The sequence below is a fragment of the Enhydra lutris genome, unplaced genomic scaffold (genome assembly GCF_002288905.1).
Source record: "Enhydra lutris kenyoni isolate GAN:26980312 unplaced genomic scaffold, ASM228890v2 scaffoldscaffold43, whole genome shotgun sequence".
NCBI lineage: Eukaryota > Metazoa > Chordata > Mammalia > Carnivora > Mustelidae > Enhydra > Enhydra lutris.
Window position 1 is genome coordinate 12,071,683 of NW_019154127.1, and position 121,896 is coordinate 12,193,578.

A 121,896-nucleotide genomic window follows, 5' to 3' on the forward strand; every position below is an offset into this window, starting at 1 on the left:
GATAAAATGTGGGACTCCTCTTAAACGACCAGCTAAAGTAAAGGGGTGAAACCTCCAGTGGCCAAAAGAGACGAGAGACATAAAGGCCAGTGCCGTCTCTGCACTCGGAAGCTTGTGTGATACCCTTGAAGGGGTCCCAAGGGACCATGCCCACCTACCAGCAAAGGGAAAACACCCAAAAGCATGGGGATCTCGGCCTGTGCTGCGGGTGGGAAAAAACATGGCCCTTGGGAAGTGGTAGTGCTGGCCCTTTCTTGGCCCTGGAATCCACATGGGGTGATCACAGGCTGGCAGGGCAACCCCAAGTCTGAGCACCACGAATCCTCAGCCCGAGCACAGCAAACTCCCACGGGCACGGCCCCACTGAACATGAGCTCGCAATCCAAAATTATGACGTGCAAGGAAGACAATTCGGCGGCAGACCCAACAAAGACAGAAATGAGACGCCGGAGAATCTCAGGTAGTAAGATGCTCGGGTAACGGCTTCAAGCAAACACACTGACAGTTACTACAGATGCAAAACACGGAACTGAACACAAGACCCTGCTGAGGACAGCAAGGCATTTTGGAAGGAATGAAGTAGAACTTTTGGAAATGAAACGCACAGCGACTGAGGGAAACACGCCCATGGACGGGCTAACTTCAGACGGGACGCAGGCTCCTCACGGCCGAGTCAGCTCCACTCAGCAGCAGCGAGATGCTCTGGCTCCCGCGTGGCAGCCGGTGGTGCAGAGAGTAGCACAGGGAGATGGGAGCGTGGGCAGGACACGGACACCGAAGGAGAACATCAGAGCACTTTCCTCAGCATGTCCATGGCGCTATTGTCTGTCCTCCAGCTTCTCCTTTGCTGTCTCAAAGTCTGAGACTGTGGATGACTCCCCCCAGCCCTGGGAGCTCTCAGGGCAGCCTCTAAGCCCCGTCCTGCTGTTCCAGGGCACTGCGTCTGTGCACACGCTGCCGCCTCCACCACAGGGCCCTGTTCTTTGGCTCGGGGATGCCTCTTTCTCCCTCCGTTGCCAGGACCCCTGCCATGGGGTGGCTGCACCACCTGGAATGTTCTTACCGTTCTTCTTTTAAGAGTTTTATTTCTCAGGATGCCTGGGTGGCCCAGTCAGTGAGGCATCTGCCTTCTGCTCAGATCATGATCTCAGGGTCCCAGGCTCAAGCCCCACATCGGGCTCCCTGCTCAGCGGGGAGCCTGCTTCTCCCTCTCCCTCCGCCTGCTGCTCTGCCTACTTATGCCTCTCTCTCTCTGTCTTTCATGTAAATAAATAAATAATCTTTTTTTAAAAAGAGGTTTATTTCATTACACTTACAAATTTTTCCATTTCTATTCTCTAAATGTTCACACACACACGTGCACACATACGCACTCCTGTTCTGCTTGTCATCTATTTAAAATGTCCTGTTTCTCTCTGAGAGAGTTGTAGATTATAAAAACTTTTCTCGGGACCCTTTGTCCCCACTCTCTCTTTGTTCCCTGCTTGCTGGTGGGTTGGGGTGCTGTCTCTGCCCTCTCACAGGGAGTCTAGTGGGCTCCTTGATCACCTTCCAGACACGAGTTAGTAACTGATGTTTGCAGACCCCGTGTGCCCAGGGTGCTGATTGGCAGGGGAGGGTCTCCCCAGGATGATGGGGGTGGGTGGGGCTCTGCCTGTTAGGGCAGTAGATCTCCTGCCCCAAGAGGAGCTGGGTGCTGAGACAGGGGTGAGGGCTGGAGAGGGGGGCTGGCCCGGTCCTCACCCTCAAAGATGTGGACTCTACTGGATCTCCTCCACGGAGCCCCTTCCCCAGCCCCACTCCCCCTGTGCCAGAGTCACGGGGCCCAGGGACACCCAAGTCAAGCTGGTCCTGTCTTTGGAGCAGGGTAGGGAGAGAGCCTGCAGCGGTGCAGAGTAGGGTGGGGAGAGTCGTGGGCTAAGTGCTCCGGGAAACCCCGTCAGCGGTCCCCACCTCCACCCCATGCTTCTCCTCGCCCTCTGGAGACTGCGGCCTTCACCCCGGACGGCTGACAGGGTTCTCGCCAGATTCAGCGGTCATGACATGACTCTATCAGAGGGCGCTACGTTTTCTAAATGCTCGTTCTCAGGCTCTGGGTTTCTCTCTCCGTGGAGCGGGAAGGAGGAGTTCACAGACCACGCAACCGGCAGGCAGCCTGATTCATGCCATCTCCGGTGTCCCCCAGCCCGTGGCAGCCCAGACAAGGCTGGGACTCGCTTCCCCGGGTGGACCAGGCGGGCTCCTCGAGACACACAGGTGTCTGTTTGGTCTTGAAAACACATCCAGTGTTTGCATGCTCCTCTCTGGAGATGCGTCTATCGATGCCTTCCAGATCCTTCCCTCAGAAGGAAGGGCTCTGCTCCTCTGTCCGCCCCTTCCCTCCACCCTGGAAAGACCAGCTCAGCCAGCTCCTGTCTCCCCGCTCTGAGCTCACAGAGCCAGAGTCTGGGGGCCACACTGCCCTCCACGACTCTGCATCAGCCCCCCCTCCCTCACCTCTCCTTCCCCCACTGCCACTACCCTGAGGGCAGGGAGGGGGAGGGGGTCTCCTGCCGCTCTGAGCCCTCCCAAGGACAGAGCCTGGCAGCCCTCACAAAGCAAGAGCCTTCTCCTCGCCTGGCTTTGTTCCTGGGAGGCAGTGGGGAGATGGAGGCAGGGGAATTCTCTCCTGGGGACCTGCCTGGGCTTTTACCGTTCACCAGCCTCTTCCCCCAGCCACCCAGGAAAGATAGAAAATCGAGGTCCCATGGCCACAGCCACCCCTGTGATCCACTCTCTGCCCAAGGGCCACCCCCACCCCCCACCGACCCCACTCAGTCTCCTCCACCTGCCACCTCTCCTGGTCTCGTTTTTCCAGCAGCACAGCTGGTCCAGGAGGAAGAAAGTCACCTGCGGGGAGACCTCATTCTTGTTAGTTGCCAGAGGGACAGGCTTGCTGCAACCTCTGGGCTCCCTTCCAAGTGGCAGGGTCTGACCCAGATGCCGTCATATAAAAGGGGGGGTGCACCCTGGGTCCCCAGTCTCTGGGGCTGCACCACTCACACTTGGGGAAGGACGACACAAACTGCATGTGTTTTTTTAACTGCGCCTTGCCCCGCGTGGGGAGCGGTGAGCGGAGAGCAGCCCCGTCCGCAGCCTGTTTGCCCCCGTCCCCAGGGCATTCTCTCTTCCCCGCCAGCATCGAAACACACTCCTCAAATCTGAGCGCCCTTCTTTTAGTGCAAACATTTTTCATCTCGGTCTTGGCACTTTGGTTCGGCCAGAAACACAACTTCCTCTATGTTAGGCTCTTCATCATCATGGCCCACAGCTGCTACCCACCTGGGAGGCTCCAGAACATTCTTTCCCTCCTGCACGCAACAGAGTGGCTACCCCGAGCAAGGGGGCTGTTCCTACAGCCTCTCCCCCTTAGTCCATACCTTTGTCCCCTCACTTAGGTGGGTGGTCTCTCAGGTGCCGCTGGGGTTAGGAACATGGCCCCCGACCCGTCCCCTGAGCAGAGATGCCCACCCTGTACCTTCCCATCCAGGCAGAGCTCTGTGGCTGAGGATAACTCTCCTCCTTATTCTAGACGTTGTTTGGGGGCTCCACTGAGCACTGGTACCTGGGTCTCCTCCCTGCCTCTGATGCTTCCAGGAGGTGGTCCCCAGATTGTCTCTCTGCCTTACCTGCTTCATTTTCAAAGCCACTGGGCAGTGTCTCTGCTGTTGGGCTTCTAGCAACAGCTTTCCAGAACATGCGTGATGCCCTTCTCCCAGGGTCCCGAGAGGGGGCCCTCTGGATCGAGGAGCCTATTGTCTGTTTTCCTGAGAAAATGCAGACACACCATCTGTCACTCACAGGGGGCTCCGAGTGCTCTGTGGGCTCTCCACAGAGAGTCCCCCGTGTGAGGACACCTGTGGCCATCACCACGCAGCCCCTGGTCCACCTTTTCCAGGAAGAACATTCAGATTTTCCTTTAGGAAACTACCAGCCCCACATTCAGAGGTGAGATCAATCAGCCTGACCCAGCCTGGTTGACCAGAACATCCTCTTCCCCTGGCTGCCATGATGGGTTTCAGGAATGAGCACAGCCAGGCAGAGGGGCCACCATATTGCAAAACTCCTGAGATACCATGAACTATAAAATGTACCATTATCTTAAGCACCACCAAAGGAGAAACTATGCTGGGAATTTCACTTGTAAGATGCCATAAACTCTCTCACAGTGGTTGAAACATGAGGGTGGCAGGGGAAGGGGGTCTAAGAATCTATGAATTATGTTTAACTTGGGGTTTGGGAAAGGGCTGGATCCAGCCATTCCTGACACTGGCCTTCTTCATGAGGTAGTACACCGTCTTTGTCAATGCGCCTAAATCAGTGACTAGCACTATTTCATGGAAGAGACTGCCCATCCGGTGCCTCTCCCCGTGTAATAATTGCTGTGGATGCCTGTGCCGCCTGATCTCAGATGTTAGGGCACGGGCATGGCAGGAGGCCTAGAGCTCTCCCCCCAGGAGTGTCTAGCACAGGGCCCATGCGTCCAGCAGAGGGCCATTTCACAGGATAATCAATAATATAGGGAGGTAGGGAGGTCGGGAGGGAAGGAAGGAAGGAAGGAGGGGGAGGGTAGGAAAACTCATCCAGGGTTAAGAGTCTGTTTCCAAGATACAACCACCGAAGTGTGACCTTAGGGGCAGGTATTCTCTCTCTGAATGTCAATTTCTACAAATGCCTGCTCCCTTTCGGCTGCAGGGTCAACAGGAGGCCTTAAATTCATGGCCCACCACACCCACACTTTTGAAATAAGCAGCTAGAGGACTCAGCACCGTGAACTGCCTCCAGCAGAGTCCCAAAGAACTGGATTGAGGTTCAATGACTTGGATAAAGATGGTGACTCTTGGCTCATCAGAGCTCGGAGTGGGGGAGTCAGGTGGTGAACCAGTTGTCTGCTAAGGAAGACAGGTAGCCAGGCTCTCTCTGGCTTCAGGTGTACATCTAGGAAGGAGACATACTGCCTGTAGAGCCACGACGCACCTGAGCCCGGGGCCCGCATCTCTCACTGCAATGGAGGTGAGCGGGGATGGACATCGGAAGAAAGCAGTGCTCAGACTTGGGTCCTCCATGCCCGGCACTGTGGAGTGTAAACCGTGGCCGATCTGAACCAGAGGCTGGGGTTGAGACCTTGGCCACTGGCCAGGTGGTCCCCAAACTGGACTTCATGGTCATTAACAAGAAAATGTTTGGTGCCTTGTCCCCTCCTGGTTCTGACGTCATCCTGGGCCGCTGTGGGCGGCAGTCCGTGACCCTAAATTCCAGAGCAGGAGGGCGTTGCTCTTAACCTGCTCCGGCCAGGGATGAACCACTTCTTTTCTAGAACCTACCATCTCCACATCCCAGAGCTGCTGAAGAAGGGCTGGTATGCCTCTCTGCTGCTGCTCAGGGGTAGGGCCCAGGAGGGACGAGCTAGGGGTGTCCTAAGGGACCCTCAGCCCTAGAACAACAGCACAATACATGAAATATAAGACTCGCTTTTGTTTCCTCCCAGGAACAAAGGATCAAAGAGCAGAGGGTCTAAGAGAAAAGCTCATGAAGTCCTCAAATCAAAAGATGCTTCTAAAACACAAAAGCATGGAATGGGGATCAGAGCAAAAAGAGGGGGAAACGCCCAAGTTTTCTGAGAAGTGAAGGAGAAATGTAAACTATCGCTACCTCAAGACAGGAAGTGAAATGAGGTGGGTACCTAGTGCAAAAAAAAAAAAGAAAGTTAAGCCAAGCAGCAGAGTCTTAGTAAGAAAAGGTTCACACGTCTTTATCCTGGTGTCAAATGCTTTTAAAAAGAATCCTCATTCCGCAGGGCTGGGGGACTTGGCTGGTGCAGAAAGGAGTACAAGGCTAAGCAAACCCTGGCTGGCTCAGCCCCTGTGAAGGGACACAGGTTGAGGCAGCAGCCAGCATGGCAGGGAGGTCTGTCACACACGCAGGGGCTGAGCAAATGGGGATGATAGGGACTAACCTCACCGCCAGAGAAAGTAGACACAAATATGGACACGCCAGATGAAGCCCCAGGGTGTTGGACTGAAATGGAGAGCACTGGTGTGAAACTATGCTTCCTGATAAGATACAGAGATCTGCATGTGTATTACATGTCAACTACATGGATCTCTTGCAGGTCTGTCAGCTGAAGCCTGGAGGAAATGACTCCCCGGGACAGCAAGCACATCTAAGCCACAGATCTTGGTGTCTAAATACCATTCCTCACAAAAAGAAACCGCTTTCCTTAGAGAACTCGGGGTATCTGAGGCTGGGTGAAGGAAGGACAAGACGAGTCTGAACTCCCCTTGTGTCAGGAAGTGAGAAGTGCTTGAAGAATGACAGGGACGCATCAAAGGGGCGTGAATGCTGGCATGAAGACACTAGAATTGGCCAAATTGGGGATAACTTGAACATGAAAATCAAAGACAATAATGGAGTAGAGCCCACTGACTAAACGGGAATCCACAACTGCAGACCAATATAAATAAAGTATTGAAAAGGGAGAAGGGAAAGCTATGCTTTATGACCATATCACATCAGTGGTGTTTGTGCCAAAAATACTTAAGGAAAGCAAATGGTGAAAATTAAGACAAACCTATATTGAGGACAGTCTACAAAATAGCTAACTAATCCCCAAAAGAGGAAAAGTTGTAAAAGTTAAGGGAAGACTGGGGAGCAGAGGACTGAATACTCGGTTGAGGGGGGTGGTCAGGACAACAAAGTACGGTGGGGTCCCGAGCCAGAAAGGGGGAAGGAAGATTTGCTGGTCGTTCCCATTGTTTGTTTTTCCTACAGAAAACATTTTGAGACTGTCAACAAAATCTGAAAGGGATTTATGGATGAGATGGTATCGTATCAATGTTGGTTTCCTGCTTTTGATGGGTACACTGTGGCTATGTAGTAGAAAGTCCTTATTTTTGGAAAATACATATTAAAGTATTTAGGGGTGATGGGACACACTCTTTGCAACCTTAGATGGATAGATGGATGGTTGGGCGGACGGACGGATGGTTGGTTGGATGGGCAGGTGGATGGATGGATGGACGCATGTATGCATGGACGGGCAAGTCAACGGGTGGATGTATGGGTAAATGGGCAGGTGAACGGATGGGTGGATGGGTAGGCGGGAGGATGGACGGATGGATGGAGAAACAGGTGCACGGGTGGGTGAGCAGGAGATGAGAAAGCAAAGAGAATGATGGGGCTAATGAGGGAAACGTAAATGGCCGGGGACTCCAGGTGTCAGGTACCACCAGAGCTCTATGTATCTAACTTTCCTGTAACTTGAAACTATTTCAAAATATAAGTTTGACAAAAATAAGAATTGTAAACACTTATAAAGACATCAAAACACTGGTGTGAGGAGCTTCCTCTGCTAAGGTCAGAGCATCTCTTTGCTGGGTCACCCAAGAGGATGGGCCTAGCTAAGGAGGCAGGAAGCCTGGGGCCACCCTCCCCCTCCCATTACAGCTTGATTCAGTGGACCCAGACTACCCTTCTAGAAGGTCATCTCCAACCACAGGACTGCCTGAAATCTCTGGTTTTCAGAGATCAGATGATTCGTGCTCTTTTATAAGCGGAAGAAGTCTCACGGACGCCAGAACAATTAGAAGATTGTTTCGTTTTATTGCCAAACGGTGTGTCGTCTGCACTTCCTACATCCCACCGCAGCGCACCGTCGTGAAAGTGTGAGGCGTACTAAAACACAGCCCGCTCTAGGCAGAGCGGATGTTTCCTGTCACGGAAAAGTATCCCGCGCACAGGTTCACATTAACACACACGGTACGTTAACATCATCCGTACTGCATCCCAGGCCACGGGGCGCATCTGCGCACAGGGCCACATCCGCAGCCAACCTCTGGGCTTCCGACCAGAAAGCCAAGGCTCCGGCACGGCGTAGGCGTTCGTCCGGCGGCTCCCACGCCCCACGAGGCCCCAAGACGGTAGCAGTCCACACAAACCACCACCGCACCAGACATCAGCAAGCTGGTGGCCCATCTAGCTGGTCATCCCGACAGTGGTCCCAAGCCAAAATGGTGGCACTCTAGGCGACCCACAACGAGCAAGGGCAAATCGCACCATCAGGGCACGTGTGCGGCCACCCACGAGGACCGACCCATTTGGATAGAAAAGAGCAGGTCACGTGACTGTTGGCTCGCATTTAAAAAACCAACCTTACTACTTCACATCCTTCACGGACCAGACAGCTCAAGGACACGAGCATTTTTAACAAGTTTAAGGTGACAGTTATACCATGTCCGTTTCCTGAACACAGTCTGTAAGAAAGGATTCCACTAAAACTCCCCGAAACAGGCTTTTTTGCCTGCTGCGGGGTCTGCGGATCCAAGACACAGCTCCTCTCGCACCCACTCCGGGCCACGGCTCGGCCCCCCCAGGGTGCCCGCGGGGAGCGAGGAGCACAGAGAAATGATTCCGACCCATCGTCCGTCTGACGGCATGCGTGTGATCGGGGGAGGGGTCGACAGCCCTCAGAGGGGGACACGCCGAGCGGATGTCCCTCGCGAACCCGGAGTCAGCAGCCGCCTGCCTCTCGCTGGCCCTCCCGGTCAGGGTTCTGCCGGGCCGCAGACGTGGCGGGTGGCGCCGACCGGCACAGCGTCCTCCCGTCCCCACAGTGAACACGGCAATGGGACAGGAAGCCCACGGGGGCCCCGGCGTCCAGGGCGGCAGGCTAGGTCTTGCTCCGCCGGAGGAGCGTGGCAGCGGGGCCGCGGCCACCCTGGAACTTGAGGCTCTGCAGGTTGACCAGCGCGCCGTGCTTCAGCAGCGTCTCCACCGTCTTGGCGTGTCTGCCCTGGGCGGCCAGGTGCAGCGCGCTCAGCCCCTGCGCGTCAGCCAGGTTGAGCACGTCGGCGCTGACCAGCTCCTCCACCACCTCCGTGTGCCCCGCGGCGGCAGCCAGGTGCAGCGCCGTCTGGTGACGGGGCCCCCGGGCCAGCACGTCCGCCTTCTCCTCCACCAGCAGCTTGACGGTGGCCAGGTGCCCGTGCCGGGAGGCCAGGTGCAGGGCGGTGCAGCCCTCTGCCGTGGCCGCCTCCTTGTCGGCCCCCCGGTGCAGGAGCAGCCGGGCGGTGCTGGTGTGGCCCGTCTCCGCGGCGACGTGCAGGGGCGTCTGCGACAGCACGCTGCAGACGTTGACGTCGGAGTGCAGGTCGATGAGGACGCGGGCCACGCGGTAGTGGCCTCGCTGGGCGGCCAGGTGCAGCGGCGTCCTCCCGTCCAGCGTCTGTGCGTTCACGCTCGCGCCCGGCTGCCTGGCCAGCAGCTTGACGATGGGCAGGTGGCCCTGCCAGGCGGCGCAGTGCAGCGGCGCCCACGCGTCCTTCCCCGGCAGACTCACGTCGACGCCTCGGCGCAGCAGGATGCGCACGATGCTCTCCTGGCCGTGCTGGCAGGCCACGTGCATGGGCGTCCGGCCCTCGCAGTCCACCGCGTGGACGGACGCGTTCTTCTCCAGCAGCAGACGAGTGCTGCTCTCGTCCCCGTTCTGCGCCGCGAAGTGCAGCGCCGTCCACTGGTCCTCGTCCGCGGCATTGACGCTGATCTTACGCGCCAGCAGGAGCTCCACGACCCCGCGCACCCTCTTCTCCACGGCCACGTGCAGCGGGGTGGAGCCCTTCCTGTTGGTCAGGTTGGGGTTGGCGTTACTGAGCAGAAGCCACTTGACGCACTCCTCCTGCCCGGCCTCCACAGCCACGTGTAGCAGGCTGGCGCCGCCGTCCAGCACCAGGTCCACGTCCTGGGGCTGCAGGATCTTCATCAGCCTGCTGGTGTCCCCGCTCACGACGGCATCCACCAGCTTCCTCTTCTGGACATCGGTGGTGCCGAGATCTGCGGGGAGAGAGAGGCGAGGCTCAGGCCACCAGCCACTCCCGGGGCCTGGCTGGTGCCCGGACGTGGCCCCCGGATCGCCGAGCGGCTGGACTCACTCAAGAGCCCGCGGGGCCGTGTTACTAGGTTTCAGATGCAGCGGGGAGACACATTTGCAAAAGTCACGCTACAGACCTATAGGGTTGTCGTCTGATAAGGATGCAAGCCTCGGCCTCTATGTGCTCGGAAGCGGCCGTGATCGCTACGCTTACTTCATTGGGAAGAGAAAAGGGAAAGAAAGGATGTGTGCCCCGAGTCTACTGGAGAGCTGACAGTTCCGAGGCCGGGGGCACCCTTCCCAGGCCGCCCGCGGCTCCCCGACCCGGCCTCCAAATGCAGCGTCTCACCCAGGAGACGTAGGAAGGTTTCCTGGAAGAATCCTTCAAGGACCGAGCCCTCCCATTCCGGAAGAGCCGTTATTCATAATGAAAAGGTTAGTCCTACTAGTGTCTGCGTTCTCATTAGTGCAGAGCAAGATCCCCTCCCCGCCTCTCTCCAGGGGACCTGCAGGGGGCGGGGGCGGGGCGTCCGACCTACAGGCTGGAATTCAAGAAAATACAGCCCGCGCAGTCCGCCAAGTCTGGACTAGCATCTCTGTACCAGCTTCCGAGTCCAGCCAGGAACGGATCCTCCAAGGGCATCAGACCCAGAGAGAGCTCTAGGACGTGTTTCTCCCCCTGAGATGGGGGGTCTCCTGCCTGTTCCGTCTCTTATCACCCAGTCAAGCTGTCTGGCTGGGCCTCGCCCACACACGTGTCTCTGTAAGGCTTTTCCTCAACCCAAAATGCCCTCTTTTGCCCCAGAGTCCACTCTAAAAATCACAGAAGACTCCCGGCATGTGGGAAAAGCCCTTCCTTCCAGGAAGGCCCTGATCCACCAGGAGAAACAGACTTCCCCTCCTGCCGGGCTCTGCACCCTCCCCACGGCCCCCAGGCACTTGGCCGTCCCCACACCACTGTCCCCTGACCACGACCGTCCATATTTGCCTGGTGGGGCCGCAGCACACTGAGGGCAGGACAGGGCTGCGTCTTGCCCTCCCCATGGCAGGGGGGCGGTCAGCCCCTGTGCCCAGGGACCAGCATTTGGGCCAGAGGCAGGGAAAAACCCCCTTCTGAAGGAAAAACCCATCAGAATTAACATAAAAATACATGATGATGTAACCGGGAAGGACCCTATCCCAACAGGTAGTATGGGACGGGATTGACACGTTAACACCTCCAGGAGTGACTCACCCGTTATAACACGTGGTTAAAATGAACGGGGGACTCACAAATAAGAAAGCAAAGGGGTTTCAGGAAGACTGGGGACAGGGCTGCCCTCTTCAAGAGAGACTCCAGTTGCGGGGTTTCATTTCTCCACTGGCCTCACTTGACAGGACTCAGGGTTCTGCAAAGCCGAGGTCAGACCCTACACCTGGAGTCGGCACCGGTAAGACCGCCTGCACAGCCCAGAGGACAGCCCGCTCCCTCTGCTCCGAAGTGACAGCCCGCAGAGCCGCTCGGCCCGCCGCTCACCAGCACGCCTCTCTGCATTTGCGCTTGGCGAGCTAGCTACGCGCAATGCCCCCGACAGTCGGTCACGGATACAGACATGGGCAGCGGCTCCAGAAGCTGCTGCCCGGGCTTTCAGCGGCACACGGGCTCCTACACACACTGCCTGCCCGCGGCCCCGTCATTGTGTGCGTTACTTCCCGGGAAACGGGGTCCTCGCTTACCGCCCGCTGAAGGCTCCCGCTCAAACGACAAGGACAGGGACCCTCTGGAGGAGAAGGCGGAGTCGACGGAAGACACCCCCGAGAGCCTCTTGCCGCTGCTGGCCGACGGCAGCCGGGACTCGGAGCAGCTGCGGCTGAGCTCCTCTGGGCCGTCGAGGGTCTGAGAGGTGCCCGAGTCCAGCTGGGACAGGAGCTCAGACAGGCTGTAGTCGCTGTCGAAGGTCGGCGCGGACGCTCGCTTGAGAGGCGTGCACACGGGCTTCTGCGAACCAGGCAGAGGGGGGTGGATGAGAGCCACCCAGGACACCGGCAGTGCCATGGAGAGGGAAGGGGCACTGGGTCCCCGGGCAGCCACACAGGGCACTCTGCCCGTGGCCACGTGCACAGCCGCGGGGAAGCCTGAGGACCATGCGCGGGGCCCGCCAGGCGCAGACACACTGCGAGCCCAGACAGACTGGACGGACGCGGGAAGCCCCTCAAACTGGGCAGGGCAAGATGCGCAGGGAGCATGGGAAGCCCAAGTGCTGGGCCGTGCCCAACTGGTCGGCCAGCGTGGGTAAGAAAGGAAGGACTCGGGACAGGGGCTGGGAGCCCCTCACTGACAACCACCCGTGCCCCCTCCTCTGAGCCCCATGAGCAGGGTGGGGGACGGCGTGGGGGCAAGTGCGCGGGGCAGGCCCAGCCCCAGCAATAGCAGGGCCAATCTAGTCCACACGCACCAATGGGGCCTTATCGAGGGTGTCCCTACCGGGCCTCCAGAAAGGCAGATTTCTGGGGAGGGATTAAGCCCAAGGGTGGCTTCCGACCCCTCCTGGTTCAAGCCCACCGGTCCCCAGTCCTCCCTCTCCTTGGGACCAGCAGGTCCACTCTGACCCACTGGCTCAGTGCGTGGTCGCGCCTTCGAGCTGGGGGCCTCATTCTTCCTTATCAGTGGCGAGGTCGCCGCCCCCAGGCACCTTTGCTCCCCAACCTCACACACATGCCCCTTTACGCTGAGACAACAGGCACGCCTTGAATGCTCACTTATCTCCCGGCCTCACACGGACAGCCTGGCCTGCACCGCCCAACAGCAGGTAACGCATCCGGCTTCCCCTGACACGTCTCCCACCGCCTGGCCACCCCCCGGGCCCAGCGAGCCCTAGCCTTTACAGTCGTCGTCGCACCTCGCTCAACCCACGTGGCTCTCTGGGAACAAGCCAGTTCTGAGCAGCAGACACAACGGGCCCAGAGCTCCAAGCCAGGGGGCAGAGACAGCAGAGCCCAAACCCCCTACCCCAGTGGGGCCTACACGAGTCTTCTGTTCCCCAGCTCAAAGAGCATCCGGCCAGTAGCCCTCCGGTGTCAAGAGCGGGCCCACACTGTCCACTCTGAACCACAGACAGGAGGAGGGGACGGGACGCAGCTTGGCAGGAATGGCACCCGGGGCTGCCAGGCTGGCCATGAGACCGCCGTCCTGTTCCCGAATGTGGGACCCCAGGTGCCGGGTGAGCTAGGGGACCAGTCCAGGCCAGCAGGGAAGCCTGCAGAAAGGAGGGGGGGTGGGCCTGAGAAATGATGTCCAGGAAGGGGACCATTACCGGGCTCTCGGGCTCCAGTGGCTGCTTCGTGTCCAGAACCTGGGCCGGCTCCTTCACGGCCCCGTCCGGCTTCTCACACAGCTCCTCGGTTTCACAAGTGATTTCTATTGGGGAGAAAAGAAAACCGGGCATGTCACTCGGACAATGGCTTCTACATTCACTACAGAAACGTGTGACCTTGGGCGGGGACAGAAGAGGCGACAGCTGGGGCATGGTACCCCAGGGGGCTGGCCGGCACCCCAGCTTCCCGGGCCATTGGCCCAGCGGACTTCCCAAGCTGGCCCCGCAGCCTCTGCATGGGCCCCTTTGAGGCCTCCCATTAGCCATTACTAGCGGGGTCTGCCAGACTCTAAGTAGGACCCACGGTGTTCCAGGTTCCCAAAAAGGCTTGCCCCGGGGGACCCCATCTACCAGAGCCAGCAGCCCGCACGCCCACAAAGGCCAGGGCAGCCAACACCTGGCAGGTGAGGCCCCTATCATCCCCACCCTCCGTGTGTTCCCAACGTAACGACCAACCCAAATTACGTAAGAATCACTTTCTTACCGCAAAAAATACACCCATTCCAGGGGAACAAGACCCCAAAGAAAGCCCCAGGTGAGTGGTCTCGCCAGTCCCCTAAGACGCACCGCCAAACCTGAACGCACAGCACAGAGCGTGGGCCCCTTCGGGCAGCAAACCAGCCAGGGGCTGGAGCAGGGGTGGACTGCCACGACCGTCCCCAGTGCCAGATGCCCTGACCCAGCCCCAGGTGCTGCAGGAACCTAGGCCAGTGGCCAGCCTGTCCGAGTACCTGCGTCTGCTCCCCTCCCCCTCCTGCCCATCTCCTCCCTCCCAGGACCCCAGCACAGCCGTCAAGGGCAGGTCCCAGGGAGCCCCGGGGCACTCACCCTGGAAGGTGGGCCGCTCGCGGGGGTCCCCGTGCCAGCACCTCTCCATGAGGCGCAGGAGGGCCCTGCAGGCCCGCGGCCGGGCTCTGCACACGGGCGGCAGCTCCGGGCGGTGGCCCTTCACCACTTTCACCATAATGTGCAGAATGTTCTTCTCGTCTGCAAAGGAGAAGCAGGCAAGTCAGGGCAGCTCTGGGGCCGGGGGCCGTGGGCTTCCCCTTCAGGAGGAGGGGTGTGCATCACCCACGCCATCCACCGTCCCCATGATGGCACCTGGAGGCCACTTCATTTCCTTTGCAAAGCACAGAGAGCTTGCTACTCCTCGCATCCCAGCGCATGTCTGAGCTCCCCCTTCCAGGTTTTAGAAACTCCCTACGATGTTCCAGATGGAACCGAGGCCTGTATCACAGGGAACATCTTCCTGGGCAAACAACTCAAAGGAAAACGGGGTTCAAAGAAGAAAACTATCTGATGAGACATGTTCCAAAGTGGCCCGTGCATGCCAAAGGGAGGCAACGCTCACAAGTCACGAAGTCACGTGGTCCAGCCTCCACGTGAACCCGGATCTCCCTGTGATGATGCGACACCCTTCCTAAACTCTGATTTCTATCCCAAAGCGCAGGCCCGGGGGTCTCGTGCAGGGAGCCGGCCACAGCGACACTGGCCAGGACGCCTGCCCTCCTCCAAGCACGCTCGGGTCTGGGGAGTGTGAACAGGGGCCTTTCCCCACAGTACGTCATGTGGGGCCCACCTGTCCTCCTCTGCTACCTTCCTGAGCACAGCGGACTCGTCACTATCACCATCCCCTTGGTCACAGACCAGGGAGCCCTAGGGGACCCTCAGTGAGCCAGACTTTTTTCTCTGCTCAGCCTAAAATCACAACACCCATCAGACGGGACCCCAAGCTCCCTGTTCCCAGCGTCCCCCTTTCCCCCCACAGTTCCCAGCACACCTGCAGCGGGGAGCTCTGCCCAGACAGCAGACATGTGTCTGCAGGTGTGGAAAACTGGCCCCAAGTCCCGGCCACCGGCCGGGGTCCCAATCTGACCCTCGGGGCTACCTTCCCGTTGAATCTCGTACAACAGCTCTCTCCAGCAGCTGCGCGTTATTTCCACGACGCACCCACCAAACCCCAGCAGGGCCTCCAGACAAAACCGAAGCGAACACCTGGAAGACTTTCTGCCAGACGGACGGAAAGTTCCAGAAACGCCTTTCGCTCCCGGGCCGTGAACTCCCCTATGTCCCAAGCAATAAAGCACACAGGCCTTGGCTCCTGACCTTCGTGTCATGCACCTGGCCTTGGATGGCGTGTGTGACAGTCACAGGCCAGAGTGGCGCCACCAGACCACACGGACTCACACCACGGCCGCCACGGAGGAGGGGCAGGGAGGCAGACAACAAGGACACAAACCCACACTGGACGGGACTCCCGGACCTGGGGGCCCCACACTGATGCTGCTCTGAATTTCCAGATCTTTTTCGTCCAAGTGCAAAGTAGCACGAATGACCCACGTACACCCGTAGAGGAAAACGATGAGGGTAAAAAGTCCTCTATTTTTCTAACGCAACAAGGCACGAGCACCCGGAGGACAGACGGCGGAGTGGCTGCCTGAAGGGGGATGAGATGTCGCAGCCCTCAAGGGGGACGTCAGGGACCTGGGTGTGTTCATGGGTGCCAAATCCACCCAGCTGCCCTGGAGACTGGTCGCCCCACAGGGGCCGCGCCTCACACGATAACACACTTACAGGTGGCCAAGGTGGCAGAGTTTACATGTATTTTGCCGTGTTTAAATTAAAGAAAAGAACCGGCTGGAAATAGCCACAGCTGGCAAATCCAGAGACAGAAGGCCGCTGGGCAGTTGTCAGGGGCTGGGGGGGTGGTGTGTGGCCTGTGGCCTGGACTGGGGGTGGGGGAGGGTCCCTTCAGGGGGTGAGAATGTTCTGGTTCTAGGCTGTGGGGGCGTCTATGCAGTGGCAAATGCACTTGATGTCCCCGATTCAGACACTTTAAAGGGATAAAAGGCTGTTTGTGTCACGTGTATCACATCACGCGCACACGTACGAGCACAAGCATGCGTACACACACGCACACACACAGAGGAACGAGCTGGTACAAACAGAAACCCGCCCAACAGAGCCCTTCGGGTGGCCGCCTTCCCCGGCCCTCGAACCGCGCTGTGACTGTGCTAGTCTCCACACAGAGACCTGCAGCGTGGGCTGTGGGGCTCTGCAGGACATGCTGGGTGGGATGGACCAGTGCCTCCATGGTGCCCCCAGGACAGTCCCGCCGGCCTCGTGGCCCAGAGCCACCCCCCATCCCCTGGGAGCGCGGGTCGCAGGCACAGCTTCAATGGAGACAGGACCACACACGGCGTGCCCTCCGCTGTCCCGGGACACACAGAGGCACGGCCCCCAGAGCCAAGCCCACTCACCTGCGAAGGGCTTCTTCTGCGTCAGCACACCCCACACCACGATGGCGAAGCTGGAAGGAAAATCGGCCAGGTCAGTCTCTGCGGGCCAGAGGCTCACGCACACGGCAACGGGCCAGAAGGAAAGTGCTCCAGCGCCTTCAAGAGCGAGGCAGCGGGAGAGGCGAGGGGGAGAAAGGACACCAAGACGTTTTCCACGGGCTCGTGAAACAGGAGCTCGCTTGGAGCGCGTCGGGGTGGTGGCTCCGATGTCAGGTGCTGCCTGACGGACACACGTGACCTCTTGCTGCCCCAACAGCGTGCCTGGGGTGGGGGTGGGGGGCCCAAGGAAAGGAACGCGGCTCCGCGGCTGGACAGTTGGCTCCGGGGGAGAAGGGCCTGTGTCTGCTTAGTCGCCCTCCATCTTCTGGCGGGCACTGGGCACGAGGCGCTGACGCCAGCTCCGGACAGGGCGAGGAGCCTGCTCACTGAGATGTCACACGGGGCTGGGCAGAGAACGGGGAACACGAGACCCGGGCCAGCTGACCTTGCTGGGGCCCTTTCCTGGTTGGTGGAAATCATATCCACACTCACTCACTCTCTGGATACATACAGTGTACAAAATTACTCTGACTTGGGGCACCTGGGTGGCTCAGTGGGTTGAGCCTCTGCCTTTGGCTCAGGCCATGATCCCAGGGTCCTGGGATCGAGTCCCGCATCGGGCTCTCTGCTCAGCGGGGAGCCTGCTTCCCCGCCCCCCACCCCGCCTGTCTCTCTGCCTGCTTGTGATCTCTGTCAAAAAAATAAATAAAATCTTTAAAAAAAAAATTATTCTGACTATACCCCCCAAAAAGCACAGTCTAATACATTAAAAATTAAGTAAATAAATAAAACAAGGAGCCCAGACACCGAGCTAACACCCTACCCTGAGCGGAGAGCGGCTACCAACAGGGAAGCCCAGAATTCTCCACTGAGAAGTAACCGAAGTCTCCAAGTTCAAAAGTTGAAACGCTCACCTCCGAAACAAACACAGAACCTTATCGTCCCCAAACTCTACAAGCTGGGACAGGCCCCCACCATGCCACCGACAACAGGCGGACAGCTCAGAGCCCGGCAGAGCACGCACACAAGGGCCATGGTCAAACCAGTCTGCCAGGACCCAAGGCGCAGGCCACGTCACGAAAGCAAAGCTTCGTGCTTGAGGGCTCAGGGTCATAGTCACCGCGGAGGACCCATGCTGAGGGGCTTGGGCGCGCCCTCCCACCCTCCCTCTTCTCTCCTCCAACAGGCCTGGGTGAGTAAGACCTTTGCAATGTGGAAAAGGCAGGCACCGACGGCGTGGGGATTATGCTCGAGGACCTCCATCCCACGGACGTTGGTTTGTGGACAACCCCAGCAAGCCTGCGTTCCTCCGTCAAAGCTAAGTGACATCAGAAGTGTGAGCTGCTGGACCGGAGGGAGGAGCCCGGGCAGGAGCCCACGTCCTCACACGTAGAGACACACGGAGCACGGAGGGCAGCCCGGCGAGAGGAACCCACACTTCATGAGAACACCAGCGCTCTCCCAGTGCGGGAGCCTGTCTGGTTGCTCGCGGTCTCCAACTGGCACCAAGTGCGAGCACGCCCCACCCCCGCTGGCGGCACTTGCCGGGAACAGAGGTGTTGCACATCTGGGGTAGCCTGGACCCCCAGCTAAAAACCCCGAACCTGTGACAGGGACTGAACCTCGGAGCTGACCGCAGCTCCCAGGAAAGCCAGCACTTGGTGCCCGAGGAATCGAGGTGCGGAGCCCCAGCTGGGGCCACTCGCACGTCTGTCACGCACCTGTACACGTCGTGCTTGGTGTCGAAGAGCCGGCTCTTCTCCCGGATGCGCTCCGGAGGGAGGTAGGCGATGGTGCCGAACAGGCCATCCATGCTGAGGTCGTGGGAGTGGGACAGCCCGTTGCACTTGGCCAGCCCAAAATCTGAAATCTGCAACACAGCGAGGAGACAGCGCTCAGCGACCTTCGTGGGGCCCCCCGGGGAGGCGCTGGGGTTTTCCCATCCCCTCTCCTCTGCAGGGCCACACGGCTCCGTCCCCACGCTGCGGAGCGCCGGCCTCCGGCTCCTCCAGGGAAGGCACGGCCGGTTTTGGAGGAGCCGCGTCCCGGCTATTGGGAGCTCGACGCGCAGGGAAGAGATTACGCTTTAAGGAAAGAATTCACTGAGAGACAGAACTTTGGAGATTACAATCTTACACCTGCCACCGGGCACGGCCCGAGTCGGCCTAAAGGAGAAGAGCGACCCTCTGGGTTGTCGGGGTTTCAGATGACACGTGAGAGCAAGGCCAGGTGCTGAGGCTGCGAGTCATGCCGCAGCCGCCGGTCACACCGCAGCCCGGCCGGGGGGCGGGCAGGCCGCAGCATGATCTGTAGAGGGAACTGGGCCTTCAGACGCCCTTTAAAGCAAACAAGACACACACCACGCAGCCTGGAGGAGGCATTCTGCCCTCCATCCGGAATGGCGTGCGGTCCACAGACACTCGCTGTCTCCTTCCCCAAACGCAGGCATCCACATAAAAGGCGTGACGCACCTCTCCTCCCCGTGCACGGCCCACCCACCTAAGGGAGCGCCTGGACCCCAGCTACGCAGGCCCCACACCTCCGCCTCTCCTCTCCTTTGGGACAAGGTGTCCAGAGAGCTCAGGAAGCTCGGGGGACCCCATGGTGAGAAGGAAGGTGTCACCGGCTCCCCGCAGCTCAGCCCCCGTTGCGTACGTCGGGACCCTTGGACGCCGGCTGAAGCTCTGTGCGTGGGCTCAGGTCACACTCCCTGACACAAAGGGACTGGGGATCCACATGGAAAACTGCCCCTTCTTGGTCTCTTCCAAGGCTTACGAATTGTTGTGATGCCTTCCAGTGAACTCCAGGGCCCCTCCTCAAACACGCAGAGGGAGGGAGAGGGAATGGGGCTGAGCTGGGCCTGACTTCTGGGCTCGCGTGCCCTGGAGGGGAGCCCACAGCCTGGCGTCAGCACCACTGAACACAGGGAGAATGTACCCCCGGTCACCCGGTCCTGCAAGGGCGCTGGGAACACACCGCAGGGAGTGGCTGGACAGAATGGGAGCACGACGGGGCCCAGCCGGGGCTGCACGGGGCCATGCCAGGAGGGTCAGCCTGGCTGTTGCTGGGCCCCCCGCTGCTTGCTGCCCATGTCAGCCTTCCAGAAACTCCCGCCCACCGCCCTGCCCTGCACGTCCACAGAGCTGCTCAGGGCCGAGACAGAGCCAGCCCGGGACCTCTCCAAGTCCACAGTGCGGACGTCCCAGTTCGAACTCTCAGCCGCTTCGACCTTTCAAGTTCGGAAGCGGAGACCCACTGGGGTCTGGGGTCCGACCCCGTAACTCCCGCCCCGCTCAAGCCCTTATTACCCTTCGTTTCTGCATTTCCGCTGTCCACCTCAGAATGTCCTCGGTGTGAGAAAATAAGCATAAATTTCACGTAAAAGCCACAGCAACAAAATGCAGACCAGAAATCCCAATTCTCTCCCCTGACCCTCCACGCCACCTTCCCCCACCCTCCACCGGGAATCTCCTCGCCCTCTTCCTGCCCTGTCCTGCCCGGGGCCTGTCTGTCCTAATCCCGGACACTGGGGCCCAGGCCATCCCAGTGTCTATCGTGTATACAGCAGGTGCCCTATAATTTGCAAACACACTTTCTCATGTAGCACCCGCCTCGGTACTGCTCGGTGCTCAGAGATGCCACCAGGACGTAGGCCCTGCTCCCTCTGGGCCCAGCTGGACGAGACCAAGGAAGGGCCTGGTCAGGGCTATGCTGGCTTACGCCATGAGTTCAAGCCCCACACTGGGTGTGGAGCCTGTTTTAAAAAGAGAAAATACAGTAACAATAAACGAAGCTTTTTCTTTTCAGCTTGAGGTGGGCTTGCTCCCCTGGTATTTCACGAAGTTCTCACTAACGTACATGTTAAATTAACATTAAGTCTCTGTACCACACTCTGCAAAGTACAGAAAGGCAGTCTTAAGGGGCCCAAGGGGAGGAGGGAGGCTGAAGACTTGATCTCATTTCAGGATTCCAGATTCAAGTCTTATCATCCAGATCATCCCAGACCACAGGCCGCCCCGAAATCTGGGGGCCCGTCCCTCGATACAGAAGTTCAGACACTTCCCTCCACGCCGCACCTCGGGGACTCGGGAAACATGTGAGACACAAACACGTCATCTGTCTGTTGGGCTGAGCAGTGGTCCCAGAAGAGCAGCCTCCAGCCCCGGGGCCTTCAGGGCTGATGGGAGAGGGGCCCGGCCTCAGTCACCCCCAGCTCCTTGGGACCCACTGGGCTTTTCGAGGAGCTTCACCCGTTTCCTGAAACGGCCACCAGCGCCAGGCTGCCCAGCCGGCATGCGCGTGAGCGGGAGAAAATCGTGTTCAAACAGAGGAAGCTGGCGGCTGATGCAGGACGACCTACCAGGAACGCGAGCCCCAGCACCCGGCGTGGAGGACGGCGCTCGTTTCCCTACTAAGCAAGCATTACGTGCGCCCCGTGCACCCAGCACTGGAGACACGCCCTGGACGGAGGTCAGCATCCCCGGGGGCAAACAGGACTGTCCGGCCACCCATGCCCATGGCACCAACAGCAGCACCTTCAGGAGCTGAGTCAGCCCATCCTCACCTCTGACCCTCACTACAACAGAGGGGGACCCCCACCCCCAGGTAACGGCTTGGGGTGGGGACTGCACCCCTAGGATCTGCTTACCCGGTGAGCACCCAGCAGCCCCTCCCCTAATCTAACTTAGCCTCCCCCTAAGAAACCTAGAATTTTCCATGACCTTTCTGTCCATGCCCCCGCCTCCTGCAGCAGGAAGTCTGATCCTCTCTGCAGACCCCGTACCCCACCCCAGTAGAACCCCCATCTCCAGCTGGAGTCCCCTGAATAACTCCTCCCCGACCCGGTGGGCGACCTGTGGGGCACCTGCCACCTGGGACCTGTCCGGCCCTCGTGTGACATCGCTGTGCCCCACGCTCAGTTTGTGTGAACCTCGTACAGGCACAGACCCCGCGGCTACTACCACTATGATCGACAGAAGCCGAACCCCTGAGCCACAGCTTAGCACGACCTGGGCCCCCGCCCAGGGCACCTGGCCAGCGGGAGGGACCTCTGGCTCACCCCACGGTCTGCCACTGCCTCCTTGGGCTCGCGTGTACGCAAGCTCGAGGTCGAAAGCGGTGCTCCTCCCTGGGTGCCCAGAGGACCGCACGCTCCCTTACACAGCCCTGAGATGTGAGTGGGGGCAGAAGGTCCCGCGGGAAGCCAGCACGCCGGCCGGAAGGAAACAGGGCTCCAGCAAAGCCCGGGAACCGCCGTGGCACCCATTCACGCCCGACCGCTTGTTAGCAGGAGGGCACCTCCACCTGCTGGCTACGGTCTGATTTCCAGGTGACACCCATTCAAGGGACAGCTCGCAATGGACGGCGGTCTCCCCGTTGGCCTCGGTGCACAGAGTTGGGGCCTGGGGAGCCGCAGGAGCAGGCCACCCAGTCCCGCCCCTCCTTCCAACAGAGCCCAGGGGCAGGGCCAGACTGCACCCGGGTCTCTCCGAGCCCTCGGGCCAGCACGGGAGTGGGTCCGGCGAGTGCGGGGCGACCGGGCAGGGAGAGCAAGTGTCCGCAGGTGAATGTCTTCCAGGAACGGTTCCCACAGGGAACAGAAAGGGGCTCAGGCCTCGGCTCCCTCTCACACGCTCTCAGGCCCATAGAGGGCAAGTGCGGCGGCGAGCGCATCCTGCAGGCAGGCAGCCCCGGGCCTCCCAAGCGAGCCAGCGTCACCCCGTGGAGAAGACGCATGACGCGTGTCCACCCTGGTGTCCACAACAGGACCCCGGACACCAAGGCCCTGCAGAGGAGAGCCTGAGTCAAAGAGCACAAACCCGACGACGTTATGAACTGCAATTCCAGATGACCAGTGCCTGGTTTTAGCTCTGTGATCACTCACGCTTTTCTGTTTCATAAACTTACCCCAAAAAAACAAAAACCAGGAGCAGACCTCAGGAGCCTGGTGTCATGAGGACAGAATGAGCCCCCTTCGGAGCTCTTTCTATGGAGCCTCCGTTTAAGAACACCCCCATATCCCACCACCACCATCCCGGAGACCACGGAAGGGGGTGCAGCCATCACCATGGAGCCCACGGGCCCACGGAGACAGCCCACCCGCTGCGCACCCAGGAGCGGACTCCTAGCCGGATTTCAGTAAGTCCTAAGTAAGACCCGTGTCAGCAACCCCGGAAGCCTTTTTTTCCAGGGTGCCCAGAATTCAGGCTCCTGCTCCAGGATCTAGGGGAGCGACCTGGGTGCAGAAGGGGCCATGCCCCTGCTACGTGTTCTGAGGGGCTTACACTGCCCATGACGAGATGGGGGTCGCTGGAGTCCTTCTGCTGACGTAGGCCTTTGCTTCAAGTGCCCCCCGAGCACTGTGCTCTCTCCGCCCTTACCGCCCCAGCCGCCGGGGCCCCATGGTGCCGGGCGCGTCCTACCTTGACATGGTAGTGGGCGTCCAGCAAGATGTTGGCGGGCTTGAGGTCCAGGTGCAGGAGGGGCGGCGCCATGCAGTGCAGGAAGTTCATGCCCACGGCCGTCTCGTGGATGATGCGGAAGCGCAGATCCCACGGCAGCGGCTCGGACGCCAGCAGCTTCTCCAGAGAGCCCATCTCCATGTACTCCATGACCAGGCCCACGGGCTCCTGGCATATGCCGTACACGGGCAGGATGTAGCGGAACTTGGCCATCTCCATCTTCCTGGCTTCTTCCAGAAGCTCCCCACGCTCCCTGGAAAAGTCGAAGACGTGAGACGTGCATGGGGCTCCCCCAGCCACTGACACAAAGCACCACGGGCCGGAGGCCACCAGCTCCGCAGGCGGAGAAAATGACCCACACGCACGTCACGTGATCCCATTCCGGGCCTCCCAAGGTCACACGTCTTATAGCTATTCAGGCACTTCTGTGCACTGGAGGGACAGTAACACTAATTATTATCTGAAAACCCAGGGGTCACAGAGCGAGGTGGCTGATGCCGCCGATCCCGTCTCCTGGGACGACAGAAGAAAAGTTTCCTTGAGACAATGCATCCGTCCCAAGACCCCCAGTCACTTGTGAAGCCCAACGCTCCATCTGGCCCACGGGCCCCTGAATCCAACCCCACACTCACGTCAGTGGCACGTCAGCCGGCGAAGCCACCTTCTTCTAAAACTGTCATTTTAGTTGTAGTAAAATATATGTAATGGAGTTTTTACCTTAACCACGCTAAGTGTACAGTTCGAAGGCATCACGTACACTAACGGGCTGTGCAACCGTCACCACGCTCCACACCCAAACCTCGTTCATCGGCCCAACAAGAACTCCGTGTCCATTCAACAGGAGCCCCATCCTGCGGGCCCCAGTCACCCTGGGCTACCTCCTGCCTGGACAGACTCATCTATGCATCTCACAGAAGTGCCGTCCCACAGTGTCTGTCTTCCTGTCACTCGGCATCTCAGCATAACATGCTCGTGTGTCAGCTGTGCCGCAGTGTGCGTCCAAGCCCCATTCCTTTTCAGGGCTGAATAATGTTCCACTGTAGGAACATGTCACCCTCACGTACCCACTCATCTGACGGTGGACATGTAGGTGGTTTCCCGCATCAGGTTACTGTGACTAAAGCTGTATGTTGCACACGCTGGTGCGCAAGTATCTGTTTGCGTCCCTGTTTCCAAGCCTTTGGGCTCCACACCGAGGAGCAGAACGGCTGGGCCATCTATGCCAAACCTTTTCAGGAACCCCCAAGCACTGCACACAGCCTGCCCTCGGTTCTGACGGGAAGACAGTCTCCCCTGTTCAAGCCACACGGCCATGACTGCTTTCCCACCCACGGTGCAGACTGGCGGCCGTGGGTGCAGAGCTCCGGACATCTGCTCCCAGGCCCCCCACAGTGTGTCGGCCCCGGGTCCAGGGTCACACATGGTGCAACCATGAACTCACAGCCTAGAGTCCCCCGTATCCTGGTCTGTGTCAGCAAAATGGGGCAAAAGTCCCAGGGTGCACACAGGAGAAAGGGCTGAATCACAGGAGGCGGCTTGGTCACGTGCCATTGAGGTCAGCGGTTGTCAAAACGCGGCACTGTCAAACACATCCAGAAAGCTGGCTGAGCCGAGGCCTCCAGCCCGCGGGTGCTGGGGCGGGATCTCAGCCCCTTGGCCCACCCACCCCACCGCTGCGGCGGGGGTCTCATGAGCATCCGCCAAGAAGCTGTACAGCGGGCGTTGCGGGGAGAGGATCCCTGAGTGTCAGTGGGGGTGCTCGCGTACCGGCGGCTCTGCCCTCACCCAGGGACATGGAACAAAGTCTGGGACATTTTGGGTGTCACGGCTCAGGGCTGCCACTGGCATCCAGTAGGCGGGAGCCAGAGACACGGCAGAGTTGCCCAAGAACCAGACACCCAACGCAGAGTTACCCAAGAACCGCGCCAAGCCTGAGAGCCCTCGGTACAGACCCGGCTTCAGTGCGCCTCGGCCAACTTTAAAATAAACCACCCCAGACTGGAACTGCCCATGTAAGCACCCCCAGCGTTCATGCTAACGTCACTCTGTTTCCACGGGCAGCTCATACTCAACGACGGAGCCACAAACACTCAGCAGGGACGGGGTATCTCCTTGACACGCGGCGCTCGGGAAGCCGAGGAACACGTGCAGAACAGTGACGCGGTACCCCGGTGTCACCGCTCTCTGAGATTAACTCAACGCGGGTCAAAAGCCTAAAAGCAAAGGCTGGCCACAGTGAAACTAGCAGAAAACATTAAGAAGCTCATTAACATCCATCCTGACAATGAGCTTTTTGGACATGATACCCAAAGCAAAGCACAAAAGCAAAAATCAGCAAATGGGACTGCATCCAACTCAGAAGCTTCTGCGCAGCCAAAGAAACAAGGAACAAAATGAAGGCCTCCAGGATGGGAGAAAAATCCTGCAAACCACCTAATGGATAGAAAGTTAATATCCACAATAGATAACAAATAAACACAACTTAAAGAAAAAATGTGATTTAAAAACGGGAAGAAGAACTAAACAGACATTTCTCCAAAGAGGACATCACAATGTCCAACAGGCCCATGGGAAGATGCTGGGTATCGCTAACCATCAGCAAAGTGTGACTCAAACCCTCAGTGAGCGCCTCACACCTGTCAGGAGGGCTCGCATCACGGACGTGGAGGAACAAGTGCTGCAGAGGACGTGGAGGAAAGGGGAGTCCTTACACACTCCTTACACACTCCTGGTGGGAATGCACATTGACTCGACCGCTGTGGACGACAAGATGAAGGTTCCTCCAAAGAGTTAGAACAGAACTGTCAATGTAGTGAAAAGAAGGGCCATCTGCACCCCAGTGTTCATAGCAGCAATGGCCACGGTCGCCAAACTGTGGAAAGAGCCAAGATGCCCTTCAACGGACGAATGGATAAGGAAGATGTGGTCCATATACACTATGGAGTATGATGCCTCCATCAGAAAGGATGAATACCCAGCTTTTGTAGCAACATGGATGGGACTGGAAGAGATTATGCTGAGTGAAATAAGTCAAGCAGAGAGAGTCAAGTATCATATGGTTTCACTTACTTGTGGAGCATAAGGAATAACACGGAGGACATGGGGAGATGGAGAGGAGAAGGGAGTTGGGGGAAATTGGAAGGGGAGGTGAACCATGAGAGACTGCGGACTCTGAAAAATAACCTGAGGGTTTTGAAGGGGCGGGGGTGGGAGGTTGGGGGAACCAGGTGGTGGGTATTATGGAGGGCACGTACTGCATGGAGCACTGGGTGTGGTGCAAAAACAATGAATACTGTTACACTGAAAAGAAATTAAAAAAAAAAAAAAAACAAACAAAAAAACAAAACTGTCACACAAGGCTTCTGGGAGGGGACCCAAAGGCAATGAAAACAAATTTGCACAAGAGATCTGCACACCCACGTTCATCCCAGCATTGTTTACAAAAGCCACGATACGGAAACAACCCAAATGCCCATCAGTGGACGAAGGGGTGAAAGGCAAGCTGTGGTGCACACACAGTGGGCAGTTACTCAGCCACGAGGAATCAGGCTCTCCCCGCATCTGCATGAGACGGACCTTGAGCACATTACCTGCGGCAAGGTGAGTCCGATGGAGAAAGCTCTGCGTGATGTCACTTACATGTGGAATCTAAGAAAGAATAAAGTGGCGGTGACCAGGGGCAAAAGGGTGGGGGGACAACACTGACGGTGTTTAAGGGTACAGACTTGTCACGAGTGTGAAAACAGCCATGTACAGGTGAACAAACAGTCTATCGCACACAGACAGTAAGTTCGTAATATGGTAAATATCTCTCCACTCTGAGCTATGCGAATGTATCAATGTATCAATGTTACACGGTCTTCACCTTAAATTTACACAATGTCAAATGCACCTGATTAAAAGAAGCGAATCTGTTTGTCCTGGACAATGGGTTGCAGGTATGTGCTGGGGAACGTGCTTTCTAATCAGCTCCTAAAGGAATGGTCCAGAACCACGTGCCAGACGCGCCCTCTTGCATCTTGGGAACTGAGCAGGTCCAGCACTGGCACACAGCCACGCATGCAGCAGGCCAGGGTGGCCTCAGGGACGCCCCCAAAGTGCAGGTTCTGGCACAAGCAGCCCAGAACCCGCCACAAGGGCTCTTCCAGGGCCCGGACGCACCTGGTCCTGCCACCCTCCCCACCTGCCCTCGTGTGCCGGCCCGACGGAGAGTCCCACACTGTCCTAACCCAATGAGGCCACGTCGGACGGACCTCCTCTCTGAGACTGTAAGATACCAAGTATCACACACTTAGGAAAACTCTTCCCAGGGAGGAGGGCCCGCTGGCGAGAAGGAACCCAGATCACACGCCAAAGACAGCAGCACCCAAGGTCCACCTGCCCTGAGCACCTGCACTCAACATGGTCACCGCAGCTCCGGGCAGAGAGAGAGAACCGGAGAGGAGACCTGACGATTGATGGGTATGGAGGGGAGAGCTAGCAAGGATGCCCTCGATCTCTACTGGGGGTCAGTGGGGGGACTCTCACCGATGCTGGGGAGCACCCCGGAGAAGGTGGAGAATCTGGTTTGGAACACACTCAAGGAGCAAAGAATCCCCTGGCCGCAGGAACCAGGGACCCACAGATCGGAAATGGAGAGATTACTGCAGCACAAACCTGAGTTTAGCACAGCGTGCTTGCGCAGCACGCTGTTAAATGGCCAAGGAATGGAGAGCCGAATGCCCACAGGAGTGCAATGCTGCGTATGGCGGTGGGCGGGGGGGGGGGGGGGGGGGGGGGGGGGGGGGGGGGGGGGGGGGGGGGGGGGGGGGGGGGGGGGGGGGGGGTCCCTGTGCAGGGTTGAAGAGCTGCCTGCACCCTCCTGAGGAAACACAGAAGGTCCACCAGCCCCTCGCACCCAGGACTCCGCAGGCATCAAGGAGGGAGCGGCTGGGTGCCAGCATCAAGCACTGAGGAAAGGCTGGTCATTTAAAGAGACAGCAAAGTGATACCCCTGGGCCCATCTCTTCCGTCGTCCTCCTGGGAAGACCTAGTTACCTGCACTCAACAGGACAACCACCCCTCCCAGCGCTCACTACTCTCACTGCCTACCACTACGACCAGCACTCACGCCCCAGTTGCTGCCCGCGGACGAAACACCAGCAGTGGCTTCTGTTTCCCAGCTGGTTAGGAATCAGCGTTAGAACTTGTCGGATCTTATTGCTTTTGTTTTCCTCTAACGCGGCTGGCTTGCGGCCCCTGCCCTCCCACTGTGTGTCTGTGGGGCCCTGCGTCCTTGTGTCCTGCCCAGAGACCCACCTGCCATGGGAAAGCAGGCGGAGCGCCCCTCGCCACCCACAGGCCCGATGGCTCGGGTGTTACTGGCTGGACAGTGACCAGGGAGGGTCACTGCCCACGCGGAGCATCCAGAGATGAGCCCTCCAAGCCTGACTGATAACCGATCGGATTCTGAGAACAAAGTCAGCGACAGTGAGGTGGAATTTCTCATTACCCGAAGCTCTGGGCTACTTTGCAAATAAAGGGTTTTATTCCCTTTGCCCCAAGGGCGCAGCACCTAAAACCAGGGTGACTTCTGATCCCTCGCCAAGCTCATCAGTGGTGGAACAGCCCCACTGGCAACACGCCACTCACCCCCGCTCCCCGAGCAGGCACGGCTCCCCCGGCCCCAGGCCCTTTGCACCCGACCCAATGTGCCTTGGTTCAAAAACTCAGAAAGGGCCCCCCTCTGCCTCCCCATCACCCCGCCCCCATGCCGGTCTGCTCCCAAATGCCGGAGGCAGCTGTGTCCTGAGAGCCCCGTGCCCTCCTGGGAAGAATGCCAGGCAGGATTTGCACAACCAACCACTCATGTTTAGGACATTTCACCGGGAAACCAGCCAGCTTGGAAAATGGTCGTCCAGCAACTCCAGCAGAATGCCCTGGAGCAGAGTGGACCCCACCCTTCGCCACAGCTCCCCGGGGCAAGGAAGGGGGTCCCAGGACAACCTCGGGGAGGTCTCGGGGGACACGGAGAGGAGACGCCTCACACAGGCCTGGGAAGGGGGGTTGACCTGGGCCCCCAAAGCGCTAGCATTGCTTTTGTTCAGAAGGGGTGGACACAACAATTTTGCGACCCCACCTGGCCCAAATCCAAATGACCCCGCCCCTCAGCTTTTCTTTAATTGCCCCAGGGACCCCCCCCAACACCTACGCCCCTACAGGAGGCATCTGCAATTCAATGAGCTTGGAATGAGCCCTCGCAGGGAGCCACCCAGTGGGACTGAAAGTGCTCCCTGAGCGAAAAGAAACCACCGATTGTTTTCTTGTCAACAGCAATTACTTATTTTCCATATACTTCCCCTCCAACTGTGTCTCTGGCTCAGGCAGACAACAGAGAAGAAACTATAGACCCAGGCCTCCTGGAGGACCCCAGCGCACAGAGCTCCAGCCCCCGCCTCCGCCATGGGTCACGGGTCAGGGTCCGCATGACCAAACCCCTTTCTTTGCTGTTGGGAGTCAAGCTCGCAGCCACCCGAATCCACTGACCTCAGTCTTAGTCAAAGCACCCTAAAAGTTGTGACGCGCCTACAGAGTATCTAAAATCGGGCATATTTCGGCAGGACCAGTGTCACGTTTCTCTCCGGGGACCATTTCAAAAGCAGCTCCTTCTGGGGAAGGCTTACGAATTCTGTTTCCCAGCAGAACTGACAAAGCGCCCCCACGCCCAGCACCTCCTCTCTTGGTCCCAGATGGAAAAATCTCTGAGCGTTAACAGGACTGAGGTGGGGCTCCCCTTGTCCCGTGGTCCTTCTCAACAGCACTTACAGTAATTCAATTTTTTGCTCACTAAGGGCTGGCCGAAGCTACTCTCTCCCTCCTGGGGAGGGCAGGTGCGAGGGAAATACCAGAAATTCATCAGACAGACTGTTTCTAGAAGATACTTTCTAAGACGCTGCGGGCTCTCCCCACCACTCGCTCAGAAACTCCAAAGAGGCCGATGGTGAGGGACACCAAGGGTTCCCTCTCTGGAGGAATTCAGGGTGGAAAAGGGGGAAAGAATGGGATGAAACAGCGGTGGCTGAGGTGCAGGGCAACGCGGGGTGGGGGTGGGGTTCGGACGTGGCGAAGGAGACGAGGAACCAAGAGCTCCTGGGAGGGGGACCCAGGAACCAGCTTTGGGAAAGGCAGCGGAGAAAAGTTTAATCACGTGCGAGCTGCGGCTTCTGGGCCCGGGCTTCTCACCTCGCAGCCATCCCAGTGCGCTCCCAGGGAGCCTCCGAGGGTTCCCACACTGCTATTTTTAAACCCGACAAGAAACGGGCTCATCAGATTGTCAGCTCTGTAGCTGCAAACGTGGGGTTTGCTCAGGCTCGTCCAGACTAGCCGGGGCCCGGGGGCCTGGGACGCAGTGGCTGTGGGCCTGGTGCTCTGTTATTCAGGGCTTCCTCCTAGCCCGGGGGAGGGGCGGCAGCCTCAGGAATGGGGCCTTTGGGGTCACTATGCTTGCTGAAATGGAAACACGCCCAACCCTAGACTCCACCCTGGCCCTCGTGACCCCCTCATTAAGGTTCACCAGGGAGGCCGCTCATCTCCCCAAAGCCACCAGACCTGCCCATAAGGAGTGGGAAACGCAGATCGATCCCTGATATCCCTGAAGACCCCCTTGGAAGCTCCCTGGGCAGGGGCTTCTCTGCCCCCGACCCCGCCACCATCCCAGGGATCCTCCAGGGCTGTCTGGGGTTGGACAGCCCCTGCCTCCCCTGCACACAAGCCGGAGGCGGCCGGCTGCTCCGAGGGGCCTGGCGCGGGGTCTGGGGGTCGCGGGCAGAGGCTGCTCCCAGAACCCCACAAAGATCCTCTTTCCCGTTTCAGGGAACATCTTGCAAACGGCAGGGCAGGGAGAGCACCAATTTGGCAAGACAGGTAGCAAAACCACACTGCGAGGTCTAGCCGGAAGCTTGCAGGCCTGCAGTGCCACCAGCCTGTGCTGGGCCACTGGGCAGCCGGCCCCTTCCTACCCAGCACCTGGAGCCGAACACCGTCAGCCATCAGGCGAGCAGAGCCGGCTTCTCCAAGAGCAGAGAAATCAGCCACCGCGGCACACGCAGAACTCCAGCCTGCCCTACCGGGCCGGTCAAGGGTAAGAGGTGAACGTCTTCCTGTTGGGTGACGCTGACCTCGGCCCGGCCGCCCAGGACATGCCAGCGCCTGCCTGCTTGGGGCAGAGCAGGAAAGGCTTCCAGTTAAAGGACAAAACACTTTTCACCCAGGCTACGCAACATCCTCAGTGATCTGCCTCGTGTGGAGAAACCCTAGCTCCGTCTGGGCCACCCAAGAAACGAGGGCCCAGCGGCTGGAAGTCAGAGTCGGGGGATGCAGGAGGAGGCGTCAGCCTGGGGACGAGCCTGCACTTTGCTTGCTCTGACACAAGAAATTGGCATGACAAATGTTGCTGATGAAGAAAGCTCACTCTGACCCAGACTCCATCCGACACCTGTCCCCCAGACCCCAAGAAAGCTGCTAGAGCCAGGGTCTTGCCTTTCCGAATCTAAGCACTAGATAGTATTCGAAGCGGTTTGGATTTTATCAAAATAACCACAGCGCCTCTCCCGGCCTGGGAAGTTACCAGGATCAAGCGGGGGAGGAGGGGAGGGCTTGCACAGCAGCTCACCGCTGCTGTGCTATTTTTATGACACCTGCCACCACTCGGCCAAAGTTTCCAAGAAACACTGGGTTTGAGGCTTAGAACGAGGAGCCTCCAAGAGCAGTACCGTCTCATCTCCTAGGCCCGGAAGAAAACATGAGGGCGGGAGCACACGGGGTTGAGGGCACGGCAATCCTTCTACCCCAGGCCTGGGGACTCAGACAGCCCCTGCGAAGGGCATTGCTATCAGCCCACCTCCCAGAAGCCAAGGATTACAAACCAGGCGTTTGAGACAGCAGAGGCTACGTGGGGTTTAAAACGAGCTGTTTTTCCTAGTCTGTGTGTCCGGGACTGACTTTGTAAGGGAGATCTCCACACAGAATACAAACACAACTTTCATGCAGAACGCAAACTTTCACTAAATGATCTTTTAAATGTGTCCAACCGAAGCTTACCTATAAACTCCTAAAATGCACATGTAAAAGGAGCTTCTCCACACACCCCTCTCCCACCCCCACCCCCAAAACGATGCACAGATCACCACCCAGCGACTGTGTTTAACTGGGGTGGCCCTGCGTCCCTTCCAATCGTCATTAACTTGAACACCCCTGTTAGGCCGGGACAGGCAGGTTCCGGCCCTCCTGGCTTTTGGACTGGAGGGGGGGGGGTGGGGAGGTTTGCAAGGAAGGAGGGAGCTCTGACTCGGACACAAAGCAGGTCAGTGTAAAGACCCCTTCCCAGAGGCTGGGTGTAGAAATAAAGTCGCTAAAACTAGAGTGTGCCGCGAATAAGTGCTGCGAGAAACACGACCCCCAGGGCCACCTGCTGGACCCCAAGGCCAAGCCGGAGCCCCGCAGCCCGGAGGAAGCCTGGCCAAGCCAAGCCAGTACTTCCGACCGAAATAATTACCGTCTTACACCAATTTGTGCTCCAGCGTAAATTACTAAGTGAGGCGAACGGAGTTGTAGCTAAGTCACAAAGCCCGGATCCCCACACGGCAATTTCTCTAAGCCGGGCGCAAACCGCAGCGCCCAGGCGGGTCCCGGGCGGGCCGGACGCGCCTCCGAGGGGCGCGGGTCCAAAGCCCCGAAAATCCGAGGCTTCCCGCAAAGCCAGGGAGCACCCCCGGGCTCCTCGCAGCGCTTCCACCCAACGCGGCCCCCCGAAGTGCCCCGGAGGAGACGCAGCGGGGCCCGGAGTGCGCAACGGGACGGTGGAGCTCGCCACCCGGCCTCCGCGTCCCTCGGGCCGGGCGGGCGGCGCGGACACCGCCGGGGCTCACGGCCTCGCCCGGCGCCGGCTGCTCCCTCCCGAGTGCTCCGGCGGCGACCCGGGCGGCGAACAGAGCCCCCGGCACCCCGGCGCCGGCCCCGGCCGCGCCCCCCGCTCCGGCGCCCCCGCCCGGGCGGCTGACCTGTCGTCGACGTGCAGGCTGGGCGGGCACTTCAGCGCGAGCCAAGTCTTCCAGTGGACGTGGCGCACCTTGTACACCTGCCCGAAGCCGCCCGAGCCGACCTTCTCCCAGCCCGCGAACTCGCCCGCGTCGAACGTGCGCAGCAGACCCAGGCCCCACGGGCTCCCGCCGCCGCCCGCCATCGCGCGCGTCTGGCCCCCACCCAGCGCCGCCGCGGCCGCCCCGGCCGCCCAGGTGCCCAGGTGTGCGCCCCGCCCGCTGACGTCACTTCCGCCGCCGCCGGCCCGCCCCCCGTCCCGGGGCCCCGAGGCCCTGCAGACCCACGGAGGCGAGTGCGGGTTCACCGCGTCCTCCGCTGCGCGCGGCTGCCTGCCCGAGTGCGTGGGTGCGGGCGCTTCGATCCGAGTCGATCCGATTTTCCGCGCGGCCGTAGGAAACCCGCGACTGCAGGTTTTCCCAGGTTTTCCCGGTGCTACCACTCGGCCGCACTTTGCCGAAAAAGGACAAAGGGATCCAACGACCGGGGGGTGGGCTTTCGTGCAAACCGCGGATCTTAGGCAGACTTGCCCCATTTTACGTGTCCTCGTTGGCGTGCATGAAGGTCTGTACAACGTTATCACCCGTGTGAGCTCGTGTATCTACCACTGCTGTCAAGATCTAGAGCAAACCACCACGGAAGGACCCCCGGCGCCCCTTTTTAGAACCGAACCCCCAAACCGTGCCCGCCACGAGTCTTACCTCTATTTCAAAAATTGTGTTATTTGCAAATATGTTATGTTTGCACACAGGAATGACCTCGTGTGGGATCTTTTGGAATCCCACCACCACCACCACCACCACCACCACTGGGCGTAATTCCCTGGAAATTAGTGTCTCGCTTTTCTACACTGAAGTTTCCACTTTGGAATTAAGTTTCTTTCTTTCTTTCTTTCTTTTTTAATCACTCCAACAGCAAATCTTAAGTTTAAAGGCAGGAAGTTACCTCCATCCTGTCCTAGAGAACAGTATCTTTTGTATGCGTAGAACAAACTGGGGAGAAAAGGTTTTTCACCTTTGGGGGAAAAAAAATCCCCAGCCTTGAATGAGCTCAGATCTTGGAAAGATGTCTGCGTCAGAGGTCGAGAAGTATGATTGCAAACTTCCATGCCTAAACACCACTCACCCCTGTGGGACTGTACAGTGAGGGAAGGTTTCTTCTGGGCCATATGAGAGGAATTGTGGAGGTGGGGGAGAGGGGACCTAGGAGGGAGCATGACACTAACTGTATTTCTGTGTTACCCAAAGAAGGAGATGCTGATCCTAGCTGGCTTGTGGGAGCCTCAGACTTACACAGGCTTTACCTTCCAGTGGGCATATGATAATTCTATATTATTCCCTGTAACAGAGCCTTAGTGCTGCTTTGGAAGCCACCTACTGTCCCCTCCCCCACAGGGCTACTCTTTGGCCACTGCTCACCTCCAGCCCCCACCCCCTGCCCTTGGGCCTCTTAGGCAGGAAGACCACCGCAGACTCCTCCTTTGCCACATAACCTTGAACCCAGAACTGATCTGGTGGAGCCTGGAGGGGCAAATGGTTATTGATTGTAGCAACTGTAACTAACATTTACACGAACCTTCAAAAAAAATTGAGATTTTAAAGATACAAAGATAACTTAGAAGTAAACCCAGTGGCTGTTTTGCTGCTGAAAAACAATGAATCGACTAGAAAGTGAGTCACTTGTGGGACGCTGTTTCCAGGACTCAGCAAGAGGCACCTTTCTCCAGACTTCCTCTGCGTCCAAATCTTACTGTACCGGGCTCAGCAACATGACTAACAGCCCACACTGGTCTAGTAATAAAATACAGCAATTCCATTTATTTAATTATCTGGTGTTTCACTCAACAAATATTTATGGAGTGTCTGCTGCAGGCTCAGCATGGGATTCCTGAGCCCACAACCAGAGCCCACAGCCGCCTCCATAGACAGTCCCCAAGGGCAAGAGCACAGGGGCCAAGATCAAGGCCTTGGTTGGGTAAACCGGCAAGTCTCTTCCTTGGACTTGGCTGGGTTCCTGGCGCAGGCCACTCAGCCCACTCTGAAGTTCCGTTTTTTCATCTGTAAAATGACAACAAAGTCCGCTGCAGGAGTCGAGAACAGAGCCCAGGCTGCAGACCCTGTGGGGTTAAAGGAGAGCACTGTTGGTTATGTTAATGGTCCCTGGTCCTAGGAAAGCCTGGAACCCTTAAGTGTAAAAGTGACTTACAGTCTCAATAATTTAGTGATTATTTGACTGTTGTTTATTTTATAATGCGAGGGGCCAAGCCTTTGTGGCTACGCTGTGGGCTATCCAAGAAACCCCAAAGATCCGCTGAAATGTAGAAGACACCTTACCGTTTTTGACAGAAAAAAACTTGATATTATATTGAGGTATATATAAAACATTTACAGTTTTATTTTGTTGTGCAAATACTTAGCATAAATACATAGCAAATACGAGTGACAGGTGAAAAGATTTAAAATGAACACAGCAAATCAATTTGTTGAATTGCTTTAAATCACCAGAAGGGCACAGAACATAAAGCCTGTCATTTTTTTTTTTTACCTGTAACTGTTTTATCACTTGTAAGCTTAAAAAAAATTAATACTAGCATATCATTTTATGTTTGAGATTACGCATGTACAAATTGAAATTTGAAGCTTTTAATGTTAGCTTTAAAATACAGTAAGTTATCGGAATATTAAATAAAAATATGTTAAATTGAATTTTCCATTTAATGAGCTGTAGCAATTTTCTTAGTAAATAGAAAAACTCATCCATAATTTTATAAGCACTCGTATTATCGGAAATGATTGAACCCATTACAGTGTCGATAATTTCTGCCAATGAAAACCTTTCATCGAGGCATGAAGTTTCAGTTTTAAGATATTTTAAGTAAAAACAAAAGTGGACTGACTTAAAGAAAACTCTTGGTTCAAGTTTTGCATCTCAGCCTCCGGAAGCGGTCGTCGTGAACATTAGTGACCGCCTCGAAGATTAGTGACCGCCTCTGTGCACCGCCCCAGGGGTGGCCCCAGCGCGCGGAACTCAGCGCCTCAGTGGGCGCCTCCAGGGGCTCCAGGCGGAGGCCATCGGGAGAGGTGAGCCCCGAGGGCAAGACGCTCGATGAAGCGACGGTCGACCTGTCCGGGAGCTCGGGTGAGGAGAGCAGAGCACCGGGGAGGGCAGGGCAAGCCCCCGGGGACTCTGCCGCCCTTCAAGAAAGAAGTGCCAAGTCCGCGTCCTCCTACGCGGGGGCTCGGCCAGCGCTGTTCCGCCGACGCCCCCCACCCAGCCCAGGGTCCTCCCGGTCCAGTGTGCCCGGCTGGGCGGGGATGTCCCTTTCTCCGCGCGCTGCCCCTGCGTCCCGCCGCGGGGAACCCACCGAGCCCGAGGCCCGGGAGCAGGCGGGTGCGGGGCTCTCCTGCGGCAGGGTCCCCGCGCCGGGACCGCGGGTGACTTTGCGGGCCCTGGAACCCGGGGAGAGGGGTCCCTGCTTCAGGATGGCCGGGGGGCTCCAGGGGGCCGGTAGGCGCGGCGTGGGCCAGGTGCTGGATGAACAGTGCGGGTGTGTGTCACTTCTGCCGCGTGCGTCTGCCGCGTGCGTTGGTCTCCCGGAGGTCCCCGGAGCGGCGCGCCGCCCTGACACGGCCCTCCTAGGCCACCGGCTCCCTTAGTCCTGGAGCCAGCCTGGGGCCACCAAGTCCAGGGCCCAGAATGACCCAGCGCCACCAGGGTCCCCTGCGGGACCGCCCCCTGGGAGGGACAGCGGAGCCCTGGGAGCCTCCTCCGAGCCGCGCCGGGTAGTCCCCTCCCCGCTCTCCACCTCTTCCCCTCACCGCCCCCGCCCTGTCCGCTCCCCTCCCCTCCCCCTCCCTCCTGTAGGCGCCCCCAGGTCCAGCCCCCTCCTGCCGCGCGGGCTCCGCCCCAGGAAGGTGGCTTTGCTCTCCTCCTGCTGCAACTTGCTCGCTGTTTCTGAGAATTCCCTGCACGACTCGAGTGTTACTTGCTGAAGAGCAGAACTTGGTCACCGCTGCAATTCTGCCCTCCTGAGGCCCGAACGGCCCGGAGAGCAAGATTCTGCCGCCCGGCCTTCCGCAGTCCCCCGGGGTTTGGGGGAAGAGAAGGGGAGAGGGACCGACTTCTAACTCCTAGCTCTCAGCAAGCCGGTATCTTACCTTCGTTTCGTTGAAGGGTAGTGACACACACGTTCCACCGGTCTCAGGCCCACAACGCAGTGATTCAGCATCTCTCCGTCCTGCTGCGCTCAGCACGAGGACAGCCACTGGCTGTCCCCACACCGCGCCTTGTCCATACCATTAGCTCTATTCCCAGTGCTGTGCCTTTCACGCCCTGACTCACTCACTCCCCACCGGAGCCTCTGCCTCCTGCTCCCTCCTCCCCCAACCCTGGGACCCCTTCCACTCATGCCCCCCCCCCCCTTCTGGCCACCACCCGTTTGTTCTCTGGGTTTTGGGCTTTTTTTCTGCCTTTTTTTTTTTTTTTTAAAGATTTTGTTTACTTATTTGAGAAAGAGAGAGACCATGAGAGGGGAGAAGGTCAGAGGGAGAAGCAGCCTCCCCATGGAGCCGGGAGTCCTATGCGGGACTCCTGGATGGTGACCTGAGCCTCATGACCTGAGCGGAAGGCAGTCGCTCAACCAACTGAGCCGCCCAAGTGCCCCTCTTTTTCTGCTTTCTGTTTGCTTGTTCATTTGGGGTTTTTTTAGATCCCACATATAAGTGAAATCATATGATATTTGTCTTTCTTGGTCTGAGTTAATACTCTCTAGGTCCATCCATGTTGTCACAAATGGCAAGATCTCATTCTTTTTTATGGCTGAGTAATATCTCATTGTGCATGTATAGCATTTCTTTGTCCATTCATCTACCGGCGGACGCTGGGATTCCTTCCATATCTTGCCTGTTGTAAATAATGCTGGAATAAACATAGGAGGGCATCTATCCCTTCAAATTGGTGTTTTTGTATGTTGGGGGTAAATACCCAGTAGTGGAATTACTGGATTGTATGGTAATTCTATTTTTAACTTTTTGGGGACCTTTGCTACTGTTTTCCACATAGGCTACACCAGTTTGCATTCCCACCAGCCGTGCAAAGAGGGTGCCCTTTTCTCCACATCTTTGCCTACACTTAATGTTGCTTGTGCTGTTGATTTTAGCCATTTTGACAGGTGTGAAAGGATATCTCATTGTCCTTTGGATTTGCATTTCCCTGATGCCGAGTGATGTGGAGCACTTTTTCATGTTGTCTGTTGGCCATCTGGATGTCTTCTTTGCAGAAATGTCTGTTCATGTCTTCTGCCCATTTTTTAATTGGATTATTTGGGGTTTTTGGTATTGAGTTGTATCAGTTCTTTATATATGTTGGATACTAACTCTTTATCGGATGTGTCATTTGCAAGTATCTTCTCCCGTTCCATAGGTTTTCTTTTTGTTTTGTTGATTGTGCAGAAGCTTTTGTCTTGATGGAGTCCCAATAGTTCATTTTTGTCTGTTTCCCTTGCCTCAGGAGGCATATCTAGAAAAATGTTGCTGTGGTCAATGTCAGAGAAATTACTGCCTGTGCTCTTTTCTAGGATTTTTTTTAGGTCTCACATTTAGGTCTTTAATCTATTTTGTGTTTCTTTTGTTTGTTTTTGTTTTTGAGAAAGAGCACGTAAATGAGCAGGCTGGGGCAAAGGGTAGAAGGAAAGAGACCCGATCTAGAATTTTCTTGATCTAGGATTTTTAACCATTTGGACACACTGGCACGTTGGCCTCAATGGTATCCTTCCTCTGGCAAAAATGTCATCACAGTCTGATCACCAAAACACCAGAAACAAAACACCAAAACACCTCCTAAGCATCTCTTGATGGAATTCCTACCCCCAGGCCAGCCCCTGGGCCTGTCAGGGTCATTTCCTGTCTGGGTCCCCGGTAGACCTCCCTAGGGGTTCCTCAGGCAGGTTGTGAAAATGCAAATCTGACTTCATTGTTTTAGGATGGAAATGGAAGCCCCTCTCTAGCCTCACCCTCCAGTCTCTGCTCTCAGTCCCCCTCTCCCCCTGCACCCCCATCCCAAGTCCTCTGCCTGAGGCTCCACAGGGCCTTTGCACCAGCTGTCCTGTCAGTCAGGAAAGTTCCTCTGAGGCCTTCTTTACTCCCACTCGGCCCACCTCTCTGTCTTTCCCTATGTCCCAGACTCAGTTTCCTGGGACCAGCACACGGGGCATTGTTTATTAGGGCCTGCTGGTGAATGCCTCTTTCCTCCACTCTGGGTTGCTCCTCTGGGAGGCACCCCCCTTGCCCTCTGTCCAGGTTCATCACTCACCACCACGCTTCCCGGTCCTGGCGGCCCTGGCCTTTCCGTTCTTCCACAATCTGAGCGCCTGCCTTAAGCCTCTGCAGATGCAGCTTCTCTCGGGGGACAGGCTGGAGCTCACCCCAGCGGGCCTCACCTGCCTTCTCCTCTTTTGTTCAATGTCACCACCTCCCCGAGGCCTTCCCAGGTGACCCATCCAAAACAGCACCCGTCCAGCCCGGCTTGATGCCGCCCCAGTGAGAGCCGCCCCGGGAGGCTGGGGTGGGGGTAGGACCTCTCTGTTAACACTCCTCCTGGAATGCATGGTGGGCTCAGTTACTCAGGGGTGAGTCCCATGTGCTCACCGCCGGGAGAGTGCCCCGGCGCCCTGGCCCACGGGATATGCTCCCTGAGCCCAAGGCTCTCAAGCTTCCTCCACAGGCAGAACCCCTTGTCCCGGGGGACAAAGAGAGGACCAGCACTTCGTTTATTAGCTAGTTAGGATCAAACAACCTGGGACGTATTTACGGGAAAACCGTATGGCAGTTTCTTAACAAGTAAAGCATAAACTGATCACACGACCCAATGTCACCTGGGTGTCTGTCTACCCAGGAGACGTGAAAACAGGAATTCAAACAAAAATGTGTACACAGGTGTTCCTAGCCGCATCATTCACGAGAGCAAATCGTCAGAACAAACAGCCCAAGTGTCCCTGGGTGGAGGGAGGGGTGAGAGCTTGCGGTAAACACACACCATGGGAGGAAGGGGGCCGTCACCCTCGTGCATGCCGCCGTGTCCCGCAAAGCCTTCCATCTCCCAGGTGAGCACCGGCCAGGAGCTGAGAGCTGGAGGTAGAGCCGACTCCTCTGGGCTCTAAAGATCAGGACCCAATCTCGGTGATCTCAGCGGCAAAGCGGGGACTGGACCCTTCTTACCTACAGCAGGCGAGGGGCCCGGGGTGGTCCAGAAACACAGCCAAATGGTCCTTTCCAGCAGCTTGATGTCCATTTCGAGCCGTCTTGCAAAGGCAGAGGTGACTTCAAAAAGCAGGTCAGCAGACCCAGCAGCGGGTGGGACCAGACAGTAACCAGCAGCGCCTCATCTACGTTCACTGGACAACAGGGGAGATCGGCTGAGTTAAACCAGCCGCGGGGAAGACCTAGGGGGCCTCCCTTGCTGAGCTCATAGCCTTGGGGATGAGGTGGTCACGGACGATAAACCAGACAGGCCTGGAGAGAAGGGCCCTGCTGGGCAGGGCCTACCTGTGGGGCCCCAGGCCCTAGGTGATGGGGCCCTTGGGGAGTGGAGCATAGAGACCCGGCAAGGCATGGGGAGCCAGGCCCCCAGCCCAATTCCTGGGCCCGGGACACAGGCAGCTGAAAACAATGGGGCAGCGACATTGACCAGAATGATCCACTCACTCCTGGAGGGGAGCGCTCCGCATTTTGTCATGACCATCTTAAAGCTGGGGGCTGCCCGTGGGGTCTTCAGAGCTGTATGAAGGATCTTGGCAGCCCAACCAAGCGGGCAAGTCTGCAGGGACCCGACCACAGAGGAAAGGAAAATGGCCATGTCAGGGACGAGGCCCAAACCCTGAGAGCCTCCCACAACCCCCCAGAGTAGCAGGGGCAGAACTTGGGGGCTGGGTGCCCACAGGGCCTGGTGAGATCCACTGTTTGGGGCTGAACTGTGTCCCCACCCCCCCCCCAAGAAGACATGTTGTATTCTTAAACCCTAGTATCTGTAGAGGTAACATTTTTTTAAAGATGTGTTTATTTATTTGAGAGAGAGGGGCATGAGTCATAGAGAGAAGGGGGAGAAGGAGAAGCTGACTCCTCACCGAGCAGGGAGCTCGAACTGGGAGTCGATCCCAGGACCCTGGGATCATGACCTGAGCTGAAGGCAGAGGCTTAACTGACTGAGCCACCCAGGTGTCCCAAGCTGACATTATTTTTAAATGGGGTCTTTGTAGATAATCAAGTTAAGAAGAGCTCACTGGGGGGGGCCTTCTGCAGTGTAAATGTCCCTACAAAAAGGGGATATTTAGACCGATGTGTACAAAGGAGAGATGACATAAAGACGCAGGGGGGACGGTGGCCATGTGACCTCAGAGAAGTTTCCACAAGCCAACAATGGCTCGCAAAGGCCAGGAGCTGGAGGTGGCAGGAAGGACGCCCCCGATGCCGCAGTGCCATCAGGGGGAGCCTGGCCTTGCCGACGCCTGCATCTCAGACTTCTGGGAGAGAACAACTTTCCGTTGGGTTAAGCCCCCAGTTCGTGGTGCTTAATACGACAGACTCAGGACACTAACCAGCTAGATCAGTGTCTTTGTCCCAGTTCTAAGGATCCTTATTTTGTCCAAAAATGGGAGATACTGAATTTCTCTGTGTGCACTCTGGGCTGACAGGAGCTGGTCAATAAGTCATCGGGGGTGGGGGGTGGGGGTTTGTGACGTTAACTTTACTTGTCATCCTGACTGGCCCACAGGGTGCCCGGATATTTGGCCAGACGTACTGGGTGTGTCTGTGAGCTGTTTTGAATAAGACTAACATTGGAATCAGTGGACTGAGGAGAGCAGATTACCTGGCCTCACGAACGTGGGTGAGCCTCGTTCAATCAGTTGAAGGTCTGGAGGAACTAAGTGCCCCCCCCCCCACCTGATGGCCTTTAAACTGAAATATCGACTCTCCCCGGGGCTCGAGCTTGCCCATTCGCCCGCAGATCTTGGGGCTTGTGAACCTCCAAAGTCGTGTCAGCCACTTCCTGATGATAGATCGATGTGTAAGGCCCCGCGGCTTCGGCTCCTCTGAAGAAGCCTGGCTCAGGCGGGGCCATCAAGGCGCCTGCTCAGCTTCAGTACTGTTTGCTGAAGCCAGGCCAGTCTTCCTGGCACAAACGGCAGCGTTTTTGCAGGCTGTTTGGCATTTTGTATTTTTTTTAAAGATTTTTTGTATTTGAGAGGGGGAGATAGAGCAGGGGGAGGGGCGGAGGGAGAGGGAGGACCCCAAGCAGACTCCCCACTCCGTGCAGAGCCCGCGGCGGGGCTTGATCTCGGGACCCTGAGATCATGCCCTGAGCCAAAAGCTAGAGTCAGACGCATCATTGGCTGAGCCCCCCAGACGCTCGTATTTTGTTTTGTTTTGTTTTTTAAGCCATTTCTAAGCCAAGGAAGGAAAGCGTGATGCTACCATTCAAGGCCGGTGACATGAGCAGTCAGGGCAGGAGACTCCGCTTGTCAGGGCAGGTCCTCTGACAAAAAGAGGCAGAGAAGTCGGGTGCTGTGTATCTGCCGCGAGCCGGCTGGACCGTGAGGATCCTGAGACAGGCGTCTGCTGGCCGGCGGTGCCGGCCACTGCGGGGGCTGAGCTTTCCCACCGCCGGGGCCCAGGATGGGGCTGCCCCCCCCACCATCCACCATGGGTCACACCCACCCCAGGGCCTTTGCTCTGCCAACGGGGTCTCTCCTATCGCGGCTGACAATCAGACGTCCCCAGCCAAGACTCTTCTCCCCAAGACATCTATTTGGAAAGGAATGCTCCCCGGGTACTGTTTCTCACACACACCCTGGCGGCTGTGCCAGATTCTCAAGGGAGCGTTTCCATAAGGTGGCCACCTGCCATCTGCGGACGGAGCGTGGGAACTGCAGCCGTGGGGCTGGGGAATCCGGAGGTCCCCTTGGAGGAGGAGTCAGCCCAACTCCAGACCACAGCACGTTATTCACTCCATGAGTATTTCTGGCGCACCTGCTGTGGGCCATGGCTGCTGGGAGGGGGGCAGTGGGCTGGGTCTGCCCTCCCAGGTTGCTCAGTCCAGGTCTGGGTGAAATCCCAGGCATCCTACCTGAAGGAGGCAGCACTGTGAGCTACCAATGTCGTTCAAGCTCTGCCCCGCCACCTCCCAGCAGCGCTCCAGGCTCTCTTGCCTCGGTTTCTCCCTCTGTAGAATGAGAAGGTGACACTAAGGGTCCCTACCTCACAGAACCTGGGGATTCATAAATGAATGTGTCCCCGGAACAGTGCATGTCCTGTGCCCTACACCACAGCGGCCTCTGACCATCTTCCCTCCTGGTCCGTCCCAGCTTCCACACATCCCATAGACGTGGCCACATAGAATCATATCAAAGTATAGTCAATGAGAGAGCAAGCTGCAGCCGTTTCCGTTTCTGTTCCGTGTGACCCATTTCTGTTACGGTATCACATACTTCATAAAAGCAAAAAGTCAGGGGCCGCCCAGAGCCCCATCGTGGGTGACCACCACTCACCCACACACAGTCACAAAGAGGGGGAAGGGCAGTCTCGGCCCCCGGCTCTAGAGAGATGGCAGAGATCTCTGTGAACAGAGCAAGCAGAGGAAAGCATGAGATGTGCGCTGTCCTTTATCCAAGATGGGGGGGAGGGGAGGCAGAAAAGCAGCCCGATGTCCATCAGTCTCTCTCTCTACCTCTCTACCTATCAACTATCTGTCTACTCTCTCTCATCTATCTTCTGTCTATCTATGTATCTATCACCTCTATTTTAAAAATAATTTGCTTCTATTTTAAAAATAAGCAGGGGGAGAATAATCCATAAGTGTTTTTGAAAGGTGTAGGACGGAGACACAACTTCTTTGCACCCACCTTCTCTTACAGATTGGGCTTGGGACCCAAGTAAATAGCTCTCACGCTTACAAAACCAAATTAACTTTTATTTATTTATTTTTAAAGATTTTATTTATTCATTTGAGGCAGATACAGAGAGACAGCATGAGCCGGGGGAGAGGGAGTGAGAGAGAGAGAAGCAGACCCCCCACTGAGCAGGGAGCCTGATGCAGGACTCGATCCCAGGAACCTGGGATCATGACCTGAGCCGAAGGCAGATGCTTAACCCACTGAGCCACCCAGTGGCTTTCAAAATTAACTTCCAAAAACCAAAAATAGAATAACTATGTCAAAGGCATATCAAAATATACCAAAAATAGGATAAGATGAACCAAGTGTGGATCCATGCAGTGGGTGGCCTGGCCAACCGGTGGGGTGACAACATGGGAATGAGAAGGTTCTTCTAGGAAAAGACATGATGAAGACAAAAGAGCTCGGGAAAAAAAGACCCACCTTGGACCTTCCCTAATAGTTACGCGTGGGTGTTTCCATCCCGGGCGGGTGTTCGTGTTGAGGGAGAAAACGAAGGGCACTGGTGTCACAGGGAAAAGAGACGTTTGCTGTGAGAGAATGGAAATTAAGGCGCCCTGAGTTTGCAAGGGAAATAGCACAGAATAACAAGCAAAATTAATTTAAAAACCTGATCATGCCCACATGCTGTGAATTGGGCCAATTATCCATCATAATGGGAGTCTTTCTGCAGAGGTCCTGTCTCCAACAGCCCCGTTCTCTCTTCCTCCCCTGCCCCTCCTGCCAGCTCACTTTATAGGAACAGGAAACCCCCGTTTCCACCACAATGAGCTGCATCATGTTCAGTGGAGTGAACCTTGAGGCCCTTCTAAGAACAAAAGGAGAAAGAGACTCGGAGCCGCTTACCCGCTCCGCCCACCTGCTTGGTTCCTTCCAGCCTGAAGCGATGGGGAGATGGTCGCATTTTATTTCTGCCTACTAGTTTGAGAGCTCAGAGAACCCATATTCACTTTTCTGTAATAACCTGTCACCTAAAAGTTACGAGACAACATGGGTTCGAGTTACACGCCCAACGCTGCAGAACGAGCCCTGCAGGAGTCAGGGTCTGCCTGCTTTCCGAGACCGATTCCCGGTCCGACCCCGATCGGAAGTTCTGGAAGGTGCGGGCGGCACCAGTGCAGCCATCCCATCCCAGGGGGTGGGCCGTGCGCTGTCCGGACACGCTCTCCGACCAGAGCCGGCGAGGTTCTGTGGCTGGAGGGAGCTCGGAGGAGAGTGACTTGAATTACATCATCTTTAAATTATTTTCCAACACAGCCCTGCCTTATGACGGCAGGTTTCATGTGTGCTTTAAAGCCTCAGCAAGTGGCGCATTAATTAAATGCTCATTTTTGAATTTGTTGAGAGAAAAGTCAGCATTTATTTTTCAAGAAAATGGCTCAGAAACCTATCTCATTCGAAGCGGGAGGAGATCACAGGAACGGTGGTTGAATGCATGAAAAAACTAACTTTCATAAAACTTTATCTGTGGACGGCCTCCCTCCTAAGGTCAGAGGGACTTTACCCTGTGTGTGTGCACGTGTGTGTCAGCGTGTGTGTGGATTTGTCTGTGCTCGAGTGCCTGTGCATGCACGTGTGTGCATTTGTGAGTGTGCACGTGTGTGCATATGAGCGTGTGTAAGTGGGTTAGTGTGTGTACATGTGTGTGTGCATGTGCAAGCCTGAGCCGGAGTGTCCCCGCTCAGCCACACCAGACCCCCCCCCGGGCCAAAACACTGCCAGGAGCACCCCACACCCACCGCCCACACACAGAGCCCCTCAAAGTCCACATCCGGCATCTGGGGGCCCTCGGGGAACGGTGATGGCCAGAGCACATGGGGCTTTCCTGTCCCCCAAGAACCTTGAGGGACGCTGGAGATTTGGGGAGATCTGGGGAGCCCCTCCAGTGTGGGACGGAGAAAGCAATGAGCACAGCAGAAGCTGGAGGACACAGGCCAGACATGGGCTGGAGGGCGGGGGTACACTAAAACGTTTTCGAGGCCAAGGCAGAATTGCGGAGAGTACAGCCCGAGGCCAAGGGATAAGCCGCCCATGGAGACGCAGAGCACGTCAGCACGAGGCCGACCCCCAACGACGAGGAACCCCAGAGGGAGAGCAGGGAAGACCGTCGGCAGGCAACCATCATGGGAGGAGCGCCAGGCGGCTCCTGGCAAACGGGGTCCCGTTAACACACTTCATTTCACTTCATTTCTCAGAGCAGTTTGAGGTTTTTGTTTTGAGATTTTAGAAAAATTGCACAGAACGCACAGGATCCCTGTGGACCCTCTTTCCCTGCCCCCCACCCTGCCGCCAGCTTCCTTCGTTCCTGGAGTCTGGTGTTCATGCACGTACCTTATCACCGTTTATGAAGCAGTACTGATAAATGATCATTAATAATTTTTAATGAATGTTTAAATTAACTAAACATTTTATTTATTATTTTTTAAAGATTTTATTTATTTGACAGAGAAAGAAAGAGAGCAGTAGAGGCAGAGGGAGAAGCAGGCTCCCCGCTGAGCAGGAGCCCGACGCGGGGCTCAATCCCAGGACCCTGAGATCATGACCTGAGCCGAAGGCGGACGCTTAACCCACTGAGCCCCCCAGGCGCCCCCTAACTAAACATTTAAACAAGTGAGTAACTTTTTAAAAGGCTCCCGTTTTTCCGCACATGTAGATCGGTGTTAAAATACTATCACTTTCTGTGGAGAGAATTTTCCCGCAACTAGCAAGTGTCCACGGACAAGCACAGGAAAGGGGAGAGGCGTGGCCAGGAGAGGGAGGCTCCGTCCACACCACCAGGGCTGGTGCCTAGGGCGCTGGCCGGCCGGCAGGGGCGAGCCCGGGAGCTGGGACACGGGCCTGAGGTAGAGACCCAGGGCACGGCTGTCCCCCAGGCTCTGCTTGCAGATTCTCTGGATTCTCACGTAAAAATCCCACCTGTTTACTTTCTTGCGTGACAGTGAGAAGACTCGTCCCCCACGGACATTCTGCAGCCTGGCCACCAGCGTCCCAGGAACCATAGCCTGGCCGGTGCCCTGTCTTCTGACCTGTCCTTGATGTACCCTGGTTATCACAGAAACTGCTGTCCAAGGGCCACTCATCTCAGCGGCGCGGGGCACCGTGCTCCAGGGACGGATGAGAAAGAAATCGAGGGAAACATGAAGACAGTATGGTTTTTCTAACCTCAATTTGCAAAACGAAAGCATCCAGCATGACATCTGTATTACTTCTCAAAAAGCCTACTTGGGGCGCCCGGGTGGCTCCGTTGGTTGGGCGACTGCCTTCGGGTCTGGTCATGATTCTGGAGTCTCGGGATCGAGTCCCGCCTCGGGCTCCCTGCTCAGCGGGGGGTCTGCTTTTCCCTCTGACCTTCTCCCTCTCATGCTCTGTCTCTCAATCTCTCTCAAATAAATAAATAAAATAAAATTTTAAAAAAGCCTACTTTAGGGGCCCCTGGGGGTGCTCAGTCGGTTAAGCTTCCGACTCTGGGTTTCAGCTCAAGTCATAATCTCCGTGAGGTCGAGCCCGGCATGGGGCTCCGTGCTCAGCGGGGTCCTGTTTGAGCGGCTCCCTCTGCTCCTCCCCGCTTCAAATAAATAAATAAAATCCTTTTTTTTTAATAAAACTCCTATTTTAGGGACGCCTGGGTGACTCAGTCGCTAAGTGTCTGCCTTCGGCTCAGGTCATGATCCCAGAGTCTTGGTTTCAAGCCCCGCATCAGGCTCTCTGCTCAGCGGGGAGCCTGCTTCTCCCTCTCCCACTCCCCCTGCTTGTGTTCTCTCTTTCACTGTATTGCTCTCTCTGTCGAATAAATAAATAAACATCTTTAAAATAAATAAAATTTTTTAGAAAAGACTAATTAGTATCAAAGATTTCTAAAGTAACATCCACTGTTTTGAATAAATGTAGTATTCTGTTTCCAATAAACTGCTTGCCGGGTACAGCTGGCATATTTTAAGGCAGTTGTTTTAAATGTTTTAGCCTACAGTCCAGGTGGGCCCGTATTTCCAGGACTGACGCTCCAACAACACACAGGGGTGAGCGGCGCAGCCCCTCCCCGTGTCCCAGGCAAGTCCCCCCCCATCTCCCGCCCGCACAGGGGGAGCGGGGCGCCCCCACACGGCAGATGGGCACAAAAGCTCGCAAACAGCCATTGGGCAGGAATTGAGAGAGCGAGAGAGAGCTAGCGAGAGAGAGAGAGAGAGAGAGAGAGAGAGAATAATTGCTGTGCAAACCGTACTTGTCTCTACACTGAACGACTCAGCATCCAGTCATGGGCCGAGAGTCAAGGAACGGCCCCATAAAAACCCGCATTACAGGGAAATTCAGGATAGACCGTCACTGTCTCAAAAAATTAAGTGTTTTCAAAAATTAAGCATTCACTTTCTCTGAGGAGTCATCTTAGTTCTTTCCAGGGCTTCGGTAGACTCTAATTAATCACATTTCAAAATCGGCCTTCCCAGCGTCTTCACAGTGGACCGCTCTAGTCTCGTCGTGGTCCAGGCTAAAAGTCCCCGCAAAGCCGATCGGTGCCTCTAGGAAAAGTGCAACGAACCCTCTCTCACCGTCTGTTGCTCCTGGCTCCCAGGAGTTCCTTCACGGGCAAGTGTTTGCCCCCTACTCACAAACGCACGCTCTAATCCTCAACCTGAATCCATCACAGGGGGATAATTTATTACAAGATTTTAAGGCGATCATTCCTATGTGTCCCTGAAAATCTGCACAACATTGACGTATCAGTCAAGGTTCCATAGAGACAGAAACTGTAGCACAGATAGAAATGATTTCGATAAAAACACATTGCAGGGAAGTCTGTCTAACCTTGTCACTGGGCCTTGTGACCCGATCTCGGGGCCATGAGTTCGAGCCCCGTGCTGGGTGTAGAGCTTACAGAAATAAAGAACTAAATAAACTTAAAATAACAACAATAACAAACAGGCCAACAAACTTAAACTAGCTTTTAAAAAATAATATTACAATTAAAAATTTGTCTGGATATAACCTTGCAATCATAGATCAGCAGACCCAGATATTTCAAAAGGCGTTTCTACCCATACCCTAATTTCCTCCTGTTTAACAGTCATTTGCAAAGACAAACTCAGTGAATATTTAAAAATCTATCCTAAAATGCTAATCGAGGGGTGCCTGGCTGGCTCAGTTCACAGAACACGGGACTCTTGATTTTGGGGTCTGAGTTCAAGCCCCACACTGGGCATGGAGATTACTCACAATACAAACATGAATAAAATAAGATTTGAAAAAAATAAAATGAAATGCTAGCCAAACATCTTGGAACTTGAGTTGAACTTGTGAATGCACGTGTGTGTGTATGTGTGTGTGTGTGTGTTTTGTGAATGTGTGTGTGTGTTTGTGAATGCGTGCGTGTGTGTGTGTGTGTGTGTGTGTTTGAGAGAGTGCATAGAAGAAATTGTTTTCTTTCAGCCGACATTTGCCATGAGAAAAATTGCTGTGAACAGGGCTCGAATGTGGAAACCATCCTTAGGCCAGATTTTATCACGAGTCACTCGAGCCCAGCCACGTGCTGCCTGGTCTTAGAACGTGCCCACATGCGTGCTCCCCATTCGGAAGTGGGGTGATCGAGGGTCAGGGACTTTCTGACGGTTCTGACTCATCACAGATGCTCAGACCTAAGTGGTCCGTGAGTGGACGAGGACCTGCCACTCCCCACATCAGTACAAAATTAGGGAAGTTCCTAGAAAGAAGAAGAAGTCTAAGTTCTCCCCTTGCTGCTGTCCTCCGAAGGCAAGATCAGCCTGATTCTGCACATGGTCTGAGGCTGCCCCAAATCTGTCAGGTCCACAAGAGTCACCCAAAATTGTAAGATAGGAAGACCTTTAGAGGTACTGTAGCTTTTTGGTAAATGGCTTTCCTTAAGCTAACATCCGGGAGCAGTTCTGCGGTGACATGAAGATGTCAAGGGCTCTCCAAGCAAGGAGGAAGCTATTCTCGGGACGGATATCCCAAAGCACACGCACCTGACCTCTAGAGAGAAAACAAGACCGATTCCTTTAAACGAATGAGAACAGTAACTATAATAAAATACGCCACTCCCTTAACAACTCTAAACCTTCCTAAAACTTCCCGTTTCTGAGCTTCCATTCCCCCCGCATCTTAGCAGCAAGCAATGCCTTTTCCAGGCCTTTCTTAAGAGAACGTCAAATCAAAGTATAATTAACAGGAAAAAGAATTCCTGCCAGACTCGCACACAGTGTCTTCCCAGGGGCAGCTGGGAGGAAGGCAAGGCTGTGAACGCCCTCGAGGGGCTTCCCCCGCCGCGGCCCCATCTCCTCCCCTCACCCACCCACCTCCGCCTTCCTAGCCCTTCCCATGCGGCGCTCACTCCGCAGCTGGACACTTCCCTGTAGAGTAATGACGTCACGCTGACGTCACAGCCTTGCGCCTTCGGTTCGACTCTGGAAATTACTCAAGCCTCTTGCACTGCGACGATTAATTAGGAGTTACAGGCTGATCTGTCCAGAACAGCTGTGGGTGCGACACAGTCATCCCCCGCCCTCAGATCCAAAAGGAGGATCGATTTAAAGCAGAGCACTGTGGTTCCGGAACCTTCCAAACTTCACACTTTGAATGTCCTAATTAAATCCGGATTGCAGAAAAAAATACTTTGCAAGGGTATTTCATTTGTTGACAAGAAAAAAAAAAAAGCAATGGACTTTACTGCGTTCTGGAATCTCGTTTCTCGAGATCCAACACTTAACCATTTCGGAAAACATTCCTGGACCAAAGGGACAAGCAGGAATGTTCTCCTGAGGGCGTGTGTCTCACCCTCAAGGCCTGCCTTGTGCATTATAAAAAGAGCTCCTCCACCGGCTGGTGAGTCCCTGGCGGTGAATGAGGTACCATCACTCTTCGCAAGGCATCCTGAAAGTGAAAGAAAGATCAGTAACGCAAGCCGTGTTGGCGGCCTTTGTCTCCGTGCACGAGGCGAAGGGGAGGCGAGTGTAAATCGTTCTAGAAACAGAGCAGCGCATGAGCTAGAGAGCCGGGAGGCTGCGTGCCCCCTCCAGGCCTCATGGGGCCGTGATGAACTTTAGCATCCTTACAGACTTAATACCTGAGGTTTGCAAACGCATTCAGCTCTGATGTACCACAGTGCTTTGGAGGCCGGATGGGGCAAACATTTAAATTCCCCTGGAAAACCGATCAGCAAAGAAATCAAGTTCAAAGGTGTAGGGAGGTGGGTTACAGGCCTAGAGAGGAAAGCAAGTCGCAGATACGCACAACGCTGAACCGTTTGCTTGTAAGAAAAAGAGATGGTGTTTAGCCTGCGTAGAAACGAGCTTATTATCTGTGCACAGGCAAAAACAGGACCCGTGGTGAGCAACAGGCCGCTCCCCTCAGCCTGCCGTCACAGCGGTATGCAGGTGTGGGTCAGGACTCCGCATCGGAGCAACGCTCCTTGTTCCGATGTCTCGGGGCCGCCGTGCCTCCTTCCGGGCCCGCACGCGGACTTCCGCCGCCACCATGGTTCACACACACTCGGTTTCCCTTCGTCAGAACGCAGGAAGGTGGCGCAGACTCTCATGGTTTTATCACTCCTGGGAGAGCAAGGATTTTAAAAACGTTACCCTCTCAGGGAGGGTCGATGACCTTTCCTGTCAGAGGCAGGACGAGAGTCAATATATTCTAGAAACTCTCCATGCACTTGTCATGTTTAACCTCAGTGAAATGGTTCTGAGTTCCTAAGTCACCAGACTTCACCAGCCCATGCGGCCCTCGTCAGGAAGACTCTTCCCTACAATAAGTAAAGCTTAGAGTTTAGAGTCAATATTTGGAATCCCTGAAGGTTCAGAGGAGAGCATGTCTGGAGAAAACGCAGAAGGACCAGGGCTGGTTGGGGCGTTTGTTGGTGGGTGGACAAAATGAGAGGTTATGGGACATTGACTCTACTCAGCTCTTCTTGACCTTTACTGAGGACAGAGAGGACGCACCCTCCATCATTGACATGAAGATGTCTGGGGACAGGAATATTCACATGGTTGTGTGACATTGTGCAATCTCTTCCACTTGCTTCGTTAATAAAAACACATCATATCCGGGGTAGTTCAGCCACCTTTCTGGTCTTGGTTGGGAATCGTGGTGCCAAATTCAGCTCAGGGCTATAAAACTTGAGCTGGTCCCAGCTGAGGAGAAAGATGCTTGGCTCAACCCTGACTCACTGGAAACAGGGCTGAGCTGTCCACCACATGGAAGTTCTCACAGCAGTTTGTACCGCACACGGGAGGTCAGACCCTGGAGAGTCAGACACCCGCGGGTGCCGCTGAGGAGTCAGTTCAAATATTCAGGCTTTGACTCCACTTGGAGGCAGGGGTGGGGTGGAGGGTTAATTATTACCAGAGCGGGAACGCTTGCTGACGATGGGAGCCAGTAAAGTCATTTAATTTTGTTGTCGTTGTAGCCTTTTACATTAAAAAGGAAAAAAAAAATGGGCCTCTAGTTTAAAAAAAGGAAAGTCTTTGGGACGCCTGGGTGGCTCAGTGGGTTAAGCCGCTGCCTTCGGCTCAGGTCATGATCCCAGCGTCCTGGGATCGAGTCCCACCTCGGGCTCCTTGCTCAGCAGGGAGCCTGCTTCTCCCTCTGCCTCTGCCTGCCGCTCTGTCTGCTTGTGCTCACTCTCGTGCTCTCTCTCTCTCTCTGACAAATAAATAAATAAAATCTTCAAAAAAAAAAAAAAAAAGGAAAGTCTCTGTGCTATTCGGTGCCGCATCACGATGCTGGTTATTTCGGGATAAATCCCGGTGGGTCGCTCTTCATCAGGAGCTGAGGAACGACCTCCTAGTGTGTGTGGTTTTCTCCACCAACCAGGTTCTTGTCCTAAAATTATCTGGCCCAAGTTGGGGGCTAGCAGCTTCCGAAGCCACAATTTCTCCAGTCCTGACACTGTTCTAAAGACAGGGCAAGAAACCCGATCCCACAAATAAGCCAATTGCAGACACATTAAGCAAAGGTTCCAATGATAGTTCACTGGCAAAGAAGCGAACCCCACAGCTGAGAAACCCCATATCACCCCACGACGAGATGACCGCCATCTCAGAAGGTCACTGAGGGGTTAAGTGAGCTCGTGTTTGCAGAACCCCTGCCCAAGCAAGCATCAACGGGTTACTCCTCCTGTCCCAAACTGGTCTGCTGGATATTTAAATACAATTCTTTTCAGTTACATATTTTTACTGAGGCTTACAAGCTGTATGTAAAAACCAAAAATCTAGAGACAGCTATTTCTAATTTCAGCTGTTGCTAAAGAAGTAGAAAAATCCGTGTGCCGGCTACCAAAGATAACCTGCAGCAGAGAAAGGTCTTTACTTGGGATGCCCAGAGACAAAGAATAAGACTAAGAGGCATGGCTGGGTATTTTTTTCACTATGGTCTTTACGGGAAGCTTTCGCTTTCTTTCATTTCACCCATCAGGAGTCTCCAAGCCCATGACAGGGAGGGTGCTAGAAAGCTGGACGGTGGTGATTGGATGTGCGGAGGCAGTCCAAGGAATAGGGGTTTTTTTGACCGAGTCCTTCCCCAACACTGATATGTACCCCCAGGGTCTTCAAAAACGTATTGCAGCTTCCGGCCTTAGACTTACATAATTGTGTCCCATAAACATTGTTATTTTTTGCATTTCCATTATGTGATCATTTATCATAACGAAGCTCTCTTGTCCACTGGAGTCTTCCCACGGCCGGAAGGGCTTCCTTTAGGATTGCTGTGGTGCCGGTCGGCTGTGCCTCACTCTTCCATCCTTTCTGTGTTTGAAAAAGTCTTTCTTTAGCCACCTTTATTAATTTTTTTTTGGAAGATATCTTTGCTGGGTATAAAATTTATGTTGAAGGGGGGCGCCTGGGTGGCTCTGTCGTTTAAGCAGCCCACTCTTGGGTTTTGGCTCAGGTTCTGATCTCAGGGTCGTGAGATCAAGCCCCATGTTGGGCTCTGTGCTCAGCAGGGAGTCTGCTTCTCCCCCTCCTCTGCCCCTCCCCCTGCTCATGCTCCAGCTCTCTCTCTAAAATAAATAAATAAATCTTAAAAAAAAAAAAAGAATTTATGTTGAGCAGTTCCTTCAACACTTCAAGGACGCTGCTTGCCTTACTTCCGGCACTATGTTCCTGAGTGGTCGGGCAACATGGTCCTTGTTCGCTGGATGTCACGGGTCTTTTTCTTCTGGATGCTCTTAGGTTTTTTTCCTTATCATTGGTCTTAAGCAATTTGCTTATCAAATGCCTTGGCGTAGTTTTCTTCACAATCTTGTGGTTGGGATTCACTGAACTTGAATCTGTGGGTTTACAGTTTCCCTCCAATTTGGAAAAATTAGGGTCATGATTTCTTCAGGTGTTTTTCCAGTCTCTCCCAACCCCACTCCGAGGACTCTTCAGGGACTCAAATGTCCCATATACTGGGCTGCTCGAAGTCATCCCAAAGCTCACTGGTGCTTGTTTGGTTTTCCCCCAAGTGCTTTTTTCGCGTATTTCATTTTGGACAGATTTTATTGCTGTAAGTTCACCAATCTTTCTTCTGCCGAGTCTGACCTTCCGTTAACACCATCGGGCATACTTTTTATATCACCACTGAAGTTTAGCTTCCAGAAGTTCGATCACATCTGTTTTTATTTTTTTTTCTTTTTTTTAAAGATTTTATTTATTTATTTGACAGAGAGATCACAAGCAGGCAGAGAGGCAGGCAGAGAGAGAGAGAGAGGAGGAAGCAGGCTCCCCGAGAGAGCAGAGAGCCCGATGCGGGGCTCGATCCCAGGACTCTGAGATCATGACCTGAGCCAAAGGCAGTGGCTTAATCCACTGAGCCACCCAGGCACCCCCACATCTGTTTTTAAAAACACATCTTCCATGCCTCTAACATGAGTGAGTCTCCCTCTAGTTTTTTGAACACATGGAAAACAGTTCAATTCACTCTTTTAATATCCCTGTCTAGTAATTCTATCATTTCTGAGCTGGGTTTTATAGTTAATTGTGCTCTTCATCATAGGTCCTATTTTCCTGATTCCTTGTGGTTTGGTAATTTTTGATCACCTGCCCCCCATGAATGTTACATCACTGGGGGATGGATATTTTTATGTTCCTATAAAAATATGCTTCAGGGGGCACCTGGGTGGCTCAGTCCATTAAGCATCTGACTTCAGCTCAGGTCATGGTTTCGGGGTCCTGGGATCAAGCCCCATGTCAGGCTCCACACTCAATGTGGAGTCTGCTTCTCCCTCTCCCTCTCCTTCTGCCCCTCCCCCTGCTCATGCTCCCCACCTCTCTCTCTCAAATAAATAAAAACTTAAAATTCTTCAGCCTTGTTCTGGGAGTCAGTTAAGGATCTTGGAAACAGTCTGACTTGGTTTTTAAGCTGTTTTCACTTCTTTTTTTTTTTTTTAAAGATTTTATTTATTTATTTGACAGAGAGAGATTACAAGTAGGCAGAGAGGCAGGCAGATTGAGAGAGAGAGAGAGGAGGAAGCAGGCTCCCTGCTGAGCAGAGAGTCCAGATGTGGGGCTCTATCCCAGGACCCTGGGATCATGACCTGAGCCGAAGGCAGAGGCTTTAACCCACTGAGCCACCCAGGCGCCCCAAGCTGTTTTCACTTCTAAGCTGTTTCATGTTTTGCTTTTAAGCTTTGTTAGTTGGGACCCGGGTAGAGCTTAGGGTCGCTTTCCCATGACGTTTACACAAAATGTGTCTGCGAACTCTGCCCCAAGGGCCCCAGGATTTGAGGCTTCTCGCTCCGCACAGTGGGAATAGTTACCTTCCTTACAGGCGTGCCCCAACAGTGCTCAGTTCAAGGTGCAAGGGGATGTTCTGAGCTCTGGAATTTTCTCTCTGTACAGCTCTCTCATCTCGGGTCGTCTGCCTAGGAAACTTCAGCCCCCTTGGCCTTCCTGGACTGCAAGGTCCATCCCATCGGTTCAGAAACTGCTGTCCTCTACCTGGGTTCCCTCTCACTGCAGCCTGGAAATTCCTCCAGCTAAAAGCTGGACAGTCACAGGACTTGCCTTGCTGGTCTTTGATCTCTCGGGCGGGGTGGGGGGGGGGGCGTCCTTCACTCCTGGTGCCAAGGGCCTAAGTTCCCTGGTGTCCTGTGTTTCGCCTGGCTCTTTAGTTTTCATAGAGGAGGGTAAACCCAATCCCTAGTCCCCCTTGGCCAGAGGCAGGAGTGCTCTGATCAGAGAATTGCATGTGTGAGACCCCAGAGCTCTATTTTCCGTTTGCAAGGACAACCAGCAGCACATGGGCTGGGGGGGCAGGGAGGGCTGTTTGCTGAGTGACTGAGGAAGGAGACTTTAGCAGTAAGGATAGTCACTGTTTCAAGCTGCTAAGATTTTAGGGTTGTTCATTACTGCCCCATGAGACAACCCGTTCTGACCAAACAGGGCTTTGTAAGTACTATCAGAGACAGACTCTATGGGGAGGACATCATATGTGATGGATACAGAGCATAGGACGGGAACGAGGAACAGCACTCGGTCCGCAGAAAGTCCTGTGAAGCCGCTCAAACTGAGTGTGAGGCGACACCAGCAGGACACAGCCATCCAGTCCACAGTCGTTAGCTGTCTTGGCTGTGCCTCCGGCTTCACCGTCCCGGGCAGACTCGGGAAGTGACAGCACGATGAAGAAAGCAGCACAGCCCCTTCCTTCTGGAGCTTTACCGAAGAGCAGGGAAGCGTGGATGGGGACAAAAGGGCTGCCTGGTGAATACTCGATGTCATGGCCGGCTGGTGAGAGCCAGCAGAGAACAGGGCTCGCTCTGAAACGCTAGCTTCTGGAGGATTCGGGAAGGCTTCTCTAAGGAAGGGACGTTTGAGCTGAGATCTGAAGGACAGGCAGGCATTGACCAGGTGCAGAGACCCCCAGAGGAGAGCGGCTGGAGGGAGGCAGGGCCAGCCCCACGGGCCTCGAGCCACAGAAAGAAGCCAGTTGTGTCCAGAGAGCCCTCAGAATCCACCGCAGGACACCGGACTCGGTGCACGGATGGCACCATGGAAGGGCACCCTCACAAGGGCCATCAAGGTGGCATGGAGAACAGACGCCTGGGCATGGGAGTGGGGTGCTGGGGCCGTCGGCTGGAAAGTTGGGGTGGGGGACAGTCATGGATATGGTGAAACCTGATGGGTCCCTAACCACTCAGACGTCAATGTGGGACACGGGGACACGTCTGGGTTGGCTCGGGGTGAGGAGATGTGTGACAGGGCTGTTGGCTTGCATGGGCGCAGGGCAAGGGGGCCGGCTTTGGGGCCAGGGTTCGTAAATCCCACGGATTGACCGTGTGGAGCTCGATGCCAAGGACGCCGCCAGCATCCCCCCTCCCTGCTCCCCACAGCACAGGGTTGGAGGTGGCTAAGCACCCACAGACTTGCTCCTCTAGACAGAGTCCCCTCCCCTTCTGGGTCTTCGGGGCTAGCACTGAGGAGCGGAAAGAAGCCGCAGAGCCCGGCCAGGCTCCGGAGGGTCTCGCAGGGGGACGCAGCCACGTGCTGGGGTTGAGCTCCCCTGTGCGCAACAGCCGGCACGTGGCACGCACACCCATGGAAGCGTGCTGGGCCGGGCTCTCTGGGGGACATAGGGCAGGTCTACGCCCCCCAAGGAGCACCTCACCCTGCAGGGCTCCCTCCTCCTGGCGCGGATGTAGGCAGGTGACCTGCCAGTGTGGAGACAGGAGGTTGCTTGGGGGCCCCCCGTGTCAGAGATCGCAGGGAGCTGGGTGTGCAGGAGAGGGGCGACTTTGTCTGAGCCACAGAGGGCCCCGTCTGGATTATTCTGCCTGCCGCACCTGCCGCACCTGCCGCACCTGCCGCACCTGCCCAGATCGTGCGCCCCATCGTTCCCGAACCGGGGCCCTTGGCTGTCAGTACGCTCAGTTCCCCCCTTTCTACGGGACTTTGTTTTCTGCGCGTGGGCACAGGAAGACTTCCCAGGTTGCTGCTGTTAGTTTCGGTCCCACCATGTGGCCGTCGCGGAGGAAATGGCTTTTCGGGATCCATACTTCACAGAGAACTCAAGTCTATCAGGGCAACACTGCCTCCTCTTCCCTTGAAGTGTTTTGGAAGGTTGCCTCTGTGCCCAGGGAGCCCCGGAGGCCTGGCACGCACCAGCTGGGGCTCCCCTGGTGCTGGATGGCGGGTCAGGGAGCTGCTCCCCAAAGCTACCAAAAATACAAGAAAGGATGGAAGACGGACTCTCAGGGCTCGGGTCCCTAGAAGAGTGGACGGCTCCTGGGGCGCACCCTAACTTAACAATGACTGCTCCTAACAAATCGAACACAGCATTAATGTTCCATTTGATAATGGAAGGGATCGTTCCAGGCCCCCTGGCCAAAGAAATGCCCCGCTTCTCGGTTCTCCCCTCTCTGGCTGCTCCTCCTTTCCATTCCATTCTCCCCTGGTCTAAGCTTTGCAAGAAATGCCCACACGCACCTTCTTCGTTGCCCCTTTCAGCCCCCTGGGAAGCTTCTGACGCCTTGGGATCTCCGGGAACATTTCAAATACCCCAAACACTGTGTGGGTTCTGGGCTGGGCAGGAGTCAGGACGGGGCTGGCAGCCGGAACCACAGCTGTTCTCAGATGACGCCGGTGTGTCGACGACGTGGAACGGGCACTCGGGGCCGAGGGCCAGCAATTGAAAAACTCAGGTCACCGCACTTTTATTTGTCATTCTACAAACTGACGGGACATGAAATACACACAACTTCTCGAAACGGTCTCAGTGCCTTTCAAAAATGCGAAGGGACGTCACCAAGGATGCCGTCTTGACCCAAGGAGCCACGAGTGCCACGCCTGCGGATGCCGTGGCCAGAAAGAACACGTGAGGTCCGTGACTCTGTCCCCCACACCCGGGATTTCCCGCTGGGCACGGTGAGGTGGTGGCCGGCACAGGCGACGTGTCCCCCACCAGCACCGCTCCAGACGCCCAGCCCCCTCCTCGGCACGGGGCACATAGGTTCTGGGAGAGTCTCACCATGACTGCGGCACAGAAGGGCACGACTTTACAGATGCACAGGCCACAGGTAAGTTCCCATGGTGCCTTAGAGTAAGCAACCCAGACGCACAGAGCCCGGGGGCTGCAATGGGGCCCGCTGTGGCTCCCACGGACACAGCTATGCACCCGGGATCGGCTGACAATCTCCGCGCGTCCTGTCAGTCCACAGTGACCTTGGCGCAGAAGCATCTCGGGTCAAGGACTCTGGCTGGATGGCACTTTTTTACTTCTCTCCGTCTCTTGTACGCAAATTCCCAGCATCGGTTTTAAGACCCCACAGACCCATTCTGCGCCCGAGAGTGACCCTATTAAGACCAAGTGCGTCTACAGGAAACTCAGGAGTGAATCAGATTTTTATTCAGAGTTCTGAGGGTTACACGGAGGGTCTTTCCACAGGCGTGGGTGTGAAGGAACAGCGAGAGGCCAGCAGGGCCGTGCAGCTGACACGAGGTGCTTTATAAAGATCAGAGGCCTCCTTACTCCAGGCACACAAACAATGTCTTTAAAAAAATAAAACTGTGATTTAAAAGGCCTTTATTACACCGGGAAGAGGAGTAAGAGATAAAGGCGAACAGAGGGTTAATTGTGTTCGTATTTTTAGTCATTCACCCTTTCTATGCTGCGAGAGCAAAAAAAAAAAAAAAAAATTGTCAGTGATTTTTTCTTTTAAATATGTTAGGAATCTTGGTGTTCTTCGTGTTCTTGATCCCGTGGGTACCTGGCCCCCTTATATTTGGAGAACGAGGACGGTATTTTAGAAAATATATCACTCCCAGCCCAAGTTCATTTGATGAAACTATTGTGTAGAAAGCAGTTAATTGTATACATAAATAACATAAAAATAATTATCATAAATTAAAAAATCAAATAATCTCCCACTGTGAATTCAACCACCAGGCAGGCGACGGGAGTGTCATGGAGCCGCGTCCGGAGACACGCTTGCGTAGGGCGGGCGTGGGCCTCCCCGCGGTTCTGGAGGCGAGCATTGCACAAAACCAATCCTAGCCCTGTCCTCAGACTCCTGCTACTGGGAACCAGGTGAAGTGCTGGGAAACTTGATTTTGCAGAACGAATCGTCCCCGGCCTCAGCGACGGCACACGAGTCCTCCGGCGTATTCACTGCGGACGCCTTGCTCGTCCTTCCGCGTGGGTGTCCCGAGAAGACAGGACGCGCGGCAACGAGGGAGCAAGGCCAGCGTAAGGGCACATTAGGATGTGGTTCGGACAGCGCTACGGGGATCAGGAGGGTGAACGCCGCGCCGCTGTGTCCCTGGCTGAGCCGCGAGAGCGCGAGTCCCGGGGATGCGCGCGGCTGTAACTTGGCACGCTCGTTCACGAAGGCCGTTCACGCTTCTGCTTGTGAGCGAACCTCTTCTGTTTCGTTGCCGCCTGGCAGAAGGCGGCCCCTCTGGGTTTCGGAGACGTGTACTTTGCCGCTGGGAGAGCCACGCTCGCTCGACGTTTTTCTAGAACATTGGTCTTGAAACATATCAACCTTTGGAATTTAGTTCAAGCAGAAAGAACACACGGTTTCTTCCCTGTCCTTTGCTGGGATCGGCTGAGCCTCACTGTGATAAATATATTTGGCCAAGGGTCCCCGGGCAGCCGGGCAGGAGCCCCGGGAGGGACGCGTGCAGCGGCCGTGTCACCCACGGCGGCGTGTCCCTCACGCCCGGGCAGCCGCGCAGAGCTGCACACAGACCGACGCTCCTACAGTGCAAACGACTTGAGCGTGTTCAAGATCGAAAACAACGTGGCTGGGACAGTCCTGAATACATAACATGGGCTCGAAATACAGTAAAAAAAAAAAAAAAAAAGAAAGAAATGAAAAATTGATCCACGTTATGTTACAAAGAGGCCTCTGAGGCCGGAGTCAGCGATGTCTGGGACCCCCCCAGCCCAGGCCGACTGCACCCAGAGCGTCAGCGGAGGCCACAGGGTGCCTTCAGCCCAGAGTTGGGTCACAAATTCAACTCGACTCAAATTTCAAAGAAAATAAACATCACTTTAACGTCTAACTGCTCATTCATCAAAAACACCCAGAAGCGAGAAGTGGGAGCTTCCTCGCCACCCAGGTCCCGTGAGACTCATCCCCGAGTCCCCAGGTGGGAATCCTGCCCTGAAGGAGGCAGGTGGGCCACTGTGTCCCTCCTGACACATCACTCGCGTCTCTGCTCCCGCCTGCCCCCCTTCCCCTGACCCCGTGTGCCCCAAAACCGAGTTCTGCCAGGCACACGCGGCCACCTGCCGGGGTCACTCGAGGCGCGCCCCCAGACCGCGATGCTGGGAGGGGGTCTTGGAGAGAATGCTGCAAGGCCTAGTCAACCTTACGGACGTTGTGATAGTAACTTTTTTTTCCCCTCGGTTTGGTATCCAGCAAATGAATCTCAAAAATGAGAAAGGACACCCGAGTGCGGGTCTCCATCTACACTCTTGGCCGCGCGGCTCAGTAGCTGTACATCTGCGGCTGGGGCTCCGCCTGCACCTGCGGCGGTGGCGCCTGTGGGGGGGGCGCCTGCGGCTGGGGCGGCGGCAGCACGTCCGTCTGCGGCACCGCGCGCCACGTGAGCGGGTGCTGGTCGCCGAGCTGGCTGCCCAGGGGTGTGATGGAGTTGACCAGCGTGGTCAGATTGATGAAGTGCGCCACCGACTGCGGGTTCGTGGCCTCGGGCTGGGGGTGGATCTGGATGTCGTTCTGCCGGTTGTGCAGCATGGCGGAGCCACTGACGGTGTCAAAGGTCACGGTCAGGATCGAGTTGTCCAGCTGCAGCTGGCGCTCCGGGGTGGTCAGATGCCCGACGGCCACGGGCTGGAGGCTGGTGAACTGAGTCCCAGCAGCGGTGGTGATGGGGGTCACGGTGATGTTGGTCAGGCCCACTGAGCTCGATGGGGTGGTCACATTCGGATCCCCCAGGGTCACGACCACCTGCAAGGGTCACACACAACGCAGGCTGGTTAACATTCTGCAGAATGGCCAATGGCAAAGCCTTCCGCTGCAGAAGCCCCACGCCCGGCACCCGCCCCCGCCCCCCCACGCCCCTGGCCCAGAGGAAGAGAGGAAAATGTCCTTTGGTGAAGGATTAAACCAAGTTAGTTTTGTCCCAGAAAAATAAAGCCAGTGTAACAGAGCAGTAAGACACGGACGGAACCACAGAGCACTGGCTAGAACCAATATCAAACGATCTCCCGGGCCAGGAAAAGAACAGAGGGAAGGAATGACAAGAAGGAAGGTGCGCTCTGTGCTCGCGGCTCTCACGCGCTTTGCCGCCTGCGAACAAAACCCTCAACGATCAAGCTGAAAAGAGCAACACACAGATCTGTAGCTCCCGGAGTGAGAAGGCACAGAGAAGCAGCATCTGCTCCACAGAGAGGAACAAACGGCCAAGTACACACCGTGACTGCCAGTGCCCCAAACCAGGCATGAGACACACATCGGGGAGAGGTCTGCGAGCCTCAGAACCAAAGCATATCAGAGACTTCCATTAAACGCAGCAGACGACCAGCATCTCTGCCTCCGCCGAACCTCCGAGGACCTCAGGTGTGACCTCACGGGGCAGACGCAGTGGGCCCCACTCTCACGGTAAGGAGATACACAGGGGCCACTTATAACCTCCCAAAAAGCTCCCGATTCCCGAGTGGTGGGAGGTGCCTACCCCACACATGCACCACGGTCAAGCTGCTAGTCCTGGTGACAGCTGTGACCTCTAGGTCTGAGCTGGGAAGAGTGTCGCTGATGCTGGCTGATGGGAGTAGTGCCCTATACAGCGCCTGCCACCGCGGGGCCCAGGCCAGTATCAGCACGTTTGCAGGGCACAGGCAGGGTCCCCGCGCCCTGGAGCTGCTCCCGGGGATGCCCTGCCCCCGCAGGAAGGGACCAACCTGCTGGATACTCTGCACCGCGGAGTCCGTTTCGTCCCCCACGCCCGACAGCACGGGCCCCTTCTCTGCGTACTCGCTGAAGGTGGTCTCTTCCGGCCCCGGGGCGCCCGCCGCCTCCGCCTCCAGCTTCTGCTTCCTCTTGTGGGCCCTCCTGGAGGCTTTCCCGTGCTTCCCCTCGGCCAGCTCCTCCTGCTCCAGACTCAGTTCAGGCTGCAGAACACAAGGTTTGGCAACTTCCGGGTCACAGGACTGTGTCCCCACAGTGGCCACAGAGGTCCCAGCGCAGTCCCCGGACATGCCCCCAGAACAGAACGACCACAGCGTGGCTGCTCGTGCGTGCTCCCAGAGATGGGTCGTGTTCCCATTGGGTTCACTTTCTCTTAAAAAGTGAAGGAAATTACATGCATGTCCTGTTTTTAAAAGCCACAATTTGTGCTGGGACGTGAGCATGTCTAAAGACAAGTTTCATGCCCGTCTCAGCTCTGCTGAGCTCCACCTGAGGCTGAAAATCCATCCAGGCCCGGGCTCTCATCCCCAGGCTGGAGCAAATTCCCGACAGAGATGACCTTGGATCAGAACGCGTTTGGCCGTGAGAACGTTACATGACCTCTTCTGGGGACGGCTGCCGTGCCAGCCGATGGCAACCCCAGACAGGCGCACTGCACGCTTCTTGGTCTGTCCAGGACACACTGGTGCAGCGACCAATGTTCAGAACCAGGCCGATGCCGTGACTGGCTTGGGTGTCCGAGAGGCCATCCTGGTCACCAGCCACGCCCCCTGGTCCTCCTACACCATCCCACGTGCTGAAATCCCACCCAGTGGCAGAGAGACCCAGTGGAAGCCTGCCAGGGCCATCATGGGATTGCCCTCATCGGGGCAGGACGTGGGCCATGGGCCTCTGGGGTGCTGCAGAGAGACAGGGACAGGCCTTCTCGGGCTCACTCACTGTGACCCAGCACCTGAGTACTCTGTTCAAAGAGCTGTTTCAAACAGAGGTGTGGCCCGTGATTTTAAAGCAACCAAGACCATGGCATATTCCCTTTACAATAAAACACCAGTTTGACGAAGGCAGTGGCTTAAAATGTCTTTAAAAACTAAGTTCATTCAATAAAGTTATTTTAGTTACAGTAATCTAACTATGCTGAGTTTTTATGGATTCTAACTGAGAGAGTTAATTTCACATGTCAGCGTGGCTCGGCTGGGGGGCCCATGTGTTTGGCTGTGCAGCGAAGATGCTGTGAAAGTGTATTTTTAGATGAGATTAACATTACATCAGTGGACTCTGAGCAAAGCAGATAACCCTCCATATTGTGGGTGGGCCTCATCCAATCAGTTGAAGGCCTTCAGAGTAAAGCGTGAGGTCCCTGAAGAAGAGGGAATTCTGCTTCCAGCTGTGCACAGCACCTGTCCGAGCCGCCCCACCCCAGCCCATGGGTCTGCTCGGTGCCTACCTGGACGATGCCAATGGAGGAGGCGTCGATGGTGGTGGTCTCTGGGAGGTGGTCCAGGTCGTCGATCCTCACGGCCAGGACCTACGGGTGAGCACAGGTGATAAGTCCAGGATGCGGTACCTGCATGTCTCACAGGAACCCACCCTGTTCCCGACCCAGTTCAGCTCATCTACCTCCTGTTCTCCCCCACCTCCCAGACCGTCAAGTCCAGGAGGGCAAGATGCACCCTGGACAGCGGGCTCCCCACCAGCGGCAGCTTCGTGTGTGCGCGCTTGAACAACACAGAATGAAACGAGGGTGAAAGATCCAAAGGAATGGCCCCAGAGCCTTGGGAAACCAGAGCCGAGAAAAGGCACATCCGAGTGTCCTCTGCCCCTCGTCCGACAGCCTTCCCCTCCCTGCACGCCAGCCGTGCCCAGTGTGGGCGTGCTCAGGCGGGTTGTGGCGAACGCCGCCCCCACTGGAGAAGCAGGCATGGAAAGGAGACATTGCAGAGTGACCAATCCATTAGGGAGTGATCTCCGGTCCTGGGAAAGGAATCGCTGGAGAAAAGGGCTTGCTGCGCCCCTCTGCGCCGGCGTGGCCTCTCTCTGCACGCAGCCGGACATAGCACGCACCCGGTCTGCAGAGACCGACTCCCGGGCTCATTGTGAACACGGGTAACTACAGAAACTTACACAGCAACAGAGAACTCGCACGAACTCAGAGTCACCATGTGGAGAGCCTGTGCCGCCTGCCCTGGGCCAGGAGACCCAGTGCCACAGTTGGCTGACAGCAGTCCGCCAAGTGGACACTTGGAGAGGCCGAAACCCCGGCTGGTTGCTTGTGGCGGACAATTTCAACACCAGGACCCCGTACAACGCCGTCTTCTGTCCCTCCTGTGATCACTTGCTTCACAGAGGCGAGCATCACACACACACACACACACACACACACACACACACACACACACGTGCACATACAGCCTATAGGACATGTAACCACGGCCACAAGCAACTGTGTATCGGATTCCAAGCACACGGCTACACTGTCACGACTTGAGCCACACGGCTCCCGCTGGGAGGAGGGGTCCAATACGGCCACGCTGCCCCCAGGGGGACATCCATGACCAGGGTACCCGCCTCAAGCCAGCCCAGCACCGTCACTTCCGATCTCAAGTTCCCCTGCCGAGCCAACAGACGAAGGATGGCATCTTCGGCGAACATTCCCATTTCTGGGATTCAGCGAGGTTGAAGGTTCTTTTCTGAGTTTTAACCTCACACGATTCCTCTCCACGTGTGCGCATGCTCGGTTCTTCCAGTCTCCTCCTCGAACAGCCGTCCCCTACCAGCAGCTCAGAGCGGCTGCCAACAGAACACTGTCCACCTGCTCCCAGGCTGCCTTCTGCTCCCTGGCCGGACCTACGGCATCCCGAGTGGGGGGTGCCCTGCCCGTCAGATCGACAGATGTTCTCATTCGTGACTCCTTCCCCCAGAGTCATCGGACAGCTGCTGACCCGCGCTTTTTTCTATCTGTGTTTTTGTTTGCTTTTCTTTAAAGCACGTGAATTATTTGATGCCCCAGATCTTCCTCTGAGGCCTGCGCCCAGGTGGGCAGAGTCGGCTTCTCTGTGTGACTGTTCCTACTGGTGCTGGGACCGGCCTCGGCCCCCTGCCACAGGGAGGCCCCGTTCTGCATCCTGTGTCAGCCACCCTGACGGAAGGACGGAGGGAGGGCACCGGGGTCGTGCTTCTGTCCTGCTGTAATTCTAGTGAGACCATAACCCATGACCTCAGCGAAAAATGTGTTTGAGGCTCTCCCTTCATTCATTCACTCACTCACTCATTCATTCGCTTGGCGCCTCCCAAAGGCAGAGGGAACATAAGGGCCGGGCCCTGCCCCTAGGAATCCTGGGTCTGCAGGGGGGATCCCCCAGCCAGTGCTGTGGGGTCTGCGAGCGCAGGGCGAGGGTGGGGAGGGAGCGCGTGTGCCCGCCCGGGCTCACCTCCGGGTGTTTGCGCCGGATGTGTCTGCTCATGGAGGCCCTGGTGGACACCTTGGTCCCGCACAGCTGGCAGCTCTGCGCCTCCACTTTGTCGTGCGTGAGCTGCACGTGCTTCTGCAGCATGTACTCGGTGACGTACTTCTTGTCGCACACGGAGCATGTCCACTGCTTGCCCACTGCCCACGCACATGGGGAGGAAGACACAAGCCCGGGTCACCAGCCGGGTCGGCCCGTGACCCACGGGACAGGTGGAGGGACAGGTGGCCCAGGCTAAGATGAGCAGGACGGCGGCCTTCCTCCCGAAGCATGGCGTGGGATGCTGCTCCAGCGTTGGAAAATTTGGGAGTGGACATTGGAGATTCCAGGTGGGCTGACCATTAGGGGGCAAGGGGCCACCCACGAAGGCAGGACAGACCAAACACTCTGAAAAAGGCCTGCCCTGCAGAGCAGGTGGACAGCTATCCCCTCCCTGCACACGTGGGGGCGGGAGGGGCGCACCAGGGACCGCGGCGAGGGGCCGAGTGCCAGGCCCGCTGCCCTGCTTACCTGTGTGGATGAGCTTGTGGGTCTCCATCGTGTTCCTCTCACTGAAGGTCTTCCCGCACAGCTCACACATGAAATCTTTAATCCCTGCAGGAGAGGCGCGCTGACCTCAGAGGCTCCCACAGGGTTTTAACCGGACCCCTTGGCCAAGGGTCTCCGTGTGCGCAGAGGCCGTGGTGCGGCAAGGGGATGGCCAGGGGACCCCACAGCACAAATGGTGGCTCCCACACTCAACCGGACAGTTGGGCGGCTCAGCAGTGCCTCCCTCAGTGGGGCTGGCGAGGCCACCGGGCCCCAGGCCCTCCGTCCGCTCTGCACCAGCAGAACCATGCAGTCAGCCTCCCTCGGCACCGCATTTCTGAAGTTTTCCGGGGCTCCACGTGTTTCGCCCCAGACCCAAGAGCTCATCCGTCTCTCAGGGGGGCCATGAGGAAGGTGGGCGAGCAGGGAAGCTGGACCAGACAGGGCAATGCTCGAAACCCAGTTTGTGGGGGACACAGGGAACCATGGGAAAGAAGTTTCACACAGACACAGCCGGTCAGCAGGGTTCCTGTCCCTCAGTTCCCGTGTCCCCTGCTCCTCTCTCTCACACGTGCTCATCCACACGCCCGTCTCTCCTGAGAAGGAACTCGTAGTTGATACACAGGCTGTCTTTTCCCTGCCGCATCACAAGCCTCTAAGTAAATTAACACATACGTTGACTTAACAGGTGCGCTGTTCCTTCTTGGGGATGCACAGACACTTGGGACATTCCAGTGTCTCCTGCCCCAGACAAAGCGGTGGTGGACAGCTGGCCCCGTGCGGTCAGTTCGTGGGCACCCGCTCGGGCACACGGCCGCATGCAAGGCGTGAGCAGGGCAGCCCTGGGAGAGCTCAGCAAACGCGTGGATGGTGACTGTGGGGGCACGTGGGCGGCGCCTTGCCGATGGGGTGCCCGCTGGGAGGGGACGGTCGCCAGCAGAGGCAGCGCCCAAGAGCCCAGCTACAATGAGCAGAAGCCACGGGCAGCTCCCTCCCTGCCGTTCCCGGCTCCCCGACCGGCCCGGCACCGCTGCGGACTCACCCGTGTGCCGCTTGTAGTGCTTCAGCATGTTGACCTTCTGCGCGAACTTGCGGTGGCACTCCTTGCACTCGTACTCCTTGATGCCCTTGTGTAGCTTCATGTGGTGACGCAGCGCGTGCTTGGTCTTCATGCCTGCCGCGGACGCGCGCACTGAGCTGGCCGCCCGCCGCACCAAGCCCCTGCGGCGCCTGTGACCCCCCCACGCGCCCCCACCGCACCTGCGCCCCCGTCCACGGAGCCTGCATCCCCGCCCCGTGCCCATGCCCCCATGTGTTCCCCGCTGTGGCGCCCGTGCCCCCCCATGTACCCCCCACAGTGCCTGTGCCTCCCACGTGGCCCCCATGCCCGCAACCACCACGCACGCGGTGCCCCCACGTGCCCCCCACGGCGCTCGCATCCAGGATCCCTCACAGTGCTCGCACCCCATACTCCTAAACGGCCCATGATGCAGACCTGCAACAGTGCCTGCCCCCCAACCCAGGCCAGGACACCACCCCAGTGCCCACACCCCCATCCCACACCTAGACCACACCCCACAGTATCCGCACCCCACTCCACACACTGCCTGAACCCCCCACAGGATCCCGTCTGACCTGGACCCTCGGGCAGGCACAGGTCTCGGAGGGGATAGAACAAGACAAGTGGGAGTCAGGGTGTGGGGGTGACTCTCCTAGAGGACCCCCTCCGCCAGGGGCGAGACGGGCACTGATGCCCTCAGAGGCCCTTAGGGATTTACTGTCCCTGTGGAGAAGCTCACCTTCTCAGGAGCCTGTGCAGACCTAAGGGTCAGTGCTCACAGCAACAGGGGTGAATGTGACCAGTGTGACACAGCCCAGTTATCTGAGGGTGGGGGAGGGGGGTCAGCCTGCCCGAGCTGCTGTGGATCCCAACGGCGCGAACACTGAGATGAGAAGTCAGTGCTCCGGCCTGCCGATGCCGAAAGGTGTGGGCTCCAACCTTCACACCGCCTCTAGCTCAACGCCCCTTCGCTAAAGGACGGGTGACAAATTACAGCCTCACCAACTTGGGCCAGTCGAGAAGGGATGTCCCTGGTACATGGTGTGAGTCAGTGGCAGGGGGCCTGGTATAGGGTGGGAGTCAGAGGCGGGGTGGGCTGGTCCCCTATGGGTGGGAGTCCGCGGTGGGCGTCCCAGTCCAGGACGCCCACTAGGTGGGCAGGGCTGATGGGGAGCACTAAGGGGGCCGCGGAGCAGGTGGGTGGTGGTTCCCATGCACAAAGCCAGCAGCGTCCAGTCCTGCCGGCCACAAACTGAACTGGGCAGGGGCAGTGGGCAGTGGGCAGCAGACTTGGAACCACACAGAGATGACCAAAGGGGCAGCGGAGCGGGGCAGACGCAGCCCACCTCCAGGACCGTCCTCGGGGACAGCCGTGGCAGATCACAGTGCCTGACCAGAGTCCCACCAGGTTCCCAGAAGACTGCCTGTGCCAGGGAGGTGGAGCTGGGTCTCAGCCAGCCCTGGCCCCTAACAGACCCCAGCCTGCCGGAAGCCACAAGAACTGCCCCCACCCGAGCCAGCAGACAGGCAGGAGCCTGGGTGACCGTCCACCAGAAAAGGCTTTGGAGGCTACAGGACAGGAAGACACAGGCGGGCCCAACGCTGACTTCAGAACAGCACTTGCCCCTTAAAAAATTATTTTTAACTTTTTGATGAAAAAAGTCCCACAAACTCCGTGAAAAAGCTACCGGCAACGAGAGGTCAGCCCCGAGGATGGCGCTCAGCAGCGCCACCAGGTCCCACGGGCACCCGGGGACACTGCTGAGCGCGTTCGGTTACTCAGAATGCCCCTGCCCCCCGCCAAGGTGCGGTCCCCTCTGTCTGTGCCACCCTTGCCCTTCACCTCGACACGTGGTCTGGCCGGTGCAAACCTACGGCCATGCCGCGCTCAGCACTCAGCCCCGCTCCCAGCCGGTGTCTGTCCATTCTCAGACACCTGCCACGCCAGCGCCTGCCACGGGACCAGCTCTGCTCTGAGGGCCAGAGGCTGGGCTGTGCGCCAAGCCCGGCCTCAGCTGCACATGGATAGGGCCAAACAGAGGCCAAGCACCACATGGGAAGGGATGAAGAGAAGCAGGATGGAGCAGGGACAGGAATGGAAGGAATGGATGCGGCCCAGAAGCTAGCTCATCCCGGGGGACAGACGGGGGTCTCCTTAGAGGACGCATCTAAACAGCAGTCCGGAAGGAGTGTGGGAGGGGCTGAAAGCTACTTGGGGGAACGGCATTTCTGGTGGAGGGAACAGCCAGTGCAAGGGCCCTGAGGACAACGGAAATAGCACCCATGTTTCGAGCTACTCTCTGTCACAAACAGTGCTACGTTATGTTTTAACTGCAGCTAACAGCACCCAGCAGCTCACTCCAACTGTAGCAATATACACTCCCACCCAAGGTCCACGAGTCCGCCTGCCTCCTTCCCTTCCCCTGCACCGGCTGCCCCCAGGCTGTGCCAGGCATAGGGGCATCTTGGGTCTGGCCTTGATGGCACCATGGCAGAGAAGACGAACAGAAGAGAACCAGTCCCTGCTGTCTTGCCCCACACCTACATCTCTCCCACATGCATCTAAAATGAGCGGATTCTACGTTACAAAATAACACACGGTCATAAAAAGAAAATGCATAGAAGGAAAGACTCCCCATTCTGACCCCCATCGCAGCCCGCATCAGTGACAAACAGCACTTCTCTTTCCGTTTTAAAAAAGATCTGCGAACAGCTTTAAAGTAAGCACGACTGCCACGCGGTGGAAATCTGAAGCCTCCTTCTGTTGGGATCTGGATTCACTCTGCATCCCATTTACAACTTACTCTGGGCCAGCTGCTGGGGTTTTAAATGGGTAGAATTCCCAGATCTGGAACGGGGTGGGGGGCGGCCCTCTTTACATCTTTAAATCCCCGGTGGCTTTCTGCATGCAGGTCCCACAGCTGTCTCCCCAGGGCCTGTCCCAAATACTTCATGGCACGCCGAGCGATTCGGAACCCGGTATTTTCCTGGGTATCCTGACTCCTCCTGCTGCTGGGGCTGAAACTCCCGTCATTCCTAACAGCCTCTCCCCTGAATAAATCCCAGGCAGGCCTAGGATTTTGGGGGAAAAGAAGTAAAGTAACAAACATTAATCAAGAGTATTTCCTGCAGCACTGTTTGTAATGAAAGAAGACAAAAAAGCCCTTAATACAGAAGCAAAGGTCTGGTTACAGGAATCTGCAGGACAGAGCCCCTATCAAGGTTCTGAGAGCCACATTAAGGCCATTTTACCCATTCTGACATGAAAACGCTCTGAAATGAATTTCTAAGTAAATAAAAAAGCAAAGTACAAAAAAAACCCCAGATAAACACAGGCATTTGCTTGTACGTGGTAATAACTAATCTGAAAGCAAACTGACCACACCGATAATTTAATTTGTGTGAAATAACATGTTAGTCCAAGTACTAACACCAGCACTTATAAAAAGTCTTCAGAATTCGTGGACAAAATCCCGGAACTAAATTTTAAGTACACTTCTGATATGACCAAGTATATAACATTGTAAGATGTGACTCTGACCTCAGTGCCCACCCTGGGCAGCTGCCCCTGTTCTGCCAGGCCCCCTGGGGGAACCCAGGTGTGGCGTCTGGGCATCCCTACCAGGTCTACCTCTCACCCTCCCTGTCTCTTGTGGTTCCCCACAAGTGAGGAAAGGGGCTGGGAGAGCCAGGACATCACTAAGAGAAGCACAGAGACTTCTAGAATGTTCCTGCGGAATGGTGACAATGGTTCTCCAGAGCGTAACGGGTCTGAGGTGGGAGCGACAACTTCACCTTGCGTGCCACTTTGTTTGGGGCTAGGGGCCTGCACTGCTTTTCCAGGGAAGGAATCTGTGCATTTCCTTTGCACAAAGTGACCCTGGGGGACGGACAAGAAACCGTCACCTCTGGAGAGGCAGATGGGGGTCAAGGGCAGGGCGGGGGCAGGGGGAGGATCACGTTTTGCTTTCCCTGCAGGTCACTCTTCCGAGCTTCTGTGTGTCGTCAATTTTACACCTGCTAACGGCTTACCCAGGGAGAGGCACGGTAAGACACTGGTGTTCTCTTCGGTCTCTTTTTGTTTAATTTAAAAAACCAATTGAAGGAAAAAGAAAGGCTTTATAAAAATGCACAATTTTTAAAGATATAACAGCAAAGCCAACAGCCCTGATGTGCCCTGTGTCCCTGCGGGGACGGTACTGCTGCCACTGCCACAGACAGCGCTGGTGGCCGCTGGTGACAGCCTGAGAAGCTCCGCACTCCCTTTCTTCTACACGGTTTTGTTTTGTTTAAACAGGAATGGGTTAAACACTTACCATGTAGCAGGATGACCTTTTCTCCCCATTTTACTTAGGAATGTGAGATATTTTGTTAAGTTTATTATTGTTCAACTAATTTTGTCTGATTAAAATGAAGGTCACAGTCCTCGCTGGTCACAATAAATCACTGTTTAACACGTCACTGCTTCCGGTTAGCAGGCGGTGAGAGCTGGGGATTCTGCGTGTGTGTGCAGAACACACGGCGGTTCTTAGAATTACTCGGTGCTTCCCAGGACCCTTGGCCGGGCTGCTTGCCCACTTTAAAACTCATCATGTTCTCTCCTTGTAACGGTCCTATTTTCCCTCTAACCTCTCACTTAAATCCTGTCCTGGCAGGCGCTCCCTGGCTCCATGTGCTGGCTGCGCCCGCAGGTGACAGCCCAAGCTCGTCCGGACCGGTGCCCCCATACCTTTCCCGTCCCCCCGTACCTTTCTTGCGTCTGCCCTGTGCCCACTCAATCCGCGTGCCCCCGTACCTCTCCCGCGCGTGCCCCGCGCCCACCCAGCCCTGCGCCCGCTGGGCCGTGCCCCCCTCATCTCTCCTGTGCATGCCCCGCGCCCACCTGACCCCACATCCCCGTACCTCTCCCGCACCCGCCCTGCACCCACCCAATCGCGCGTCCTCGTACCTCTCCTGTGCGCACCCCAGGCCCACCCAGCCCCGTGCCTGCCGGGCCCCATGTCCCCGTACCTCACCCGTGCCCGACCAGCACCCACCCAATCGCGGGTCCTTTTACCTCTCCCACGCACGCCCCGCGCCCATGCAGCCCCGTGCCCGCCGGGCTCCGGGCCCCTACACCATCCCTCTCCTGTGCGTGCCCCACGCCCACCCAGCCCCGCGCCCACCCAATCCACGCGTCCCCGTACCTCTCCCGTGCGCACCCCGCGCCCGTACCTTTCCCGCACTCGGCACACAGGTACTCCCGGATGTTGTCGTGCACGCGCATGTGCTCCTTCAGCATGTCCTTCCGCGCGAAGGACTTCCCGCACTGCTCGCAGGCGTGGCTCTTGACACCTGAGCAACAAGAGCATCAGAACGTGAACCCGCAGGCCCGTATCCGCGCTCACAGCACAAGGACAGCGAAGGAGGAGCGTCGGGACAGGAGCACAGCGCGCTGCCTCCAGCGCTCCCTCGGCCTGCACAGAAGCCTACCGCGGGCTCCAGGGCGCTGGGAAAGTCCCCGGGACCCGGGGCCATGGGGCAGGGGTCCAAGCCGGGGTCAGAAGCGGTGACAAGGACCCCAGGACGGGAGAAGCCAGAAAAAGGCATGGAGGAGGGATGTGCGGCTGCGGGAGCAGGGAGCACGAGGACACCCCAGCCGGCCTGGTCCCCGCGGCAGGGCCCTACCCGTGTGGATGAGTTTGTGCCGCTCCAGATTCCCGATGCTGTTGAAGATGCGCCCGCAGATCTCACACGGGTGGATGTACCTGGAGGCGGACGGGAGCCTCAGCAGGCCGGCGGCCGCAGCACCCCACCCCCACGCCCTGCCTGGGCTAAGGGCAGGCAACAAAGCCGCTACCGGGGCAAGATGCACGAGGACTTCCACCTCCAACAGGGCTGAACGGTGCCCCTCAAAAGGCACAAGCCGCTGCCCTGATACTCAGCACCTCAAACCCCAACCGCATTTGGAAACGGTCTTTACAGAGGTCGTCACGTGAGACACAAGGTCATGGGGGCGGGCGGGGTAGGAGGACGGGTGTCCTTAGGCCCCAGACGCACACAGATGGAAGACCACGTGAGGTCACGGGAAGGTAGCTTCTGCCCGCCAAGCAGGGAGGCCCAGAACTGCTGCCCCCTCCAGAAGGAGCCAGCCCCGCCGACCCCTCGATCTTGGGCCCCCAGAACTGAGACGGTGCACCTCACTGCTGGGGCGAATTGGGGGCCCTGTGCCCGGCAGCCCGAGCCCGCTACTCCAGCCTCTGCCCGGGGCCGCTGGCTCGCGGCTCTTGAACACAGCACTAAGCATGGGCTACAGCAGCCGCGGGGCTGCACCCCAGGAGCCTGACCCCGGTGGGGGGAGGGGGTTTCTGGTGGCTCTGTCAGCAGGCCGGGAAGCACCCTGTTATGCTGTGAGGCCAGCAGGGCGAGGGAGACAGGACCCACGACGCACAGGACGGGCGAGGTCGGCCCGCTTCCCTCCAGGCCCAGCCGCGGGGCTCCCCGGGGAGACGGACTCGGCGTCAGAGCAGCTGCCTCCCCTCGGGGAACGTGCCCCCCCCACCATGGCATGAGGCCAGCCCCTGCAGCCCCCAGCCCCCGGCGGCCTCCTCACTTCTGCACGTTGGGGTCTGGCAGGTTCTCTCGGTGGATGACCATGTGAGCGTGGTACGTGGCCTTGAGGGCGAAGCGGCGGTTGCAGATGCTGCAGCCGTAGCCCTTCTCCTTGTGGACCTCCATGATGTGCTTCAGGTACTCCTTCCCCCGGCCGAAGGTCAGCTGCCAACGGGCGCACCCGTCACCCCCAGATCACCCCAGCTGGTGGCCTCCTGGCCCCCAGCTCCGGAGGACCCGCCGCACACCGAGGCGCCCCAGCCGGAAAGAGAGGGATGCCTCCAAGTGTGGAGTGCGCAGGGGTGCTGGAGGCGGGCGCCCGCTGACCTGCCCTCCAGACCGGCCCACCCCTGGGCCTCTCAGCTCCCCACCCAGTTGACCTCCACCCGCCGGCCCTGAAGGCTCCATACCAGGTGCTGCGACGAGCACAGAGCTGCCTGGTCTGCGGCCGCCAAAGCCTCACACAGGGACCTGCGCTCCCAGGCCGGTGGCTGCAAAGGTGCAGCTCGGCCACCAGCCACCGGCCCCCACCCAGGCCGGCCCCTCGGCGGCGTGCAGGTCAGCGCCCGGTCTGAGACCGTGGTCAAGAAGGGAGCCACCACCTCCGCCCCGCCCAGGAGGCGCGTGGCACGGGCCGGCTCCCACGCAGGCCTCTGTGCAGGATAACAGCCGGGGGGGGGGGGGGGGGGGGGGGGGGGGGGGGGGGGGGGCGGGGCGGGGGGCGGGGGCGGGGTTACCTGGCACCGCTTGCAGCTGTACTTGTGAGGCTCCGAGTCCGCGCTCGTGTCTGAGTTGTCGTCGTTCTCCTCCGAGGAGATGCCGATCTTGCCGATAAACTCCTCCCTCTGGTGGTCGTCCATCAGCGCGATGTCCTGGAGCGCAGGGCGGCAGAGGCGCTGACGGCTTAGTCGCGCCCCCGGCAGTAGCGGGGCTGCCCCACGCGCAGGAGGCAGCAACGCCTCTCGGCCGCCCGGAAGTCCCACGTGGGGGTCCTGCTTGCCGCCTCCCTCGGGGATCCCTGGGCCCCTGTGTGCACCCCACATCCCGGCAGGAAGCCCGCCAGGATCCTGCCTGCGTTCGCACGACCCTTCCCGGTCGGGACAGCCACGCTCACCAAGCCTCTGCCCTGCCTCCCTGGGTCGGAGCCTGGCCTGGGGCTGCCTGGCCTTGGGGATGCTAGTGTCCCCGGCTGTGATGGGATCAGTCACCCCCCTCGCCCCCCGGGAAGGGATCGGTCCTCTCTAAGGCCTGTTTCCATATGACCTGGCAGAGATTGTGCCAATAATTATTACTTCTCTGAAAAAGACCATGAGGAACACTTCAGTCGTCCCGTCACAGGTCAGAGAAGCTCCCGCGAGCAGCTGAGGGGCCCCACAGCGGGGCTGCGGCCAGGCCGGGCGGAAGAGGCCTTGCCTGCGGCCGGAGGGGGATGGGGGGCTTGGCTCCCCTGGATCTTGTCTACTCCTCGCCGGGACCCGGCGGACCTCCTTGCTGCGGCCCATTTCCTAGCCACGGCCGCCAGGGGGCGCACCATAGCCGGCCAGTCTCCCTCTTAGACAGGACCTGGGATTCCGAGAAGGGTGGACAGGCCTCCTTTGGGAAGTTCGCTATCCTGTCTGCCCCTTCCCTCCCGGAGCAGAGGGGAGGTTTTCACAAGGGCCTACTGTTGTGTTTCTTACTCAGGCTCCCGTTAGCGGAGAAGCAGCAGCACCTGCTGGAGGAAGGCTGCCCCAGGACGGGCGCTCAGACCAGCCGGGCCCTGCGCCTCTGCTGCGTCTCATCGAATCCTCGGGAAACCATCCTTTCCTGGCAGGTTTCCGGGCCCCCATTCCCAGGGCTCAGGTGGGGGCAAATGGAGGTCTAAGTCCCCCAAGCCCCGGCCGAGGCCCCCACATGCTCCTGGGCCCTTTCTCTGGCCCCAGCTTCGTCCACGTGGCTCAGCCCCTGCGCTGGGGGCGCCTCCCACACTCCTGCCTCGCCTCCTCCCCTGCCTTGGATTTCCACCTGCCCAGTGAAGCCCCAGCCCGCACCTGCGGCTGGAACTGCCAGGACCGGTCGCCACGCTGTGGCGCGTCTCTGGGGCCCGCGCTCACCGTCTCCATCTGCCCTCGGCACCACTTAGGATTTCCTCCTTTGCTCCCTGGATCGGCCCTTCTGCCCTTAACCATGACCCCGAATCCTCGCGGCACCCCCACTCCCACCTCCTTGCTGTCCTCACCAGGAAGCACCCAGAACGGAGGAACTGTCACGTGAGCCCCGCCGCAGGGGCCCGAGATGCGGCAGGGGGTCACGAGCGCCCGCCGGAAGACAGGCCAAGCGGACAAGTGTTTTGGGACGCTGGCCGCGAGGGCCTGCTACGCTGCCACGTGAGCTCCCTGGCCCAGGGCGGCGCTGGGCAGCACCTTGAAGTGGACGTGGATGTGGTCCCTGAGCACGTCCACGCGGAAGAACTTGCGGCCGCAGATCTCACAGGTGTACTTCTTGTCGCCGTGGGTCAGCAGGTGCTTGTTCATGTTGCTTCTGCAGGAGAACACCTGCGGGCAGAGAGGCGGGACCTCACAGACCGGAACCGGGCAGGGACACACCGGATGCCTGCCCGAGACCCGCCTCGGGGCTGGAGTCACGCGTGAACACGAGCCAGTGATGGTCTCAGTATGAGCCTGTGTTGCCCGGGGAACCAACTGTCCTCTCGTCTCCACTGGCAGTGCGATCTGCCTCCATTTTATTCACTCACTTAGATATTTCCCTAGGACGGGGCCTTTCAAGAAGGTGGAAAATCACAGAACTGGCCGGGATCTTCTGAGAGTCTGTACAGAGGGAGAGTGCCACCCTCAGGATGGGCACCAGGCTTCAGGCACAATTCATGCCAACTCTCCCAACCTGCTGTCTCTGGTCTAGTGCAGTGGCTAGCGCAGAGGCTCACACATGTCCCCATATACCCCCAGTGGGGCCGGGCTGGGATGCTGGGGCTGGGCTGGGATGCTGGGGGCCGGCTGGGATGCTGGGGGCCACGCTGGGATGCTGGGGGCCCCGTGCCCTCTGGCACAGAGCCCCAGGGATGAAATGGCAGCAGAGTCCACCTGCAGGCCCTGCTGATCTGAGAGCACCCATCTGGATGGCAAGTCCCAAGGGCACGTAGCCCAGAGAGCAGGTCTCCTCCAGCCTGCCTGACCCCACGCGCTGCAGGAGACCATGAGAGATGAATGAAGGGAAATGATTCACGAGGCACAGGAGGATAGTGTCTTCATGGGACTTCTCTTTTCCAGATTTTCAGGGTACTTGGGGCCAACGACCCTGTGACCACGGCCCTGGGGCGTTGCGTGGGAGGATGGGACAGTAGGGAAGGCAGGCCTCCTGGGGAGGGGCAGAGGCAGCAGGTATCACCAACAGCCCTGTCTTCTCAAGGCAGCGGGGTTAAAGACAAGACTCGGGAGCAGCCGAGATTTCAGCGTTAGAAACATCTGAGCTCTCTCCCTTCCTGTCCAGACCCTCCATGCAAACGCAATGAACGTGTCACTGAATAAAATGTGTCTGAACGCCAGTCAAGGGCTAGGTGGTTTCACACCTGTGATATACCAAGGGCATCGAAGGGACATGGTGCCTGTGCTCCCCGAGAGTCCGTGATTAAGGGCGGTTGACCAGGACTCACGGATACGGACAAGGGCTCCGTGGAGAGCAGGGAGGGTGACCAGGACACATGGACACGGACACAGGCTCTGTCCGGCGGACAGCAGGGAGGGTGAGACGGACACATGAACACGGACATGGGTGAGCAGGTGGTCTGCTCACCCCCCGCCCCCCAGCTGGGCCTGGCTGCCGGGCTCACGGGAAGACCCCCGGCACCAGCTCCCCCTCCCTCTAGCCTCACCAGCCCCCAAACCCACACTCCAGGGCACATGCCAACATGGGGCTCCCAGGCCATTCTATCCTGCTGACTGGTTTGCTTTGTGGTTTGAAAAAGGTCAGGAAATTCCACATGGAAACACGGATTTCCATTTTCTCCCTTGAAAAGGTCAAGAGAGGTGGCCATGTCACCCTGTGGCCGTGGGCTGGGCCGTGTCACAGCTGGCCGTGGGCTGGTAACCTTCACCTCTCTGGTGTCCAGACCCGGGGACAGCGGGGCTGTACCCTGGCTTCAGGGCCCCAGCACCCGGCGCTCTGGGGGAGGGGGCCGGGACTGGGGGAGGCTGAGACAGCAACAGCTCCCCTCCCCCCACCACACCCCCATGCGCCCATTGGTGGTCACACACCGCCCTCTTGTGGCAGCATGGAGCCCACGTGAGCAGCAGGTGCTCTGCATAAGGGAGGGACAGGAGCTCCAGCCCTGGGGACTGATGAGCTTTGCAAACTCCTGAGTCCTGGGGTGCGAGTCTGAGGGACGAGCAGCCACACTCTCGTTTCGCTCACAAAGAACAGCACCATTTTACGTGCAACCTGGCACACCCTGGACGGCAGTGCCGGCACGGGGTCCCGGCACGATGCTGACAGAAGGCCGCCCCGCCGGACACGGCCCCGGACGGCCCGCCTCAGAGGCACCTGCCCCTAAGGGTGGCGTCCCGCCTCGCTCACCCGGAGCGCCCACGGCCATGGGACGGGTCGGCACTTAGACCGGCTCTGCTGGGACGAAGGGAAGGCCCCGGGCCTCCCCGTGTCTTCAGGACCCCACACTCAGGTCCTCTGCCACAAGAACGCGTGGCAGGGCGCTGAGGAGGAGAGGGCGAGCTCCAGGAGGGGCTCAGGGGGAAAACCAGCCGCGGAGGAGAAGACACAGTCTTAGCTCACTCGCAGGAGACGCATCCCAGCATCATGCAAGGACAACGACAGTTTAAGACACACGTGGGCGCTGGCGCTCGCGACAGCCCGTGCATCTGTTTGCGCACTCAGAAACCTCTCCTGCAGCTCGGGGCCTTAGCTGCAGGCTGGGTGGGGCTCCCAGCTCGGTTCCAGAAGGGAGACCGTTACCTTGCCGCACACGGGGCATCCCGAAGGCTCCTTCTTGTAGCGGACCAGGTTCTCGCCACCAGCGTCCAGGTCTTCCCGCTTCACCCGCCGCACGCCTGGAACGCCCCCCACCAAGCGAGAGAGTGAATACACGGGAGCACACGCGTGCTGGGCACCTGCCGCTCGGCTGGCATGGATGCCTGGGCGGCGGGGGCAGGACTGGCGCCCCCAGTACGCACCACAGGAACCAGCGCTCCTTCGGGCACCAGGGCAAGAGCGGCCACATGCGCCCCCAGCAAACCATGGCACGGCTCGTGCTCCTGAAGTGTGTGAAAACACAAGGGGGTTCGGAGTTTTACGGTGTCGGAGAGCTACGCTGAGTGCACGCTGAAGAAAGGAGTCTCCTTCAATCCCAGCGCTCAAGGCCAAGGTAGGATTCTCAGGGATGACCGTTTTGGTCAAAAAGATACCGATATTCATCCTTGCAAATTAAATCAGTCAATCAGAATCAGGGAGAAAAACCAAGTGACAAGGGACTCCTTAAGGTTTGAAGACCTCACTGTTCATACCTGGGATCAAAATGGATTTCTAGAAGCTCACAGGAACAGGGTATCGTTCGATAAAAGAGAAATTCGGTCTCAGTGCCTTTCCACCCAGTGGACCCGTTCTGGACCATTCCTGCATCCCACCAAGGGACTGCAGAGCCGGACTTAAGAACGCCCAGTCAAGGGGACGTGAAAACCCATCATCCCCAAAGGCTCCCAGCGGCATAAAGTGCACCAGAGCAGAAGCAGTGGCTGAGACTAGGCTCTGACGGGAAGGGGAAGCACGAGCCTCGTCCATTCGTTCCTGCAGAAAATGATCAGCCTCGTGTGTCGGCTGTCAAACGTGGTGAAAAGTAGTTACAAGATGCAACCCGCGTGCCCGCCCGCCAGGAGACGCTGACCCCGGCAGGACCGCTGGCAGGTGGCGCGCAGGGCTTGGGGCTCCACCAGCAGAGGCTGGCGCGGCCACTCGCCAGCCTAGGGGGAAACCAAGGCACAGTGGGGCCTGCCCGGGGCCCTGCAGGCACAAAGTGGGCACCAGGTTCAGCAGGAGAGGCCCAGGTGCCCCCGCCCGAAGGGTCACAGAGAGAAAAGAGGTGCATTTCCCGAAGCCACGTGGGCGACAGCTGAGCAGAGAAGTGGGTGCGAAATTCCTACAGGAGGGACCCGTCTTCCTCGGAAGAGTCCGGATACGCGTCTACGCACAGCCGCGTGCCCCGGGTACACCCTGCACGCGACTCTGCTTTCTTTTCCAACACGCCTGAACGTCATCCCTAATCCTTTCTCAAATGGCTCTTCTCAAGCTTTTGCAGAAAGGTGCTGTGGCCAGCCAGGGCCGCTTACCGCGGGCTGGTCTGCAAGGGGGACGTGGCTTTTGGGGGACTAACCGGGACGATCACAACGAAGATGCCGATTCAAAGAGGGTCTGTCTGGGCCAGTTCTCCGAGAAAGTCTGGGCGGGAGTGCCCGGCTCACACCCGCGGTCCGGGCGCCCTCCCACGCGGCGCTCCCATCTGCCCTGCACGGCCACACCCAGCCCCATCCTAGCTCACCCCCCACAGTGCGGCCCCTCCCCCCACCCGCTGCTGAGCCCACCGCCCCAGGTTCCCCTGCAGCCGGCTTCCTGTCAGCCCCCAGCGGTAGGGGTCATCGGGGGCCCGCAGAGCGCCTGAGGGGCACGGGGGAAATTACATACGGCCCCAGCCGCGGCGTCTGCCCAGAACATTCTGCTCCGTGCCGAGGCTGCAAGGTCACCCCCTCCCCAATTTCATACGCTGTTTACTCCCCACTTTCTCTCCCATCAAAAGCATTTTCTCAAGAGAGTGAGAGACTCTGAAGAAATGCTTTTAAGGACTGCGTAGTCCTCAATGCTAGACAGTCCAGATTCCTAAAAGAAAAAAAAATAGAGTCCGGATTTCTAAAAAAAATAGTTAATAACAGAGTCCGGATTTTTCACCCTCTTGGCATGGGACACCCAGGATGTCTGGGGGTTCCCGCGAACACACCGTCGGCCCCCCGCCAGCACCGGGCTGGGCCTCGCCGAGCCGCGACGGACGGCGGCATCGCAGGCGGCACCCACGAGGCTGAGCCCCCGGCGCCGCGGCGCTTACCTTCCAGGTGCCGCCTCTGGTGGTCCAGCATGACGTCCTTGCGGTAGAACATTTTGCTGCAGACCTCGCAGGCGAACTTCTTGTCCCCGTGCTTCTTCTTGTGCTTGGAGAGGTTGCTGTTGGTGGAGAAGAATCTGAAACACATCTCACATTGGAACGTCTTGTCATCTGTCCGGAGAGCAAGCAGACACACGGCGGCTTTTAGGTCAACGGCACTCAAGACGGGATCGGCATCCTGGCCGTGGGGGCGCAGCGGCGAGGAGGCCCGGGGTCCGGGGGGCTGGGGGAGGGCAGAGCTGCAGGGGGGGCCAAGCCCCCTGGGAAAGGTGCCACCACCCTCGGCCGAGCACCGGGACCACACGGCGGAGCACACAAGGGGCCCGAGCCGGCTGGTCCTCGCAGAGGGAAGTGAACACCGGCTCCCCCGCTGGCCCCGCCCCGCCCCTGCCGCACACGCCTCCCTGGCATCTGGGGAGGTGTCCCCGGAGGAGCCAGGCCTAAAGGACCACCGGTCTGGGCCTTTTCCCTGCGCCTGACCCGACCGCGCCCCAACCCCTGGTCTCAGAGGAGGCGGTGTCCTTCCCCCGCCGCCCCGGGCTCCATCCCCGCTGCCCCTCCGGGGCCCATCTGCCCCATCCCTTCCCTGCCACCTGTCCCCATCCACATGCACAGACACCCAGGTTCTCCCACCGGGCACACAACTGTCTTCTAGGTCCCTCTTAACAGACACACACCCACACTCACCCAGACCTGACACACACACTCTCACACACACCCACACACCCCACACTCACACATACACACCTATACTCTCACATATTCCACACTCACCCACACATCCCACATTCTCATACACCCCATACTCTGACAAACACCGCACACTCACCCCCTCACACTCTCACACACCCACACTTGCACACCCACACTCTCATACAGCCACTCACACCCCACACTCTCACCCTCCGACACACACCCCACACACCCACCACTCCGACAAACACCTCACGCTCTCATACGCCCCCACACTCTCAAGCCCCACTCACGATCCCGTACAACCACACACGCACACCCCCCCGCGCACATGCCCCCACAACCCCAGGCTGGCATTTATCAGCAGCGGTGAGCCCCCACCCCTGAGCAGGTGGCCCGCGTCCCGGGGCCTGCAAGCCGGGTAAGGGGCAGTGCTGTCCTTGGGCTCCGGCCTCCTCTGTCGCGAGCACCGGCAGGTGCAGGCGGAGAACCCACTTGCAGCTGTTCCCGAGGGCTCAGCGGCCGGAGGCCAGTCCGCCCCATGCAGGCAGCCATCCCTGTCGTGGGGCGGGCGCATCCCCAACTCAGGAAGCCAGACAGGCGCCCGGTCCCAACTGTAACCTGCCACCAGCAACCCCTGCCCTCGAGGTCTATATCTGTGTTTCCACAAAATGCAGCAACGAAGAGCAAATGCCTGTTACCGGGGACCTGGTGGGGGTGCGGGGTCACGGGGGGGTTGCAGGGACAATGGGGGAGGGGAGGGGGGAGGCTGGGGGAGCTGGTGGGGGTGCAGGAAGACTGCAGGGAGGCAGTGTTTGTCTGGGGGAGCCGAGCGGCCCGGGAGGCTGACGGTGCATGCTTTGCTCGAGGGCTTGGGCGTGAGCCCGTGCTGCTCTCCAGCTCTGCCTAGACAGTCAGGGACAACGGGAGGACCACTGAGATGAGCTCTGGGGACAGGTCCTGCTGAGCAAACGCCTGAGCAAAACCCATCCGTCTACACATCTCCAAAAGCTCCTGCCTGCGTCACAGAAATCTGCGGTTTGACAGTCCACGGAGGACACGTTCCCTTAACGTGAGTGCGGTGGAAAAGTGTGAGGCTGCAGATGATGCGTTACAGAAAGGACCCCGGTTTCCTGGTTTATTCTATTTTCTGTCTGAAACTCCTAACCTTGGAGAGTGATTTGGTGCAGCTCTGCTATTTCTGTGTAACGGAAAACAACACACGCCCAGTTAACGGATCAGAAGCTGGCGGGCACAAGGAGCGGCTCGGACTTCTTTTATTACTTTCTACTCCGCTCATTCTGCATCCAGAGAATCTGAGATCAGAGGGGACTAGTGGATCTTCCTCCCCCAGTGGCCGAGGGCGTGGACGCTGGAGGGGGGACGGCGTGGGGGCGGCACAGAGACCCCATGGCCTCTCCTGCAGAACTGCAGGCAGCCACACAGGGCACCACCCCGAGTCTGGCCACACCGGCAGCCCGTGCTCCAGACAGACCCTGCACCAAAGGAGGCAGCGGGGGGGCTCTCCCCCAGATCTGAGGGGCTCTTGGGGTGCATAGCTCAGCATGCAGGGGTACAGCACACGGCTAGTTCGCTTGGAAGCTTCCGAGGCCACCCCTTCAGCCACAGCCAAGGATGCCGCAGGCAGGGAGCTCAGGGGAAACGGGATGCGCCCGCCACGCACAGAAGCCCCATCACGGAGCAAGGAGCGGCAAAGAGACAAGCCGTGGGGCCATCAGGAACCCCCAGACCCGAGCACACCTAGGGAGCCGCGGATGCCGGGAGCAGGTGCCGGCTGCCCATGGGGGTCTCTGAGAGACGAGGGGCCAAGAACCAACACAGACGGCTCAACAGGACCGGAGTTCGGAACTGAGGGGCAAGCCGGTGGGTCTCTATGCCCACTGCCACCGGGCCCAGCCTCTCCGTGGGGACTGGGATCATAAGCAGACAGGGCCTGACATGCTCGCCCAGGCCCACAGAGGCCACCAGCCACAGGCTGTCCAAGCACACGAGCGAGTGAGGCTCCAAACGGGGGACAGAAGTGGGCTCGCAGCACAGCTGGTCTGTGCCAGGCGGCCACCTTGCGCTGTTGTGGCTGCCACCAGGCGTCCCGGCTATTGGAGAGCGGACAGTGAAGGCGGCAGGGAGGCAGAGCTCTCCTCCCGAACCAGCCCCCCGCCACAGGTCCTAATCCCGGGGTCCTAGGACACTCACACACCTCTGCTCACTCCCGACCTCATGCCAGCCTCGGGGGGGGCACACACGGCCACCCGGGGGGACTGAGAGGGCGGCAGGCGCACGTCCCCCTTCCCATGGCAAGTTTCCAGCCGTGTCTCCTTCATGACAAGGAGCTGCTGTTCTGAAGCAAGTGCAGTAGAGGGAGACGACAGACGCGAGGTGGCGTGTCCTACCTGCTGCGGTGGCCGCGCGGCCCGAGGAGGACCCGCGAGGCGGGCGCCGCTCACCTGTCCTGCAGTTGTGGAACTCCAGCGCGCTCTCAATGCGGAAGGTCTTCTCACAAGTGCCACACCGGTACCTGTACTCGCCATCCACCTGGCGACAGCAGCACCATCAGCACGGGAGGGGACGGGGGGTGGCGGGCCACCTCGGCACACGCCCCCTGACCCGCGCGCCGGCATCTTCCGCGAGCCTGCGGTCCACACCGCTGTCTGCTCCTCTCCCACGTGGTTTAGGAACACGAGCCCGTTTCCACTCTTGCCGTCCAGGTGCCCAGGAAGAACGCCCCATTCCGGGAGCGCGGGGCAAACGCCAACCCGGGGGCCCTGCCGCCTCCTCCCCGGGGCCCGCTGCCCACTCCTGCCCCATGTCCTCCCCGCCTCCTCCTCCCGGCAGCCTGCCCTGCCCCCCGCCAGCTGGTCCTGCACGCCGGCCCCACGTCACCCCAGAAGCCGGTCCCACCCACCTCGTTCCTGCTGTGCTTGTAGGAGACGTGCTGCTTCAGGCTCTCCTTGCGGCTGAACAACTTGGCACATTCCTCACACTTAAACAGCTTGTCGCCTGCAAGCAGACCAACAAGGAGCCGGTTCGCAACTCCAGGTGTGTCCCTGGGGCGCGTGTCTGCGGGGTCCTCGGTAGCCCCTCCCCCGGCCCGTCCCCGGGCGGGCGTCTGCGGGCCGCGGCCGCGCGGGACTCACCATGCGAGCGCACGTGCCTGCTCAGGTTGCTGCTGTTCTGGAAGACCTTGCTGCAGATGCTGCACTGGTAGACCCGCCTGTGCTCGCCCAGCTGCCTGACGAGCTTCCTCCGGATGCCGTGCCGGCTCGACAGAATCAGGCTCCTCTTGAGGGTGATGGTGGTGCTCTGATGGTGCGGGAACCTGCCGGCAGACGCGCACCCAGTGAGACGGGGCAGACCGCACCACGGGAGAGAGAGTCCCAGGTCACTGTCATCTTGGAAAGAGCTCCTGCCAAACCTTCCTCGCGCGACGTGAGACGGGAGGGAAGGTACTTGGGTGCCGTGTCCGCCTCCGGGCATCCAGACGAGACAGACACCGTGTGTGTACAACGGCGTCCGTGTGGTCTGGGAGGCCACACGGTGACTCTGCACCTTCACTCTGGCCGCCAGGAAGCTCATGGCTCGGTCTACGCCCAGAACAACCCCAGCTGTGTGGTTTTTCTCACGGGGTCTGGCCTCTACCCTGCTTTATCCTTTCTCTGACCCTGATTTTTAAAGCTTCTGCTCTCTATGAAAGGTCCATCCGACAGTCAGCCACAGAAATGCCCTGGGCAAGAAGACGGGGCAGACAGAGAACAGGGGCCCCATGTCTGACAGCACGCTGGTCCCCACTGTATCTGCACGGGTTCCAGAAGCAACGGGACCAGGCAAGTTGTGAGAACTACAAGAGGCACGCCAAAAAAGGCCAAAAAAGAAAAGAAAATTTACCACCGGCTTATTCAGCATCACAGCAAAGATGTACCCAAAAATAAGCACTGGAATCTGAAGTATTTTCCTTATTCACAAAAATGAAAAGAAAAACACAGAACAAATTGTGAAAAGTGACAGAGATTCAAACACAGCCCGTTTTTGTTTTATAAAACAAAATGTCGTGAGCATCATTGCTCACGAAAGCCAACATGTGAAAGGAACCCAAGTGTCCATTGCTGGAGGGACAGATAACAAAATAGGACCCCTGCGTATGTCTCTGTGATGGGATAACGTCCGGCCTTCCCAGGGGGGTCAATCTGACAGCTGAGTGAGACAGCCAGTCGCAAAAGGACAGACACCACGCAGCTGTCCTCGTACGAGGAACCTAGGGACCCAGCGACCTCCTATAAGGCACTTCCTTCTTTGCAGAGACAGAGGTCGCAGGGCTGTCGGGGAAGGCAGAGTTTCCATTTGGGAAGATGGACAGGGGTGAAGTTCACAGAGCTACGTGCAAGGACTTAATGCCGCAGGACCGGGCACTTAAAAGTGGTTAAAATGGAAAATTTTAGGTGATGCAGGTTTCACTAGGATAAAAAATTTTTTTTTGCTTTTAACCATTTTCACAGAGAACATACGACTCTGGTCCTGAGTTTGGGAATGATCCTGCTGTTCCCAAGCACACCCGTGTCCCTCCACAAGGAGGGAGCCAGTCTCCCTGCCGGGGGTGCCTTCCTGTCGGGCGGTGCGCTGTCCGAACCGGCACCCTGGGCACTTTGACAGGACTTACTTCGGCACGGAACCGGTGTCGCCGGGGCTGGTGGCCAGCTTCCCCAGGACCAGCTCCATGATGCGGTCGTCTGGCGCTGCGGCCACGGGCTCGTCTGGCGGGACCTCAGTTACGATCTCGGCCACTGGCTCTGTGTGAATGGGCGGGACAGGCCATGTCACCGCCAGGGCAGGGGACTGGCCACAACCAACCCCAGAGGACACGCCAGAGCAGACCGCGGCCAGGCCAGGGCTGTAGGCACAGATCGCAAGAACCACACACAGAGGGAGAAAGAAGAAAAACTAGCGAGGGGACCCAGGGCGCACATCCTATCTGGTCCCAATACGAAAGACTCCCCCGCCGGGAGTCTGCTGGTACCAGGCGCTGCTGGCAGAGGCCACACGAGGACCGAGGGGCCATGGGCCCTGCACACCCAAGAAAGTGGGCCAGGGTCCCTCCAAACGCAAGTGAGGAAACCATCACGGAGAATGGGCCTGGCCGCGGCCCAGAAGCCAGCTACAAGCCTGTGCACGGTGCTGCGGTGCCGCGGTGCTACGGGAGCGGACATTCGCACGGGGAATGACCCGGCTCGGCAGCAAAGGAGCAGCCAGAAACCCGGTGTGGGTGAGTCTCACTCTCCGTGCCGCGAGCAGGACCCTGGACATGGAAAGACGAAACCCCAGGAGGGGCCCGGCTGACTCATGCAAGCCAAGGAGGGTAAGTCTGGGGAGACGGCCACGCTCCCTGTCCTGACGGGGCGCTGGTGACACAGGGGGAACCCTGGCCACTGTTCACAACCTGCACGCTCTGCAGCACCCACTGTGTTACAGGGATCCGTGCTCTAGAGAGCCGATTCGGGGGGAAGGGAAGGTTGGCTTCCTCCCCCACCCGGCCTCTCTACACCGAGTTTTCCCACAGATGAGGCTTTCAGCGCAGGACCAGGCTCCCCTGCGGCTCCTCCCCCAGGACCAGCCCTATCCCTAGGACCGGGTCTTCCCCCAGGACCTCCCCTACAAACTCCTCCCCCCGAACCAGCCCCCATCTGCCGGCTGCTCCCCTAGGACCACCTGCACCTGCCAGATCATCCCACAAGACCAGCCCCCACTTGCCGGCTCCTCCCCTAGGTCCTCCCTCCCCTGCCGGACCCTCCCCCAGATCCTCCCGCCCCTGCCGGCTCCTCCCCCAGGGCCTCCCTCACCTGCCGGCTCCTCCCCCAGGGCCTCCCTCACCTGCCGGCTCCTCCCCCAGGTCCTCCCTCCCCTGGTGGCTCCTCCCCCAGGACCTCCCTCACCTGGCGGCTCCTCCCCCAGGTCCTCCCTCACCTGCCGCCTCCTCCCCAAGGACTTCCCTCACCTGGCTCCTCCCCCAGGTCCTCCCTCATCTGGCGGCTCCTCCCCCAGGACCTCCTGCACCTGGTGGCTCCTCCCCCAGGACCTCCCTCACCTGGCGGCTCCTTGCCTTCTATGATGTCTAGAGGCTGCTCAGGTTTTGATGCTTTGGGTTTTCTTCCCCTTCGAGGCTTTTTCTTCTGCTCTTTGGTGGCACTGACACTCTTGGGAACTACAGGAGGCTCCCCCCGGGGCACATCTGGTTCCTTCTCAGGCGCTGCTTCGTGCTGGTTGGCCGGGGGCAGGCTCTTGGCTTGTTCCAAGTGACCCAACAGGTGTTCTGCAGGGAAGGGAAGCAAATGCCCAAGGACAGTGAGGCAGCCGGTCCCGAAGGCTGCTCCCTGCCCCCATTTTTGTTTTTACCTTCATCTGCTGAGAGTGTGCCCTTTCGTAGGCAAATAAAAATTTATTTCTGCTGCTTTTGAAAATATAAGCGTTTTCACTGCACCAAACAGGACTACTATTTTAAAAGGTAAATTAGGCGATGAAGCCAGGGCAAGTTCCCCAGGCACATGGTTTTACAGAAAGTACAAGCGCACACACAAGTATGTGCAAGGAAGACACAGAAGCTGTCCCGGCACAGCACCGTGGCCCTCTCTGGACGGGGCACTACAGGCCATGCCCCTTTCCTTCCCTACACTCATGGTTTCCAGCGTTTATGATGAAGTCACACTACACTCACTCAGGAACGGAGCCTCTGAAGAGAAACTCTGAGAAATACTCAACTCATGATAAATGAATTTATCTAAAAAACGCTGCACAAAAGCAAAAATTCTTTGCTTTGTTTTCAAGTCAAGAAAGCCCTCCAAGATCTCCCAAGAAAAGACCACAGAACCCCAGGAGGCAGGCAGGGGTGGGTACAGAGCTAAGAGCAGACAGGCTCCCCTCAATGAAGGCCCAGACCGGCTGGACCTCAGCTCACGGGCAAGGTGGGGGGAATGACCCACGAGACGGGGGGACCGACCCGGAACTGACAGACGGCGCCTGAGCACACATTCGGGCCGGGGACCGGACTCTGCCCCCCACCACAGCCCAGGCCTCCAGCATGAAGGGGCTGTGACTTCTGTTGGTTCCACACGTGGGACCGTCAAGCTGGACAAGTGCCCTCGAGGAGCTGGGTCCAGGGAGGGAAAGAAAATGAAAAAGCAAACACATGTTTGCAAACAGAACATGACGTGCGTCACAGGAAGGGCTCGGCAGGTCGGCCACACAGCAGAACACGCCGGTGACAAGCCCGCCCGGCTGAACACATGGGAAAGACAGGAGCCAGCACAGAGCCTGAGGGCAAGAGGACGAGAGCCCTGGTGCCAGGCCTGCGGGAGCCTCGTTCCAGGCCAGGGGTCCCCGCACGAGCTGCCGGAGGGCCTGGGGCACTCCCGTGCGTGTGGCTCTGGGGACGCGGGTGGGGTCTATGCAGCGGCCCAGGAGGGAGCTGCTCACACAAGGCCAGGGAACATCCTCCTGGCTGGCCATGGAGGCCACCTGTCCAGAAGGACAGGGAAGCGACAGCGACCCCCGGAGCCAGCCCTGCCCTAACGCCCCGGCACACCCCGCCCCGGCCGTAGGCTCACCGTTCAGCAGCTGCAGCTCCGGGAAGCTGGCGGAACACACTTTGCACACCCACTGGCTGGGCTCGGACTCCACCGCGGCGCTGCTCTCCGGCGTGCCTGCAGCTCACAGGAGCGGAGGGAAGGGTGATGCACAGGGCGCGACCCCGAAGCCCGCGCCCCAAGGACGCGCCTGTCCACCCGGGCCGGTGCCATCCAGGCGGGAAGCACAGCTCCCCTCTCAGCCCCGCTCCAGGGGCTTCACACGCGGACGCCTTCGGTCCCCAGGGACTCCCCCGTTTGACGGGCAAGGAAACTGAACACAGACAGGTGGCGTTGGAGCAGCCCCGCTGCGGGGTCTGTCCCAGTCAGGGGAACGCGACTCCCTCCCTCCCTCCCTCCCTCCCAAAGCAGGGCCGGTGGGAAGGACGCATCCCTTCCCAGGACTTCGAGAAGAAAACACCCTACGGAGCAGAATGAATTCCTCAGTCTCTCTCTGGCTTGTACGAGAGACCGGCCCTCAGGGGGCCCTGGGCCTGGTGTGGTCGCAGCTCCCGGCCAGTGTCATCCCCAGAACTTTCTGGGATGACACGATGGCCCTGAACACTCAGGCTGTCTGGGGTGGCAACCACTTGTGGCCAGTGTACCCAAGGAGCCAAGATTTACATTCTGTTTACTTTGCTTTCGAATTTAAGTGGGGACCCCAGGCAGGCGGCCTCTGTGACGGCCCTCAGTCCCCCTTCCTCACGCCCCAAAGACAAGTGGCAGGGTTCCTGGGATGGGGGAGATACAGGCTGTGCAGAGGGGAACGGCAGCCTCCTTTCCCAAAAATACTATTATGGCTCCCGTGGGACCTAAAAACTGGGGACATTCTCAACGTGCCTCCGGTCATGACCTCCTGGCCCAGCCCCATCTCTCCAGGCCCCGTCGGGTGGCCCCACGTGCGCTCGCCACCGCTCCCACCCAACCACCGCATGGCTGGTGCTGACACTCACGACCATCACCCAACACTTTGGGGGACACTCATTCCGCAAACTCCTGGATTCTTAAAAAAATCACCCAGAGTCACAGCTGTGCATGTGTTCCAAGCAGGGACCAAGCACGCCTCTTTCTGTGTCCACAACTAACAGCAAGTTTGCAAAGACACGAAGGGAAAGACGCAGGGCACCCCCAGAACTGCCTGTGTCCATCTCCTGAGTCCTCCTCAGCCGATAAGGGGAAAATTTGTGATGGGAATTGCCCAGCCAGTCCTCTGCTCTCCCTTGCCCCCAGCGAGTCCACCGCCTGAAGACCGTCTGCACGAGATCAGGGAGGAACCGGAGCCAGAGCCGAATTCCCGCTTCTCCCGCACCTTCTCAAGCAGACGTGGCTCGACAGAGGGGAGGAGACACTCGCACGTGAAGGGTTCAGGCAGGGATGACGAGGGGGTTAGCTGGAAGGACACCGGTGAATGCGGGCCACTTCCCCTGGTCCCAAGGGGCTGCCATGTTCCAGCAGGATGGTCCCCACCCCCGCAAGTGGGATTCACACTAACAGGACGCAAGAAGCCCTTCTCCTCAACCGGGCTCCGAGGCCAGTCAGGAGGGCCAGCGAGTCGTGACCCGTCCCCGCATCAAGGGAAGAACTCCCCTTTTCCAAAAATTGTCGCTAGAAGATCAGAATTTTTAAGAACAAAAACGAGCCGACCATCAGAAGACGGTTCTTGACGGCCCGTCACCTGAACATTCGACACGAGAGACGCATCAAAGTGACAGTAACGCCACAAGGCCCCAGGAGAAGCCACAGACGGAGCCACGGGAGCGTGGATACTTGGGGTGGGACAGTGAGTTCCAAGTCCGCCCGGAAACAAAACCAAGAGAAGGGTCCACAGAGCGAGACCTCGTCTGCGGGGAAACGCGGGGCTTTCCTGGAGACCAGGAGGGACACAGCTCAGCCGCAGGGACAGAAGGCAGCCTGCGGGGCGCTGAGCGCAAAGCCACACTAGGGAACCGTGAGAACCTTCGGGCCGAGGAGATGTTCTCTCTCAGCTGTGGTGCGGCTGAAACCACCAGACGCCTCTGTCGAAACTAAGTGGCAAGCCGAGAACTGCCGAGTCTTCTCGGGCACAAACTGTACGTCAACTGTGCCGATTTTTTAAAAATACCGTAAAACACTAGTCAAAAAGGCCAAGAGTCATTCAAAGGGTGATTGAAAATCGTTTTCCAAATGTAATAGATGTGTGTGCGTTTTATCCTTCTCATCCGAGAAGTAGTTTTGAAAATCGGACGACATCCGAGGAGAGCCGCCGACCTGAGGCCTCGCCCGCCCATGCAGACCAGGCGTCCCGGCTCCCTCCTGCGGGTCGGCAGGCCTGTGTGTGCACAGAAAGGAAACCAACTTTAATGTCAAACCAAGAAAAAAGGTGAAAAGTCAGTCTCCTACCCGGAAAAAAACAGGAGAAGTTATTTTTTTTAAGGATGTGTCTGTTCCTCCAACTCGGCTATGTTGAGAAGTTGGGTCTGCCATCTGCAAACTGATATCTAGATTTCTAGAACAAAGATGTATTTTGAAGCAAATGGGAAAAAGAGACAGAATGAAATGAAGGCGTCTCCCCAGTTCTGATGCTCACCAAGAAAGACTCTGAGTAACTTATGGGAAGACAGCTCCTTGTCCGCTGGCCCCCAGAATGATTCTTCTAGAATGTGGTGGTGCTCGCTAAGGCCCCTTACCTTGCTCTGCCCCTCTGCCACGGGGCACAGCGCACACTGATGGTCCCCAAAGGGCCCCTCCCTCTGTTCCACTGCGGGGGTCCCAAGGGCGTGCAGGCCAGAGGGCCGGTTGCTGGGAAGGAGAGGTTAAGCCCCCTCCCCCGACCTCCTGGAGCTGGGTACTCAGAGTCACAGAGATGACCAGCTCTCTGGCTCGCCCAGGCCCTTCTTCGCAGGTCTCGGCCCCTCCTCCAGTGTCCAAGATGCGGGCGTGGTGGGCTCCCATAAAAATGCTTCAGCCGCGTGAGCCCCCAATACTGCTCGGCAGGGCCCCAGCTACTCAGGGCGGGCATGGCTGGAGCAGGGTTCCAGAGGCTCCGTTGGGCCAGGAGGGGGCCCCTGGGAGGGGGTGGCAGGGCTTTGGGAGGGGGCTGGGCGGGAGAACAGAGCAGTGGAGGCCGGGCGCGGCGTGGTGGCCGACGTCACGTGTCCTCTGGGGAGTTCCCAGCACCACCCGAGCCAAACCATCATTCAGCAGGTGTAAGAAGTGAAGAACCCCAGTAGCACACCAGTCAACAGTAGTCGAGAACTTCTACTACCTTTCTACGAGCTACTTTTTTGCCATTTCCCCCAAAAGAGAGTGAACAACCATGAAAAGTTATTTCTATCGCTTATTTGCTTTCCTGATTCAATACTCATTTAGGGCGACTGTGCCTTCCAGCGGATGGGGATGTCATGGCCCACCGTACGCCGTGTTCTCAGAAGGAACACACAGAGATCGAAGGACAGACAGCTCAGGGCTCCCCAGGACGGTGCCTGTGGGAAAACGAGGAGGCAGCAGTCTGGGTCGACACAGCCCAGACTAATTCCATTAGAATCTCCCTTGCAAATGCAGCTCTGGCTTAGAGAGCTCTCCCGGAGGGGAAAGCAAGCAGAACCCCAGCTCTGGGAGGGGGCGGCAACCTTGCCCGGAATGTGACCTGAGAGTCGTGACGGGGAAGACATCGTGCAGGACACAGCAGACAAGGTCAGCCTCTAATAACACAAACCCGACATGCAGCTGGCTGGGCCCGGGGCCCGGGACGCGCACATCAGCTGCTGAGGCCGGAAAGAATCCGGAACTCGAGAAAGCCAGATCGGGACGATCCTGGAGCGCCTGCATGGCCCCGGTGAGCCCGGCCGCACCACCCGGCCTCACCGCACTCCGAGGGGACGCCTGGCCCAGCGGGACATGTCAGTGCCTCCCCGGGGCCAAGTCAGGCACCTGGTTTCAGCAAATCCTAAAGGGTGGGCTTGGGAGCGGCCGGGTGAAAAGCTGTGGGTCTCTCCAAACGCTTCCTGTGACCTTCACCCCCACAATAAAGTCCACCCCGTAACACTCCCAGACTTACTCTGCAAATATCTCTGTGAAGGCGGCAAGCCCTCCACAACACCAGAGCCGGCCTGCAGGCCATCTGGCCATCAGCTCCCACCGACGTTCCCCAAGGGCACCCTCAGTGGCTCTACACTCCCCCCACGGCCACCCAGCCCGTAGTGCGCGGAAGAGCGGCCCCCGGGATTCACATCCACCCGCAGCCTCTGGATGGGACCTCGGCAGACGTCATTAGGAGAAGGTCATACCGGAGTAGAGCGGACCCGAAATCCAGCGACCGCTGTCCCTCCAAGAGAGCACAGAGACCCGGAGAGAAGGCCACGCGAGAGCAGGGGCAGGGATCGGATGTCATCTACCAGCCACGGAACGCCACGGGCTGCTGGCCACACCCGAAGCCGTGAGAGGCCTCCAGAAGGAACCAGCTCGGCCAACACCGGGTCCTGGCCTTCAGGCTCTGGGGGTGTGAGGCAGCCCCCTCGTCTGGTCTGAGCCTGCTTAAGGTCTGCTTGGTGTGCGCGGCCTCGCGGACGCCTCTTGTCACACGCCGGCACCGGCGAAACTAGGGGGGCTCCAGGGGAGCAGGTCACAAAGTCACAACCACACATGACACACCGGAGCCTCACAAACACGTCAAGACCCGCTTTGTAGCCTATCGTGATCGTAGGAGAAAGGAAACCGTCTTCTTGTCAGGATCCCGCAGCGCGGGGGGCGGTCAGAGGACGAGGGTCGCGTCTCCCCAGAGCAAGTCCCTGGGGGAACAACAGGGCGTCTTCCCGGGGCGGCATCAGACAAGGACGGGAATGGGGGGCATCGCGGCCACAGACGTGGAGCGGCAAGACGTAGCCTCAGGCTGTGCACAGAGCCTCGTGACCGGGCAGGGGGTCTGAAGCGCCACGGCCCCACACTGTGCTGCCCCACACCCCGGGGCGGCAGGACACACAGTCTGCGTTGCTTTTCCAACGGGAATGCTGGATTTAGGCAAATCACACACATGGTCTTCGCCCAGTCTTTCCTGGAACACGTACGCACACGCACGCACACACACGCACATGCACACGTGAGCACACGTGCACGCACCCCCACACCCTTGCACACTCCCCCAGTCCTGGAAGAGACTGAACCCGACCCCTACATCTCCAGCACCGTGACTCAGGGCGGGTTCCCCAGCCTCTCTGCGCTCCATCTCCTCTGCCCGAGACACAGCGGATCACCACCCCCGACCTCGCAGGACAGTGGGCGGGGAGGGGTCACCACACCCAGAGCCCGAGGGCGGGGCTGTGGATCAGCCTGTCGAGCTCCAGCACCCGATTTCCTGGCCGGCGTCCGGCTCAGGGGCGAGCCCTGACACTGAACAAGCAATGGCAGAGCCAGGCCCGTGGGGTCAAGAGCAGCCCGTCCCGCCCGACACAGCACCGGCTCGCCAGCACAGCTGCCCCCCTCCCCGCTGCCAGGTGGCCGGGCCGCGCGTACCGTGGGCCCCGGGGCAGGCCTGCTTCAGCATGGGCTTGTCCATCTTCTTGGCGTAGAAGGCGGCGTACCACACGCGCAGCTCGGCACCCGGCGGGATGTCCCGCGACGTGGTGAAGTAGACGTCGTTGCCGTGCTGGAAGGCCGTCAGGTTCTGGTGCTCGGGCCCCACCGCCGGCCGCACCAGCATCATCCAGTTGCAGTCGTCCTCGTTGGAGGTGTCGAAGCACACGGGGTGCCCGTCCTTCTGGAACACCTGAGCGGGGGCACGGCCGCCAAGGGGCCAAGGAAGGAGCCGGTTACCCACCCATCAGCGGGGCGGCATGTGTGCTGGGAGTGGGGGTAGCCAGTCCAGACAGGGCCGTGTCGCAGGGCAGGTCAAGCTCCACAGAACCTGCTTCCGGGCTCATCGGGGCCCCTCAGTTCTGTGCGCAGCCCAGGTGGGAACTGGAACACCTCAGGCCTAGTCCTGGTCCAGGTCCAGAGGCTGGACGCTCAGGGTCTAATCAGGTTCTGAGTGGGCGTAGTGACACCTGCTCCAGGCATCACTGGGACACCGGAGCGCCCCCCCGCCCCAGGCGGGCACTGGGACACCTGCTCGCACAGGCGTGTCCACCGACGCCCGTCAGTCCCGACAGGCTGCGCCCTCGCCTGTGACACCATCCTGCAGTCTGAGTGCCTGGCGGGTGGCAACAACGGAGAACCTTCCGTATTCTGAAGGTCACCAAGGAGTAGAGGACGGTCTGGCCCTCTTTTCTGATGCCATCACTGCTTCCTTGCTCTCCCCTCTCCCAAGCTTTTCCTGTAGGGGCTCCCCACCGCTAAGGAGCTAGGGGCCCCCTCTGAGGACGGAGCCCTCGGAGACTGAGGGGGCCTCCGGGTGCCCAGGGCCCCAGCCGGTGTGGGCACACGCTCCAGTGAGCCTCCGTCCTCGCTGCGGTGGGAAGAGAGCCGCCCCCCGCCCCAACACACAGGTGCTCGTGTCTGAGGCCACGTCAAAAACTGTGTCAGACACAGAACTTGAGCCCCGAGTCACAGAAGGAAGCCAAAATGGGCACAGAGGACTTTTTCAAGGGAGCCTCAGCCCAACCACGTGCCCACAGCAACTATGTGTGCCCAAGGGCCCCGGGGCCCGCGAAGGACAGCAGCCGATGGCCCTGGTGGGGCTTGGCCTCCAGCATCTTTACTCCTTTATATAAAACAGCCTTTTTTTTTTTCATTCCCCTTGTTGGGAAACAAGTCAAATACCTTTCCTTTCTCCCCATTTTGCTGAGTTCTGCCCTATGAGCTCAACTTTTCCAAGAACCGCCAGGAACCCGGGGCTACCCATCTCACACCTGTCCTGACCCCGCGGGTCTCTGCTGAGGGCCTCTAGGCAAAGCTCGCTTTGTGGGTCCCCGAGGCAAGACCGGCACCCTGGTCCTCCCTGCTCACGTCAGACGTTTCTGGAGGCGCATGTGGATGGAGCACGTGCTTGGGCTGGGGACAGACCCCGAATATCTGGCCTCATGGCACGTCCACATACCTTCCTCCGAGAACTTAAAGCCTTGCCTGCAACTGACATCCATTCCGTTTTGTTGCATTTCTTTCCTTGGTCTGATGCACTTTTTGGAGCCACTAAACCCTGCACCGTGTCCTATCGCCGGCTGAACGAAACCCCTTCCTTTCGAAAGAGCTCCGCCAAGTCCCCATGGCTCCGCGAAGCGCGGAAAGCAGCGCCCGGGGCTGCACGCCAGCGCAGGTCGTAAGAGAAGCGAGGACAGCCTGGCGGGTCTACGTTCCCCATCCCCCCTCCAGGGGCCGGCAAAGCTGAAAAGTTCAAAATACTAGCTCCGGGCTGATGCCTTGGGATAGAAAAGCAAACAGGGATAAAGGAGAACCACAGCCGACCCCGGATCTTTGAAGCCGCGGAAGACACCATCTATCAGCGGAAGGCGCGGCTCCCCTCGCTGGGGTGAGGGCAGGTCCTGCCCATCCCCTCCCAATGCTGGCCCTGGCCCGTACCTTCAGGGGAAACGCGGATTCCTTCTCCCATTTGGCCACTCTCCTCGACTCGAACGGACCAAACTGTGTTCTCTTGACGAGCTGAGTCACGGCAAACACTCCTTCGGCCCCGTCTTCCAGCCGCCGGATCTCCAGGTTGGAAGGGAGGGATGATCTGGAAATGGAACGGGAGACGCGCAGCCCCTGAGCGCCGCTGACTGAGGACAGCCACTCACCCTGGAGACAGGTTGCTAAGGGGGCCTAGAAGCTCACTGTCGCTGAAATACCATCCTCGAGGGTGAGAAAGAGCTTCCCACTGAGGACAGAGGGGGTGAGGGCCCAGTGGCCTGGGCATATCCAGCTCCTTACCAGCCTGAGCCAAAGAAGACTGGCCCCAGGGCCCTAGCACGACTCACCCAGATCACACGCAGAGGGAAGGGCCATTTACTAAAGGATGTGTTTGACATCCCCACCCAGGAGACATCGCAGGTGTGGGGCGCGACAGGCCAGTGGACATGAACGGGACTGAGCTCTCACCCCCAGAGCCGCAGAGCCCAGAAAGGGGGGTGGGGCTCCATGAAGAGAAGCCGCGTTCAAAGCACCATGAGAAAGGGAAAAGGGCCACAGCATTCCCGGGGGCAGAAAAGGGTTTCCAGCTAGGCTGAACGGGCCAGTCCATTTACCTAAATGCTGAGTGTCGAGGACGGGGCACTGGAAGTGGAAGGCCCACGGCTGGAACCCCGGCATGACCCAAGGCTTGGGCAAGCCCGACCCACGTCCATGAGTGGGTCAGACACCAGGGGGCCTGGGGCGCAACCCCCCCCCCCCCAGGGCTGAGCGGAAGGGCTCCTGCCACAGGACCCATAGCTGCCACCATGGGCAACCGGCAGCCAGTGGAGGTTTTGGGGGGAGCTGACGAGATCTCTACTTCAGGCAAAAACAGTCACGTGAGAAGCTAAGTCACCCTGAGAAAAAGGCACTAAATAAAGAGGCTGGGAAAACCAGCCGGGAAGCTTCTAGAAAGAGCACAAAGATAGTAACGGCGCCACCATGTGGCAGGTGCTGTGCATAACACAATACTGAGCACAACTGTGCGGGGGGCCGGGGGGCGGGGGGGAACAGGCTGCTCTCCCCACTCCGCGCGCCAGGCAGCGGAGGGACGGGACACAGACCGCCTCGCCCCTGTCCCAAAAGCTGACCACGTGGCTGACCCAGGCTGCGGACGGACCGTCCCTCAGAGGCCTGGCCACGGCCCCCCAGGCGCCCCGGCCCCCCAGGCGCCCAGAACGGGAACGGCAGAGCTACCCAGCCTCCTCGTTACAACTGCTGGTGCTTCTCCAGGACCTGGGACGGCTTGGCCTGGCGACCCGTGCTCACTGCCCCGGGTCCCACGCAGCCCGCAGCGGGCATCTGCTGGATGGCAGGCCCGGGTTCCGGCCACGGGGAAAACCGAACAAGCAGACCGGCAGCCTTGGCCTATGGGCTCCTCCACGGCTGCCGTGCTCGGCCCCTAGGAGCCCTGAACTGGAACGAGACACTCCCTGTGACCCTTCAGCACGTGTCCCGGCTCATCCTGGCGGCAGGCTGCCCCGTCCACCGTGGGACAGACTCACGGACGCCCTCCGCACCCTGAGGACCGGCGTGCTCCAAGTCCTCCTTCTCTGTTTGCAGTTTCCTACTGTGATGGCACGACTTATAAAAAACATGCACTTGCTCACTCCGATGACGAAATGCATTGCCCAGACCGTAAGTGCTCGGTCCGCAGTTGCTGAAAACCCATCAGAGCCATAAAGGCGAAACGGGTGTCTTGTCACTAACAAAGGCGACGTGTAGACCCTACTGGGAGAACCAGCCACCTGGGTAGAGGGTGGAAATTTCCAATCCCGTCCCGACGCCCACAGCCGGGGCAGGAGAGGGGCTGGAGGCTGGGTCAGCCAACCGCCGACTCAGTCGGTCATGCCTCCATAATGAAGGCTCCTTAATGCCCAGAAGGACCGGGTAGGGAGCTTCTCAGCTGGTGAACATGTGGAGGTGTGGGGCGAGGGGTGCAGGGGGAGGGCAGGGAAGCGCCTTGCCCTTTCCTGGGACCTCACTCTTCACGTCAGTCCTGGGGGTGTCTGAGTCATGTGTGGGGAACCCCCATGTGGGAAGTGGGCCAGGGGCTCTAAAAGACCTCCCCTTCCTGCCAATGTAGGGTGCACGTTCAGACAGCCCCGTTGGACGGGAAGGACCAAAACCAGCTCCAGGCAGCCACTCACCGTGCCCTGCTTAACACAAAGGAGTCCTTGACCATGACCACGGGGCCCAGCTCAGGACACTCGGAGTCGTGGTACTGACTGCAGTCCTCACACCCTGCAACAGACGGGAGAGCGTCAGGGGGGACGGAGGGCTGGGAGGGGCCCCCTGGACCTTGCAGGCTCCGTGCCTGATGGGGGTGACCCACAGTGCTCCCCACACACACGGACACGGGGCAGACAGCACGTGGCCCCCCAGGGAAAGACCTCCACCTGCGGCACATTTCAAAGTACGCAGTGACTCCACGCTGAAAACAACAAGATCTTCCCGAGGATACACAAAAACTCACGTATTTAACCTGTTTACCATAAATCTAACTTTTCATAAACCTCCTTGTCAACCCCCGGGGCTTACTGTTCTGAATCCAGGGACCCCACAAAGCGCCCTTTGCCCAGCGTTCTGAGAAAGACGATCCTTTTTAAAACCACAGCCATGCAGCACTGCTCGCGCAATAAACGTGCTTCCTAGAGCCAGACGAGCCGTTCCAGCACAAAAAGCAGCAGCTTTTCTGGCACATGGAAACACGACACGGACGGGGCTTTGCTGGGACGGTGAGCGGTGCGCCCGCGGGTCCCTGAGGACGGGCCGGAGTTACTTACAGATGAACATGATCTCCTCGCTCCCGTCTTCAGCCATTTCGGACGCCTGCCAGGAAACAAGGGTCTGCTGTTAACGTCCAGCTCCTTGCAAAAGCAGTATTTATTTATTTACAAAAGAACTGGGTTTTCTTTTTTTTTTTTAAGGTTTTATTTATTTGAGAGACAGAGAGAGAAAGAGATCAAGAGCAGGGGAGAGGGGCAGAGGGAGAAGCAGACTCCCCGCTGAGCAGGGAGCCGGATGCGGGACTCCGATCCCAGGACCCCGGGGATCACAACTGAGCTGAAAACTGACACTTCCCCAACTGAGCCACCCAGGCGCCCCCCAAAGCAATTTTTTAAAAAGATTTTATTTATTTACTTGACAGAGAGAGACACAGCAAGAGAGGCCACCTGAGCAGGGGGAATGGGAGAGGGAGAAGCAGGCTTCCCGCCAAGCAGGGAGCCTGATGCGGGGCTCGATGCCAGGATCCTAGGATCATGACCTGAGCCGAAGGCAGAGGCTTTAACCCACTGAGCCACCCAGCGCCCCACAAAGCAATTTTTAAAGAGAAGTCCTTTTAAAGGTTCCTCGAGCTCATGCAGGGATGTTACCTGGGGGTCTTAAAGGTACCTAGCAGTGGGGTCCCCTTAACTGTGAGGAGGCTGGGAGCTTTGAGCTGTTTTCTCACCTAAAATAACTTTTTTTTTTTTATTAAAAGCAATTGATTTGAATGTCCCTGGATTAGAAAGTCCTGAAGAACTCAGACTTTCATCTTTTATATGAGCCACCAGTTTCCATCTGTAAAGCAAATATATCACCATTTCTAAAAGCTGGTTTCACGCTGTCACCTCTGGTTCTCTTTCCTCTGTCACTGGACTGTCAGCTCCTCAAGGGAACTCGTGTCTTAGTACGACCTCCGTCTTCCTTCAGCGGCTACCCTAGGCCCGACACCCAGTGCCCATCCACGTCTCCTGGGGACGAGAGCAGCACACGGCGTTGTGGAGGACAGTGCCCTGCTCACCTTGTAAAACTCTGTTTTCTGTTCGTCCCATGAGGCAGAATCCCCACTTACTGGAGGGATGATCTGGACACAGTAATTCTGGGGCCTCGATTCTTTTACCTACAAATGGAAATACAGATGCTTGCCCACATGAGAGACCAGGACTCTGAAAGCTAGAAAACCCCACGGAAACACACTGAAGAGGACACAGATGGAAAGGCACCCCGTGCTCATGGAGTGGAAGAGCAAACATCGGTACAGCATCCGTACCACCCAAAGCAATCTACGGATTCAGTGCCGTCCCTGTTAAAGTACCAACAGCGTTTTTCACAGAACTAGAACAAACGATCCTGAAACGTGTGGATCCACAGAACCCCCAAAGAGTCAAAGCAATTGCGAAATGAAAAACAAAACTTGGGGCGCCTGGGTGGCTCAGTGGGTTAAGCCTCTGCCTTTGGCTCGGGTCATGATCTCAGGGTCCTGGGATCGAGCCCCGCATCAGGCTCTCTGCTCAGCGGGGAGCTGCTTCCCCTCTTCTCTCTCTGCCTGCCTCTCTGCCTGCTTGTGATCTCTGTCTGTCAAATAGATAAATAAATAAATAATCTTAAAAAAAAGGAAAGAAAGAAAGAAAAAAGAAAAACAAAACTGGAGGAATTGCGATCCCAGATCGCAAGATACACTACGGAGCGGTCGCGATCGGAGCAACACAGGACCTGCGCAGAACCAGACGCAGGTCATGGAACGGAACAGAGAACGGAGTGATAAGCCCACAGTTGTACAGTCAACTCATCTTCAACAAAGGAGGCAAGAACAGGCAAGAGGAAGAGGACGGCGTTGTGAAAACTGTCCTCTCATGCAAGAGAATGAAACTGGGCCACTTTCTTACACCAAACACAAAAATAAACTCAAAATGGATGAAAGACCTAAATGGGGGAACCTGACATCATAAAAATTCTGGAAGACAGCCCAGGCAGTACCTTCTCTGACATGGGCCGTGGCGACGGTCTCGTAAAGCAAAGGAAATAGAAGCAAAAATGAACTACTGGGACTACACCAAAATGAAAAGCTTCTGCAAAGCTAGAGAATCAACAAAACCAAAAGGCAACCTACAGAACGGGAGAAGACACTCGCAAATGACCTTTCCAATGAAGGCTTAGCATCCAGAAGAACGGATGTGACTCAACACCCAAAAAACCAAGATGGTCCAATTAAAACACGGGCAGAAGATCTGAACAGACATTCCTCTAAGAGGAGACCCAGACGGCCAAGAGATGTACGGGGAGACGCTCCCCATCACCTCCCACCTGCCAGGACGGCTGAAATCAGCAGCTTGAGAAACGACAGGTGTCGGCGAGGACTCGGAGAAAGGGGAGCCTCGCGCCCTGCCGGTGGGAACGCAAGCTTGGGGCAGCTGCTCTGGAACACAGTACAGAGGGTCCTCAAGCTAGAAGCAGATTTTACAGAATTACCATACGATTCAGTAATTCCACTACTGGGTACTGAACCAAAGAACACAAAACACTAATTCAAAGGAACATGTGCAGTCCAGCTGCGTTATCTACGATAGCCAAGACACGGGGAGAGCCCAAGTGTCCATCAGCTGAGGAGTGGGTGAAGATGTGGTGTATACGTTTATACGTGTGTATCGGCTCAGGTCATGACGTTGGGATCCTGGGATCGAGCCCCGCATCGGGCACAGAGCCCAAGTTTCTCCCTCTCTCTCTCCCTCTGCCTTCCCCCGACCCCTCTTAAAAAAAACAAAAACAAAAACAAAGTGCCAGGATCAACAACCAGGCTGTTTATTTTCCCAAATGCAGCCCAGCACGTTCCTGGAACACCCGTTGAAGCTAGAAGACATCTCATGGGGCCTTAGCAAGTTTCACAAGGGGCTTCCTGGCGGGTGGGTACCACGGCTGTGGTCAAGAGCCAGTCTGGAATGGGGACACCTCGGGTCACTGACCAGGAGGTGGAGAGGGACAAAGAGGCAGAAGACACACGTGGGGAAACCCTCTCTAGCGCGTTGCTGCTGGCCCTGAGGTCTGCCTGCGACTGGACCCTTCCCCCTGCCGGCACTGGCTCCCAGTGGAGGAAATCCTGCAAAGGCAAGAGCAGGGTCTTTTTTTTTTCGAAATTTTTTAGATTAACTGATTTATTTTAGGAGGAGAGGCAGAGACAGAGAGAATCCTCAAGCAGACTCCCTGCTGAGCACGGGCCTGATGAGGGGCTCAATCCCAGGACCCTGAGATGATGACCTGAGCCGAAGTCAGGAGTCGGATGCTTAGCCGACTGAGCCTCCCAGGCACCCCAGGGGCAGGCTCTCCAGAAGCTGCCCAAAGGACACGGGGTCCCTCCAGAATGGGCGAGCGCAGACGAGGGCAACTGCCTCGGGCAGGACTCACAGAAGCCTGGCTTGGCCCACCGAGCCCCGGGGGGCTGCCTCTGTTCCCCACCCCTCCAGGGAGGCAAAGCTGACCATCTCCTGCCCCTTGAGTGTCCCTAGAGAAGTGGCTCCACCAAGCACAAAGCTGGGACGGGAAACCCAGCTGACTCGCTGAGCCACGGCCACAAGAGGAAAACGGGAGCGGGCAGGAAACAACGGGCGTTTAGCCTTTTACCGCCCGTGCTGTCGATATACTGAGACACGCGCATCCCGGGAACGAACGTCCCTCCTTAGTAGCATCCGATCCCCGAGACCCATCCCCTAAAACGGCTCTCTGAAGCCAGGAAAAGAGATCACAGCCACCCCGCACAGCAAGTGAGGCCTGAAGTAAGGGGGCGGCTTGACGTCTGTGCTGGGCTCACAAAATCCCCTTAGTGCTCAGACGGTCCCTCTGCACAGGGACGTCCGTCCTCTGGATGTTCGCGGCACGCAAGAAATCCCAGGATGACGGATTATAGGCTATGTTTTAGGGAAAAGAACCCAAAAGCCCATAAGCGTGAGATGTGGCCATTTGAACCCCCTGTCCTGGGAAAAGTCACCTTAGGCCACTGGTTCTGCGAGGGTGGTCCCCGCACCAGCACCAGCAGCACCTGAGCATTTCTCGGGAATGCAGATTCTCGGGCCCCGTCCCAGACCTGCTATAGCAGACCCTCTGGGACAGGTCCTTGCATGCCGCCCTCATAAACCCCAGGTTGTTCTGCTGAACCCCATGTCTGAGCGCCGCTGCCGACACTCACATCTGTCTAGCACAGCGACAGGAGCCAACGAGCCACGGCTGGGGTCACGGGAGAGTACACCAATAGCCTCGGGGAACCAAATTTCCACGAACGGCAGCTGGGCTCAGACCAGGACCTGGCAGCTGGGAGGCGATGGGGTGAGGGCCATTCCGGACAGACGCTCTCTGTGGGGACTGGAGCTCACGGGCAGGCCCCAGGGATGACTCAACCCTGAAAAGGAAGAGTTCTGGGAGGACCCAGTCCACCCTGACGCTGCCAGTGGTGAAGGGGACAGACCCACAGGTCAGCGGAAGCCGAGAAACAGACCCACGCAGACAGGCTCAGCGGGCTTTCGCGGGGTGTGTAAAAGTAGCTCGTGAAGGAGAGGCGTTGGGGTAAGTGGGCAAGGGGACGGGTCAATGAGCCGTGATGTCACATCTCACACAAAATTAACTCCTAATGGGTCCTAGACTTCAAACATCAGATAGTAACATTTTTTAGAAAAATATAGGAGAAAATCGTTGGGATCTAGGGTAGGCAGTTTTTGGACTTGTCACCACAAGAATCCTCTAGAAACAGAAATCTAATTAGACTTTATCAAAATTCAAAAATTTTGCTCTACAACAGCCACGGTGAGGAGGGCAAGAAGACGGGCTACGGACCGGGAGGCATCTTTGCAAACCACACACCCAAACCTTGAACGTGCAGAGAACTCTCACAACCCAACAGTAAAACACAAACTGGCCAATCAGTAAATGGGCAAAAGACCCGAAAGACATTTCAGCCAAGAAAATATACAAATGACAAGCGCAGGAAAAGGTGGCTACTGCCATCCCCCGCCAGGGAAACGTGGTCAGCACGTCACCGGGACATCGGTGCACTCCCGTCCAAGTAGCACAGGAACATGGCTACACGCCTGGGCACACGCGGGCGGCTGGCGGAGCGGAGACGAGGGTGGTGTCTCTTGTGACCAGCAAGCACTTGGCCTATGACCCCACCATGTACTTGGGGGCGCTTACCCCAGAGAAATGAACACTTGCTCCCACACGAAACCCACACACCTTTTCGGAGCAGCTCTAGTCACAACAGTCCAGGTGGCTGGCACCCAACGGGTGACCCCGGTCCGTGGTCCAGAGGGACCCACACCTGGAAGGCTCATCTCCGCGATGAAAAGGAGTGAACCACTGATACACTTCAGGCTCTGGGTAACTCTCCAGAATGGTGCTAAGAACGCCAATCCCAAAAGGTCACATCCTATCTGACCCCATTTACGTAACCTCCCTGAAATGTCGAGACAGAGATGGGAACTAGAGTCGTGGCTGGAGGGGGTTTGGGAAAGACAGTGGGTGAAGCTGTAAAGGGACAGCAGGGGGCCTCCTGGGGGGGTGGGATGCTCTGTACCTGTGCTGTATCACTGTCACCGTCCTGGACGTGACCCCGCTCTGGAAGCCTGCAGGGTGTCACGGTAGGGACCTGGGCAAAGGGCATGGGGGATCACTGTGCAGTCTTTGCTACGACTGCATGGGAATCTACAGTTACCTCAAAATTGAAAGTTCAATTAAGAAAAGACATGGAGGGGCGCCTGGGTGGCTCAGTGGGTTAAAGCCTCTGCCTTCAGCTCAGGTCATGATCTCAGGGTTCTGGGATCGAGCCCCGCATCGGGCTCTCTGCTCAGCAGGGAGCCTGCCTCCTCCTCCCCCTCTGCCTGCCTCTCTGCCTACTTGTGATCTCTGTCTGTCAAATAAATAAATAAAATCTTTAAAAAAAAAAAAAAGACAAGACAAGACATGGAGGGGAGATCTACAGATTTGAATTGACTTTTTTGAAAAAAAAGATTTTATTTATTTATCTGATAGAAAGTGCACAAGCAGCGGGAGTGGCGGAAGGAGAGAGGGAAGCAGGCCCCCCGCTGAGCAGGGAGCCCTGATGCAGGGCTCGATCCCAGGACCCCCAGATCATGACCTGAGCCGAAGTCAGGAGTTGGACGCTTCGCCGACTGAGCCCCCTGGGAGCCCCACAGAAGCGACTTTAAGCACAGCGTGCGGGTTGGGGCCAGATTCCGATGAAAACAGCATGTGTGGCTGTTGCTGGACAGCTGGAAACCGGAACTCTGGTATCCGAGCACACTGAGGGACCAGCATGAGAGGTTCCCCGTGGGCTGGGATGGCGGTTCCTGTGAGGCTCCTTCTGCAGAGCTGCGGACTGAAACACAAACTCAGTCCTGGGGCCGGAGCCTGCCCCTTCTGCTTCCGTGCACTACCCGTGGGGACTCCCGGACAGGGACACGGGGCAGATCAGCGGGCGATGGGCCCGCGGGGGCCAGGGCCTGCCAGCCGGCCTACCGTTTTGGGGCTCAAATTCCTCATGATAAAATTATCCATAAATGGTGTCCACGCACGCTCGTCCCGTGCCTCCTCTTCCATTTGCTCTGGCCGTGGACAGGCGTCTTTTCTTCACCTCACCTGACTGATCACCTGGGATTCGGCCAACCACTGTCCTCCCAGCCACTCCCCCACTGGGGGTTCCTCCTCCACCCCATCTAGTCTGGGCTCTCCTGGGGCACAGCCCGCACCCCTTCTCACAGCTCCTCCAGAGGACCCTCCCCGGGCAGCCACACCTGCTTCCATGCCTACGTGCAGACCGTCGGAGGCTGGTACTGCTCCGAGGAGTCTGACGGGGCTGTCCAGCTGCCCCCACACCTTCGCTTGGAGGCCACAAGCAGCCGAACATGCCAGAAGCGAGCACCGGGCCATTCCTGGCTTCCCTGCCCAACGGGGCCCTCCTGTGCCTCCCACATCTCAGAACACGGTGGTCAGAGACGCGCTTGTCCTGCCCCGGGGCCAGCGGTCCCACAGACCCTACCGGCAGCCTCCACAGACCACACCCCACCTCCTCCCTCCTGGAAGGCGGCAAGGGCCCCCGAAGGCTCTTCCTGCTCTCCCCCAGCCGGCCTCCACTTCCCACGCTGCAGAGGGGGCTTCATTGAGAACTGGAACCCAATCACATCATCTGTCACCCTGAAAGCCAATGGCCTCCCACTGTCCCCGGGACAAAACCAAGCCCCCTAGGCTCCTCTGCCCTCCTCCCCCTCGATGACCTCTCAGGAGTCTGTGGCCTCCCATTAGTTCCCAGAAGCACCCAGCGCCTTCCTGCCTCCGGGACTCACACAAGCTCTTCCCTGCGCCTGGAACCTCCCCTGGGCTCTGCCGTGGGTTCACTCCTACTCATTCTTCACGTCTGAGCTTAATTGGCACATCTCTGGGGAAGGGTTTCCTGGTCCACCTGTCCAAACTAAGGCCTTGTAACACGTTCTAAAAGCACCCCGCAATTTTCCCTCGCTGCAACTTTGACCACTGTAATCACTGCTGTGTTTCGTTTATCCAGTGAACCTATAGGACCCACAGGGCAAGAGCCATCAATTGGCCATGCAGGCCAGGCCCAGGGTGGGATGGCAAGTGCTGACAGAGCCATCTGCTCCTCCATGTATGTCCCTGCACGCACCTCCCACCCCTGGCTGGGGACCAAGGTCCCCTCCAGGGGTTCGTGCTGCCTCCGCAGTTTGCTTCCCCTGGAGACCCCCCCACCCTGTGCAAGCCCCGCTCCTTCAACACAGAGCCCAGGCTCACCCTCCAGACCCCTCCCTCCCCATCAACTCCTCTCCCCGCCGAATCCCAACACGAGGTTGACCTTCTTATTAAACGGTTGTCTCAAGCTGTCATAGATCATGGCCAATGTCTGTGGGCTGTTTGTTTGTTTTTTACCCAGATTCCCAACAGAACCTTGATCTTTCTACTCACTCCCTTTTCAAACCCTTACGTCCCTGGTGCGCCACACCCCATCAACAGTAAGCCTCGGTGTCTTTCCACTGGGCTCCTCGGTACTGCCAGATGATTAAGAGTTGGTCGGAAAGCTTCAAATGCCTCATTTGTCAAACTTAGGACAGGAACTTCAGAAATTGCAGTAGATTAGTGGGGAGACCCAGAAGAGACTCCCCACGTTCCCATCCAAAGGGACCATAAATGCTTATTCCACTTCCTCCGTATTTCAGAGCACCTGCTCGAGCAAGGCTCAGCCACCCACCACCCAGGACCCAGGGCCCACCTGCTCGGTCCCCCCACACAGGCCGGCCACGAGGCTCTTCCCGTGCGCCGTCTGGGGGCGGTGCGGGCCTGGCTTTGCTTTCCCGGGGCTCCTGCCTTCCCCCTTCCCTCTCCCTCAGACGCTGACCCTCTCTGAAGGGTTTCCAGCTCCACGCACTTGAAAGAAAGTCTGAACAGATAATCTGTGTTAGTGAAGAAAGCTTGCAAACTGTGATGCCATCACAGGAAATGGTGGCTTTTCAGGATGGCTGCTGGTGCCCGTGAGAACATTCCATCGGCTCACACAGGGCCACATCCGCCCCTTGCCCCAGTATCCACAGGCACCCGCTGGCGTCACGCGGTGAAGCTCTGCTTTGTCTGAGGCAGCAGAACAGGTGCGAGCCTTCTGCCCGCCACCACATACGACCGGGCAGGCGCACCCCGCAGCCCGCTGGGAGGAAACCTGGAAGGGCCGCATGTGGGACCCAGGCTTGGCCAAACCAACGGCTCCTTGCCCTCCGCTTCTGGGGAGGGTGCTCCGGCTCCCAGGGAAGCCCCCAGCACGCCTTACTCAGTACGAAGGGGGGAAGGTCTGAGCGAGGTGCCCCTGCTTCCCCTGTGGTGACCAGGCAGCTCCCCCCCACCAAGGTCAATCGCAAGGTCACAATCTGTCTGGGACCCAAGCCCGGCTACAGGAGGGCATGAAGCCAGCCACATCTCTCCAGTGATGGCCACTGGTCACCCGCGGGGCCCAAGCCTGGCTGCTTCGGGCAGGTGGGGAGGGGACCAGAGTTCATTTCCATGGTGACAAGTGTTTACAGCCAGAACTCTGACACGCGGGGAAGACGTCCCACCACTGCCTTCCACTCAGAAAGCCCAGACGCCTCATCGGGCTACTCTGAGTTTTGCAGGAATCTTCTATAAGGACACAGCACGGCTCTACAGAACCCCCGCCGTCTGGAAGCTTCTACAGCCCGTCCTTAGGGAAACACCGGCCTGGAGAGGTGAGAAGCAGCACAGGCCACCCAACTCAAATTTCCTCAGGAGAACAGGTGTGCGCACTTTTTACGAAGATTGCTTTGTGCGAGTTTGACTACCGGAGGCCCCTCTCGCAGGTGGGATCCGACAGAACGTGTCCTTTTGTGTCTGGCCCATGTCACTAGGCTTGATGTCCTCCAGGGGTTCGTGGGGTCAGAATGCCCCTCCTCCTGCGGCCTGGACACCCCTCCCCAGCGCAGACCAGCCACACCGTGCGTAGCTCCCACCCCCCGTCGGACACGGGGCTGTTTCCACCCTTCGGCTATTGCGAATGATGTTGCCATGAACGTGGGGTACAAGCACCTCTCAGAGTCCTCGCTTCCACCCGTCCAGGTGTGGACCTGGACATGGAAGTCTGGATCCCAGGGGGACTCTGTTTCATGGGCTAAGGACTCGCCATATGGCGCCCACAGCGGCTGGGTCACCGTCCGTCCCCGCCCACGGTGCCCGAGGCTTCCCGCCACCCCGCGTCCCCCCAACACCTGCTATTCTGCTCCTTTGTTTTTATAGTCACCATCCTGGTGGGTAGGAGGTGGAAAAAAGACCATCTTTTAGTGGGATCTGCAAAAGCACCGATTCAGAAAAAGCAACCCGGGTGGAAATGTTGCACAACGAACACATCACAACCTTAGAACGCAGGCAGCTAAAAATAACTCCGAGAAGAGGCGTTTTCAGGGCGGCCGGTGACGTAAGTGTGAAATGAAGATTCTCTCTGGTTTCTTGGCCTGGCGGGGCCTTCCCTGCCCCTCTCAGGACCATCTATGTGACAGGTGACAGGGGGAGGGTTCCGGAGGTGAGGCGATGGCACACCGCAAGTCCGTTCCTGGCTGGGACGATTGACTGGATCCACCCTGGCCGCGCTCTCCAACGCAAGTCTCGGGTGAGCCACACACACACGCTGGGAGCTGTTTGTGTTACATTCTGAAATAATTATAGAATCACAGGAAATTTCCAAAAGAGCACAGAGAGGCCCCAAGTACCCTCCACGCGCTCTTCCCCGACGGTCTGGCTTACGTAACTATGGGCGACGGCACGGTTCCCACGAGGCCACCGCGCAGAGTGCTTCCGTGTCGCTCCGTGCACCACCACCACAGCTGCAGCTCTGGGTGGCCTCCCCCACCATCCAGATGCAGGAGGACGGCTCCATCTGGAGAAGACCTTGCCAATGGGTCCCCTCAATCTACCCCTAACCCCCAGCCACCTCGAAGCCAGTCTCCGTCTCTGACACGCTGTCGTTTCAAGGATATCATACGGACAGAATCGTGCATGACGACACCTTCGGACGCTGGGTTTTTTTCACTCAGCAAAATGCCCCAGAGGTCCATCTAGGTTGTCACAGGGGTCGGGGCATCCCTGTTCGGAGCTGTAACACTCAGAGGTATGAGTGTGAAACAGTTGGTTTAACCGTTCCCGTGCCAGGGGACACCCGGGCTTTCCTCCACTTGAGGCTTTTGCTTATAACGCAGCTGTGAACAAGCGTGCACAGCTTTGTGTGGACACGGCTGTCACCTCCCTGGGATCTATGCCCTGGAGTGTGAGGGCTCAGGCCAGGTCACCAACAAGTGCACGCTTCATTGACTAAGAAGCTGTCACAGTGTTTGAGAGGCCCAGTGTCTCGGCGTCCTCGCCAGCATCTGGGGTTGCCACCAGGTCTGACCGTAGCCACTCTCACAGATGGACACTGGCATCTCCCTGGGGCTTCCCTTCGCACGTCCCTAATGGCAAAGGTCACTGGACACCTTCTCGTGGCCACTTTGCCATGTATAATTCCTCATCGCTAAGTGTCCCCCCATGTCCTTTGCCATTTTCTCAGACTGCCTGGGGTTTTTTTCCCTGTTGTATCTCGAGGGTCCCCACATATCTAGTCCCTTCGTCAGAAACATGGCTCCCAAGCATTTTCTCCCTCCCTACAGCTCTGCTCGGGACCCTCCCAACGGGGGCTTGGCCGAACGAAGGTCTCTCACGTGATCAAGCCCCACTCACCGATCTTTGCTTCTGTGGATTATGTTTCTGGTGTCCTGTCTACGACCCGTGCGCTGAGCCCTGGCTCCCCAAATTTCCTCTGAGCTTCTCGGGAGGGCGTTACACTTTCACGCGTTAAGCTGCATTCTCCCGTTGGAGTTAATGTCTGTGTATGATGGGATGCCGAGGGTCACTCTGCCACAGACGAGCAGTGGGCCGGCACCACGGAAACGCTTCTGCGCTTCTACCCAGAACCAGCTGTCCCTACTCGTGCGGCTGGACGTCTGCCTTCTCTCTCCTGTTCCGACGCCCACCGCGGTGTCTGTCCCCGGCCAGCACCAGGCTCGGCAGACAGCAGGAAATGCTGGCGGAAGGACCACGGTTTTGGAGTAAGTCCTACAACGTGGTAGACTGTTTCCTCTCACTTGATTCTCCTTTGAGATGGTTTAAGCCATGCTCATCCCTTGACCTTCTTTACAAACTTTTAGAACAACCGTGCCTTTACCTACATCAAGTCTTGCTGGAATTCACACAGGTAATTTTGGTAACATTTTAGTTAACAGAATATTACCAAAATGTTATCATTTCAACATGTAATTAATATAAGAATAATTAATGATTTTTTTTCATACGTATACCCTATCTTCACTCAGATCAGCCGTTTCAAGTGCTCAGCCCTGGTCTAGAGGCTCAGGGAACATTTTTTAAGCAAGAAGGATGTTTTCCACTGAGCCCATGCACCGTAAAATATTAAAAGCTTTAAGAGAAAAATGATGAAAAGAGAAAAGCAAACAAACGAGCCATCTTGACAAACGTGTGCTGCAGAATGTTCCTGAAAGATGGTCTTGGGTGGGGTGTGGACCCCCGGGAAGTAGCAGGTGGGTAGAGAGGAATTCTGTGGCCAGTAAATTGGTGAGACATTGCAGATTCCCAATCTGGAGTCCTGATTCACAATGGCACAGTAAAGGCCCTGAGAAGTCTTATAATAAAAAGCTGCTGGAAAGTGTTTAGCCCAGCCGCGTCTGAACTTATCTGGGCAAGTGCACTTGTGCACACACTGTTTCATGTGCTAGAGAACCGCAGCCCAAAGCACAGACTGGGTGCGCCAGTGCAAGGGAAGGGGCTGGTCCTGCTGTAGGGTACAGGCACCAGGGACCAGGCTGTGAGTCTGGCTCTGCCCTGTTTTGGACGTCAGACACCTCCGTATTAGCTATTTCCTCTCTGGGGGCCTCAGTTTCCTCATTTGCACAATGAGTCCCCCTCCAGCCTGCACAGGTACGGTTTTGAAATTCTAGCTCATCGTGACAATCCCATAAGACAGTGGCTCCCTAGCACTTTCCATGGCACAACCCCATGCCCCCCATGACTCTGCCTGCATCTGTTTTTCGGAAACAAACCTTCGGCGTCAGAGAGAAGCAGCATGACGCAGCAGTCACGCCTGGGTGCTTAGTTCAAACCCATGAACTTGACATCGACGATTCTGTGAACTGGTTATAATCTCCAGTGCTTTCTAACCTTGTCTCCCATCACACGTGCCTCTGCTCCAGCCCAGTGACGTGACTGCCCAAGCCCCAGAGTTTTCATTTCTGGACCTTCCCAGAGCCTCCCTCATCCGCCCTCCCGCCAGCCCCACTGCCTCGCCTCTGTCTCGTCTTGGTGCATCTCCCCCTCCCTCGGCGGGGCGTGCGTGCTCTCTCTGGGCGGGCACCGCTTTTAAAGCCCCAGGCGGCCACTGTTCATGCCCATGCCCCTTTCTCCCACCACCGTGATGCCACCAGGAGGACCGAGTTTGACTGCCACAGGCCACTGGACAGCTGCGCGCAGCCCGGGGCTCAGTGACCACTCAGGGAATGTTTCACTGCCTGGAGACTAATTCTCAAAAACCGCTTCACCCACCCGCTGGTTCCCCCTTCGGAATCTGCAGGCTGACAGGAGCTCTCGAAAGCAGACGTGGGAGGCCAGTCCCTCTCTGTGTGTCTATGTGGGATGGACACAGAACACGGGCCTCTGCTGTGGCCACAGGACCTTATCAGCAGCTTCCTGACTTCAGGATGGCCCCTGTCCCCCAACAGGTACTGTGTCTCCAGATCCAGAACCGGGACGTGGGAACAGGAGGGCCCTCCGGGGGGAGCGTGCCACATACCCAGGTGACCTGCGGGAAGAAAACTGTCCCCCACCTAGCTCAAGCCACCTCTCAGGGCGGGGCCCTTGGATGATGGAGCACCCAGACCTCTCACTCCCACGTCTTTCTCTTTTTCTCATCCTAGGTCACTTTCCCCTCTATTAAAGTGAATAGTTACAGGGCGCCTGGCGGGGCTCGGTCGGTGGCGTCCGACTCTTAACCTCGGCTCAGCTCCCAATCTCAGGGTCGTGGGATTGAGCCCTGCCTTGGGCTCTGCACTCAGGCGGGAATCTGCTAGAGATTGTCTCGCCCCTCCGCCCCTCTCCCGCTCACTTGCTCTCTCTCTCTCATAAATAAATCTTAAAAAAAATAAAATAAAAGTGAACAGCTACAAACAATACATACACCATGGAAGCCAAGAGACAACCGCTCTGCCTGGTTTCCTATGGCGCCTCGCAGGCCGGCCTCTCTCCTGTCTTTCTGCCACATCGGCCTCCGCGTCTGGGAAGGATAGGCTTCCGCTGAGGCCCCGGACGGCTCCCTCTGGGGGCTGCACCCTTAGTTCTCACGGCGGCCCACTCTGTCCCCCTCCCAGCATCCCCAACGTCGTTTTGGTTAAATCGGTGTGTGTGATACCATGACTCTGAAAATACCACCGACTGCTTGCTCGAGCAAATTTATTATTCACACACTTCCAGTGTGACCTGTACGAAGGTAATGATTTACTTTTTCATATTTCCTTAGTTCTTATTATCTGCACACACTCTGTCGCTGGATATGTAGCTTAGACTTTGTTGTTTTGTGTCGGTCATGTTGTGCGTGAGGACCTGGTGCACTGGTTCACGTGGGTGTTGTGAGTGTGCACTTGCGTGTGTGCTGGTGTGTCGGTCTCGTGTTGCATGTAGCTCTGGTTGTGTGTTGAGGCCGGGGGTCTTGTCTCTGTAGATGTTGTGCTGTGCTGTTGTCAGCAGGCCTTGTCTTGTGCGCAGATCTGCTTGTGCGTGCCGGTGTGCAGACCTTGTGTCATCTGTGTGTAGACGGTGTCGTGTGGGGCTCGTGCCGCGTGGTGGTCCCATAGCGTGTGTACGTGTGCAGACGCTGCTGGTGGCGAAGGCGCTGGGGCCAGGTGCCCATGGCCACACCCCCGTGTCCCGCAACCACTCCTCCCTGCGCTGTCCGTCTATCTGCCCCGGGGTCAAGCCCTGGCCAGGGTGCAGAGGGCCCACCCGCCCCGGAGGCTGGACACAGGCTGGGGCCAGGCGCATCCCTCCACGGTGCCCGGGCTCGGGTGGTGAGCAGCTCCGGACTCCTGGGCGCCCTTGCCTCCACCCTCGGGTCCCCTCTCTCCATCTGGGGCACGCATCCCTGTGGTCTCCTCGGAGGGCTGCACCGGAGGCCCATCTTTTGAGAAGACTTGCCGTGTCCGCAGATGTCTTCATTCACACCTCCAATGACAGCTGGTCTGTGGGGTCCGCAGTCCTGTCCACTCAGGCCAGGAAGGCGGGACGTCCAGCGGTGCAGGGGAGGGGGGACACCGTCCCCGCCGGCCAGCCTCTACCCCCAGAAACTTTCAGACCTCTGTCTCCCTCCACTGCCCTCGCGCATCCCAGCCTGCTTCAGGGCTGAGCGCTGGTCCCTCCCCCACCCCCACCCCCGCCACCCTGCAGATTTTCTCGTGTTCCTTCTTTTACAGTTTCTCCTGTTTTCTCTCCCTGAGCCCCTTCGTTTCATCGGAGACAGCGTCTGTATCTCTGATGTGCGCGTCTGGTTCTTTAAGAGGATTTCTGAGCAATGAGGGAAGACAGAGGTCTGCACTCTGCTCCCCCAAAAATGTAAACCAAGGTAGTATGGCCTTTCTTGTGCCGATCAGAGCCCCCCGACAGCGGTCTTTCTGCACACGCACATTTCTATGCGGGCGGCTGACGCTTTCCAACTGGGCCCCTTCGGGAGCTTTGGTGATGAAAAGATCCTCAGGCATTCTCAGCAGGAGGTGGGGGAGCTCCAGGGCCACAGCACAGGTCCAGGAAGTCAGGCGTGCCAGGGAGAGGGGCCCCTGGGGCGCGCGGAGACTGAGAACACATATTCAATGAGCGGGATGGACGCGGCTGGCTCAGAACCAGGCCTCTGCCAGCCTTGGGACTGACGTGGTGCTGAAGTCACTCCTGTGTTTTGGGTCACAATGAGACGCAAATGTACTCTGAGTACTCTGAGTGCTCTAGCCTTATGCAAGGCGACACATGTGGCCCACTCCTCCTGTAAGAGTCCTTGTCCTGCAGGGACAGTCTCGAGGGGACTCCTTGTCGTCCTGTCCCCAGAGCACGAGTGGGCAGTACAGTCCTGCTCCGTCATCCCCAAGCACCAGCCCCGCGCGGACCACGACAGGAGGACCCCCGACTCACGGGGACGGTGCCTCCCGCCGCATCAAGGGCAGACGGCCGTTGGACAGCGGAGTTCCGCGGATGCAAGCCATCCATCAAGGCTCACAGCTGTGAGCTGGGAACACCAATCACGTGAAACATCAAAAATCAACCAAACAAAGCCGGTGACCCCCGGCACAGACCAAGCAAAGAAAGGCATCATCTCGGAGAATTCCAAGTCTCAGTTTGATGGGAGTTCGTGGAACTGTGACCCCGTGGGCCCCAGAAGGCTTGGGGGAGGGCCCAGGGTTGGGATTCTGTGGATTTTAGGAGGATGAGAGGCCTCAGCTGGGCCCCCACTATGACCCGGAGCTGCCCCCCTGCGCCACTCCAAGGGCTCCTCAACACCCCAAATTCTCCACAGCCAGCTTGCAACCTCTGCGACCCTTGCTTCCTGTTCCATATACTCTCTCCGTCCTTCTGTCAAACGCCTACCTGATCTGGAGGACGTCATCCAAAGGGCCCCTCCTCGATGCGCCCTCCTGGCCACACCCCTCCTGGCCACACCCCTCCCGCCCCCCCCCCCAGGCCGGCCCTGCCCCCTTTCCCCTGGGAGACCCAAAGCCACCTGCGCCCTCCTCAGCACACACCTCTCTCTGCAGCAAGTTCAGGCCCTGGACCGTCCACACCAGCCTCAACCAGAGCTCACTCAAAAATGTTTTCCTTATGTCAGCTCCCCCATGGCTCTCAAGCCCTCCCTCTGGAAACTCCTAGTCTCCCTTAGTTTCTCTGGGGGCACGTTCCTGAGCTCCCCTCCCTTCCTGTCTCCTGTCTAAATACACCCCCGATGGTGGTGGTGGGGGGTAACCCAGGCTACCCCCGAGTCCCCTCTCCCTCCAGACCCAGCACCTACCCCACATCGCCTCCCATGCCCGTGTCCCCAGTCCAGACTCGGTCCACCCCCGGCCCCCGACCCCACCTGATGCCTGGTTCCAGGCACCGCTGACCTCTCTGCTGATACTCCCTACACGGGAGCTGACGGCTTGAACTGCTCGTCCCTAGTTTTAACAGCTGCAAGGGACATAATTTCCAGCATATTATAAATATTGGCTTCTTAAAATAAAACCGTTAGGTCACTCTTCTAAACACGTCTATTGGAATCGAGCACCACAGTGTGACATGCACAGCCATCTGTTTCCAAGCACGGGCACGAGCTCTCGCTCCACAGTCGGGAAGTTCATGGCCCTTCCTCGTCTGGGATCTCCACGCCCCTCCCTGCGGACGCCACACCCATGCTCCATCTTCCTGCCAGAGACCAGACGACGCTCACCCCGCAAGTATGCGAATCAGTTTATGCACATAAATCAAATCAGCGCTGATCGTTAGGACCAGAGCGTGGGATCCTTTCCTCGGGGTGGAGTTAGCACTGCAGTCACTGGAACCCCACTGATCCAAGCAAAATGACAGCACAGGTTCGATCAACTGTCCTCTAACGGCCTTGATGAGGCAGAGAGGCCCTTCCCCAGCGGCTCACCTGTCACGGACACGCGCTCACAGCTGTTCCCACTCTCCATTGCTGTCAACGTGAGCGCCGAGAGCCTCGTTCCGCAGAAGAGTGACCGGGAGGGAGGTAACGGCTGTTACCGCAGCCACTAGTCAACGACCGCTGTGACCCCCCCACAGGTCCCCCCACCAGCTCCACATCTGCTGAAAGCCTGAGGTCCCTTACCCACAGTGAAGCCACGGCCCCCACACCCACACATCCGTTGTTTCCTGAGGATTCTGCACCCAGGTCCGCGGCCCAGCCCAAGAAAGGAGATGGGGTTGCCCATCTCAGAGTCTCCCGGACTCTAAGTGGAAGGTCCTTCCTCGGGATCGGAGTGCGTCAGGGAGGTGAGGACACAGACTCTAGGCCCTGAGCAAGGGTCTCTCCCACCCCGGAGGGGTGGTTAGAAGATGCCACTGTCTGCAGGGCCCTGATTCTCCCCCATCACCATTCCATCCTCCCCAGTCTCCACCCACCCGCCGCCTGCAGCTCGGCAATGGCCCCTCCAGTCACCCACCACATTTCCCAACCAAACCCACAGCACGGCCTCCTGGCTCTGGACGTAACTCTGTCCTGGTTCCTCCTTTGCCTCCTGCTTCCACCCTGTTTGTAATGGAATCTTGTCAGGCCCGGATTCCCCACGGGGCAAGGACGGGGTCATCGAGAAAAAGACACAGATCCTGTCCCACCCCTGCCCAAAGACCGTCGGTGGCATCTGCTGGGCACTCGGGATACACGCTGAACGGTAGACAGCCTATGTGGCCCTCCTGTGCTTTCTCCCCTCGGTCACACTGCCCGGCTCACCCTTGGGCACACAAAGCTCATTCCCCACCAGGCCTCTGCACCTGCCACTCCCCTGCCCGAGACACTCTCACCCCAGACCTCTAGGAGGGCCTCGAGGCACTGATCTCAGCCCCTGTGTCCCCTGCTCAAATGGCATGTTTGGCCACCCCCACCCACGCCCAGCGTCCATCTGCCTCCCGACCCCTACGTGCTCTAACTGTGGTCCACCTAACCGAGTTCAGATTCGACTGTTTTGGTCAAGCTGCCCTCCCACCAGAATAGCAGATCCAAGAGACAGGGCCTTGTCCCCTGTTCTCTGCAGTGCCCTGCACATGACAGACCCACACTGAACAAATATTTGTGGAACGAATGGCCAAAGGGACAAAAATGCACGCCGTGAACTGTTGGAGGTGGGCGGGGGCTGGGGCAAGGCACCCCTTCCAAACGCAACAAGGAGACTGGGAAAGCACGGAAGTCGTTGCTTAACCAACCTGCCCTCTGAAATCACGCGTTATCAGAAAAGGACCTTAAATCTCCCTTAAGTCTGCAAAATGGGAGGAGTGTTCTCTTCCTGGCGTTCTCCCCGGATAATGATATCAAAAGAATGATAATGAGAGGTTGATCTGAGGCAAACAGAGTTCTTTCTCAACTATAATTACTCCGAGGAAAGGTATTGCCCTTGTAATTGGGGTTGATTTTTTAAATTTATTTATTTGTCTCCTGGGAAAGAATAACCGTCCTTTCTGCTTCCAAAATAGAATATACCATTAAACCCTCTGTTGGGAACTTTTTCTGCCAGAAACATGAATCAGAGATGTCAACAGGGAGAGCTCCATAAAGGAGGCATTTTGCTGGTTCTCCCCTTCCACACCCACACCACAGCTCTCCATCTCAGCCATTCACCACAAAGCCGAGATGTCAAGGAAATTCGGAGAAGCTGCGTGGAGCGGGAAAGCCGCGGACAATGGGAGAAGGTGCGGCTGGGAAACGAAGTATCCCGGGTGCTGTCCCGGGACTGGGACACTTGTCACCGCAGCCGCTGCCTCCTGGCACCTCTGGGGCAGTTCTCACCCCCCGCCTGTTAAGGGTTATCGGGAAACCAGGTGCTTCCCTACTTTCATCCCCAAACGCGCTGGGGCGCCACGCGGGGCCCCCGATGGACCTGGTGCGTCCGGACTTCGTGCAAGTGGCTTAAGCAAAGGTGGTTTTGTGCGGGCGCCGCGGTCAGCGTCTCTGATGTCACGCTTGTTTCTACCATTTTAACGTGGGGGGGGGGTCGGGGCAATTTCCGCGCCTTTGCGGGGAGGAGCCCCCTCCGCGACTTCAACAGCGTCGCAGAGGCGAGCCCCGAGCTGGGGTTACCAGCAGGTGCGTGTCCCCCGCGAGTCCACGCTGTCTCCCCACGCCTGACCCCCGCCGCGCACCTGCCCCGGTCGCGGAGGCCGCGTGTCCAGAGCCCCCGCCCGCGCCGGCCGGGCCTCACCTGGGCGACCCGCAGCCCCTTCCCCGAGCAGCCGCGCCCCCCGGGTCACCGCGCACGGGCTCCACCCCCTTCCCCGGCCGCCCAGGGGGTGCAGGAGAGGGGGCGGGGCGCCCCGGGGGGCCGCGGGAGCCCCGCCGCCCGGACCGCCGGGTCAGCGCTCCTAACCGCCGGGACGGGGCGCCCCGGGACCGAGCCCGACGACGGGGACGGTGACATCACGCCGGGCCGTCGGCGGCGAGGGCGCCCGGGGGCGGGGAGCGCGGGCCGGGGCCGGGGGCGGAGGAGCCCCCGCGCCGCACCCACGGGCGAGCGCGGCCCACGGCGGCCGGGCGGCGGCGGCGGCGGCGGCGGCGGGCGGCAGGCGGCGGCGGGCCCGGAGCGCGCGGGCCGCGGGGTGGCGGGCGGGCGGCGCGCAGGGCGATCCCGGAGCGGCTCCGCGAAATCCAGCCGGGTTTTGACTCCGATCGCCCACGGAGCCCGCAGCCGGCGAATGTAACAAAGAACAGTCGGCATGGCGGCTGGACCGGGGCGGGCGGCGGGCGGGCGGGGCCGGGGCGGCGGGCCGGGCGCGGGGCGCGGGGCGCGGGCGCGGCCGGGTCGGGCCGGGGCGGCGCGCGGGGGCGGCGGCGGGCGCGGGGCCCCGGGCTTTACCTGCCTGTGGAATGTGCAGAGCGGGCTCGGATCCGGACTCCGGGTTGCGATCCGCTCCGGAAACTGCGCAGCACCGGAAGCCGGGGGGCGGCGGCGGGGCATTGTGGGAGTTGTAGTCCGCGGGGCATAGGCGCCGGCGGCGCGGACCACGGGCGGACGGAGGCGGGCGGCGAGGGCTGGGAGCGGCGGATGCTGACGGCGTGGACCGACGGCAGCAAGCGGGTCGCCGGCGGTGTGGACGGGTAGTGGGAAAGCGGACCGCGCCGGCGGGGGAGTGGGACGGCGCGGGGTGCGCACCCGGGAGCGGGCGGCATAGACCCACGGCGGCCCGCTGGTCGCAGGCGGTGTGGACCGGGAGTGAGAGAAGCCGCGCGGACGGGGGAGTGGGAGAGCGGGTGGCGCGGACTCGGGAACGGGAGGCGTGGACCGGGAACGACGAGGCGCGGGCGGTGTGGACCCGCAGCAGGCAGGTCGCGGGCGGTGTGGACCGGGAGTGGGAGAGCGGGTGCCGCGGACCCGGGAGCGGGCGGCATGGACTTGAGAGCGGTCAGGCGTGGCTGTTGGGGGTACCGAGGGCGAGGGCGCCGTGGACAGAGCGGCAGGGAGCGGGCGGTGTGGACCGAGAGTGGGAGAGTGAGTGGTGTGGATCGAGTAGTGGGAAAGCGGGCGGTGTAGACGGGAGGGCGGCAAGCCGGTTCTGCTGTCCCTTCCTGGACGAGTGCCGGTCCTGACCCTCGAAGCGACAGGCGCCAGTAGCCCCTGGGCCCCTCCAAGTCTCTTGTGGCGGCCGCTGGAGCCTCGATTTCCTTGGGGGGTGGGAGAGGTCGGACTTCTCGCGGGCGTCTGAGGTCTGCTGCTGGATCACAGGTAACCCGGGAAGCCGCGGGTGGGTGCGTCGTCCTCCAGGTCCGCCCGCACGTGCAGGGGAGCTGCCCTGTGCCCCCACAAGCTCAGCGGAGACGGTTGGGCACCGCGGGCTCCCGAAATCCACACCCTGACCGGTGCCGTGCGGCTCCTTGGAAAGTTTGGGACCAGCACCGCCCTGGTCAGGGCAGCTTTGAAGGCCACACTGCTCCCTGGGGCTGTTTCTGCCCCCGCCTGTCCCCCCGGTTCTCCCGGCCTGCGAGGCCTCTGGACGCCCTGCCTGGAATGTACCTGCGGCAGCCGCAGAATGTTGCGAATAGAAGGAACTAGAGGGGCCTGTAAGTGTCGGGCGCAGGGCCGGAGAGCTGTCCTCTTCGTTGTGCTCGGCGGAGAGCTCCGCCGGAGAGGATGAGCTGTGGGAAATGGTTTGCAGGGGATGAGCTGTGGGAAATGGTTTGCAGCT

General features: G+C 58.0%; 2 protein-coding genes across 2 annotated transcripts; both read right to left on the reverse strand.

Moving 5' to 3' along the window:
* Positions 1-8,707: 8,707 nt before the first annotated feature.
* LOC111155808 (receptor interacting serine/threonine kinase 4) lies at positions 8,708-33,286 on the reverse strand. Its single transcript, XM_022516216.1, has 8 exons — positions 33,094-33,286; positions 23,018-23,309; positions 18,317-18,465; positions 16,518-16,567; positions 14,086-14,244; positions 13,192-13,301; positions 11,621-11,879; positions 8,708-9,867 (listed from the first exon to the last, which is right to left on the reverse strand). Exons 1-8 carry the CDS (start codon positions 33,273-33,275, stop codon positions 8,708-8,710), a joined length of 2,361 nt encoding a protein of 786 aa, XP_022371924.1. The 5' UTR covers positions 33,276-33,286.
* A 26,103-nt stretch (positions 33,287-59,389) lies between these two features.
* On the reverse strand, positions 59,390-120,671 carry LOC111155715 (PR/SET domain 15). Its single transcript, XM_022516044.1, has 24 exons — positions 120,570-120,671; positions 100,413-100,458; positions 99,777-99,870; positions 97,540-97,693; positions 95,539-95,791; positions 90,034-90,135; positions 88,518-88,742; positions 87,096-87,225; positions 85,579-85,760; positions 85,347-85,441; positions 84,889-84,976; positions 81,674-81,841; positions 79,540-79,634; positions 76,980-77,111; positions 75,315-75,449; positions 74,579-74,742; positions 73,654-73,733; positions 73,201-73,320; positions 67,969-68,100; positions 66,909-66,992; positions 66,363-66,538; positions 64,379-64,459; positions 62,928-63,137; positions 59,390-61,974 (listed from the first exon to the last, which is right to left on the reverse strand). Exons 1-24 carry the CDS (start codon positions 120,669-120,671, stop codon positions 61,495-61,497), a joined length of 3,528 nt encoding a protein of 1,175 aa, XP_022371752.1. The 3' UTR covers positions 59,390-61,494.
* Positions 120,672-121,896: the final 1,225 nt, after the last annotated feature.

What these genes read in the sequence shown, in the direction of transcription:
- LOC111155808 (XM_022516216.1), bottom strand. Translation starts at nt 33,275, where the DNA reads ATGGCGGGCGGCGGCGGGAGCCCGTGGGGCCTGGGTCTGCTGCGCACG. An exon ending in AGCCTGCACGTCGACGACAG is followed by an intron (nt 23,310 to 33,093) that starts GTCAGCCGCCCG and finishes CGACTTTTCCAG; the next exon opens with GGAGCGTGGGGAGCTTCTGG. An exon ending in ACCAAGCACGACGTGTACAG is followed by an intron (nt 16,568 to 18,316) that starts GTGCGTGACAGA and finishes TTTTCCTTCCAG; the next exon opens with CTTCGCCATCGTGGTGTGGG.
- LOC111155715 (XM_022516044.1), bottom strand. Translation starts at nt 120,671, where the DNA reads ATGCCCCGCCGCCGCCCCCCGGCTTCCGGTGCTGCGCAGTTTCCGGAG. An exon ending in GGCCTGCCCCGGGGCCCACG is followed by an intron (nt 90,136 to 95,538) that starts GTACGCGCGGCC and finishes CGCTCCTGTGAG; the next exon opens with CTGCAGGCACGCCGGAGAGC. An exon ending in CCAGAGGCGGCACCTGGAAG is followed by an intron (nt 79,635 to 81,673) that starts GTAAGCGCCGCG and finishes GGGGCGTTCCAG; the next exon opens with GCGTGCGGCGGGTGAAGCGG.